This window comes from Loxodonta africana, chromosome 11 (assembly GCF_030014295.1).
Source record: "Loxodonta africana isolate mLoxAfr1 chromosome 11, mLoxAfr1.hap2, whole genome shotgun sequence".
Classification (NCBI taxonomy): Eukaryota; Metazoa; Chordata; class Mammalia; order Proboscidea; family Elephantidae; genus Loxodonta; species Loxodonta africana.
This window is the reverse complement of record NC_087352.1, coordinates 10,074,270-10,186,199: the sequence shown is the minus strand read 5'-3', so window position 1 is coordinate 10,186,199 and position 111,930 is coordinate 10,074,270. Positions and strand designations below refer to the sequence as shown.

The following is a 111,930-nucleotide window of genomic DNA, read 5'->3' as shown; positions in this document are numbered from 1 at the left end:
CTAATGGGGCATAAATAATCTCACAGGAAACCAACTTCAAAGAAAGTTTCTTTGACACCACGCTAAAGTGAGACAAAACAAGGCCATTTCATAATGTCCTTTAAGCACAAAGATAAAGTCGCTGTGCCTTCACAAGGGAGCCCTGGTGACACAGTGACACAGCGGTTAAAGTGCTCTGCTGCTAGGTCAACATTTCAAACCCACGAGCAGTTGCACAGTAGAAAGACGTGCAGTTCGCTTTCGTAAAGATTTACAGCTTTAGAAACTTACGGGCAGGACTACTCTCTCCTATAGGGTTGCTATGGGTTGGAATTGACTCAGTGGCAGTGGGTCTTTTGGTTTTTGGTGACTTCGCAAAATATCAAACACTCCCTTCTCTTGGCTAAACTAATGACTACTTTACTGGTTACTTTTTCCCAATTACTTTTGCTCTAGTCTGTCCTCCCTACAGATAACATTTATTGAAAACTCAGAATTGTTCCTGCTTCCTGACAGCATCCAATCTAGGTGGAAATCCAGCTTCTTTAGACCTTCCCGCAGATAACTGAAACAAATCACAAAAGCCCAAATTCCATAATAGTTCCAACAATGCCTGTAACCTTGTAACACCTCATGGTCCGTCATGGTGTGTGCTGCAACATGTAATGAACACAACTTTTTTGAATAGACATATTTGTGGATGAACAAAAAATACTTGGTATGCTACCTGATTAGTAGTAGGTTTGCCATTCTAAAAGAAGCTTTAACATACATTGATCTATGTTTATCCTGGAAGACACTGCAGGCTGGTCAATTTTCTCTACTGTGTTGTTGTTGTTGTTAGGTGCCGTCGAGTCGGTTCCGACTTATAGCAACCCTATGCACTACACAACGAAACACTGCCCGGTCCTGAGCCATCCTTACAATCGTTGTTATGCTTGAGCTCAATGTTGCAGCCACTGTGTCAATCCACCTTATTGAGGGTCTTCCTCTTTTCCGCTGACCCTGTACTCTGCCAAGCATGATGTCCTTCTCCAGGGACTGATCCCTCCTGACAACATGCCCAAAGTATGTAAGACGCAGTCTCGCCATCCTTGCTTCTACGGAGCATTCTGGTTGTACTTCTTCCAAGACAGATTTGTTTGTTCTTTTGGCAGTCCATGGTATATTCAATATTCTTCACCAACACCACAATTCAAAGGCGTCAACTCTTCTTCAGTCTTCCTTATTCATTTTCCAGCTTTCACATGCATATGATGCGATTGAAAATGCCATGGCTTGGGTCAGGTGCACCTTAGTCTTCAGGGTGACATCTTTGCTCTTCAACACTTTGAAGAGGTCCTTTGCAGCAGATCTGCCCAATGCAATGCGTCTTTTGACTTCTTGCCTGCTGCTTCCATGGCTGTTGATTGTGGACCCAAGTAAAATGAAGTCCTTGACAACTTGACTCTTTTTTCCATTTACCATGACGTTGCTCATTGGTCTAGTTGTGAGGATTTTTGTTTTCTTTATGCTGAGGTGTAATCCATACTGAAGGCTGTGGTCTTTGATCGTCATTAGTAAGTGCTTCAAGTCCTCTTCACTTTCAGCAAGCAAGGTTGTGTCATCTGCATAACACAGGCTGTTCATGAGTCTTCCTCCAATCCTGATGCCCCATTCTTCTTCACAGAGTCCAGCTTCTCGGATTATTTGCTCAGCATACAGATTGAATAGGTATGGTGAGAGAATACAACCCTGATGCACACCTTTCCTGACTTTAAACCAATCAGTATCCCCTTGTTCTGTCCAAACAACTGCCTTTTGATCTATGTAAAGGTTCCTCATGAGCACAATTAAGTGTTCTGGAATTCCCATTCTTCGGAGTGTTATCCATAGTTTGTTATGATCCACACAGTCAAATGCCTTTTCATAGTCAATAAAACACAGGTAAACATCCTTCTGGTATTCTCTGCTTTCAGCCAGGATCCATCTGACATCAGCCATGATATCCCTGGTTCCACGTCTTCTTCTGAAACCGGCCTGAATTTCTGGCAGTTCCCTGTCAATACACTGCTGCAGCCATTTTTGAATGATCTTCAGCAGAATTTTGCTTGCGTGTGATATTAATGATATTGTTGTATAATTTCCACATTCGGTTGGATCACTTTTCTTGGGGATAGGCATAAATATGGATCTCTTCCAATCACTTGGCCAGGAAGCTGTCTTCCATATTTCTTGGCATAGACGAGTGAGCATCTCCAGCGCTGCACCATCTCAACTGATATTCCATCAATTCCTGGAGACTTGTTTTTCGCCAATGCCTTCAGAGGAGCTTGGACTTCTTCCTTCAGTACCATTGGTTCCTGATCATATGCCACCTCTTGAAATGGTTGAATATCGACTAATTCTTTTTGGTATAATGACTCTGTGTATTCCTTCCATCTTCTTTTGAGGCTTCCTGCATCATTTAATATTTTCCCCATGGAATCCTTCACTATTGCAAGTTGGGGCTTGAATTTTTTCTTCAGTTCTTTCAGCTTGAGAAACGCTGAGTATGTTCTTCCCTTTTGGTTTTCCATCTCCAGCTCTTTGCACATGTCATTATAATACTTTATTTTGTCTTCTCGAGAGGCCCTTTGAAATCTTCTGTTCAGTTCTTTTACTTCATGAATTCTTCCTTTTGCTTTAGCTGCTCGACGCTCAAGAGGAAGTTTCAGAGTCTCCTCTGTCATCCACCTTGGTCTTTTCTTTCTTTCCTGTCTTTTCAGTGACCTCTTTCTTTCTTCATGGATGATGTCCTTGATGTCATTCCACAACTCGTTTGGTCTTCAGTCACTAGCGTTCAATGCATCAAATCTATTCTTGAGATGATCTCTAAATTCAAGTGGGATATACTCAAGGTCATATTTTGGCTCTCGTGGACTTGCTCTGATTTTCTCCAGTTTCAGTTTGAACTTGCATACGAGCACTTGATGGTCTGTTCCACAGTCGGCCCCTGGCCTTGTTCTGACTGATGATATTGAGCTTTTCCATCATCTCTTTCCACAGATGTGGTCAATTTGATTTCTGTGTGTTCCATCTGGCGAGGTCCATGTGTATAGTCGCTGTTTATGTTGGTGAAAGAAGGTATTTGCAATGAAGAAGTCGTTGGTCTTGCAAAATTCTATCATTCAATCTCCGGCATTGTTTCTATCACCAAGGCTGTATTTACCAACTACTGATTCTTCTTCTTTGTTTCCAACTTTCGCATTCCAATCGCCAGTAATTATCAATGCATCTTGATTGCATGTTGGATCAATTTCAGACCGCAGCAGCTGATAAAAGTCTTCTATTTCTTCACCTTTGGCCCTAGCGGTTGGTGCGTAAATTTGAATAATAGTCGTATTAACTGGTCTTCCTTGTAGGTGTATGGATATTATTCTATCACTGACAGCATTCTACTTCAGGATAGATCTTGAAACGTTGTTTTTGACGATGAATGTGACACCACTCCTCTTCGAGATGCCATTCCCAGCATAGTAGGCTATATGATTGTCCAATTCAAAATGGCCAATACCAGTCCATTACAGCTCAATAATGCCTAAGATATCGATGTTTATGCATTCCATTTCATTTTTGATGATTTCCAATTTCCTAGATTCATACTTCGTACATTCCAGGTTCCGATTATTAATGGATGTTTGCAGCTGTTTCTTCTCATTTTGAGTCGTGCCACATCAGCAAATGAAGGTCCCAGAAGCTTTACTCCATCCATGTCATTAGGGTCGACTCTACTTTGAGGAGGCAGCTCTTCCCTAGTCATCTTTTGAGTGCCTTCCAACCTGGGGGGCTCATCTTGCAGCACTATATCAGACAATGTTTCACTGCTATTCGTAAGGTTTTCACTGGCTAATGCTTTTCAGAAGTATACTGCCGGGTCTGTCTTCCTAGTCTTAGTCTGGAAGCTCAGCTGAAACCTGTCCTCCATGGGTGACCCTGCTGGTATCTGAATACCGGTGGCATAGCTTCCAGCATCACAGCAACACACAAGCCCCCATAGTATGACAAAATTCCTATTTTTCCCCTTTCAATGAATACCATACTTATGCAAATAACGAGCACCTTCTACATTTGTTTGCCAACCACTACCTTCCACCGTGAGGTATTTTTGTAAGCCCACTATGCCTTTTTTTTTTTTTTTTTTGTACGTGTTGCTATAAAAAAAATTGGCATAGCATGCTTAAGAAAACACCTCGCAGGGGGAGGGAACGGTTGGCAAACAAATAGAAGGTGTTCATTATTTGTGTAAAAATCATTTTGTGGAGAGATCCTTTCAGAAGAGGTTGACATTTTTCATCAAATTTTCACCTATTTGTCTTAACATTTATTAAAATTTCTAACCTAAATTAATTAATACTATTAAGTTTACAAAACTGGTGATTTTCCAACTCACTCCTCCCATGTGTATTGGTTGGCATTCTTTTGTAACAAAGGGCTTTCCACATCTCATTTCTTTGTACCAGTGTGGATTTGTGAATTCTTATTTAAAGGATTCACATGTACTACTAATATTATTTACTTAATAATCAAATTGCTTTAGATTTGGCCAGTGATGTCCTATTCAAAAGGCTCTCTGCCCTTCAGACTTGTGTTCATCATTCTTTGAGCTCTTTCAGTACTTACATTCTGATACTCTCTGTTCTAAGATTGCTGTGTACTTGCCCTGCCTCAGCCCTGAGATCTGCCATACCTTCTAGGAGCCATGGTTCCTACTAATGGAGAATGTAGTTAGCGATAAGAACAAGGTGCTAGGTGTGATCATTGCTACTGAGGTGTCTTTGATTTAGACCCTCTTAGCTATCATTTTTTTTTTTTTCTTTAGCTATCATAGGGAAACACTGGTGGCATAATGGTTTAGAGCTACAGCTGTTAACCCAAAGGTCGGCAGTTTGAATCCACCAGGTGCTCTTTGGAAACACTATGGGGCAGTTCTACTCTGTCCTATAGGGTCACTATGAGTCAGAATTGGCTCAATGGCAACGGGTTTGGTTTGGTTTTTAGCTATCATAATTACCAAATATATGCATGTGTATACATATACACATGTATATGTCTACGCACACAACCACATACACAGATACACACCCACACATACGTCTGTAGTTCTATAGCTTTCATACTGATACACCAAAATTCAAACCAGTATACTCCTTTCTATGTTTGTAATTCCATTATCCAACATATATTTATTCATTGTTAAATCATAAAATACACATAATGCAGTTTCAGAATTTCTAGCTCATACCACTGTGAAAAACTACTCAATTAACTAGAGTTCAGTGTTTTGTCTTTTTGTTTTTAGACTGAGGATATATATTCAAGATTCTGAGTAAAAGGCCCTTAAATTTGTTCTTACTTCCCCCTTAAGGATGGTTACTTTATTCATTTGAAACACATTTAGGTTAATTTGCTACCATGATTTTAACTTCATTGTTTTATCACCATTCTTCATTGTACATTTTTGAGTATGTAAATTAGTCACATTCCCAACATCAAAACTACACAAAAAGTTATACTCTAAGAAGCCCCACTCTCTCCATTCCTTCCACTCCTTTTCTCAATCATGCAGCACATCCTTCCCGTTTAACCTAACCCCTGTACACAAACAATTTCATTATCTTCTGGTTTATTATTCCCATAGTTCTTTCTACAGAAAATAAGCAATATGTGTACATTTTCTTATTTTTCCTTTTTGCTTCCCAAATCACTCCCTATTAGTACATTCTCTGTACAACTGCAAAAACTCCATTGCGTGGTTTATGTAACATTGCAGCTGTCGATGGGCATTGAAGTTGTTTCCAATATTTTCCCATTACAAATTATGCTGAAATAAATAACCTTGTCCAGCTACATTTTCTGCCTGTTGAAGATGTATCTTAAAGATAAACTCATAAAATTAGTTTTGCAGATTCAAATTTTATATATATATAAGTACTTCTGTTGCATATTTTCAAATTTCCCTCCATACTGGTTGTATCAATTTCCATTCCTGCTGGCAATGTATGAGAGTAGATTTTTGCCCAATTTTTGCAATGTAATGTGATATTAAACTTTTTAAGTTTTCCCAATATAAGAGAGAAAGTACTTCAATGCAGCTTTAATTTGCATTTCTTTTGAGTAACGTGGAACATATTTTCAAGGGTCATGTTTACATTTTGTGTGAATTTTCACTTCAAATTCTTTCTCACTTTTCTATTGGAATTTGCTTTTCCCTCCTCAATTTCTGTTATATATATGTGTGTGTGTGCATCTATGTGTGTGTATATATTTATATATATATACATATATATAACCAAAAACCAAGCCAGTTGCCCTCGAGTTAATTCTGACTTATAGTGACCCTATAGTACAGAGTAGAACTTCCCCCTACGTTTCCAAGGAGCACCTGGTGGATTCGAAATGCTGACCTTTTTTTGGTTAGCAGCTGTCGGTCTTAACCACTAAGCCACCAGGGTTTCCATATATATGTAATATTAACTCTGCCTCCTAAAAGCTAATGACAAGGGGCAAATAATTTATGCATCCTATGTCACCTCATCATTAGAATAAGGAAAAGAGCAGTACCACTTCACTCAGCTGCCATGTGGCTCAGTATGTTAATTCGTATAAATTCCTATGAAAGAGCACTCTAAAACTGAGGTACTTGACATATCTAAAGTGGTTGACACAGGTCTGAATTGGACTCCATTTTGTCCTAGGCGCCTGCTTCAGCCTTTTAGAGTACATGACCCATGACCACATTCTTGACCATATAACTTGTTCTGCAACATTCTGAGGTGGACAACCAAGAATGCTGCAGAAAACAGAAGGAACCAGCTCCAGAATGCAGGAAAATGTGGCTAATGCTGAGTACCCCAGCCAACAGAAATTTTTGAGAAATGAGTCTTTCAAGAGCATGTTGAATGTCAACCAATCAGATGTAGCCCTTATACTTTTTCGAATTCTGTGCAAAGTTGTGTGTAAAAGACATGCACTTATGCTCCCTCTTTAGAATGCCATTTTAAACTTTTATTTTGGTGCTTCCTGATTTGCAAATCTTTGAATCTTAATAAAGCTGTTATTTGACAGGAACTCTGTTTTGTTTCCAACAATTACTTGGTGTCAGAAGCGGGACCTAAACAACCAGCCTGCGGCCCCGAAATCCTTGCCTGACACAAGTGAAGGATCCCACTGATCCCTTCTGGCAGCTCTCCACTGCACAGGAGCCTTGGCAGCCATTTAGTGAGTCCTCTCGGATCTCAAGCTGCAGCTCATTATATTGCAGTTCAGCTCCATTTTATTCAGATTTTAGTTTGTGTCTGCAGATATTTGCCTCTGTCTTTTGCATGGTCATGGGTTCTGCTGAATATGAGCCGAGCAGATATCCTGCATGTTACATACCCAAGACTTACAGTCTTCAGTTATGTTTGCATTTAGAGCTATGGCATGACCAAAGACAGTTGGTCTGACCAGTGGCCACTTTTGGGTTCAAATGAATTGGCAAAATTGGTATACCTGAGATCTAAATCACAGAACTATATGAAAAAAAAAAAACCAAACCCACTGCCGTCGAGTCAATACCAACTCATAGCAACCCTATAGGGCTGAGTAGAACTGCCCGATACAGTTTCCAAGGAGCGCCTGGTGGATTTGAACTGCCAACCTCTAGGTTAGCAGCTGTAGCACTTAACCACTACACCACTAGGGTTTCCCACAGAACTCCAGACCCAAGCAAACGGCTTCAGATGCTTATTTCAATTGGAATTTAGGAGTTTCTAAAACTCTTAGTATTCAAATTGGCTTCTTTACAAGACACAATATCCAAATTTATCCAAATTAACCAAGATTAATAAGTGTCTTAAGGAGGAAACACACAAGACAATACATGAGTCCACACTTTCCGACCCCACTGCTCCTCCTTTCTCTGGACCCTACTCTCTTTCTGCACAATAAATAAGGACGTCTGAAGAAGAATTGATGCATTTGAATTATGGAATTGGCAAAGAATATTGAACAAACAATGCACGCAAGAAGAATAAACAAATCTGTCTCACAAATCTGTCTCAAAAGAAGTACAGCCAGAATGTTCTTTAGAAGGGAGGATGTCGAGACTTTATCTTCTGTACTTTGGGCATGCTATTAGGAGAGAAAAGTCTCTGGAGAAGGACTTCATGCTTGGTAAATAGAGGTTCAGCAAAAAAGAGGAAGAGCCTCAATGAGATGGATTGACACAGTGCCCACAAACATGGGCTCAAACATAGCAACAGTTGTAAATATAGCGCAGCACATGGCAGTGTTTCATTCTGTTGTACACAGGGTAGCTATGAGTTAGAACTGATACAAGAGCACCTAACAACAATACCACCTAACAACAATTCTCTGTCTCCCAGGAAGGATCCTGGTCTCTCTGAAATGCCATTTGCAGAGGTGGGGCCAAGATGGCAGAGTAGTCAGATGCTCCTGGCAGTCCCTCTTACAACAAAGACCCCCCAAAACAAGTGAATCAATTATATATATGACAAGCTAAGAGCCCTGAAGATCAAAGGCAAAGTTAAGAAATTGGACTGAGTGGCAGGGGGAGGGGGAGAGAGTTCAGAAGCAGTGAGGAGTTGCCGGACCTGACTCAGTGGGAACCAGCACCCCACAGGCCCAATCCTCTGCTGTGACCTTGGCGGGGCTACAAGTAGTGTTCAGGACACATTCTTCACAACGGAGAGAGCAATGATTTCCTACTTAGTTCCAGGAATCCCTCAGAATGAGAAGATCCTATGCATCTGCTTAATTGTTTGGCCACAAGAGGGCGGAAAGCCTCTAAAGATAAATTTCAATTTGTTAAAATCCAAGTTAAACATTTAGGGCATATTCTAACTTCACGGGAGATCCAGTTAGATCCACAAAGACTTCTAAACATCTGTAGCCATCTCTTGCCAAATACAAAAAAAAAAAAAATTAAAAAGCTTAGAGGTTTTTTTAGGCCTAGGTTCCAAACTCTATGATGAACTCCTGAGCAAACAGAATGTTTCTGTGAACTTGAGGACTCTAACCAATCCCTGGCTTTAAGACTACCTAGCTAAGACACTTTTCATTATCTATTCATGAAACGAATAGAAATGCCTTAGGAGTACTTACTCAATTACATAGACATCACCAGAGACCTATTTGCTATTATAACCTCCACTTAGATCCTATAGCAAGACTATCCACCTGGCTTGAGAGTAGTTGCACCTAGTACCAAACTGATTGAAGCCACTGCTGCTATTGTTATGGGAAATGATTTTTAATGTGCTCATCCCACATCTGATGGACTCATTTATTCATGAATAGCCATACATATATGTACCACCTACATCTTCTGTGTCTCAGGTTTATTGGTGTCATGGATTGAATTGTGTTCCCCCCAAAAGGTGTGTATCAACTTGGTTAGGCCATGATTCTCAATGTTCTGTGGTTGTCCTTCATTATGTGGTTGTAATTTTGTTAAAAGGAGTAGGGTGGGATTGTAACACTACCCTTACTCAGGTCACCTCCCTGATCCAATGTAAAGGGGGTTTCCCTGGGATGCGGCCTACACCACATTTTATCTCTCAAAAGATAAAAGGAAAAGGAAGCAAGCAGAAAGTTGGGGGCCTCATACCACACAGAAAGCAGCACCAGAAGCAGAACATATCCTTTGGACATGGGGTCCCTGCACCTGAGGAGCTCCTTGACCAGGTGAAGATTGAGGACAAGGACCTTCCTCCAGAGCTGACAAAGACAGAAAGCCATCCCCGGGAGCTGACAGCCTGCATTGGGACTTGTAACCTGCTAGACTGTGACGAGAATAAATTTTTCTTTGGCCAAAGAATTAAGCAGATACATGGAATCTTCTCATTCTGAGGGATTTCTGGAACTAAGTAAGAAATCATCAACACATTGAAAATGAGGATAGAATTATGTGGAAACACTAGGTCCTCTAAATCAGCTTTTAAGACTTCAGAGAAATAGCTGGGAGATTCAGTAAAGCCCTGAGGCATGATGGGCCAGGTGTATTAGAGTCCGTCCAAAGTGAAGGCCAATCAATATTGGCTTCCCAGTGTGGTCTGGGTTACTAAAGAAAGCACTATATAGGGACACTACAGTAAAGACCTTAGCCTCGAGGTATTTGAGACAACAAAAGACGAGGATTTGGAACTACCAGAAATTGAGGAATCACCAGATGATTGATGGCCCTAAAGAGCCATCCATTTGTGGTATTTCTGTTATAGCAGCACTAGATGACTAAGACAGTAAGTTATGTACACCTGACAGTAGGTGCTGCCAGCAGTTGGGGACCTGTATAACTGTTTGAAATGGAAGAAATGGGTGTGTGCTGCAAGTTACTGTTTCTACAGGGTATTGTATGAGGTGGTGCTGAATCAATTTTTTTTAGGTAAAATGTGGATCTTCAAAAATATTTAGTCGGAATCAACTCAACGACAGTGGGTTTGGTTTTACTCTTACCAAAAGAATTTTTTTCATCAAGATGGAGGCACATACTAAAACTAAAAATAGTTCTCAAGTGATTAAAGGAAATTCTTAGGCTGGGTTCTCTAGAGAGGCAAAACCAGGAAAGCGTATAAGTATATATATAAACCCGTTGCCCTCGAGTCGATTCCAATTCATAGTGACCCTAGAGGACAGAGTATAACTGCCACATAGGGTTTCTAAAGAGCAGCTGGTAAGTTCAAACTGCTGAACTTTATGGTTATTAAGTATAGCTCTTAACCCCTGAGCCACCAGGGCTGCAATATATATATATATATATAAAACTCCATTGTCGTTGAGTCGATTCTGACCTTATAGTGACCCTACAGGACAGAGTAGAACTGCCCCATAGAGTTTCCAAGGAGTGCCTGGTGGATTCGAACTGCCACGGTTCTTTGCCTGTTGGCGTGACCCAAATTTTCATTCCTGAAGGGTCTGGGCCATTAGTAGTCATGTCAGAATTGGGCAGCTGTATTTTTCCATTGACTTTAATAACAGGGAATGGTAGTACTAAGAGATGTCCTAAGGAATCTCCTATACTCCAGACATACTCTTCTTTACTTTCATTATGTAATATCAATTCAATTTCCTCTTGATAACCAGCCAATACAGTAACTCCCTTCTTTGCCTATTGATCCAGAGGTATGAGGAGCCCAAAGCGGTGGAGTGACATACTTAACTTCCAGTTCAATGGAATCATTGTTGTGTCTCCTGGTGGGATGATTCTTCAGTTTGGAACTAAGAATTCCAAACCCACAGAGCATAAGGTCACTGGGACTGGAAGCAAAAATTTTGCGAGTGGGTTACAAGGGGTAATAGAGAGTGGTGCCACTCGCATTTCCACCCCTCAATGCCTCAACCCATGAATCCTGGCTATGGAAGAAACAGCACCATAATTGGACCCTGTTTTAGAGCATATACAGCCTCCTGGAGAATACTGCCAAACCCTGCAAGGGATCACCACCTAGCTGGCACTGTAATTGTATCTTTAGAAGGCCATCCATCATTCTATCAAGCCAAGTGTTTCAGCATGATGGGAAACAAGGTTAAGACCAGTGAATTCCATGAGGATGGGCTCATTGCCGCACTTCATTTGTTGTGAAGTGAGTCCCTTGATCTGAGGCAATGCTGTGTGGGATACCATGACAATGGATAAGGCATTCTGTAAGTCCACAGATGGTAGTTTTGGCAGAAGTATCGTGTGCTGGGAAGACAAATGCGTATCCAGAGTAACTGTCCATTCCAATAAGAACAGTTGCCCTTTCCATGATGGAAGTAGTCCAATGTAATCTACCTGCCTCCAGGTTGCTGGCTGATCACTTTGAGAAATGATGCCATATTGGAGACTCAGTGTTGGTCTCTGCTGATGGCAGATTGGACACCCAGCAGTGGCTGTAGCCAAGGAAGCCTTGGTGAGTGAAGCCTATGCATAACCTCCATCCCTGCCACCATGGCCACTTTGTTCATGAGCCCATTGGGCAATGATGGGAGTGGCTGGGGAAAAAGCATGACTGGCTTTCACAAAACATGTCATCCTATACACTTCGTTGTTAAAATCCTCCTCTGCTGAGGTAACCCTTTAGTGAGCATGCACATGAGACACAAATATCTTCATTTCTTTGGACCATTCAGGGAGGTCTATCCACATACTTCTTCCCCATACCTTTGTCTCCAATTTTCCAATCATGTTCCTTCCAAGTCCCTGACTATCCAGGCAAACCATTGGCCACAGTCCATGAATCAGTATACAATCGCACATCTGGCCATTTCTCCTTCCTAGCAAAGTGAACAACCAGGTGCACTGCTTGAAGGTCTGCTCAGTGGGAGGATTTCCCTTCACCACTGTCCTTCAGCAAGGTCCCAGAAAGGGGCTGTAGGGCTACAGATCTCCACTTTTGAGTGGTACCTGCATATTGTTCAGAACCGTCTGTAAACCAGATACGAGTTTTCTCTTCTTTGGTCAACCGATCATAAGGAACTCCCCATGAGGCCACAGGTGCAGACTGGGAAATGGAAGATAACGTAACAGGAGTGGAGACCACGGGTATTTGGGCCACTTCCTCATGCAACTTACTTGTGCCTTCAGGTCCTGCTAGGGCCTGATCGCGTATATACCACTTCCATTTAACAATGGAGTTCTGCTGTGCACGTCCAACTTTATGACTCTTTGGGTCAGACAACACCCAGTTCATGATAGGCGTCTCAGGTTGCAAGGTGACTTGGTGGCCCATGGTTAAGCATTCAGTCTCTACTACCCTACCCAGTGCTGTCAAGTCAATTCCAACTCATAGCAGCCCTATAGAAGAGCAGAACTGTCCCACAGAGTTTCCAAGAAGTGCCTGGTGGATTCGAACTGCCGACCCTTTGGTTAGAAGCCATAGCACTTAACCCCTATGCCACCAGTGTTTCTACTGAGGCCCAGTAAAAAGCCAAAAGCTGTTTCTCGAAAGGACAGTAGTTAACTGGAAAGGATGGCAGTGCTTTGCACCAAAATCCCAGGGGTCTCCACTGTGATTCACCAATAGGGGCCTGCCAAAGACTCCAAACAGCATCTCTATCTGCCACTGACACTTCATTCACCATTGGATCAGCCAAATCATACGGCTCAAGGGGTAGATCAGCTTGTATAGCAGTCTGAACCTATTACAGAACCTTCTGTTGTTCTGGTGCCCACTCAAAACCAACAGTTTTTGAGCCAATTGATAAACAGGCCAGAGTAGCACACCCAAATGAAGACTATATTGCCTACAAAATCCAAACAGACCCTCTAAGCATTGTGTCTCCTCTAGTTGTGGGAGGAGCCAGATGCAATAACTTATCCTTCACTTTAGAAGGAATACCTCAACATACCCCACACCACCAGGCACCTAGAAATTTCACTGATGTGGAAGGCGTCTGAATTTTTGTGGAATTAATTTCCCACCCTCTAGCACTGGGTTTTTTTTTTTAGCATACAAATGTTTACCAATAAGCCCAAAGTCACTGAAAATCCTTCCTTACCAGGTCTAATCAGCATAACGTTATCAACGTAATGGACCAGTGTGATGTCTTGTGAAAGGGAAAGGCGATCAACATCCCAGTGAACTAAATTATGATATACAGCTGGAGAGTTGATGAAGCCCTGAGGTAGACATCTGAAGGTGTATTGCTGGCCTTGCCAGCTGAAGGCAAACTGCTTTTGATTGTCCTTCAAAACAGGCTTGGAGAAAAAGGCATTAGCCAGATCAGTAGCTGCATACCACATACCAGGAGACGTATTAATTTGCTCAAGCAATAAAACTACATCTGCAACAGCAGCAGCAATTTGAGTCACCACCAGGTTAAGTTTTCCATAATCCACTGTCATTCTCCAAGACCCATCTGTTTTTTGCAGAGGCCAAATAGTCGAGTTGAATGAGGACATGGTGGGAATCATCACCACTGCATCCTTCAAATCCTAGATGGTAACAGCAATCTCTGCAGTTCCTCCAGGAATGCAGTATTGTTTTTGGTTTACTATTTTCATAGGTAGGGGCAGTCCTAATGGCTTCCACTTGGCTTTTCCTACCATAATAGCCCTTACTGCAATTGTCAGGAATTTAATGTGGGCATCCTGCCAGTTGTTGAGTGTATCTATTCCAATTATGCATTCTGGAACTGGGGAAATCACACCACAGGATGGGTTCAGGGACTCACTTCACCTACTGTGAGACAGACATGAGCTAAGACTCCATTAATAACCTGACCTCCATATGCCCCCACTCTGACGGTCCACAGTGATGTTTTGGGTCTCCTGGAATTAGTTTCAGCTTAGAGCCCATATCCAGTGATCCCCGAAAAGTCTGAATGTTTACTTTTCCCCAGTGAACTTTCATAAAAGGCCATAGCTCCCTTTGGGGAAGGCTAGGAGAAAGATTAACAGTACAAATTTTTGGCAGTGTATTGGAGTCCTTTCTCAAGAAGACAAGGTCTCCCCTTCATTCAAGAGGCTGTAGATCTTTTTAAAACTCACTCAAGTCTGTCAAATGACTGAGGGGCTGTGACTCTGTTCTGGGGATCCAAGTTAGACTGCCATTCACTAGCACTAGAATTCATCCACCTGTACAGATCAAGTAAATTATTTAGTAGATTTCCTGTCTGTTTCACTTCTGAGGACACCGTGAATGGGTAGCTAACGCCCAAAGTCCATGCGAGTCAGATTATTTTGATCACTGCTTTGATTCTGCTGTCCATTACTGTAACCATGCCCACCTCGTCTTTCTGTCAATTTAGCGCTCCCACCTGGTCCCTACTACATGGGGTCCAATCAGATCCATTGTGGTTAGTGTTTTAATTCAGTTAGGGCAGTTCCCACTGTCAAATCTGGCTGACATAAAATAGCAATCACAGCAGTCTTCAAGGATGCTGGGCTCCCTTCACAAATTTGTTCTTCACCGTTGTGGTAAAAGGTGTGTCCTCTACCCATTCCATGTGTGGGTCTGTGGGTCTAACCTGATAAAACCACTTAACATGCTAATTTCCCTAAACCTTTGGATACCTTCCTCTACAGTGTACCAAGGCAGGTCTAGTATTTCAACTTGATTTAGTGTAGGCCACCGTATAATCCATGCTTCAGTGACCCAACCAAGTAAACTATTAGATCCTTTCCTAACCCTCTGAGCTGAAACATTGAATGAAGAATCTGTGCTTAGTGGCCCACATCAATAAACCCAGACTGATCCATCTTTATGTTCCTTGTACCATTATCACATATCCTTAATAACGGTTCCCACGCATATTCCCCAGGTTTTTGTTTGTACATATTAGAAGGCAGACAGTTCTTTTCGAGTGTAGCATACCTCACTTTTTGGGGCTCACTGGGACTTAATTCTAGTTATAGGTCTAGAAGCCAAAATAGATGGTGGGGATGTGTTATGAGAACATTCAGCATTATCTTATAAGGCATCTGCCTCAGTCTATGCCCAAGCAATGACACAGACAAAAGCTCTTTGGTCATAGCCAGGTTAATCTTAACAGATGGGGGTGTAAGGAATAAAAGTTTTACTGGGGAGGGTGGTTTAGCAAAGATGGAGTAATCTCTTCAGATGGGAGTGAGAAGGGTGTTTCTGTTGGCCGGGGTGATTCAATGGAACTTAGGAACTCAGTGTCCCCAGCTTCTTGATTATCTGCCTGTATGTACCCATCCCAAGTTTCAGGATCCCATTTCTTCCCAATCAATGCCCTCACTCTAACTTCAGACACCACTTGGGGTTGGGAATTCAGTTGGTGTTGTAATTCAGACATTCTTATGATAAGACACAGGTTTGGTTTTCGGCAATATCAGCTCTGTTAATACAATAAGGATTTCTTTCAATGCCCAAGTGGAAACTTCGATGTCGTTTATGTGGCACTTGTTTAACTCTGAATACCTGAGCTCTTCTTTCTTTCACCAGTTTGTCTAGCAAAAGTAGGACCAGCCAACCAGCTTCCTTACACTTCTCATAATGACAAAATTGTAGGAAGGTATCAAACATGAGATCATCCAAAGCCTCACCTTTCACCAATAACTGATCTATTGGTGGTGATATTTCACATATTTCTATTGCCACTTCACGCCATGGATTAGAAGTGTCCTCTTTACTACCAGAAGCAGAGACATCAACATCTTTAACACTAACCAGACTTTAAAACCAATTTAGAAAACTCATTCTTATCATTTTGTTTTTCTAGAACCACTCCCAGTACCAAATGTCTTAGGCTGGATTCTCTAGGGAAGCAAAACCAGTAAAGTGTATAAATATATAGAGATTTATGTTAAGGAAATGGGTCACGCAGTTGTAGAGGCTGGAACATGGGTTAGGTTGGAGGCTTCTCCTGATTCATGTAGCTGGAGGGATTGGTGAATCCAAGGTCAGCAAGTCAGACGGCAGGTCTCTGGCTCACAGGGTTCAAGCACTGATGAATCCAAAGATCAGCAGGCAAGATGGCAAGTAAGCTGTTAGACGAAACAGGAGCCAGCCGCAGAATTCAGTGAGGAAAAGCCCATGAGCCTTGCCAGAAAGTCCACTTATATCGGATGTAGGCCACACCCCCAAGGAAACTTCCTTTCAACTGATTGGCTTCCTCAAGGCATATTCCATCATAGAGTGATGACATACCATATCTCATCGTGGAGGTGATTACATCATTACATGACTGCCAAACTTTATCATAACTGCCAAACCACTAAGAATCATGGCCCAGCCAAGTTGACACACAATTTTAACAATCACAAATACCAGCATGTTTTTTCACAAGATATTGATAAGGTGGTTATAAAAGTTATGTGGAAAACAAAGAGCTAAGAGCCAGTATAATCTGAAAGAAGAATGGGAGATTTAAAGTAATAGATACATTGCAGAGTTTTCTAAAGGATAGACAAAGGAATATACATCAAAATCTCAATAAAAACAGACACTTTAACTTGATGTGTGAAAAGAAAACACTGCGGTAGAGAAGGGAAAGAGGTCTTTTCTATACTGTACCGGAACAACTGGCTATCCATAGGGGAAACAATATTAGTCATTACCTCACAGAACGCAAATATATAAAATCCAAAAGGGCTGCAGATTTAAATTTGAAAATTAGAAACAATGATACTTTTAGGAAAGAAGCATAAAGAACAGCTTTGTTGTTACCTTGGAGCAGGAAAAATTTCTTAAAAAAAAAAACCCACGAACTATGAAATAAAAAATTGAAAAATTTGACTATTTTAAAGTTACGGACCTCTGTTCATCAAAACATACCACTTGTAGAGTGAAAAGGCAAAAAGTGATTTTTAAAATATGTACCAAATATAATACTCACTTGCAGATGATACTCAAATCAGTAAGTAAAAGACAGGCAACCCAACAGAAAAATAGGCAAAATGCTTGACGAAGAGTTTAGAAGGATGTCAAAGTAGCCAATACCACAACATTCTAACTAGAAAGGCTAAACATTAAAAAGGCTGGGGAAAAAAAAAGTTCACAAATATACCAACATTCGCATACCACTGGCGTGGTCGTTGTTAGGTGCAGTTGAATCGGTTCCAACTCATATAGACTCTATATATACAACAGAACAAAACACTGTCCAGTTCTGCACCATCCTCATGACTGTTACACTTGAGCCCATTCTTGCAGCCACTGTATCAATCCATCTCATTCAGGGTCTTCATTTTTGCTGACCCTCTACTTTACCAAGCATGATGTCCTTCTCCACTGGTGGGAGAGTAAACTGGTACAAAAAAAATTTTGGAATACTATTTGCAATACCTACTAAAGTGGAACGTATTCTTACCCTATAACCCTATGGTTCCACCAACAGATAACCCATTGCTGTCGAGTCGATTCCAACTCATAGCGACCCCATAGGACGGAACAGAACTGTCCCACAGAGTTTCCAAGAAGGACCTGATGGATTTGAACTGCTGGCCTTTTGGTTAGCAGCTGTAGCTTTTAACCACTATGCCACCAGTGTTTTCACTAATAGATATGTTACCTATATAAATACATCATACATTCAGCAAATGTATGAATATTTAAAAAAATCAGAAAAGTTATCCTTAAGATCCTATTCCTCTACTTCCAGTACCAAAATTTGTATCCATTAAGTGTTCAACCAGAGACCAAAAATCAGTAGCAGATATATACTGAGAGATTTATTTCAAGTAACCGGCCTACATGATTGTGGGGTTTGCTCAAAATCCATATGGCACATGGTCAAGAAGGGCAAGTTGGAACTCTCTGGCATAAGCTGAAGCTACTGTCCAGACAGGATTTCTTCTTCAAGGAATCTTCAATATACTGAAACTATTTGTACAAATAAATTGGTTTATGCTGAATATCTTCTTTCCTTCTTTTGAGTCTGAAATTTTAATACATGTTAAACAGAGACTGCCTATGTGACGAGACCCCAATAAAAGCTTTGGGCACTATATCTGTAATGTGCTTCCCTGGTAGGTATTTTACATGTTGCCACATATGAATGATGAAAGAATTTAATGTCATCCGTGTTCCAAGCTTGGAAGTTTGTGCCTGGTTTCAACTTCACCCCAAATGCTTTTTCCCTTTACTTATTTTACTTTGTAGCCTTTCACTGCAATTAATTATAGCCATGGATATAACTATATACCGTCTCGTGAGTACTCCTAGTGAAATCTCAGATCCTGGGTGTGGTCTTAGGAACCCCTGACACATCACGCATATTGGGACAGCATTAAAAACAAACAAACAAAAAACCACCGTCATGGAGACGATTCCGACTCATGCGACCCTATAAGACAGAGTACAACTGCCCCATAGGCTTTCCTAGGCTGTAATCCTTACCAGGAGTCCTGGTGGCACAGTGGTTAAGAGCTTGGCTGGTAACCAAAAAGGTTAGCAGTTCAGATCCACCAGCTGATCCCTGGAAAACCTATGGGGCAGTCCTACTCTTCCCTAGAGGGTTGCTATGAGTCAGAATGGAACCACAGCAATAAGTTTTATTTTTTTTTACTCCTTACAGAAGCAGACTGCTATCCTTCTCCTGCAGAACCACCGGGGGTTTCAAACTGCCGACCTTTCCGTTAGCAGTCCAGCACTTTAGCCACTGTATTTATTACCAGCATAGACCTTATTAAGTACTCTGAATCCTGTGAAAGTATGATCCAGAAAATCAATTATGGAAACCTGTCTCTGTGTCAGCTTGGCTGGTCCACGATTCTCAGTGGTTGAGTAGTTACAATGTCGTTTGGCAGCCGTCATGTAACAATGTGATCACCTCCATCACGGGATGGATCTGTGACGAATATCCAGTCAGTGGAAAGGGAGTTTACTTGGGGACGGGGCCTGCATCCAATATAAGCAGACTTTCAGGCAATGCTTGCTGGCTTTTGCTCTGCTCTGGATCCTGCATTTGGCTGTCAGCATCTGTCCTCCAGTTCTGGGACTTGGGCCAACAGCTTGCTGATCTTGGATTCATTAGCCTTCACAGCTGTGAGCCAGCAGCCTGGCAGACAACCTGTAGATCCTGGGTTCTTTAGCCCCTGCAGTTACGTGAGTCAGGAGATGCCTCCTGCCTGACACTTGACACTTTGCCCATGGACTTGGGACTTCCAAGCCTCTATAACCACATGAGATCTTCTTGAGATAAATCTCCGCATATATAGACACAAATACATGCTTCACTGGTTTTGCTCCTCTAGAGAACCCTGCCTAAGACACCCTCATAGGTATACTTTGCTGAGTGTTATAGCTTCCTGTAACTGTAAACATGACTGTTAATGACGTTATACCACTGTAGGTCCTAAACCTAATCATTCTGAGTTATTAAGAGAGCAGAAGAGACAAAGAGACACATAAAGGGAGAAGATATATGCCAAAGAATTCATGGAACAATCAACAAGGACAACCCGCTAAAGCCACAACCTGAATTTGGAACTTGTGCCTCCAGAACTACGAGGAAATAAATTTCTGTTCTTTAAAAACAGCCACTTGTTTTACTTGTTACAGCAGCACTAGATACCCAAGTATAAGCCCTTTAACCAAACAGACCGAGCCTCAACATAAACATACACCCATTTTGCTATTCTCTCCAGGATTTCCCTCTCCTTATTGACCACCACAGAATTTTTGCTTTTTAAAAATTGATCTGGAGTCCTATTCACTGTGATTTTATGTCATGTGATAGAAGAGAGCAATCATATTATGAGTCTAAGGATGGACATTAGTACTTTTTCATTTTCTATGATACACCGTTTTGGGAATAATGATGTTCACAGAAAATTTAAAACATATTTTATGGAATTATAAAACGGAGAAGTTGACACAAAAACTCCTTTGCAGAGAAAATCACTAAGGGTGAGTATCCTCTTAAAAATTACCTCACAGAGGCACGTAAACACACGTACATTTATGAGTTTGTTTATACTATGGCTGCTACAATCTGATTTTCCAAAACCGATGTTATCATGCAATTATGTCCATATCATGGTTTTAATGGCTTCATGTTATTACAGAAATATGACAAAATTCAAATTCCTGGACATGAACACCTATTTTCACTTGAATAAAATTCAATGACGCCATTGATGTTACTCATTTTTTTTTTAATTATCATGATTTTCAGATCAAAGAGGAGCCCATTATACATAATGAACACATGCGATATAATTATCAAACTCTCACAAGTTTGTTTTTGGGGGAAGAACATGGGGTACGTAACTTGACAGCATTAATGTCCTTAAAATATGGCATGACCCTTACCTCAAGAGAGCTGGTTAAGAAAAATATTGGCTACAGCACTGAGAGGACAGTCATCAAATCTGGGGTGAAACTGCAGAAAATCAGGTAATAATAAAGGTCGACCAAAAAAATTGTCATTGGTAATGTGGTGTAGTGAATTACTTCATATAGCCCTCTAGCCAGGGCCTTGTAACTTCCACAAAATGATTAGGTGGGACAATGCAAATAAGGTGCTTGTAGACCACCAAGGGGAATGGGTAGCTTCGCTAATGCAAATAAGATCGAACTTTGCGTGGATGGGGGGGTGCAAATAAAGTGCATGAAACCCTCGTAGGGGATTGGTCAGTTTTGCCATTTCAACAGGCCTAAAGGGAGACAATCCTCAAAGCTGGAGAGGGGGGACATCACTACTATCCAGACGAGGACCCAAGAGTGGTGTGTGTCTTCTGCACCAGGATCCCTGCACTGAGAAACTCCTAGACCCTGGAAACAGAGAGTTGTAACATCGGAGACGACACGAGATGACAAGCAGCAGCAACAAGCATGGTAGAGTACAGTGGCAGAAAAATGGTGATGGCTAAAACTGGACACCAGCATGAGACATCCAGCTGGCTTCATGGCCCACAGAGTGAGGCTACTATAGTGGCATGCTGGCCCACAGAGCAAAAGAATTGAGCACCTTCAGAAAGAGGGCTTGATGGTAAAGTGGGTGCCTCTGGGTACCTGATGGCAGAGCTAAAGTGCTTTGTCACACTTGCCAAGCACAGTAGAGGTCAGACTGAGAGCAGGTGCCCAGCTGCAGTAGCCAAGAAGCAGCTGTACCGACTGAAAAACTGTATCCTGAGTTGTTCCTGTTACTTCCAAGTTTATCCTGACTCTGGACTGTAACCAATAATTCCCTAATAAACATCATAATCATGAATATGGCCTGTGAATTCTGTGTGGCTATTGCAACGAATTAAAGACCCCAGTTAGGCAGCAGAGTGTGCCACGCAAGGTGTCAGAATTGGTAAAAAGGCTGGTATCAGACTGGCAAAAAGGTTACAGAGTGGAGGTATGTCTGACCTCTACCTCATATGAATCATTCTTGGATTGAGGATGATGGTGATTACCTCTCCTCCTCCTCCTGAAGTTAGAGCAGTTCTGACAACACACAGTTTTTACAGGTAACTACTTCTTACACTCTCAAAGTGTTATGGGAAAGCTCTGCCTTAACACCATTGAATACCCATTCAATTGTTTAATACGGAGTGACTTCTTACAAGGTTAACAATGTTTTTATAATGTACTGCCAGAAAAACATCACAGTAGTTCAATTTATACTATATATGACTGATTGAACAGGACATAGAGGCCCAAGGAATAAGGTCCAACTTGAATACAGAGGCTATGGAGAGGACAGGAGCCAACTGCAATACGCTGTTGTTGTGCTGTCAAGACGATTCAGACTCACAACGACCCTACAGAACACAGTAGAACTGCCCCACTGGGTTCCTTAGGCTATGATTTTCATGGGCGCAGATTGCCAGGGCTTTTCTCTCATGGAGCCCCTGGTGGATTTAAACTGCCAACTTTTATTTAGCAGCAGAGCGCTTAACTATTATGCCACCAGGTCTCCTTTGGAATCTGCTGCTGCCTGATTAATATTACACATTACAGTATTGAGTGGTTTTTCACATTTAAACTAGTGTTTGTTTCCTTGAATATTCATTTTTACTGGTATGCTTTCTGGTTAAATTTTCAATTATTATACACTGTATCTTTTTGATTTATTTAAAAAATAAGCATGAACATACCTATAAAGACTAAGTAATAAAGTTCCTGCCATCAGAGAGCTCACATTCTAGTGGATATTAATTTTGGTATGTCCATCATTATACTTTTAAGACCAAATCAAACTCTTATTCTTTCCAAGGCCTATTTCTTGAGTGTTATCCCATGAATTCCAAAGTTCTGACTGAAGCCTTACTGCACCATTTATAATGTTCTGATATGTTCTTTGCTGAATGTCAGACTTTAATAAAACAAATGTTTTCTCTTCTGAGACCTGATGATTGTAAGAATTCAGGTTGCACATAAAACTCATTAAACCCACTGCCATCAAGTCAATTCCGACTCATACTGACCCCACAGGACAGGGTAGAACTGCCCCAGAGAGTTTCCAAGGCTATAAATCCTTACAGAAGCAAAATGGAGCCACTGGTGGGTTCAAACTGCCAACCTTGGGGTTAGCATTGAAGCACTTTAACCACTGCACACCAGGGCTCCTATACGTTGCACATGAGATTTTTAAAACAGTCATTTCATAAAATTGTTTCCTGTGAGAAATCTGATCGTCTTACCTGTATCATCATTTTCAGAATATTTATCAGTAGCATGAATTTTGTGATTTCTTTGATGTGATTTCAAACTGAAAATCTGACACACATCTCACACTACTACAGTTTCTCCCCAGTGTGGACTCTCTGATGAGTTTGTAGTTGTGAAGATCTACTAAAGACTTTACAACATACATCACATTTGTATTGTGTCTCTCCAGCGTGGACACGCTCATGATGTTGAAGACTTGAGGCCTGACTGAAGTACTTACCACACTTCCCACACTTATATGGTTTCTCTCCTGTGTGGACCCTCTGATGCGTGTTAAGATTTTTGCTCCACTTGAAGCCCTTGCCACACTCTTGACATTTGTATGGCTTTTCTTCATTATGGACTCTTTGATGGGCTTGAAGATGTGAATTTTGACAGAAGCTTTTCCCACACTCTTCACATTTGTAGGGTTTTTCTCCACTGTGGACCCTCTGATGAAGCAAAAGGTGTGAAGCCTGCCTGAAGCCCTTCCCACATCCCTCACATTTATAGGGTTTTTCCCCAGTGTGAACTCTCTGGTGAGTTTGTAGTTGTGAAGATCGACTAAAGACTTTATCACACACATTACATTTATACGGTTTCTCTCCAGTGTGGACACGCTCATGATGTTGAAGACTTGAGGCGTGAGTGAAGTACTTACCACACTCCTCACACTTATAAGGTTTCTCTCCTGTATGGACCCTCTGATGAGTGTTAAGATTCTCAATCCATTTGAAGCTCTTCCCACACTCTTCACATTTGAATGGTTTTTCTCCACTGTGGACTCTCTGATGGTCCTGAAGATAAGAAGCTTGCCTAAAGCCCTTCCCACACCCCTCACATTTATAAGGTTTCTCTCCTGTGTGGATTCTATGATGAGTTTGAAGATTTGATCTACTACTGAAGTACTTTCCACACTCTTCACATTTGAACGGTTTCCATCCACTGTGTACTCTCTGATGAGTCAAAAGATTTCCAGCCTGCCTGAAGCCCTTTCCGCACTCTTCACATTTGTATGGTTTCTCACCAGTATGGATCAGCTGGTGAACCTGAAGTCTTGAACTCCAATTGAAGCATTGCCCACACTCCTCACACTTATAAGGTTTCTCTACATTGTGGATCTTCTGATGGATTTTAAGATACGAACTCTGGCTGAAACCCCTCCCACACACATCACATTCGTATGGTTTCTCTCCAGTGTGGACTCCCTGATGGGAATGCAAATTTGAATTGTAAATGAAGCCTTTTCCACCCATGTTACATGTGTATGATTTCTCTCCAGTGTGAACTCTCTGATGGGCCTGAAATTGCAAAGGATGAATGAAGCTCTTACCACATGGCTCACACTTGTAACGTTTTTCTCCTGTGTGAACTTTCTGATGGATATAAAGGCATGAGTTACAAGCAAAGCTTTTCCCACACTCCTCACATTTGTAAGGTTTCTCTCCCGTAGGGACCATGCAATGAGTATTAAGTGCTGCTTTATGATGAAATTTCTTACCATGTGTATCACATTTCAATGTTTTCTCCCCAGTGTGCCTTCTCTGATGTTCCTGAAAATGCAAAAGATAAATAAAAGCCCTCCCACATTCCTCACAATTATAAGGTTTTGTTCCCGTGTGGCCTTTGCAATGAGTACTAAATGTCGTTCCATCCCTAAAGGGTTTCCCACATTCTTCACATTTGTGCCGTTTCTCTACAGAGTGCATATTCAGATGACTTTGCAGATGTGAGCTCTGACTAAATACCTCACCACATTCATCATACTGATAGTGGTTCTTTCCCATGTGAATTCTCTGATGATTACGAAGTCTTGAGATATAACGGAATCTTCTTCCACACACACTACAGGTGAGAGACTTCTCTTGTGAGTGTAATCGCTGATGACGATTGAAGCTGGAGACATCTCTAAAGGTTTTTCTACACTCGTAACACTGGAAAATGTTCTCTCCTGTATGAATAGTAGATAGTCCTCCCACAACAGGAGAGGGTGAATCACCTTGTTTGTAAAACTGAGACCTACTGATCACAGAATCTTGACACCTGGTTAAGTCATTGACAATCTGTTGCCAGATATGTGAGCTGGAAAGCTCCTCGTGTGCTCCTGCTTGTGGGACAATATCCATCTGCTTTCGGTTCTTGCCTCCTGTAAAGACAGGGAATTCAGAGATATAGACAGGCGAAAGATTTGTTGAGAGCCTTCAAGACCTCATACTTAGATAGGAGATGAGACATTTGTGAACCCAGAGACGGTTCAGTTGATCTTTTCCACTGCATATCATGTTCTCTTGTTTACATGCCATCAAAATCAAGAGTAGATGCACTGGCCTCCAAACCACCCAGCATTAGGAACACTCAGCAGACAACACCTAGCCAATTATGTGAGCAACAATTTAGCAATAAAAGCCTTAATTAAAAAAATGGTAATATACAAATTGTTCACCTGTTGCTACTTGTATTAAATTTCAATTAGTGTAAAATCTTGGATAATAAATAATGCAGATGGAAAAATCATATTGAAAATAAAAATGAATCAAGGTGTACAATTTGTTGTGTATATTTTCACTGCATTAAAAGAAAAAATATAAGAACTTTAAGGAAAAAGAACAACACAATCAAAAGCTTGCATAACTTCTGATTTTTTTTTTCAGTAAACTTCTCAATTAACAAAGGAGCCCGTGTGGTGCAGTGGTTAAGCGCTAGGCCACAACCATAAGGTCAGAGGTTCGAAATGTCAGGCACTCTTAGGGAGAAAGATGTGGCATTCTGCTTCTGTAATGATTTACAGCCCTGGAAACCCCATGGGGCAGTTCCACTCCATCACATTCTGTCGCTATGAGTAGGAATTGATTTTACGGCAGTGGGTTTTTGAAGGAAATTTTTACAGAGGAGAAAGTCACTTTCTCCCTGTAGGAATAGTCAATTAAAAGCTGCCTCATTTGTTTCAGTAGGCATTTGATCAGTTTGTGTGGAACTCTGTCTTAGGTTATTTTATTGCAAAATTACTTGAATGACTAAAGATGTGAGAGGCCTTCGAATGGCTGTAATGACTTGCAGATTTAGCAGAGAAGCACACTATCCTTTACTGACTAAAATGCTGAATAGAAGTAGAGAGTGCTCCTTTAGCTCCTGCTGATAAGATTCCTTCATGAGGATAAAGGAGGAAAAAAGTTGAAGTGATGACATACACTATTCTGAAACCAGACAGTATTTCAGACCTTCGTAATTTCCAGGAATAAATCTGAAAACAGTGCAAGCTAATCTTTGACAACAGAGACAAAGCTGCAGAGAAATAAAAGAACAGGGCACAGTGGAATTTTCTGAAAGCCAGTCTTACAGAGGGAGTTACATTTTGGCCTGGAGCTCTACCCAGATAAGATACTTCCACGGATGGTTCCTTACTTCTTTGAGGTCTCTACTCAACTGTCAGGGCATCGATGAGTTCAATGTAAAATAATAAACCCTCTCCACAGCCAATTCACCTCTGGCAATTTCCCCCTTGACTCTATTCTACACAGTACTTATTACCATATGACATTCTATCTAGGCCATTTTTGTTAATTGTATGGCTTTCTGACTACAATGCAATATCAGTAAAAACAAGCATTTATACTATTTCCTGCTTTATAACCGTGTCCAGAAGACTACCTGGCACATGGTGGGCGCTCAACAAATGCATACTAAATGAATAAATACATCCCTCTTTGATGTTTTCGTGCACATTTAAGTCAAGTATAGAAATAAAAAGGCTTTTTCAAGTAAGCTCTGTAAAAGAGGAAAGGAGCAGGTAACTGCAGTTTTGCAGGGAAACTGAAAGGTCCACCAAGAGTGATGCTGCTGAGGTGAAAATCAAAGGTAGCAAAAATCACTTCAGTGAAAAGAAACCCCTAGGGCCTAGGCACAGGTTCCTTCTGAGGCTGTGGGCTATTTGAAAACCGTACTACAAACCAATGGATATAGACAAACTGACTACTCACAACAGTTTTCAAACGGAAGACTGCAGCCCACCAGTGAGTTGTGAAATAAACGTAAAGGTATACAATAAGCATTAAAAAGAAAGAAAGAAACAGAACCATAATCACAAGCGAAAACAAAAATGTCACTATAGGAAATGCGTTCTAAAGTCACATACATGTACACAAACATGAAGTGTTTTCACTGATTTATGAGAAGACATGGTGTATGCTTGAAAACATTGGAACGGTTTTGTTTAGGAAGTTATGAAGTCCTTAGTTAAGGAAAACATTCAGATGGAACACTGAGATGATCAGAAATATAGGCAACACTGAGTTATGTGACTTGTGGTACTCTTGCCTTAAATCGGCCCCCTCTAGCACAGGGAAAGGAAAACCCAGGGGTAGTGACGTGGATATGGACTTTGGAAGAGCAAATGCACTACAACTGTCAAATCTTGAAGGGAAATTAAGCTGGCCTGGTTATTGTCTAAGACCCCAAGAAGGAGAGACTTTTTTTTTTTTTTTCCCTTGGAGGACCTGTCTCAGAAGTAGACATTAGAATCCTCATACAAAAATTGAGTATTTTGTTCCAGAAATGAATCTGCTCTCCTATGGAAGGCTCCAGGAAAGCGTATTACTCAGCACAGTCACAACCACAATGTTAAAGTGTTTTCCTAGGATGTGGTCAAGTGCATATACATACTCACCACAAGAGCACCTAAGAAACCACAAGTTGGCTAGGTGTTCATCAGAAGACACCAAATGTTCTGCAACGGCCTCATTCACTCTGGTTTGTACATAACCTATCAGCTATCTCCATGAATCAGGAAGACAGAGAGGTCCCTCTGTACATTAACTCAATTCCTTAAGTCAACAAATATGTACAGATACTTGCCATATACGAGGACAATTCTAGGCCCTGAGGAGTCAGCAATAAACAAAATAAAAATCTTTTACTCTTGGAGACAACATTTCATAGGAGTGACAGGTAATAAGTAGATAAACAAAAGATAGCTGTGAAAAATAAGACAGGGCAAGGAGAGTAAAGAGAGGGTGGTATTTTAAACAGGGTAGACAGACAAGGCCTCTCTTGTGATATTAAAAGAGAACAGTCAGAAACCTGATGAAGTAAGCAAGGTGGTGAGGAAGATTTTAGGTGAAAGAGTATTCCAGGCAGAAGGAGAGCAAGTAAATGAGGCAAAGGCATCCAGTAGGCAGAATAATGGTTCCACAAAGATTTCCACATCTGAATTCCTGAAACTGAAAATACATTCGGGTACATGGTAAAAGGAAATAAGGTGGCAGATGGAATTTAAGTTGCTCATCAGCTAACCTTAAAACAGGAAGATAATCCTACAACATCTGGTGCACTCAATATATTCAAAAGGTCCTTAAAAGTAAAGAATGAGGAAGAAGAGTGCGAAGAAAATGTGACCACAGAATGGTCAGAGTGATACAATGTTGGTGGCTTTGCAACTGAATGACTGCGGACACAATGCAAGGAATCTGGCAGCTTGTAGAAGCTGGAAAAGGCAAGGAAATGGATTTTTCCTACATCCTCAGGAAATAAGACAGCCCGGCAGACAACCTGATTTTAGCACAGTGAGACTCATGTTGGACTTCCGAACTATGGAACAGTATAATTAACTTGCGTTGTTTTAAGTCACAAGTTTTCAGTAACTATTTATAGTACCAATAAGAGAATACTACAGTATCTGTGATACATCTGAGAAACAAGGAGGGCAATGTAGCAAGCACACACTGAGCAAGAGTAAAAAGATAAAATAGTGTATTCATAGTGGCAGTAGGGCCTGAAGACCAGACCACGTAGGACTCCGTGAACCACTCAAAGAAATATAAGACCACCAAGTGTTTTGACTGTTACGTGTCTATCAGTTTCTTGCACTATTGGTGTCACATGTTGCTGTGATGCTGGGGGCTATGCCACCAATATTCAAATACCAGCAGGGTCACCTACAGTGGACAGGTTTCAGCTGATGTTCTGCACTAAGACGAACTAGGAAGAAGGACCCAGCAGTCTACTATGGAAGACAACTAGTCAGTGAAAACCTTATGAATAGCAGCAGAACACTGCCTGATATAGCACTGGAAGATGAGCCTCTCAGGTTGGAAGGCACACAAAAGATGACTGGGAAAAAGCTGCCTCCTCAAAGTAGAGTACGCCTTAATGATGTGGATGGAGTCAAGCTTTCAGGACCTTCATTTGCTGATGTGGCACGACTCCAAATGAGGAGAAACAGCTGCAAACACTCATTAATAATTGGAAAGTGGAATGTATGAAGTATGAATCTAGGGAAGTTGGAAATCATCAAAAATGAAATGGGACACACAAACATCAATGTACCAGGTATTAGTGAGCTGAAATGGACTGGTATTAGTCATTTTGAATTGGACAGTCATACAGTATACTATGCTGGGAATGACAACTTGAAAAGGAATGGTGTTGCATTCATCGTCAAAAAGAACATTTCAAGATCTATCCTGAAGTACAAGGCTGTCAGTGATAGGATAATACCTACATGCCTACATGGAAAACCAGTTAATACGACCAGTATTCAAATTTACACACCAATAACTAAGGCCAAAATGAAGAAATCGAAGGTTTTTACCAACTTTCACAGTGTGAAATTGATCGACTATGCCATCAGGGTGCATTGATAATTATTGGTGATTGGAATGGGCAAGTTGGAAACAAAAAAGAAGGACTGTAGTTGGAAAATACGGCCTTGGTGATAGAAATGATGCCAGAGATCGCATGATTGAATTTTGCAAGGCCAATGACTTCTTCATTGCAAATACCCTTTTTTCACCAACATAAATAGTGACTATATATACGGAGCTCAACAGATATATATATGGAGCTCACCAGATGGAATACACAGGAATCAAATCAACTACATCTGTGGAAAGAGATGATGGAAAAGCTCAGTATCAGTCAGAACAAGGTCAGGGGCCGATTACAGATCAATTGCTCCTATGCAAATTCAAGTTGAAACCGAAGAAAATCAGAACAAGTCCACAAGAACCAAAGTATGACCTTGAATATATCCCGCCTGAATTTAGAGATCATCTCAAGAATACATTTCACGTGTTGAATACCAGTGACTGAAGACTAGACGAGATGTGGAATGGTATGAAGGACATCATACATGAAGAAACCAAGAGGCATTAAAATGACAGGAGAGAAAGAAAAGACCTAAACGGATGTCAGAAGAGACTCTGAAACTTAAACGTCGAGTAGCTAAAATAAGATGAAGCAATGATGAAGTAAACAGCTAAACAGAAGCTTTCAAAGGGCTGCTCAAGAAAACAAAGTATTATAATGACATGTGCAAAGACCTGGAAATAAAAAACCAAAAGGGAAGAACACCCTTGGCATTTCTCAAGCTGAAAGAACTGAAGAAAAAATGCAAGCCTCGAGTTGCAATACTGAAGGACTCTATGGGGAAAATATTAAACAACACGGGAAGCATCAAAAGAAGATAGAAGGAATACGCAGTCACTATACCAATAAGAACTGGCTGATGTTCAACCATTTCAGGAGGTAGTATACGATCAGGAACCAATGGTATTGAAGGAAGAAGTTCAAGCTGCACCGAAGGCACCAATGAAAAACAAGGCTCCAGTAATTGATGGAATATCAATCGAGATGTTCCAACAAATGGATGCAGTGCTGGAAGTGCTCACTGGTGTATGCCAAGAAATTTGGAAGAGAGCTACGTGGCCAACCAACTGGAAGCTATCTATATTTATGCCTATTCTCAAGAAAGGTGATCCAACCAAATGTAGAAATTATCAAACAATATCATTAATATCACACAAAAGTTAAATCTCACTGAAGATCATTCAAAAGCAGCTGCAGCAGTATATCGACAAGAAACTGCCAGAAATTCAAGCCAGATTCAGAAGAGGATGTGGAACCAGGGATGTCATAGCTGATGTCGTATGGACCCTGGCTCAAAGCAGAGAACACCAGAAAGATGTTTACCTGTGTTTTATTGACTATGCAAAGGCATTCAACTGTGTGGATCATAACAAATAATGGGTAATAGTGCAAAGAATGCGAATTTCAAAACACTTCACTTTGCTCATGAGGAACCTGTACATAGATCAAGAGGCAGTTGTTCAAACAGAACAAGGAGATACTTCATGGTTTCAACTCAGGAAAGGTGTGTGTCAGGGTTTTCTTTCACTATACATATTCCATCTGTATGCTGAGAAAATAATCTGAGAAGATGGACTATATGAAGAAGAACACAGCATCAGGATTGGAAGAAGATTCATTAACAACCAGCATTATGCAGATGACACAACCTTGCTTGCTGAAAGTGGAGAGGACTTGAAGCACTTACTAATGAAGATCAAAGACCACAGCCTTCAAAATGGATTAAACCTCAACATAAAGAAAACAAAAATCCTCACAACTGGACTAATAAGCAATATCATGATAAATGTAGAAAAGATTGAAGTTGTGAAGGATTTCATTTTACTTGGATCCACAATCAACACCCATGGAAGCAGCAGTCAAGAAATCAAAAGATTTATTGCATTGGGCAAATTTGCTGCAAAAGACCTTGTTTAAGTGTTGAAAAGCAAAGATGTCACCTTGAAGACTAAAGTGCGCCTGACCCAAGCCATGGTGTTTTCAAGCACCTTGAATGCATATGAAAGCTGGACGATGAATAAGGAATACCGAAGATTTGACACCTTTGAACTGTGAATATTGAATATATGATGGACTGCCAAAAGAAAGAACAAATCTGTCTTGGAAGAAGTAAACCAGAATGCTCCTTGGAAGCAACAATGGTGAGACGATGTCTCACATACTTTGGACATGTTATCAGGAGTAATGAGCCAGTGGAGAAGGACATCATGTTTGGTAAAGTAGAGGATTCACAGAAAAAGAGGAAGACCCTCAATGAGATGGGCTGACACAGTGGCTCCAAGAATGGGCTCAAGCATAACAACGATTGCCAGGATGGCGCAGGACCAGGCAGTGTTTTGTTTCATTCTGTTGCACAAGGGGTAGCTATGAGTTGGAATCAACTTGACAGCACCTAACAAAAACTACAAGTGTTTTAAGTACAGGATTTACTTAACTCGACTTACATTTCACATAGATCACTTCAATGACTACATGGCAAACAGAATTTAGGTGAAAACAGGTGTAAGTGGGGCAGTGAGTACAGAGGCTGTTAAAATTATCCAGGAGAGAGGTTTGGCAATTTGGATCAGGGCAATGGCAACAGGGGAGGCAGAATGTAAAACAAATGGACAGTGATCTATAAGGATTCCCAGTGACTGGTTCTGACCTGAATTCCCATGTCTTTATGTTGTCGTCTTCATCACTGAAAGCCTTTTTCCCTCTTTCTAAGCATCATACAGAAACCCTGGTGGACCAGTCTTTAAGAAGTATGGCTGCTACCCAAAGGCTGGTAGTTCAAATCCACAGGCACTCCTTGGAAACCCTATGGGGCAGTTCTACCCTGTCCTATAGGGTAGCTAATGAGTCAGAATCGACTCGACTGCAACGGGTTTGGTTTTTTGTTAAGTGCCATATAGGAGCCCTGGCAATACAATGGTTAAGCGCTCAGCTGCTATCCCAAAGGTGGCAGTTCAAACCTACCAGCTGCTCCATCAGAGAAGGATGTGGAACTCTGCTTCCATAAAGATTACAACTTTGGAAACCCCATGGGGGCAGTTCTACTCTGTCCTACAAAGCTGCTAGGAACCGAAATCGACTTGACGACACTGGGTTTGGTTTTGGTTGGTTGGAATTACCATGCATCACGTTTAAAGGGTTGGAGGCCTGTGAACTGTAAAACAAACCTTTCTGAAGTAAACCCTGATATTTTCTACTTTGTTTTATCTCATAGAAAATTGTTGGTAGGAGAGTCAGTTACGCAAACTGACGTGACTGTTCCAAGACCATTCAAATTCTTGAAAATCTGAGGAGATAAAAACCCTCCAGAGAGAGGCTGTCCTTACCCACTGACACCAGGTTCCTGAAGTTCTCAACCATCACATCTTGGTACAGCTTCTTCTGGGCAGAGTCCAGCAGCTCAAGCTCCTCCTCAGTGAATACCACAGCCACATCCTTGAAAGTTACCGATTCCTACAACATCGAGCACAAGTACACCCAGTCTTAGAACTATTACCCACTTGAAAAGGTTGGGAGAATGGGGAAAGTTTCTCCAGATTTCCAGGAACATGAGTCAATGCATAGATTTCCCAGTCCTTTTCCTACTATCCTGCCAGTGCCATACACTGGTTTTCTTTACCTTCACCCGAAGCACCGCAGTGAATGAGATCCTTGGATTTTTAATGTAGTCCTCATAGTAAACCCCGAGAACTCTAATGTTGCATGCTGGGACACACTTGGTTTACTTTTTCATTCATATTACCAACTGCCTCAGAAAAGATGGTCCATTTATTTTCAACAGAATTAGACAGCACCCACCATCCTCCTACCACACACACTGACTCTGGGAGCACTTTTCTTTAAAGTTGCTAAACTAATAAGCTTTTGGTATGTCCGTCTTGGACAGGTACATAGTACACCCTCTCAACACTCAAGGAATACACCACATCCGTGAATTTCAACATTTTATGCACTGAGTTGTTCCTACCATGCTTGAATGCACATTACCATGATGTGTCCCTTACTAGCCATGTGACCTTGGTCACGTTCTCCGGCATTATCTTTCCTGTTTATGTAACAGTTCAATGGTTTGTGCAATACAAGTTTCTTTCAAGGACACACAAGGAAACATGTACATATATGTATACACACAGACACAAACACATATCTCTTGGAACACTTAATAAGTATTATCTATTACTATTAAATTATCGTTATCATAATTGTTACGTATTTAAACCCAGTTCATGGCTGAATAGTACTCCAGGTGAGACACAAAGAATTTGGTTGGCCTTTGTCCCTGGGAGGCAGTCTCTAAACCCTTGCAATTTCTACAGCACTGGACTATTTTTGTTATTTCTGATGGTCCCCTGGAACCACACCTGGTAGTTTAGCCTAATGTGATGACTCAGGATGGGGACTAGCCTCACCAGAAAGACCACCATGTGATCAGTGGCTTGGAGCTTTGACACATGTAATACCAGCCCAAATTCCAGGACACGAGGATGCCTTGATTCTGAGTTCAATCATGTGGCCTTGATTCAATCAATCATGTCTATGTAATGAAATTCCAATAAACATTTTGGACACCAAATACAGGTGAGCTTCCCTGGTTGACAATATTTTTCATACTGTTACACATTGATATACCAGGAGTGCAAACTCTCCGTGAGGACAAGGGAAGCTTCCAGGCTGGGACACGTCCTAACCTCGCCCTATGTCTCTCTCCCCTTGGCTAGGTTTGATTTAGAACTTTCTGCTATAATAGAACTGTTGTTATAAGTATAGTCTATCTTGAGTTCTGTGAGATATTTTACTGAATTACTGAGCCCAAGAGAGTAGTGAGAACCTCTGAATTTGTAGGTAGCTGGTCAAAAGTGAGATTGTTGTCAAGTTTTCAGTAGGTGTTGGAAGTAAGAGCAGTCTCGTGGAGTACTGTAGCCTTAACCTGTGAAGTATGGCTTAATTACAGGTAGCCAGTATCAGACATCATTTCTACCATAAGACTGGTAATCTATACTTATTTTTTCTAAAAAATACAAAATATCATTTTATGTAGATTTTACTCTCTGCGAGAAGAATGAACAAATCTTTCTTGGAAGCAGTACAGCCAGAAAGCTCCTTAGAAGCAAGGATGGCAAGAATTGATCTCATGTACTTTGGGCATGTTATCAGAAGGGACCACTGCCTGGAGAAGGACATCATGCTTGGTAAAGTAGAGGGTCAGCAAAAAAGAAGACGACCCTCAACAAGATGGGACTGACACAGTGGCTGCAACAATGAGCTCAAGCAAAGCAACAACTGAGGATGGCACAGAACCGGACAGCGTTTCCTTCTGTTGTGCATAGGGGTACTAAGAGACAGAACCGACTCGACAGTACCTAAAAACAACAACTCTCTATCTGATCATTTAAGAAATTTCGAATGAAAATTAAAATACCAAAAAATAAGCACATTTAAAATTGTTATCACATAATGGCAGATTTTCTTCGTTCTTCAGTTATCTTTCAAGAGAGTATAAGTATCCCTGACTCTACATAAGATGGAAAAGCAGGTTAAAAGTTTTTAAAATATTTTTTGTAATCTGATTTTTAAAACTCTCATTTATTCAATTATAAATGAATACCATCATCTTTTCATATATTCATTGGTCAGCTCTATTTCTCCTTTTTAACTTACCTATTCATGTTTTTTGCCTATATTCCCATTGATATTTTTATTTACACTATGACCCTGTAATAGCTGTATGATAAATTTATATCTTTTTCTGGCATACATACTGTGAATATCTCTACCCCAAGTTGCTATTGCTATTTTTTTTCTTGTAACACTGTGTAACGTTTTTTCCCCCGTGGAAGAATTTAAAAATTTTAAAGGACAGCCACACTAATTGTTGTACTTGTCTGGATGGGGCTCTGAGTGCATCAGTGCACTTGAGGAGGTGGACTTCAGAAGAGAGGAAGTGCACAGTGAGGAGCCAGGGGAGAAGCAGTGTCACCTGTGGAAATCATCACTGAGGACTCCACTCCAGGCAACCCACAGTACGGGATACAAGTCCCTATAAGGAAAGCTCTTTCTCATTCTTCTTGTCTCACTCTTTCACTGAGCAGAATGCCTAACTCCCCTGACCCGTGGTTTCCTGTGGGAATCTCAACAGGTTTCTCATATTTCACATGTTTACAAAGAAAAAGACACCAAACACCTCCTCACTGAGTTGTTCTGAGAAGTAAATGCAGTGACAGAACGCAAATGCCTGGCAAATCTTCTAGTATTATCCTGGGATGTTTTAAACTAAGTTACGCAGTACTTTGAGAAAATGAAAGAAAACATGAAGAAAAAAAAATAGATCAGTAAATAAAACACACACAAGGAATGACTCTGACATGGGAAAGCAGAACCCAAGTCTTCCTAAGTGATAACATCCAACGATATTCGTGTGAAGCAGCAGACAGGCCCTGTTGCACTGTACCATATTTGGACAGTCTATCTACCTGTAAAAATGGCACGAGGGTGGTGCCTGACCATGTCTAATTTCACAAGGAAGAAGAAGAACCGAGATCAACAGCCCAAGGCTGATTCCTATGAGTCAGGGGTCAGACATCCCTCCTCTTTCCACCATCTTTAACAATTCTGATACCAACCATCTCTCCCACAGCACTCTCTACTTCTCTGCTGGGTTCGATAATTCATTGCAATGGCCACACAGATCTTGCAAACAATACTCATGATTATGGGGTTTATTAGGGAAGTAACAATTATAATTCAGGTTCAGGAACACTCAAGATACAGCTCTTCCATCAGGGCAGCCCCTTCCCAGCCATGCTCACAGATACACCTCTCCCTGGCCCTCTGCCTCTGCCCAAAAGCACTCCATTTTCCTACTCCATGTCCCGGGAAGCCCACTGAGCAGTCTCTCCCACCTCTGCTTCTCACCGTCTTCAGAGTTACATCTCTCTCTCTCTCTCTCAGGTATCCTGGTTCCAGAAGCTTCTCAGCTCAGGGATCCCCGCGTACAAAGGACATGCTCTCTACTCCTGGCTGTTCTTTTTTGGTGGTGATGGGATCTTCTCTCTCCCACCTCTGGGGTGACTCATTTCAAATCCAGTGGGATGGCAAAACTGACCAATCTCATTGGTGGGCCACAATTACCCTATCACACAGTCCCGCCCAGTCACTTGGGTGGAAGTTACAAGACCATGGCAAGAAAGGCACACAAAGGCGATCCACTGCACTACACTATTAAACAGCCAATGTGCCATATGAAAAAGTACTTTTGACATGTGGTGCACTGGCTGAAGAAAAGGAGAATTTTTTTCAGAATTGAGGTTTAGGAAAAAATATTTTAAAGAACAATCTCATTGTAGTCTTATTTAAAACAATAAAATTCTGGCCATCAGAGGTACAACTATTGGTGTCTACTCATCCAAAGCAAACAAGAAAGAAGGAAACCAAAGACTCAAAAAAGAAACTAGTCTACAGAACTAACAGTCTACACAAACCACGGTTTCATCTACCCTGAGACCATAACTAGATGGTGACCAAATACCGCTATTGACTCTTCTGTTCAGGACCACAATAGATGAACCCTGATAAATGGGAGACAAATATAAAACACAAACTCAAATTCATTAAAAACCAACCAACAAACAAACTTACTGGACAAGCTGAGACTGGAAGACTCCCAAGACTACGGCCGTGAGATACTCTTTAAAGCTAGAAGCAAAACCAGCCTGCGGTCACTGACTGATTCACAGAATAAACAATATTACTCGTGAGTACTGTGATCCTTTAAAAAAAAAAAAAATCATCTTCATGACATTAAACTATTAACAATTACCTAAAACAATGATGAGAATGTAAGGCGGCAGAGAAACTAGATTAATGGAAACAGAACAAAAAGAACACGAACACTGAGGATGTTCACAGATGAGGAACGTAACCAATTTCACTGAAAAATCTGTATAGAAATTGGGGAATGGAGACCTAAATTGCTCTGTAAACCTTCACAGAAAACACAAAAAATATTATTAAAAAAGAAAAAACAGAATTCCTAAGTCACTTAAATGTCTAAAGTAACAAGTAGTTAAAAAGTACAAAGGTGCAGCAATTCAACTGGAAAATGATGTACCCACAAAAAATTATTGTTTCAAAATATCAAGTGAAAAATGAACAATTTAAATGTATATAATGAATACAAATAATTTATAAAACTACACATGAAAAAGGATATGAGAAAATAGAAAAGCTAATAAGTGAGTAAGGACGTAGTTAAGTGTGAGAACTAACTATTCCTATTCCTTCTTTTACTCTTATTTTTGAGAAGAAAAAAAAATAGAAAAACAAACAAAAAAGTAAAACAAAAACAAAGCAAACACCTGGAAAGCAATAGGTCCACAAATGTCTGTTGTTCTCCTTGAGTTTTTACAACAAAAAGAAAACCGAGCATCCAATCGGAATAGGGGGAAGGCGTTTTAAGAGCGAAAAGGCAAAGACCCACTCACCATGAACGTGCTCATTTTTCTTCCTACTTCTGGTGTTATTCTGAGTCCTGAGATACACAGAGTCCTGGGAACACTGAAATAGGGAAGGAGAAGGAAGACATAAAAAGGTGGCTCACCTTCATGAACGCATATTGTGAATTAACCCCTTCACCTAGGTGGCTACACTTGCACATGGCCTGATGTGCAGAGCATGATGTGGACACCAGATGTCCTTGACCCCTTTCTGTCCAGGTTCACTGAACACTCTGCACAGCTACACACAGTGGCCCCCTCACCAGTGTTGCCTTTTGACCTCCAAGGTAGCAACTGTGATTCTGGTACAATAGCATTTCAGACAATATAACATACTGAATAAGAGTCAGCTCCAGGGTCAATATATACCAAAAACCAAACCCACTGCTATCGAGTCGATTCCGACTCATAGCGACCCTCAGAACAGAGTAGAACTGCACCACAGAGTTTCCAAGGAGCGCCTGGTAGATTTGAATGCCGACCTCTTGGTTAGCAGCCATAGCACTTAGCCACTATGCTACCAGGGTTTCCGGGGTCAATATATATGTGGGTTCAAAACCTGGTATAACTTCTCACTAGCTGTGTCATCTTGAGCAAATTGATAATAACTCTTCCCATCAATTCTGTTATAAGTAACGTTCCCCACTGACGGGATTGTTGCAACGTGGAAAACTCTTAAAACTCTATTAGAGTTCTTATTTCTTTGCAGCTATAGAACAGCACATGATATTCTGTAGTAGGCATTATCCTTAAAAATTTAATTTCTACCAAAGGAACATGGTCAGATATGTGGACTTCTAGTGTGACTGCTGCCGAGTGGAGGTCCCATGTCTCCTGTGAAAATCTGTTAAATGGGCTTGACTGTGTTCCCTAATAAACTGTTGCCTTAACAATAACATTTAAATTGGCATAGACAACTATTTTCTAAAAGGTGTGAAACAAGTGAATTTTCTAACATTAAGCAAAAAAATTCCTAAAAAGGCCTTTTTATCAACACAAAAATGTGCACTACAATTGCTGGCAACTCTTACATCCCTGGATGTTTTCAACTAAAGGTATGCATTTCCTTGATAAAAGTAATTGAAATGTGGAGGAATAAAATAGATCAGCATGGTTGGAGAAAAATAAAACACATTAGCTTTTACTAAAAAACACAAGATCCTGGAAAAAAAGTTTCATGAAGCCACTTTGGAAAACAGTTTGGCAGTTTCTTAAAAAGTTAAACATGAAACTACCTCAACCTAGCAATTCCCTGTCTAGGTATCTACCTAAACCACCCAAAACACCAAACCCGTTGCTGTCAAGTCGATTCCAACTCACAGCGACCTTACAGGAGAGAGTAGAGCTGCCCCATAGGGTTCCCAAGGAGCACCAGGTGGATTCAAACTCCCGACCTTTTGGTTAGCAGCCTTAGCGCTTCCTTACTATGCCACCAGGGTTTCTGGCATCTATCTACCTAGGAGACTGAAAACACATGTCCACTTAAAGACCTGTCCGTGTAAAGACTTCCATGTGTATGCTGATAGCAGCATTAATCATAAAAGCCCAAAACTGAAAACAAGAGTGGGTTCTGAGTCCATATTGACAGAAAATTTACATGTGAATTAATAAATAGATAAGAAGTGGGTCTTTACGGAAGAATGTCCAATAATAAATGTATCTCTCCAAAATTCATTATCTAAAAAAGGTAACAATAACCTTTCAGTAGAGAATTCTGACAGAATTGAAATCACCTTAGCCAAGTGAACGAAATTGAGATCACCAATACCGGGTGAAACCCAGATCATTGGCCTCTTGGAATGTTGCACTGAAAGGACTCTTTACTACTTCTGTGGTACTGCTGCCAAAAAGGCGCCAGCAGAACCGAAACATGAAAAAAATCAGATAAACCCCAAATTAAAGCCTTCCTCTAAAATACTTGCCCATACTTTCCAAAAACAAAAAAAACTGAAGAATCATTCTAGACAAAAGGAAGAGTACAGAAACATGACAACTGGAGGTAATGCATAAATTAGACCCTGAAACTGGGAGGAAAACCTTTATGGAAAACTTATTTTGGGAAAAGGGAACAAATTTAAATAAGGACTGTGGATTAAATAACATTTCTTACATAACATTACCTAACAGATAAGAGTATTAACTACTTTTATCTAGCATAACATTTAAAACCATCTAGTATTTTATGACATGACAAATTGGTGGTTTAATGGTAGAATTCTTGCCTTCCACATTCAAGACCAGGGTTTGATTTCCAGGAAATATACCTCATGCACAGCTATTACCCTACAATACTGAACAAGTTTCAGGGACCTTCCAGGCTAACACTGAATAAATGCAAAGATCTGGTGATCTACTTTTGAAAACCTGCCAATGAAAACCCTGTGGGGATCACTACAGAACACTGTCGGATCCACAAGCAATCAAGGCAATGGCACAGGCTAGGCAGTGTTTCTTCCACTGTGCATGGGGTCACTACGAGTTGGGGCCAACTGTGAGGCAGCTAACACTATATTATGCTAAAACCCTATAACCAGCCCCTAACTTTCTCTTACAAAGCCATCCCATGATATCCTGCTGTGTGTGGGCTTCCTTGCTGCAGCAAGATAAGCAATCTGTTTTTGACCACAAGTGGCCAAGTTTCCACACCAGTAGGCCTAGAAGATGGTGCCTCTGCCCAGGGCCAAAGAATCTACACTTGTAATTCAGCAAGCAGGGCCAACAACTAGAGACGATGGCAGGGCCACTGCCCAGATGATCTGGGAAGAACAAAGGATTATTTGTGACTCTTGAGAGCTGCTGTAATTTGATCTGTTGGGTTTTAGACTTGCTTGGCTCCAATTAGCCCTTCTTTGCCTCCAGTATCTCTTATTTGTAAGCAAAAGGTCTAACTTGTACCTGTTCCACCATTGTTACTCCAGAAAAACTTGTATTCTAGATTTCACAAGTTCATGGATAAAGAGGAATTTTGATCCAGGATGGAATATGCCTGAAGTGTCACTCATATTTGATTTAGATGATTCAAAAGATGAAATTTTGGATCTACAATTGACTTAAGATTTTTGGGATAATGTGATAGGGTGACTCTGTTTCCACGTGGGAAGGACATGAATTTTGGCGGTAGTATGAATTAATAAAATCAGCTACATTTGTGGAAAGACGACATATAAAAGCTCAATATCATCAGTCAGAGCAAGGTTACAGGCTGACTGTAGAACAGGCCATCAATTGTTCATGTAAAAGTTCAAGCTGAAGATGAAGAAAACTAAAACAAGTCCACAAGAGCCAAAGTATGACCTTGATCATATCCCACCTGAATTTAAAGACCATCTGAAGAACAGATTTGACACACTAAACACTAATGACTGAAGAGGAGACGAGTGGTGGGATATCAAGAACACCATACATTAAGAAAGCAAAAGGTCATTAAAAAGACGGGAAAGAAAGAGAAGACCAAAACAGGCCTCAGAAAAAACTCTGAAACTTGCTCTTGAACAAAGAGCAGCTAAAGCAATTGGAAGAAATGATGAAGTAAAAGGGCTGAACAGAAGATTTCCAAGCGCAGCTTGAATAGACAAAGTATTATAATGAAATATGCAAAGACCTGGAGTTAGATAACCAAAAGGGAAGAACAAGCTCAGCATTTTTCAAGCTGAAAAAACTGAAGACAAAATTCAAGCCTTGAGTTGCAATTTTGAAGGATTCTATGGGGAGAATACTGAACGATGCTGAAAGCATCAAAAGAAGATGGAAGGAATATACAGAGTCATTATACACAGAAGTCCAAGCTGCACTGAAGGCACTGGTAAAAAAACAAGGCTCCGGGAACTGACAGAATACTAACTGAGATGTTTCAACAACTGGATGCGGTGCTGGAAGCACTCACTCATCTATGCCAAGAAATATGAAACAGGGCTGTCTGGCCAAACCACTGGAGGAAATCCATGTTTGCGCTCATTCCAAAGAAAAGTCAGTCAACAGAATGCAGAAATTATCAAACTGTATCATTAATATCACACGCAAGTAAAATTTTGCTAAAGATAATGCAAAAATGGTTGCAGCAGTATACTGACACGGAACTGCCAGAAAGTCAAGTAGAATCAGAAGAGGATGTGGAACAGGGGATATCTTAACTGATGTCAGATAAATCCTGGCTGAAAGTGAAAATACCAGAAAGATGTTTACCTTGTTTTACTGACTATGCAAAAGTATTCAACTGTGTGGATCATAACAAATTATGGGTAGCTTTGTGAAAAATGGGAATTCCAGAACACTTAATTGTGCTAATGAGGAAGCTGTATATAGACCAAGATGCAGTCTTTTGAACAGAACAAGAAGATACTGCATGGTTTAAAGTCCAGGAAAGGTGTGAGTCTGGGTTGTATTCTTTTACCATACCTATACAATCTGTATGCTCAGCAAATAATCTGAGAAACTGGACTATATGAAGAACTCGGCATCAGGATTGGTGGTTGTTGTTTTTGTCAGGTGCCATCGAGTCGGCTCCGACTCAGAGTGACTCTATACAGAACAGAACGAAACACTGCCCGGTCCTGCGCCATCCTTACAATCATTGTTATTTGCAGCCACTGTGTCAATCCATCTCGTTGAGGGTCTTCCTCTTTTCCGCTGACCCTCTGCTCTGCCAAGCATAATGTCCTTTTCCAGGGACTGATCCCTCCTGACAACATGTCCAAAGTATGCAAGACTCAGTCTCACCATCCTTGCTTCTAAGGAGCATTCTGGTTATACTTATTCCAAGACAGATTTATTCATTCTTCTGGCAGTCCACGGTATATTCAATATTCTTCACCAACACCACAATTCAAAGGCATCAATTTTTCTTCGGTCTTCCTTATTCATTGTCCGGCTTTCACATGCACATGATGCGATTGAAAATACCATGGGTTGGGTCAGACATACTTTAGTCTTCAAGGTGACATCTTTGCTCTTCAACACTTTGAAGAGGTCCTTTGCAGCAGATTTCCCCAATGCAATGCGTCTTTTGATATCTTGACAGCTGCTTCCATGGCTGTTGATTGCAGATTCAAGAAAAATGAAATCCTTGACAACTTCAATCTTTTCTCCGTTTATCACGATGTTGCTCATTGGTCCAGTTGTGAGGATTTTTGTTTTCTTTATGTTGAGGTGCAACCCATACCGAAGGCTGTGGTCTTTGATCTTCATTACTAAGTGTTTCAAGTCCTCTTCACTTTCAGCAAGCAAGGTTGTGTTATCTGCATAATGCAGGTTGTTAATGAGTCTTCCTCCAATCCTGATGCCCCGTTCTTCTTCATACAGTCCAGCTTCTTGGATTATTTACTCAGCATACAGATTGAATACGTATGGTGAAAGAATACAACCCTGACGCACACCTTTCCTGTCTTTAAACCAATCAGTACCCCCTTGTTCTGTCCAAACAACTGCCTTTTGATCTACGGAAAGATTCCTCATGAGCACAATTAAGTGTTCTGGAATTCCAATTCTTCCCAATGCTATCCATAATTTGTTATGATCCACACAGTCGAATGCCTTTGCATAGTCAATAAAAGATCAGGATTGGAGGAAGACTCATTAACGATCTGCAATATGCAGATGACACAACCTTGCTTGCTGAAAGTGAAGAGGACTTGAAGCACTTACTGATGAAGATCAAAGACTCCAGCCTTCAGTATGGATTACACCTCAGCATAAGGAAAACAAAAGGTCTCAGGACTGGACCAATAAGCAACATCACGACAAACTGAGAGAATACTAAAGTTGTGAAGGGTTTCATTTTACTTGGATCTACAACCAACACCCGTGGAAACGCCAGCCAGGAAATCAAACGATGTATATTGCGCTGGGCAAATATGCTGCAAAAGACCTCTTTAAAGTGTTGAAGAGCAAAGATGTTACTTTGAAGACTAAGGTGCGCCTGATCCAAGCCACGGTACTGCCAATCACTTCATATGCATGCAAAAGCTGGACAATGAATTAGGAAGACCAAAGAACTGATGCCTTTGAATTATGGTGCTGGTGAAGGACTGGGCAGTGTTTCATTCTGTTGTACACTGGGTTGCACTGAGTCAGAAATGACATGATGGCATCTAACAACGTGTTTACATTCTTGAGTTATTGGTAAATAAGAATTTTTTTCTCTGCTTATTTCTGTATTTTCTGAATTCTCCACTACCATGTTCTATAAGAATACAAAATACGTCTCCCGCTAGGCCATTCCACTTCCATTAGGGCCTTAGACACCCATGGCGCCCACCCAGAATGGCATGACCCTAAAGCACAAGTTCCAGAAGGATGGGTAGTGGCACATGGCGGCATGATTCAACCAGCCAGCATGGAAGATCTGCAGACAAGATGCCCAACATGCAAAGGCCCGCACCATCACCTCGTTCCCTGCATCCTGACCTATTCAGCCCATACTGCAGTGCCACACAGCGCAGTGTCACACCCACATCTGAGTTGCCTGGGGCTTCAGCTTGAAAGAGCTAAGGGTGGCTGCCATCCACAAGATGGTAGCCCTGACCATTGAGATCTCTGTGGATCTGCATAGGTGGAACAAGTCCATGGAGTGCCTGCAGGCCTATGTGGAGCAGCTGAAGAAATACTACTCCAAGTTCATCCTCTTCCCCCCAAAAGCTGTCCATCCCCCCAAGAAGGGAGACTGCTCTACTGAGGAACCCAAATTGCCCATCGAGCCCACGCGCCAGTGACATATGGACATATGGAATGTCTACAAGAAGGGGAAATTCCAGGTCATCACACAGGCAGATGAGGAATAATGGCACTGGCCAGCCTTGCATCATGTCAATGATCAGCTCTTTGGGATCCATGCTAAGAGGGCTATCGAGGGTGTAGAGTGGGACATGGAGAAGAAAACGTAAACCTCTGTCAGGGATCGTTAATAAGAAAGCAGTAAAGCCTCTCCAAAAAAAAAAGAAAACAAAACATTCTTTGGAATCAAATGAAATGAAAATGATTTTTAAAAGTCATAAAAATGTTCAATTCCATTAGCTTTGCTTTGAAGGTACAATCAATTTGATTCCAGCCAGTTCTCTCTGGATCATGGAGAATATTTCCCAGAGATAAAGAACTGGGCTCTGGTCTCAGACTGCTGAAGTTCCAAACCCAGCTCTGCCTCCTACTAGTTGGGTGAGTACAGGTAAATAACTCATCTTTAAAATAGGGAAAAATGCGGTACCACTTCACAGAGCCATGGAGTGGAACCATGTAGTGTTAAAAATAACCAAAACTCAAAGAAACTGAAACGTAAGGTTTACTCTGAGCAATTATTCTATATGCATATAGACAGAAAGTATGATTCCAGAAAAAGTAAATGGTTGAAACTCAGTTAGTTACAAAGGGGCTTATAAAGAGAAAAGGGGGCATCCACCCACCACTGGCCAATCTCAACATAACTGACTGAACCCTGGCCTCCCCTTTTACTGAGATCAAATGATATCGCGTGACAGGGTAGATGCAGGCCTTCCACCCACCTTCAACTAACCATGCCTTTTGAAATCCAAGCTTAGTTTAAGTCAGGCTTCTGGAAAGAAGAGATCAGCAACTCTGGGTAAAAGAAAAGCCACTGGCAGAATGAAATTTGGTTGGGGATTTCTTTATAGCCAATATTTGGTTTCATGGGTAAGAAAACCTTAAAATCAAATAAGGTGAATGTTATTGGTATTTCTCTTTGACAGTACTAATTTGCATAGAACCCTTAGAATAAAACCCTTAGAACTCAGCAACTAAATCTTAACCCATGCTATAGTGCCTGTCACATACTCTACAATACATGTGAAAATCTCTGTGGAAGAGGAATCCCAAGTTCTTATCACTTGGGGCTCTCCTACCAGTAATAGCCAAGGAATTGCTGCCTCCATCTCCCGCAGTCCTTTTGGAGAAGCAGGGCTGATGAAAGACAGGAGACTGTGAATTACAATTACTGCATTACTGTCTCCTACACACCACAGTTCGTTCTTCTCACTCTGACCAGCTGGAAGCAACCCTCTCCTTCCTAAAGAAAGAGCTCAAAGGAGATCCAGGAGGATCTCACTTCCAGCCCGACTCAAAGACAAGGGCCAGGGCCACTGCAGCTGAAACTCTGACTGCATGCCTGATTCAAAGGGTTACAAAGAAATGAAAACATACAGGATTCATTCCAGCAGTTAACCTCTATACACACAGGAAGACTCCTCTGTTTAGGAAAAACAAGGGGGCCCAATGAAGGGCAGTTACACTGACATTCTTTTTTTTTAATTGTGGTTAAAGTATATATATAAAAATATTAGAAACACATCAAACTCCACATTTACAATTCACTGTAGCTATAACTGATTACAGGTTTTGCAATCAGGTTTTTAAGAAAAAGAGGAGGAAATACAATAGAAAATATCTTTGGCTTTTATGAATCAGATTGTTTGAACAACATCCCCTTTCTGAGAAAAGCTGGCAGCAGGATACTAAGTGGGCTCTGGCCTGGCCAATCCCCCATTCATTTGTACAATTCCTCAAGTATAGACTAGAGGTTTCAAAATAACAAAGCACCTCAACTGCTCAGGAAATTTCGAAGGCCTAGAATTGTCCTTTCAGGAAACAAGGGCAAAGTCTAAATTACTTTTTGGCGAACTTAAATTCTCTGCACAAACTTTAAACAGAGTTTTGGTTAACCTATGTCTTATCACAGAGAGGTCTGTGAAGAAACACTTGATCACTGAGTCCATCTGGGCCTCAGTTTCCTAATCATTAATCAGGACACTAGAGACACGCTTCTCAGGAAATTAAATCCTAGTACTAAAAACCAGAAGGCCGCCATAAGTGGGAGTCGACTCTTCCTAAACAACGGGTTTTTTCATGGGTAACAACTAGGTGTCAACACTCATCACGTGCGAGGAATTGTTTTAAGGCTTTTATTTATGCTACCTCTTTTAATTGTCAAAACAATTCTAGTATGAAAGTACTTGTTGTTTCCCGTCCAGTCTGTTAGGACTCATAGCGGCCCTACTGGACACAGCAGACTGTCCCATTGGGTTTTCTAGGCTGTAATATTTACGGGAACAGACAGATCAATATGAGTCTTTTATCCCGAGGAGCGGCCGGTGGGTTTGAACTGCCTACCTATCGGTTAGCTGCCCAGCATTTAACATTATGCCACCAGGATCCCTTCAGGAAACTACCAATATACAAATATAAAAAATATACAAAATCGCACGGGAGACACAGAGAGAAGTAACTCGACCAATGGTGTACCGAGAGGAGCTGGCAGCGCGGGGGCAAGGTGAAGGAAAGTGGATTAGGCGCTGAGAGCGCGGGCGACCACAAATAACGCGAGGCACGACCCCCGCCCGTCCCCAACCCGGGGCCGCGCGAACTGCCCGAAATGGAAAAGTTTCCGCGAGGAGAACGCAAACTGCCACCCTCACCTTTCAAACCTCCATTTGAGCCGCGACTTCTTTCAAGCAAATCTACGTCCTAGTCATTGCAGGTCCCCAAAACTGGTACAGAAAGTTCGGAATGGTCTGGAGCCGCTGAAGAAATACCCACCACGAGGAAAAACATGGCAGGGACCTCCCACTACTGGAACGGAAGTGCCCGGTAACGACACGCAGCTTCTGGACTACATTTCCCAGAATTCCGCACACACGTGAGTCTGAGCGGAAGAGTTCAGGCATGAAGAGGCGTTCCCGTTTTAGAAGATCAGCAGATGACTGAGAGGAGGAGGGTAATGATTAGTAGAGAGCCGTGGTTACTCAGTGGTTAAGAGCTCTGGCTGCTAAGCGAAAGGTAGGCAGTTCGAATCCACCAGCCGCCATTGAAAACGCTGTGGGGTAGTTCTACTCTGTCCTATAGACTGGCTGTGAGATGGGGCTGACTTCTCTGCAATAGGTTTTAATGATTAAGGAGCCCTGTGGGAACAGTGGCTAAGCGCTCAGAGAAAGACCTGCGATTTACTCTCATAAAGATCACAATATAGGAAATCCTTTGGGGCAGTTCAGGTCTGTCACTTGGGGTCGCTAGGAGTGGAGAATCGACTGGATGACACACAACAATAATAATTGGTTAGTATTAATATAATGTAACTGAGGCTAGAGTGTAAAGAATGGTATGGGAGAGGAATTGAGGAGTAAGGAAGGTACCAACTCCCTTTGCTACGACCATTAGTTTGGCAGAAAAACAACCACTGTTTGAGAGGGCCAGAGGGGAAGCACTGACCTCACAGAAAAGCCATCTTCCTCACTTAGGAGGAGAAAACACCAAATTTCAGAGAAATTAATAAATATTCCAATGTCTTTAAACATAACTGCTGAAGATGTTGGCATTCTTGGGTCATTCTTGAGCCCAAAAGCCTATGATTTGATGTGAGAATTCTACAGGTGAGTAATAATGTTTTAGTGCTAATGTTTTTTACCTTCATTTTTTTTTTACTAAAATATCTGCACTGTATTTAGTAATTATATGTACTTACATATTTTTACATATATATACTTAGTAAATATATGTTGTTGTTGTTGTTAGGTTCCGTCGAGTCATTTCTGACTCATAGTGACCCTATGCACAACGGAACGAAACGCCCGGTCCTGAGACGTCCTCACAATTGTTATGCTTGAGCTCATTGTTGTAGCCACTGTGTAAATCCACCTCGTTGAGGGTCTTCCTCTTTTCCGCTGACCCTGTCCTCTGCCAAACATGATGCCCTTGTCCAGGGACTGATCCCTCCTGACAACATGTCCAAAGTATGTAAGACTCAGTCTCGACATCCTTGCTTCTAAGGAGCATTCTGGCCGCACTTCTTCCAAGACAGATCTGTTCATTCTTTTGGCAGTCCATGGTATATCCAATATTCTTCGCCAACACCACAATTCAAAGGCATCAATTCTTCTTCGGTCTTCCTTATTCATTGTCCAGCTTTCACATACATGTGATGCGACTGAAAATACCATGGATTGGGTCAGGTGCACCTTAGTCTTCAGGGTGATATCTTTGTTCCTCAACATTTTAAAGAGGTCCTTCGCAGCAGATTTACCCAGTGCGATGTGTCTTTTGATTTCTTGACTGCTGCTTCCATGGCTGCTGATTGTAGATCCAAGTAAAACGAAATCCTTGACAACTTCAATCTTTTCTCCATTTATCGTGATGTTGCTCATTGGTCCAGTTATGAGGATTTTTGTTTTCTTTATGTTGAGGTGCAATCCGTACTGAAGACTGTGGTTTTTGATCTTCTTTAGTAAGTGCTTCAAGTCCTATTCACTTTCAGCAAGCAAGGTTGTGTCATCTGCATAACGCAGGTTGTTAATGAGTCTTCCTCCAATCCTGATGCCCCATTCTTCATATAGTCCAGCTTCTCGGATTATTTGCTCAGCATACAGATTGAATAAAAGAAAGAATACAACCCTGACGCACACCTTTCCTGACTTTAAACCAATCAGTATCCCCTTGTTCTTTCCGAGCAACTGCCTTTTGATCTATGTAAAGGTTCCTCATGAGCACAATTAAGTGTTCTGGAATTCCCATTCTTTGCAACCTTATCCATAATTTGTTATGATCCTCACAGTCAAATGCCTTTGCATAGTCAATAAAACACAGGTAAACATCCTTCTGGTATTCTCTGCTTTCAGCCAGGATCCATCTGACATCAGCAGTGATATCCCTGGTCCCACGTCTTCTTCTGACCTGACCGGCCTGAATTTCTGGCAGTTCCCTGTCGATATACTGCTGCAGCCATTTTTGAATGATCTTCAGCAGAATTTTGCTTGCGTGTGATACTTTCCACATTCGGTTGGATCACCTTTCTCAGGAATAGGCATAAATGTGGATCTCTTCCAATCACTTGGCCAGGAAGCTGTCTTTCATATTTCTTGGCATAGATGAGTGAGCACCTCCAGCGCTGCATCTGTTTGTTGAAACATCTCAATTGATATTCCATCAATTCCTGGAGCCTTGTTTTTTGCCAGTGCCTTCAGAGCAGGTTGGACTTCTTCCTTCAGTACCCTCGGTTCCTGATCATATGATCAGGTTGAACATGGTTGAACATCGACTAATTCTTTTTGGTATAATGACTCTGTGTGTTCCTTCCATCTTCTTTTGATGCTTCCTGCAGGAAGCACCAAATATATGTACTTAAATATAAATTGAAATGAGTTGCAAATATTATAAACAAGATAAATTCCTTAATTATTACTTGATGTTGACCGGATGCTTTTTCTCTCCAAAAGGACATATCCCCATCTATATATTTCTTTTCCAAAAATGAAATCATATTAAAATCTCATGTTGTGTGTCTATTTTTCTAAACTCAATATAATCTTGTTATTTTCCAATGTCAATCAGAAATAACCTGGTTTCTCTCAATCGGTGGCTGCATAGTGGTGCATTGAACAGATTGAAAATTAAAATGATAAAGAGTAGCTTCTGATATCCAAAAGCTGGCTTGACACTCACAGCTAGATAATATTAGTATCTTATTGGACATAAATAATCTCACAGAATACCAACTTCAGACAAGCGTTCTGTGAGACCGTGCTAATGTGAGATCAAACATGTCCACTTCATAAAGTCATTGTGCCTTCACAAAATACTAAACATTCCCTTCTCCTGGCTAAAGTAATGACTGCTACTTCTTTCCCCGTTATGGCTTTGTCTTTGCTTTAGTCTGTCTTCCCTAGAGTACCACTTATTGAGATACTCAGTCTTAGAATTGCTCCTGCTTTCTGACAGCATCCAATCTAGATGGAACCCAGCTTTCTTAGACTGCCCCTGAGATCACTGAAAAAAAAAAAATTCAGAAGCCCAAATTCCATACTTCTAAAAATGTCTCAACCTTGTAACTTCTCATGGTTCCTTATGGCTTGTGTACTCCATTCTTGCAACATGTAATAAACCCACCCTTTTCAAATACACATATTTCTGGGTGAGCCAAAAAATACTTGACACGCTACCTGATAAGTAGTCAAAACCAAAACCAAACCCATTGCCATAGGTTTGTTATTTTCTTGGTTTTAGATGAAGCTGTAACAAACATCGTTCTCTGTTTATCTGGGACAGACATCACTGGCTGGTCAGCTAGCTGCCAGTCACAAAGCGCTTCTTTCTTACTTGGTTCAACTACATAAAAGAGGTAAATTGCACTTTCCTGCCTTCTTTGCAACCAGGGGTGTCCATGGATAAAACTGGCCAATTAGATATTATTACAAAAGAACATCTACTTTTTAAAGAAACCTATTTTTCTCATAAAAAAGATATTCCTAAAGAATAAAGGTGGATATTTTGTGTGATATCCCTCAGTTTAATCTGTCAGATAGTTCCTCATGATTAGATTTTCCGTTATGTTTTTGGCAGGACTTTAATGGAAATGTCATTCTCCTTGTTAAGGTATCATTATCAGAATTTACAAGATATCAGGTTTTTCTTCTATTTTTGGTGCTATTAAATTTGAGCTGTTGATTAAGCCTCCAGGATTCTTCACTGTAAAGTCCCTTTCAGTGAATTTTGTGGGGAGATACTTTCAAAGTATGTTCATATTCTATTTGTTGTAGAGTAACCATCTGTACTCTGATTATTATGAAATTGAGAGATTTATTGAAAATACAGAATCAGCTTGAGCAGGGGATAGACTGAAATCCATGTGGAGGAATCCAGTAAACCATTATGGCAACTCAGCAGTGATGTTTTATAGGAGGTAAACAAAGAATATGAAGTACATTACTTGATTGGTATTTACAAACTTAGATCATTAAAAGAGATTACCTGATTGGTAATTACAGGCTGAGATGATTGAAAAACATTACTTGATTGGTAATAGATCATTATAACGCAGGACCTCCTGTGGCAGGAACTCATAAGGCAGTACTTCCTGTGGTGGAAACTCGTAAGACAGGACTTCCTGTAATGCAAGCTCATAAGGTGATTGGCTTAAAAGGATGTATGTATCTTAGATTAGGTACAATGTAGTAATTACAAGGGTAAGTGACGGGAGGGTGGCAGTGTAGTTACATCATCATTACTGGACATTCCTCCCTTAGGGAAGTCACAGTGTAGTTACATCCTTATTACTGGACATTCCACTCTTGGAAACAGCATGGAAGATGGCTGCTGCTAGGGTGAAAATGGAACCAGAAACAAAGGAATTGCACCCAGTCCTCAAGCCAACCATTTCAGATGTTAGGTACCTCAATTAAAAAAAAAATTCCTTACACATTCCCTCCTTTTGATCAAGGATTTTGAGAGAAATTCTGTGATAGTTCACTGACCACTATTCTGAAAGGCTTTCTTTTGCATGGACTTTGAGCATATGTTTATTCTGGGTGGCAGCTTATTTAATCACTCTTTAAGACCTCAGGTGTTATGCCTGTGAAAAGGTTGTTATTACTGTTATGTGCCCTTGAGTTGGCTCTGATTCCTAGTGACTCCATGCACAACAGAATGAACCCCTGCCCAGTACTTCTTTCAAGACAGATTTGTTCATTTTTTTGGCAGTCCACATCACATTCAATATTCTTTGATAACATCCTCATACAAAAGCATCAGTTCTTCAATTTTCCTTATTCACTGTCAAACTGTCACATGTATATGAGGCAGTTGAAAATATTATAGTCTGGATCAAGAGCATCTTAGTCCTCAATGTAACAGCTTTGATTTTTAACATTTTAAAAAGGTGTTTGCATCAGATTTGTCCAAATGTAATATATCGTTCGATTTCAACTGTTTTTTCCAGGAATGTTGACTATAGATTCCAAAATAAATAACGCAAACTATGAATAGCAGCAGAACATTGTGAAAAGGTAACTGGGCACTCTTCGACATCTTCACCATGCCATTGCTTTAGCCTCTTATTTCTATGGTTTTGCTATTTGAAGGTTAGTGCAGGTAAGGCCATGTTAGGAACAACTTGGCATCTGATGGCATACTCAAGGAGTGGGCTCAAGTCCATCTGAAAAGTAAGTACTGCCAATGTACATTATTCTTCTCATAGGCATTAAATGGGTCTTTGGGGTAATGGCATCTGTTAAAACTTTCATACAGCATTTAATATTCCCTACAATTATTACAATGAGTATTATTAATCTGTTTAACAATATAGACTTAATCCATGATCCAACACCTAAGGATAGCCAGGCGAAAAATCTAGAAGATAGGAATCTGCAAGTGGAGGTATATGAAGCCAAATAGGCTTCTGGCAAATTAGTTTAATATCTTTTTCTACATTTCCTGAGGTGTTAATCTAGGTGCAGCAAGAGGTGTTAGTTATAGCACAGAACTCTGTTTGCTGGGATAACAGGAAATCTAGGACAATATGATGATCCAAAATTACTTTGATAAGTGAGTTCAGTGATTTCTCTTGGGCAGTCATAGTATTGGCAACATCATCTGCTATTCCTTCCAGGGTTCTGGAGATGTTACAGATGGTGTGTTCTGTATCTTCTACTCTGTACCAAGGGAAGAATATCCTAAAAAAAACTATAACCTAAACCAGAAAACTCCATTTAGGGGTTCCCTCCGTCTCTCCTTTATACATCTCTTGGCTGTTTTCTCCTCCTTTCTAATAGTTTCAGGTGGTCAGTCCAATGTAAACTCTCACCATAAGAAAGGATGTCTAAAGGAATTCCCATATGACCTAAGGTACAACCATCCAAACAGGATAAAGGCCAGGTATAAAATTGGCAAAGGTGAGGTATCTTGATCTTACGTATAAAAATACATAACCATATGGGACATATATTACGCCAGTCCTGGCTTATTTACCTGGGAGAGGGATGGTTGCATTCATCTGTTCAAGCCAATTCTCTGACAAGGAATTGTAACTAGATGATCATCCTTGTTGTTAGGTGCTGTTGAGTCAGTTCTGGCTCATAGCAACCCCAGGTACAACAGAACAAAACACTGCCCAGTCCTGTGCCATCCTCACTAGCATTGTTATGCTTGAGCCCCTCGTTGTAGCCACTGTGTCAGTCCATCTTGTTGAGGGTCTTCCTCTTTTTTGCTAGCCCTCTACTTTATCAAGCCAATTTCACATTTAGACAAAAAATACCTTTTTCCTTATAGACATGCTATTAAACTTCCTGAAAAAGCCACGTTCCAATAACTGGGAGGGGCATTACATGAAATTAAGGGCTCATTTTTATAATCTGAAGAGGAGATTCAGAGTATTTTGGAACACTCTTTAACTCTAATCCAAGTCAGATTGAAACATGGGACTTAGGGTTGAGTCAGTATCTCAGGAGGGTGCTACAGTTTCACATGTATGGCTTGCCAAGAGATGATGTTAAAGTTGATAGTAGAAGGGAGAACAAAGCTATAACTCAGTATGGGTGTACCTAATAGATTGGAGTTCTCATGTACAGTTTGGGTAAAGAATGACAAATCGAGCATTCAGTAAGATTTGTGGCTCATGCAACTGCCTGAGTGAGCTTAAACAAAGGCATTCTCATGCCAAGAATTAACAGGAGCTGTGATGAACAGCCATATGGAAAGTTTAAGAAGGGCTTCATAGTGGAGAAATACCGCCCAAAAGAAATAAACAATTTCTACTAGCATGCAAATGCTACCAAAAAACCTGAACCCATTGCTGTTAAGTTGATTCCAACTCATAGTAACCATGTAGGACAGAGTAGAAGTGCTGCTTAGGGTTTCCAAGGAGCAGCTAATAGATTCAAACTGCCTACCTTTTGGTTAGCAGCTGGAGCTCTTAGCCAGTGTGCCACCAGGGCTCCATACAAATAATAGTGATGATAAAGTAAGCTTCAGCAATAAAAAGTGTGAAGGAGGATAAAAAGGCTACTCAACAATAAAGGACAAAAATAATTAGAATGCTAATGATAAAATGTCGCATTAAGGACAAAGGTGCACCTGACCCAAGCCATGGTGTTTTCAATTGCATCATATGCATGCAAAAGCTGGACAATGAATAAGGAAGACCAAAGAAGAATTGATACATTTGAATTATGGTGCTAGTAAAGAATATACCATGAACTGCCAGAAGAATGAGCAAATCTATCTTGAAAGAAGTACAGCCAGAATTCTTAGAATTTGATGGTTAGACTTCGTCTCACATATTTTAGACATATTTTCAGAAGGGACCACTCCCTGGAGAAGGACGTCATACTTAGTAGAGAGTCAGCGAAAAAGAGGAAGACACAGTGAGAAGGACTGACACACTGGCTGAAACAATGGGCTCAAGCATAACAAGTATGAGGATGGTGCAGGGCCAGTCAGTGTACACAGTGTGTACACAGGGTAGCTATGAGTCAGAACTGACAGCGATGCAGATATCTCCCCACCAATGGCTTCTAAAGCCCTGATTGGTTCATCTCTCATTATTCCTATATTATCATGCCAGTGATTTTGAACCACAGAACATGTAAGCATTCTGGCAAAATGGGTTTTTTATTAGGACTGAACCACAACTAGAGGTTGGATTCTGATGACAGCCAGCCTGTTCCCATTCCCTGATTTCCTCTGTAAGGATTAATTGTGTTTAAAACTGATTCTGAAATTTCCTTTGAGTCAGATTTTGGTGGGCAACATTTTACAGGTGTCGTATTGTCAGGCATCCTAAGTGGTTAAGTGCTAAGTCTGCTAACCAAAAGGTCAGTGGTTTGAATCCCCCAGGTGCCCCTTGGAAAATCTATAGGGCAATTCTGCTGTGCTCTATGGGGTCGTTATGAGTCAGAATCAGCTCAACAGCAATGGGTTTGTTTGGTTTTGTTTAACTGTTCTGTTAGTATCTATTGTCTTCTACACACTGTGATCGCAAGTGAAATTATTGTGATCATGAATGGGGTCGGCATCTTTAAAGGGTGACTGGAAAGGGACTTTTTTGGCTGCTCTCACAGCTAAGTTATTTCCTTTAATTTCCTGTTTGTGGAGCTCCTTTGGATTGGGGGGCAGAATTTTAATTATGACAGTCTCAGAGGGAAGCAAAAGGGCTTCTAAGAGGTCTGCTACTAAGGGCCCATTTTTAATTTGGGACCCAGAGGAAGTTGGGGACCCCCGTTGTTTCAGTGTAGTGGTTAAGAGCTACGGCTGCTAACCAAAAGGTCAGCAGTTCGAATCCAACAGGCGCTCCTTGGAAACACTATGGGTCAGTTCTACTCTGTCCTATAGCGTTCTATGAGACAGAACTGACTCAATGGTAATGGGTTTGGTTTTTGTTTTGGTTTGTTTCCATAACATGCCAAAGCATGAGAAACTCCAAAGTATACCTGGAGTCCTTAAAAATATTTATTGCCCTCCAGAGGCTTGTTTGCAAGCTTTCATGAGTGAAATTAGTTCAGCTTGTTGAGCTGACGTGACTTCAAGAAGGGGGCCACTTTCAAGGACTTCAGTTGAAGTAGTCACAGCATATCCTCCCTGGTAATAAGAAATGGTAGCTCCAGGCTTTAAATATGACTAATCAACAAATAGAATTAAATCAGGATTTGATAATGGGGCTTCTTGTATATCTGGTCTAAGAGACAAGAACTGTTTGGTAAGATTTAAGCAATCATGGGGTGAATGGCTATTGTTATTAGGTAAAGGCAACAATGCAGCTGGATTCAGAGACATTACAATATATAACTGAATATTAAAAAAAAATTTTTTTTTTTTTTTTTTACAAGTGGCCAAAAGGAGAACTTCATAAGAAGTCAGGCTGCTGGCCAACTGATGTTGAGTATGGGTTGAATTTAAAATGGCCGACACTGCATGAGGGACACAAACATCACAAAAATTTCGTAAAACAGTATATGCTGTGGCCTTGACTATGCAAGAGGTTGAGGGCTGACTGGATGCTATATTAACCAATGGGTCTCTGTTTTCAATATTTTTTTTCTTAATTTATTTTGTACTGCCTTACCCTTCACCAAAGTTACCACTTACCTATTATCTAGTTAGTGATTTTCGCTGCTCACTCCCCACCTCCCTCATAACCATCGAAGATTGTTTCTTTGTGGAAGCATTTTCATGTACTTTGTAATAGCGATTTCATACAGTATTTGTCCTTTTGTGATTGACTTATTTCACTTGGCATAATGTCCTCCAGATTCATCCATGTTGTGAGATGTTTCACAGGTTCATCATTATTCTTTATCATTGGGTAGTATTCTATTGTATGTATGTATGTATGATAGTTTGTTTCTCCAGTCATCTGTTGATGGGCACTTAGGTTGTTTCCATCTTTTTGCTGTTGTGAATATGCTGCAATGAACATGGATGTGCGTATTTCTATTCCTGTGATGGCTGTTTTATCTCTAGGATACATTCCTAGGAGTGGAATTGCTGGATAGTATGGTATTTCTAATTCTAGCCTTTTAAGGAATCACCATATAGTCTTCCAAAATAGCTGTACCATTTTGAATTTCTACCAGCAATGCATAAGAGTTCCAACCTTCCTACAGCCTCTCCAACATTTGATATTTTCTGTTTTGTGTGTGTGTGGGATGTGTGTGTGTGTCTGCCAGTAATGTCAGTATGAGATGGTATCTCATTGTAGTTTTGAATTGCATTTCTCTAATGGCTAGAGATCACGAGCATTTCCTCATGTGTGTTAGCCACCCGCATGTATTCTCTCGTGAAGTGTCTGATCACATCCTTTGTGCATCTTTTAATTGGATTATTTATCCTTTTATTGTAGAGGATTTTCCCATAGATCTTAGAGGTTAGCCCTTTGTCAGATATTTCATAGCAAAAAATTTTTCCCAATCTGTGGGTTCTCTTTCCAATCTTTTGGTTAAGTCTATTGTCTTCCAGCACCACATTTCTGTCACTTTATTGTGCTGTCGTGGCTTCTGTGTTGCTGTGATACTGGGAGCTTTGACATTTCACTATAATGAAATGTGCAAAGACCTGGAAGTAGAAAACCAAAAGGGAAGAACATGCTTGGCATTTCTCAAGCTGAAAGAACTGAAGAAAAAATTCAAGCCTCAAGTTGCAATTGTGAGGGATTCTATGGGCAAAATGCTGAACAATGCAGGAAGCATCAAAAGAAGATGGACTGTACCAAAAAGAACTGACTGACGTTCAACCATTTCAAGAGGTAGCATATGATCAAGAACTGATCGTACTGACGGAAGAGGTCTAAGCTGTACTGAAGGCACCAACAAAAACCAAGGCTTCAAGAATTGACCGAATACCAATTGAGATGTTTCAACAGAGGCAGCGCTGAAAATGCTCACTCATCTATGCTAAGAAATTTGGAAGGCACTTTCCTGGCCAACCAAATAGAACAGATCAAAATTTGTGCCCATTCCAAATAAAGGTGATCCAACAGAATGTGGAAATTTTTGAACAATATCATTAATATCACACACAAGTAAAATTTTGCTTAAGATCATTCAAAAGTGGTAGTAGCAGTACCTCAGCAGGGAACGGCCAGAAATTCCAGGCAGATTCAGAAGAGAACATGGAACGAGGAATATCATTGCTGATGTTAGATGGATCTTAGCTGAAAGCAGAGAATACCAGAAAGATGTTTACCTGTGTTTTATTGTCTATACAAAGGCATTCAACTGTGTGGATCGTAACAAATTATGGATAACACAGCAAAGCATGGGAATTCCAGAACACTTAATTGTTCTCATGAGGAACCTGTACATGGATCAAGAGACAGTTGTTCAAACAGAACAAAGGGATACTGGATGGTTTAAAGTCAGGAAAGGTGCACGTCAGGGTTGTATCCTTGCACCATACCTATTCAATCTGTATGGTGAGTGAATTATCTGAGAAGCTGGACTGTATGGAGAAGAACATGGCATCAGGATTGGAGGAAGACTTATTAACAACCTGCAATATGCAGATGACACAGCGTTGTTTGCTGAAACTGAAGAGGACATCAAGCACTTACTGATGAAGATCAAAGACTACAGCTTTCAGTTATGGATTACACCTAACATAAAACAGAAATCCTCGCAACTGGACCAATAAGCAACATCATGATGAATGGAAAAAATATTGAAGTTGTCAAGGATTTCATTTTACTTGGACCCACAGTCAACGCCCATGGACGCAGGAGTCAAGAAATCAAACACATTGCATTGGGCAAATCTGCAAAAGACCAGAAGGACCCTGGATGTCATGGTCCCTGGATGTTCTGCTAGCCCCAAACCGGAACCATTCCCAAAGCCAACTCCTCAGAGAGGTATTGGTCTGGACTACAAGACAGAAAATGATGCTGGCAAGGAGTGAGCTTCTTGGCTGAAGTAGACACATGAGACTATGTGAGCAGCTCCTGTCTGGAGGTGAGTTGAGAAGTCAGAGGGGGACAGGAGCTGGCTGAATGAACTCGGGGAATACCGGGTAGAGAGGAGGAGTGTGCTGTCTCATTAGGGGGAGAGCAACTAGGAGTACATAGTAAGGTGTATATAAATTTTTGTATGAGAGACTGACTTGATTTGTAAACTTTCACTTAAAGCACACACACACACAAAATCTCCTGCAAAAGACCTCTTTAAAGTGTTAAAATGCAAAGATGTCACTTTAAGGATTAAGGTTTGCCTGATCCAAGTCGTGGTGTTTTCAATTACCTCATATGCATGTGAAAGCTGGACAATAAGTAAGGAAGATCAAAGAATTGATGCCTTTGAATTATGGTGTTGGCAAAGAATACTGACCATACCACTGACTGCCAGAAGAGCGAACAAATCTGTTGTGTAAGAAGTGGAGCCAGAATGCTTACTAGAAGAAGGATGGTGAGACTTCATCTCCATACTTTGGATATGTTATGAGAAAGGGCTAATCCCTGGAGAAAGACATCATGTTTGGTAGAGGGTCAGAGAAAAAGAGGAAGACCCTCAGTGAGATGGATTGACAAGGTGGCTGCAACAATGGGCTCAAGCACAGCAATTATTTCAAAGATGGCGCAGGACAGGACAGTGTTTCATTCTCTTGTACATAGGGTCACTATGAATCACAACTGACTTGATGGCACCTAACCACAACATTGTCTTCTATATTCTTGAGGACTCCTAGAGCATTCCCAGAAATACTTGTAGATAAAAAGTGACAAGTCTAAATTATAACTAGGAAACCCTAGAGCAGGAGTGTTAATTAATGCTTCTTTTTTTTAGTTGAGTGATGTTATTTTGGCCATCCTTGCAGATCTGGAAGGGGTTAGGCAATGAACTCTTTAGGTAATGGTAAAAAGGAAAATTATGTATCCAAATTCTGCAATAACTGCAGATTCCTTGAGATCCTCTTAACTGTTTCTTGGTATTAGGGACAGGATATACTAAGATGGTCTCTTTTGGGGTCTATAGTGACCCCTTTTGCTGAAATAATATGTCCCAAGTACTTCACAAAAGGCTGGGATAACTATAATTTTTCTCTGGAGGCATTGTGACCTACTCTGGCCAAGTTTAACAACAGGATTCTATCGGTTAAGACATGCCTGTTGAGAGAACACACCAGTAAATCATCCACATGTTGTAATAATGTAAGCCCCTGAGTGAAATGTAAAGTCTGTAAACACCATGTAAAAGCTGAGAAAAATGGGTGGGGGACCTGGTAAACCCTTTTGGGCATGGTAATGCATGTAAATTTTTGGGCCCCCCAAGTGAAGGCAAATATCAACTATCCAGATGGACTGGAATGCAGAAAAAAAGTACTGCAAAGATCAAATACTGTAAAGTGAGTTGCTTCAGGAAGGGCATTAGAGAGGAGCAGGTGATGGTTCGATACTAAGGGGAATCTTAGAATTGCTATGCAATTAATAACACATGAGTCTTATATAAATCTCCAGACCTGATTACTGGGTTTCTTAACAGGGAGAACTGGAGGGTTGCAAGGACTGGTCCAAGCGATTATTAAGCCTTTAGCCAAAACTTCCTGAATTATAGGAACATAACTTCATGAATAGCATGACTTTGGAATGCTATAGAAGCAGCAAGGATTTTTTATTTTTATTAACTTTTATTGAGCTTCAAGTGAACGTTTATAAATCAAGTCAGACTGTCACATATAAGTTTATATACACCTTACTCCGTACTCCCACTTGCGCTCCCCCTAATGAGTCAGCCCTTCCAGTCTCTCCTTTCGTGACCATTTTGCCAGCTTCCAACTCTCTCTATCCTCCCATCCCCCCTCCAGACAGGAGATGCCAACACAGTCTCAAGTGACCACTTGATATAATTAGCTCACTCTTCATCAGCATCTCTCACCTACCCACTGTCCAGTCCCTTTCATGTCTGATGAGTTGTCTTCGGGGATGGTTCCTGTCCTGTGCCAACAGAAGGTTTGGGGACCATGACTGCCGGGATTCCTCTACTCTCAGTCAGACCATTAAGTATGGTCTTTTTATGAGAATTTGGGGTCTGCATCCCACTGATCTCCTGCTCCCTCAGGGGTTCTCTGTTGCGCTCCCTGTCAGGGCAGTCATCGATTGTGGCCGGGCACCAACTAGTTCTTCTGGTTTCAGGATGATGTAGGTCTCTGGTTCATGTGGCCCTTTCTGTCTCTTGGGCTCTTAGTTGTCATGTGACCTTGGTGTTCTTCATTCTCCTTTGCTCCAGGTGGGTTGAGGCCAATTGATGCATCTTAGATGGCCGCTTGTTAGCATTTAAGACCCCAGACGCCACATTTCAATGTGGGATGCAGAATGTTTTCATAATAGAATTATTTTGCCAATTGACTTAGAAGTCCCCTTAAACCATGGTCCCCAAACCCCCGCCCTTGCTCCGTTGACCTTTGAAGCATTCATTTTATCCTGGAAACTTCTTTGCTTTTGGTCCAGTCCAGTTGAGCTGACCTTCCATGTATTGAGTATTGTCCTTCCCTTCACCTAAAGCAGTTCTTATCTACTAATTAATCAGTAAAAAACCCTCTCCCACCCTCCCTCCCTCCCCACCTCGTAACCACAAAAGTATGTGTTCTTCTCAGTTTATACTATTTCTCAAGATCTTATAATAGTGGTCTTATACAATATTTGTCCTTTTGCCTCTGACTAATTTCGCTCAGCATAATGCCTTCCAGGTTCCTCCATGTTATGAAATGTTTCATAGATTCGTCACTGTTCTTTATCGATGCGTAGTATTCCATTGTGCGAATATACCACAATTTATTTAACCATTCATCCGTTGATGGACACCTTGGTTGCTTCCAGCTTTTTGCTGTTGTAAACAGAGCTGCAATAAACATGGGTGTGCATATATCTGTTTGTGTGAAGGCTCTTATTTCCCTAGGGTATATTCCGAGGAGTGGGATTTCTGGGTTGTATGGTAGTTCTATTTGTAACTGTTTAAGATAACGCCAGATAGATTTCCAAAGTGGTTGTACCATTTTACATTCCCACCAGCAGTGTATAAGAGTTCCAATCTCTCCGCAGCCTCTCCAACATTTATTATTTTGTTTTTTGGATTAATGCCAGCCTTGTTGGAGTGAGATGGAATCTCATCGTAGTTTTAATTTGCATTTCTCTAAAAAAAATTTTTTTTTTAATGGCTAATGATCGAGACCATTTTCTCATGTATCTGTTAGCTGCCTGAATGTCTTCTTTAGTGAAGTGTGTGTTCATATCCTTTGCCCACTTCTTGATTGGGTTGTTTGTCTTTTTGAGGTTGAGTTTTGACAGAATCATATAGATTTTAGAGGTCAGGCACTGGTTGGAAATGTCATAGCTGAAAATTCTTTCCCAGTCTGTAGGTGGTCTTTTTACTCTTTTGGTGAAGTCTTTAGATGAGCATAGGTGTTTGATTTTTAGCAGCTCCCAGTTATCTGGTTTCTCTTTGTCATTTTTGGTAATGTTTTGTATTCTGTTTATGCCTTGTATTAGGGCTTCTAAGGTTGTCCCTATTTTTTCTTCCATGATCTTTATCGTTTTAGTCTTTATGTTTAGGTCTTTGATCCACTTGGAGTTAGTTTTTATGCTTGGTGTGAGGTATGGGTCCTGTTTCATTTTTTTGCAAATGGATATCCAGTTATGCCAGCACCATTTGTTAAAAAGACTATCTTTTCCCCAATTAACTGACACTGGGCCTTTGTCAAATATCAGCTGCTCATATGTGGATGGATTTATATCTGGGTTCTCAATCCTGTTCCATTGGTCTATGTGCTTGTTGTTGTACCAGTTCCAGGCTGTTTTGACTACTGTGGCTGTATAATAGGTTCTGAAATCAGGTAGAGTGAGGCCTCCCACTTTCTTCTTCTTTTTCAGTAATGCTTTGCTTATCCAAGGCTTCTTTCCCTTCCATTATGAAGTTGGTGATTTGTTTGTCTATCACCTTAAAAAATGACATTGGAATTTGGATCGGAAGTGCATTGTATGTATAGATGGCTTTTGGTAGAATAGACATTTTTACTATGTTAAGTCTTCCTATCCATGAGCAAGGTATGTTTTTCCACTTAAGTATATCCTTTTGAATTTCTTGTAGTAGAGCTTTGTAGTTTTCTTTGTATAGGTCTTTTACATCCTTGGTAAGATTTATTCCTAAGTATTTTATCTTCTTGGGGGCTGCTGTGAATGGTATGGATTTGGTTATTTCCTCTTCGATGTTCTTTTTGTTGATGTAGAGGAATCCAAGTGATTTTTGTATGTTTATCTTATAAGCTGAGACTCTGCCAAACTCTTCTATTAGTTTCAGTAGTTTTCTGGAGGATTCCTGAGGGTTTTCTGTGTATAAGATCATGTCATCTGCAAATAGAGATAATTTTACTTCCTCCTTGGCAATCCAGATGCCCTTTATTTCTTTGTCTAGCCTAATTGCTCTGGCTAGGACTTCTAGCACAATGTTGAATAAGAGTGGTGATAAAGGGCATCCTTGTCTGGTTCCCGTTCTCAAGGGAAATGCTTTCAGGTTCTCTCCATTTAGAGTGATGTTGGCTGTTGGCTTTGCATAGATGCCCTTTATTATGTTGAGGAATTTTCCTTCAATTCCTATTTTGGTGAGAGTTTTTATCATAAATGGGTGTTGGACTTTGTCAAATGCCTTTTCTGCATCAATTGATAAGATCATGTGGTTTTTGTCTTTTGTTTTATTTATGTGGTGGATTACATTAATGGTTTTTCTAATATTAAACCAGCCTTGCATACCTGGTATAAATCCCACTTGGTCGTGAATTATTTTTTTGATATGTTGTTGAATTCTATTGGCTAGGATTTTGTTGAGGATTTTTGCATCTATGTTCATGAGGGATATAGGTCTGTAATTTTCTTTTTTTGTGATGTCTTTACCTGGTTTTGGTATCAGGGAGATGGTGGCTTCATAGAATGAGTTGGGTAGTATTCCGTCATTTTCTATGCTTTGAAATACCTTTAGTAGTAGGGGTGTTAACTCTTCTCTGAAAGTTTGGTAGAACTCTGCAGTGAAGCCATCCGGGCCAGGGCTTTTTTTCGTTGGGAGTTTTTTGATTACCGTTTCAATCTCTTTTTATGTTATGGGTCTATTTAGTTGTTCTACTTCTGATTGTGTTAGTTTAGGTAGGTAGTGTTTTTCCAGGAATTCATTCATTTCTTCTAGGTTTGCAAATTTGTTAGACTACAATTTTTCATAATAATCTGATATGATTCTTTTAATTTCAGTTGGGTCTCTTGTGATGTGGCCCTTCTCGTTTCTTATTCGGGTTTCCTTATTTGTTTCCTTTCCTGTATTTCTTTAGTCAGTCTAGCCAATGGTTTATCAATTTTGTTAATTTTTTCAAAGAACCAGCTTTTGGCTTTGTTAATTCTTTCAATTGTTTTTCTGTTCTCTAATTCATTTAGTTCAGCTCTAATTTTTATTATTTGTTTTCTTCTGGTGCCTGATGGATTCTTTTGTTGCTCACTTTCTATTTGTTCAAGTTGTAGGGACAGTTCTCTGATTTTGGCTCTTTCTTCTTTTTGTATGTGTGCATTTATCGATATAAATTGGCCTCTGAGCACTGCTTTTGCTGTGTCCCAGAGGTTTTGATAGGAAGTATTTTCATTCTCGTTGCATTCTATGAATTTCCTTATTCCCTCCTTAATGTCTTCTATAACCCAGTCTTTTTTCAGGAGGGTATTGTTCAGTTTCCAAGTATTTGATTTCTTTTCCCTAATTTTTCCGTTATTGATTTCCACTTTTATGGCCTTGTGGTCTGAGAAGATGCTTTGTAACATTTCGATGTTTTGGATTCTGCAAAGGTTTGTTTTATGACCTAATATGTGGTCTATTCTAGAGAATGTTCCATGTGCGCTAGAAAAAAAGTATATTTTGCAGCAGTTGGGTGGAGAGTTCTGTATAAGTCAATGAGGTCAAGTTGGTTGATTGTTGTAATTAGATCTTCCGTGTCTCTGTTGAGCTTCTTACTGGATGTCCTGTCCTTCACCGAAAGTGGTGTGTCGAAGTCTCCTACTATAATTGTGGAGGTATCTATCTCGCTTTTCAATTCTGTTAAAATTTATGTATCTTGCAGCCCTGTCATTGGGTGCATAAATATTTAATATGGTTATATCTTCCTGGTCAATTGTCCCTTTTATCATTATGTAGTGTCCTTCTTTATCCTTTGTGGTGGATTTAACTTTAAAGTCTATTTTGTCAGAAATTAATATTGCTACTCCTCTTCTTTTTTGCTTATTGTTTGCTTATTTTTTTCCATCCTTTGAGTTTTAGTTTGTGTCTCTAAGTCTAAGGTGTGTCTCTTGTAGGCAGCATATAGACTGATCGTGTTTCTTTATGCAGTCTGAGACTCTCTGTCTCTTTATTGGTGCATTTAGTCCATTTACATTCAGCGTAATTATAGATAAGTGTTTAGTGTTGTCATTTTGATGCCTTTTTATATGTGTTGTTGACAATTTCATTTTTCCACTTTTTTGTGCTGAGATGTTTTTCTTTGTAAATTGTGAGATCCTCATTTTCATAGTATTTGACTTTGTTTGCTGAGTCGTTACGTTTTTCTTGGTTTTTATTTTGAGTTATGGAGTTGTTATACATCTTTGTGGTTACCTTAATATTTACCCGTATTTTTCTAAGTAAAATCCTAACTTGTATTGTCCTATATCACCTTGTATCCCTCTCCATATGGCAGTTCTGTGCCACCTGTATTTAGTCCCTCTTTTTGATTATTGTGATCTTTTACATATTGACTTCAATGATTCCCTGTTTTGAGCATTTTTTTTAATTAATAATTTGTTTTTGTGATTTCCCTATTTGATATCAGGATGTTCTGTTCTGTAACCTTGTGTTGTGCTGGTATCTGATATTATTGGTTTTCTGACCACTTTCCTTTAGTATTTCTTGTAGCTTTGGTTTGGTTTTTGCAAATTCTCTAAGCTTGTGTTTATCTGTAAATATCTTAATTTCGCCTTCATATTTCAGAGAGAGTTTTGCTGGATATATGATCCTTGGCTGGCAGTTTTTCTCCTTCAGTGCTCTGTATATGTCATCCCATTGCCTTCTTGCCTGCATGGTTTCTGCTGAGTAGTCTGAACTCATTCTTATTGATTCTCCCTTGAAGGAGACCTTTCTTTTATCCCTGGCTGCTTTTAAAATTTTCTCTTTATCTTTGGTTTTGGCAAGTTTGATGAGCATCTTGGGATAGATATCCTTTCATCTTTCATTGTCAGGGAAGTTTTCTGTCAGCAGATCTTCAACTATTCTGTGTTTTCTGTCCTCTCTCCCAGTTCTGGGACTCCAATCACATGCAAGTTATCCTTCTTGATAGAGTCCCACATGCTTCTTAGGGTTTCTTCATTTTTTTTCTTTTATCTGATTTTTTTTTCAGCTATGTTGGTGTTAATTCCCTGGTCCTCCAGATTTCCCACTCTGCATTCTAACTGCTTGAGTCTGCTCCTCTGACTTCCTATTGTGTTCTCTAATTCTGTAATTTTATTGTTAATCTTTTGGATTTCTGCATGCTCTCTATGGATTCTTGCAACTTATTAATTTTTCCACTATGTTCTTGAATAATCTTTTTGAGTTCTTCAACTGTTTTATCAGTGTTTTCCTTGGCTTTTTCTGCAGTTTGTGGGTTTGGTTTTTTTAAGGGATTATTATTAGTACTTTTTCAAATTCTACTGTACGTGGTTTACTGTTTTGGGAATATTGATGTTCACTGAAAAACTGAAACATTTTATGGAATTAAAAAACAGAAAAATCACCAAAAAAGCTCCATCCTAGAGAAAATCACTAAGGATGAGTACCCCCTTAAAAATTACCTTATGCGTGCACACGCTTACCCAAAGATTTGATTATACGGTGAATGATGGAATCTGTGATTTTAAAGAACCAATGTTCTTTATCTGTAATTATGTCTTTGCCATCATTTAAATGGCTTCATGTTATTACAAAAACATAACAAAACCCAAATTCCTGTAGATGAATGCTCATTTTCACTTGAAGAAAATTCAGTGACATGATTTCCACATCAAAGAGAAGCCCATTATACACCTTCATATATACTCCTTTTGAAAAAACTGTGCATTACTGCGAAAGCATGACACTCATGTCCAGATAATGAACACGTTTGATAAAATTATCAAACTCTCACCAGGTTTTTTTTTTTTTGGTACTTATTTCATGGTATGAAGAAACAACATGGGGTATAAAATATGACAGTATTACACGTCCTTAATGTATGGCATAGTCTCTGCCTCAGAAGTTTTAGGTAAAAAAAAAAAAAAAGGCTGATCAATTGATCAGTTGGAAGAAAACATTATCAGACCCGGATGAAAATGCAAATAGTCAGGTATCAATGACCAATTAAACACTGACTAAAAAAAACTGTCATTGGTAATGCATGAAGTGAATTACTTTATATGCCCTTCTAGCCATGGTCTTGTAACTTCCACAAAACGATTGTGTGGGACTGTACAAATAAGAGGAGGCCTTGTGGCACAGTGGTTAAAACAGTCTACTGCTAGCCAAAAGGTGTTTTGAGTCCACCAGCCACTCCTCAGGAGAAAGATGTGTCAGTCTGTTTCTGTGAAGATTACAGCCTTGGAAACCCTACATGGTCACTATGGTCAGAATCAACTCGACGGCAGTGGGTTTCGTGGCTTGGTGCAAATAAGGTGCTTGTGGCATACCAAGGGGATTGGACAGTTTTGTTAATGCAAATCAGGTGCATGGAACCCTTGCAAAGCGGTGAGACCATGCAAATAAAGTGCATGACACACTTGTGGGGGTGGAACCATGCAGATAAGTTGCATGACACCCTTATAGGGGATTGGCCAGCCTTGCCAAATCTCACACTAACCAAGGTTTCTCCCCAGTGTGAACTCTTCTGGTGAGACTGTAGTTGTGAAGATCGACTAAAGACTTTACCACACACGTCACACGTGTATGGTTTCTCTCCAGTGTGGATGCGCTCATGATGTTGAAGACTTGAAGCCTGACTGAAGTACTTACCACATTTCCCACACTTATATGGTTTCTGTCCTGTGTGGACCCTCTTACGTATGTTAAGATTCTCGCTCCACTTGAAGCCCTTCCCACACTCTTCACATTTGTATGGCTCTTCTTCATTATGGACCCGTTGATGGGCTTGAAGGTGTGAATTCTGACAAAAGGTCTTCCCACACTGTTCACATCTGAATGGTTTTTCTCCACTGTGGACTCTTTGATGGGTCAAAAGATGTGCAGCCTGCCTGAAGCCTTTCCCACACTCCTCAGAATTATAAGATTTCTCTCCTGTGTGGATTCTATCATGAGTTTGAAGATACGATCTACTAATAAAATACTTCCCATATGCTTCACATTTGAATGGTTTTTATCTGCTGTGGACTCTGTGATGGGTCAGAAGTTGTAAAGCAACCCTGAAGCCCTTCCCACACTCTTCACAATTGTAGAATTTCTCTCCTGTGTGGATTCTATGATGAGTTTGAAGATTTGATCTACTACTGAAAGACTTCTCACACTCTTCATATTTGAATGGTTTTTCCCCACTGTGGACTCTCTGATGGGTCAAGAGATGTGCAGCCTGCCTGAAACCCTTCCCACATTCCTCACAATTATAGGGTTTCTCTCCTGTGTGGATTCTATAATGAATTCGAAGGTCTGCTCTAGTACTGAAGCCCTTCCCACACTCTTGACATTTAAATGGCTTTTCTCCACTGTGGACCCTCTGATGGGTCAAAAGATGTGCAGCCTGCCTGAATCCCTTCCCACACTCATTACAATTACAGGATTTCTCTCCTGTGTGGATTCTATGATCAGTCGGAAGGTTTGATCTATTCCTGAAGTACTTCCCACACTCTTCACATTTGAATGGTTTCTCACCAGTATGAATCACCTGGTGAACTTGAAGTCTTGAACTCCAATTGAAGTCTTGCCCACACTCCTCACAATTATAAGGTTTCTCTACATTGTAGATCTTCTGATGGATTTAAGACATAAACTCTGACTGAAACCCTTCTCACAGGCATCACATTTGTAGGACTTTTCTCCAGTGTGGACTGCCTGATGGGAATGCAAATTTGAACTGTAAATGAAGCATTTTCCACATGCGTCATATAGGTATGGTTTCTCTCCAGTGTGAACTCTCTGATGGGCCTGAAATCACAAAGGATAAATGAAGCTCTTACTACATTCCTCAAACTTACAAGGTTTTTCTCCTGTGGGAACCTTCTGATGGATATAAAGATATGAGTTACAAATAAAGTCTGTCCCATATTCCTCATATTTATAGGGTTTCTCACCCTTATGGATGATCCAATGAGTATTAAGTACTGCTTTATGAGGAAAGTACTTACCACATGTATCACATTTGAATGTTTTCTCCCTAGTGTGGATTCGCTGATGTTCCTGAAAACGCAAAAGATAAATAAAACCCCTCCCCCACATTCCTCACAATTATATGGTTTTGCTCCAGTGTGGCCTCTGCAATGAACATTAACTGTTGCTCTATGCCTGAAGCGTTTCCCACATTCTTCGTATTTCTGCAGTTTCTCCACAGTATGGATATTCAGATGACTTTGCAGATGTGAGTTCTGACTAAATTCCTTACCACACTCATCACACTTATAGCAGTTCTTTCCTATATGAACTCTCGGATGATTACTAAGGCCTGAGACATAATGGAAGCTTTTTCCACACTTGCTACATGCGAGAGACTTCTCTTGTGAGTGTAATCGCTGTTGAAGATCAAAGCTGGGGATGTCACTGGAGGTTTCTGTACATTCATTACACTGGTGAGGTGTCTCTCCTCTGTGTGTTATTAGATGGTCCTCCTGCAACAAGAAAGGGTGAATCACCTTGTTTGTAGAACTGGGGCTTATTTATCATGGAATCTTGACACCCAGTTAAGTCACTTGCAATTTGTTGCCAGATACACAAGCTGGAAAGCTCCCTGTGTGCTTCTGCTTGTGGAACAGTCTCCACCTGCCTTGGCTTCTTGCCTCCTATAAGGAGAGAGAATTCAGAGAGACAGTTGCCATAAAGATTGGTTAAGAGTTTTCAAGAGTTCACACTTAGATAGGGGATGAGACATTACTGAGCCCCCAAGGTCAGCTGATCTTTTATACTGCATATCATGTTTTCCAGTTTACATACCATCAAAGTCAAGAGTAAAAGCCCTGGGCTCCAACTCACTAAGTATTAATAAGACCCATTAACCAAAAAAACCAAACCCAGTGCTGTCGCATCGATTCTGACTCATAACGACCCTACAGGACAGAGTAGAACTGCCCCATAGAGTTTCCAAGGAGCGCCTGGCAGATTCGAACTGCTGACCCTTTGGTTAGCAGCCGTAGCACTTAACTACTACGCCATCAGGGTTTCCACAAGACCCATTAGACAACACCAAATCAACTACAATGTAGAAATCAAAGCCTTAATTTAAAAAAATTGGTAACATTACACAAATTGTTAACCTGTTGCAATTTCTATTAAATTTCAGTTAGTGTAGAATCTTGGATAGTAAATTATGTAGTTAGAAAAAGCATGCTGAAAATAATAATGAATCAACAAGATGTATGTGTTGTGTATATTTTCACTACATTAAAATTTTAAAAATGAATATATAAGAACATGAAAGAAAAGGAATAACACAATCAAAAGTATGCATACTTTCAGATTATTTTTCAGTAATCTTCTCAATTAACAGACAACTTTGGTGGCTCGGTGGTTAAGCGCTTGGCTGCTAACAGAAAGGTGAGAGCTGCTCTGCAAAAGAAAGATGTGAAAATTTGCTCCTGTAAAGATTTAGAGCCCTGGAAAACCTATGAAGCAGTTCTGCTCTTTTATATTGGATCACTATGATTCAGAATTAGTTCAACGGCAATGGGTTTTTGAAGGAAATTTTTACAGAGGAGAATGTCACTTTTCTGCCTATAGGAACAGTCAATAAAAAGCTGCCTAGGAGGGGACAGGAAAGGTAGTAATAGAGAACCCAAGGTCAAGAAGGGAGAGAGCTGACGTGTCATGCGGTTGATAATCAATGTCATAACACAATATGTGTACTAATTGTTTAATGAGAAGCTAGACTGTTCTGTAAACCTTCATCTGAAGTACAATAAAAAAAAGAAGCTGCCTAGTTTGTTCTAGCACACATTTAATCAGATTGTGTAAACTGTATCTTGGGTTATTTTCTTAGTTACCTAGTGCTACTATAACAGAAATATAAGTGGATGGCTTTAACAAAAAAATACTAGTCTTTGAGAGTCTAGGAGGCCAGAAGTTTGAATTCAGGGCACCAGCTCTAGGGGAAGCCTTTCTCTCTCTATTGATTCTGGCAGGAGGTCCTTGTAATAAATCTTCCCCTGGTCTAAGAGATTCTCAGTGCAGGGATCCCGGGTCCAAAGGATACACTCCACTCCTGGTGCTTCTTTCTTGGTGGCATACAGTCCCTCTTTGCTCTATTCTCTCATTTGTATTTCAAAGGAGATTGACTCAAGATACAACCTAATCCTGTAGACTGAGTCCTGCCCTGTTACATAACTGCCTCTAATCTTGCCTCATTAACATTATAGAGGTTAGGGTTTACAACATGTAAGAAAATCACATTAGATCACAAAATGGTAGACAGCCACACAATACTGGGAATCATGGCCTACTTACGTGGATGGTTCCTTACTTCTCTGAGGTCTCTGCTCAAATGTCCGTCTTATCAATGAGTTCAAGGTAAAATAATAAATCTTGTCCACAGCCAGTTCACCTCTGGCAATTTCCATCCCCCTTGACTCTGTATCCTACACAGTACTTATTATACTTATTATTATATGACATACTCTCTAGATCATTTTTGTTAATTGTATGTCTTTCTGACTATGATGCAATATCAATAAGGACAAGCATTTACACTATTTCCTGCTTTATAACCGTGTCCAGAAGACTGCAAGGCACATGGTAGGAGCTCAACAAGTGCATGTTGAATGAATAGGTAAATCCCTGTTTGACATTTCTGTGAACATTTCAGTCAAGTCACAGAAACAAAAAAAGCTTTCCAAGTAAACTGTGTAAAGAGGAAAGGAACAGGAAGCTGCAGTTTTGCTTGGAAACTGAAGGCTGTTCCAGAGACAGGGTCCACCAAGAGTGATACTGCTGAGGTGCAAATCAAAGGTAGCAAAACTCACTTCAGTGAAGAGAAACTGTGAGCCTATGTACAGGCTCCTTCTGAGACTCTTGGGCTGTCCCTTTGAAAACAGAGTTTTGAAAATCTGTGGATGTAATCAATATGACCATTCACAATAGGTTTTCAAATTGAAGACTACAGCCCATTTATGAGCTGTGAAATAATTTAAAAGCTTGTAATGAGCATTGGGGGAAAAAAGAAAAACAGAACAGAAAACATCAGAGCATAATCTGCAGCAAAAAAAAAAAAAAAAAGTCATTCCAAGAAATGCTTTATGAAGTCTTATATAAATCTACACAAACATGGAACGTTTCCACCGGTTATATAATAAAAGATGCCTTTCTGACTATAGCTTAATCCTCAAAAATGTGGAATAGTTTGGTTCAGGAAGTTATTAAGTCCTTAATTAAGCAAAATATTGAAATGGATTTTGGGACGGTCAGAAATATAGGCATCACTCAGCTGTGTGACTCATGTTACTCTCATCCAAAAACAGCTCCCTCTAGTACAAGGAAGGGGAAGTCCAGGCGGAGTGATGAGGATGCAGACTTTGGAAAAGCGAATGGGCAGCAGCTGTGAAATCTTTCAAGAAAAATTAAGCTGGCCTGGTTATTGTCTAAGACCTCAGGAAAGAGATTTTTTTTTTCTTCTTGGAGGGCCTGTCTCAGAAGTAGACATCAGAATCCTCATATAAAAATCCAGTATGTCGTTCTAGAAATGAATATGCTCCCCTGTGGAAGGCTCCAGGAAAGCCATAGGGAAAGCGTATTACTCAGCACATTCACAACCACAACGCTTAAGTGTTTTCCTAGGATGTGAGTCGAGTGTGCGCACACGCGCGCACACACACACACTCACCACAAGGGTACCTAAGAAAGCAGAACATGGCTAGGTGTTCATCAGAAGGCACCAAATGTTCTGCAGCAGCCTCACTCACTCTGGTTTGTGCGTCACCGATCAGCTATCTCCATGAATCAGGAAGACAGGTCCCTCTGCACGTTAGCTCAATTTATCAAGTCAACAAATATATACAGATACCTGCCATATATGAGGACAATTCTAGGCCCTGAAGGAACAGCAATAAACAAAACAGACAAAAATCTTTCACTCTTGAAGATGACATTCTAGCTGGAGTGACAGGTGATAAGCAGATAAACGAAAGACAGCTGTGAAAAATAAGGGCAAGAAGAGTAAACAGAGGGTGGTATTTTAAACAGGGCGGACAGACAAGCCTTCTTTTATACTAAAACAGAGCAGAGACCTGAATGACATAAGCAAGGAGTTCAGGAAGCTTTCAGGTGAAGAAATATTCCAGGCAGAGAGAGAGAAAGTAAAGGAGGCTGAGGCAGAGGTGTCCAGTAGGCAGAATAATGGCACCGCAGAGATTTCCAAATCCTAACTTCTAAAACTGAGAGTATGTTAGGATGCAGAGCAAAGGGAAGTTAAGGTAGCACAGGGAATTTAAGTTGCTCATCAGCTAACCTTAAAGTAGGAAGACCATTAGACAATATCTGGTGCCCTCAATGTATTCAAATGGGTCCTTAAAAGTGGAGGAGTTAGGACAAGCTTCTGGCCTAAGCAATTGAGTAGAGCATGCTGACATTCACTGAGATAGGTGATACAGGAGTGGCAGCAGGTTTTTGGGGGGGAGATGAGTCCTGTATTCAACTTGTTTGATTTGAGGCCCTGGCAGAAAATCTAAGTGTCTGTTACATATTTGGGCATGTAGGTCTGAAGTTGGAGGACTGATCTGGTCTAAAGATATAAAAGCCATCTTTACCATGTGCCCTTGTTACTGCATCAAACTGGGACCCTCTTCCTTATACTGTAGGGAATGTTCAGTGTTAGTGTTTTAGTTTTAGTATTTTGGGTAGAAGAGATACGAAAGCTTGCTGCATCAGGAGTAGTTTACCAGTCAAGGCTAGTGGCGCTCCTGTGGAGAATGATTCCCGCTATAATCACAGGACAGCCCCCACAACAAAGAATTATCCAGCCCAAACTGTCAACAGTGCCAAGGTTGAGAAACACTGATTTAAACTGAAAACAAAGTTATCATTAAACGTGTTATTAAACGTTGGAAAAAAAAAGTGGAAGAGTTAGGCAGGAGAGTTAGAGGAAAACATGATCACAGAAGGATGGTCAGAGTGACGCAATGTTGCTGGCTTTGCAATTAGAGGATGGAAGACACAAGCCAAGGAAAAGACAAGAAAATGGATTTTCCCTACATCCTCAGAAAAGAAAGCAGCCCAACTGACATCTTGATTTTACCACAGTTTAAGATCCATGTTGGACTTCTAACCTACAGGACTGTAAGATACACCCACTCCTCACTTGCAGACATGGTTAAGTTCGAAAGAGATGGTCGTCATGCAAAATCGATGTTATGCAAAAATGGAGGATGACCCCATCAAATTACAAAATGGAGGATGAGTACATCATTACATAACTGCCAAATTATATCATTACGTACCGCCTAATTACATCATTATGTAAGTACTGGAATCATAGCCAAACTACTGGAAATCATAGCCCATCCAAGTTGACACATAACCTTAACCATCACAGCCAGTGCTACTCTTACCTCACACCTCAGTGTTCGTTACTGCAGGATGTATATCATTAATGTGCAGAACAGTCGGATAGTACATTTTTTATTATTGTCGTAAATGCAAAAGGTCATACTCCATGAACCTCTGTAAGAAATATAAGAAACCACCAAGTGTTTTAAGTAGAGCAAAGACTTACTTTGACTTACATTCCCCATAGATCACTTAGGTGGCTATGTGGCAAACAGAATTTAGAAGGGAAAGGGTGCAAGTAGGGCAATCAGTACATAGGAAGTTGTGATAATCCAGCAGAGAGGTTTGGCCATTTGGATCAGGGTAATGGCAACAAGTGAGGCAGAAAATAAAACAAATGGATAAACATCAGCAAGGATTCCCAGTGGCTGGTTCTGATCTAAATTCCCTTCTCTTTGGGTTGCTGTCTTCATCAGTGAAAGCCTTCTTCCTTCTTTCTAAGTGCCATATAGGAGCCCTGGTGGTGCAGTGTTTAAATACTGAGTTGCTATCCCAAAGGTTGGTGGTTTGAACCCACTAGCTGCTTTGAACCCACTAGCTGCTTCGTGGAAGAAAGATGTGGCAGTCTGCTTCCATAAAGATTACATCCTTGGAAAGCCTATGGGGCACTTCTACTCTGTCGTATAGGATTGCTAGGAATCGAAATTGACTCGATGGGAACAGGTGTGGTTTTGGTTGGTAGTGCCATATATCACGTCTAAAGGTTTGGAGGCATGGGAACATTAAAAGTCACCTTATGAAATGAACACCCTACTGGTACAATTTACTGGAAATTTGCATTCTGATTGCAAGCTCATAAAGTAAACAGAAGCAATGTTTTTCCAACATTTCTGTAAGATGACACGCCTGAAGAAATGACATTTATTTCAATACCCAGGTACACATGCATAAACATGTATTAGTAATACATAGGTTGACCTACCCCTAAACCAAAGTCTACTTTCATTAAACCTTCTACTGGCTCCATAATCAATACCCATGGAAGCAGTGGTCAAGAAATCAAAAGACACCTCGTATTAGGCAAATCTGCTGCAAACGACCTCTTTAAATGTTGAAAAGCAAAGATGTCACCTTGAAGACTAAGGTGCGCCTGACCCAAGCCATGGTATTTTCAAATGCATCATATGCACGTGAAAGCTAGACAATTAATAATGAAGACTGAATAAGAACTGACACCTTTGAATTGTGGTGTTAGCGAAGAATATTGAATATACCGTGGACTGCCAAAAGAACAAACAAATCTGTCTTGGAAGAAGTACAACCAGAATGCTCCTTAGAAGCAAGGATGGCAAGACTACATCTTACATATTTTGGACATGTTGTCAGGAGGGATCAGTCCCCGGAGAAGGACCTCATGCTTGGTAAAGTACAGGGTCAGCAGGAAAGAGGAAGAGCCTCAACAAGGTGGACACAGTGGCTTCAACAATGGGTTCAAGCATAACAACAATTGTAAGGATGGCACAGGACCAGGCAGTGTTTCATTCTGTGGTACACAGGGTCGCTATGAGTTAGAACCGACTTCATGGCACCTAACAACTGGCTCTCACACCACACATACAATCAGCCAGAGTTTGTGCTGCAATGTGCTCCTTTCTTCCTAATGAACCCTGATATTATGATATATTTTATAAAAAATTGTTGGTAGGAGAGTCAGTTCCCAAAGGTCAGGTGACCATTCCAAGACCATTCAAAACCTTGAAAATCTGAGGAGAAAAAGACCCTCCAGAGAAAGGCTGTCCTTACCCACTGACACCAGGTTCCTAAAGTTCTCAACCATCACATCTTGGTACAGCTTCTTCTGGGCAGGGTCCAGCAGCTCAAGCTCCTCTTCAGGGAAGACAACAGCCACATCCTTGAATGTCATCGATTCCTACAACATCAAGCACAAGCATACCCAATCTCAGAACTCACATGCACTTGAAAAGGTTGGGAGGATAGAGGAAGTTGTTCCAGATTTTGGGGAACATGAGTAAATGTGCAGATTTCCCAGGCTTTCTCCTTCTACCTGACAGTGCCATGCATGAGTTTTCCTTAGCTTCAAGGACAGTGAGGCAATGAATGAGAGCCCTTATACTTTTACGTGGTGTTCTCAGAGAGTAACCTCTGGAACTCAAAATGTTACATGCTGGGTCACCCACAGATTACTTTTTGATTCATACTGCCAACTGCCTCAGAAAAGATGCTCCATTTATTTTCAACAGAATCTGATAGCACCCACTGTCCTCCAACCAAACACACTGACTCTAGTAGCACTTTTCATGAGTATCTAGCAAACTAATGAGCTTTTGGTATCCTATCTTAGACAGTATGTTCTATGTCCTCTCAACTCTCAAGGCACACACCACATCCATGAATTCCAACATTCAATGTACTGAGTTGTAGTTACCATTCCTATTCCCATGATCTGCCCCTTACTAGCCAGGTGAACTTGGACAAGTTTTCCTATAGCATTCCCTCAACTCTGACATCATCTACTCCTCCTACCCTCACTGCTTTCTCTCCTGTCTTTGGGTTCCCTAGTTTACTGCAGTGTTTAACAGAACTCATGAACTGTATCCAGGAAATGTCTCACTGCTGTAGAGGATGCCAAGTGCAAAATCGATAGGTCAGGCGTAGGCTTCTGTCGACCCATGTGGCTGCAGGGGATGAAAAACCCAAACCGTCACCTCAGGCCACAAGCCGCTGGCTCACAAGGCTGTTCGAGCTGACAAATGAGCTCAGACAATAGGCTGCCAGCCCACGGAGCTGCAGAAGCCGGCAAATCCCAGAATCAGCAGGTTATACAAAGTTTCCTCTTTGTATAATGGTTCAATGGTTTGTGCAACACAAGCCTCTTTCAAGGATAAACAAGGAAACACACACATATATATGTACACGCACAGACACACACACATCACTAACAGTGTGTAGCCCAGAATAAGTGCTTAATAAATGATAGCTATTACCATTATTATTATCGTAACTGTTACCTATTTCAAGCCATTTCATGGCTGCATAGTATTCCAAGTATGAAATCCAGGTGTGAAACAAATAGTTTGGTTGGCATTTGTCCCTGGTTCCGGGGAGGTAGCCTATAAACCCTTGGAATTTCCTTAGTTTCTGGAGCATCTTTGTTATTCCTGATGGTCCCCTGGGACCACACGTGGTAGCTTATGCTAACAAGGTGACTCAGGACTTGGGCTGACCACACCAGAAAGACTACCATGTGATCAGAGGTTTAGAGTTTTGACTCACATGATACCAGCCACACTTCCAGGTTGGGGAGGTGGCTTGATTTTGAGTTTCATCCTGTGGCCTTGATTTAATCTAGCCATGCTTTTTTTGTGACTCACACACAATGACTGAGTGAAAATATGGAACCAGTGATGGTTGTGGTTATATGGCAAGTCAGCTGGGCCATGCTTCCCAGTATTCTATGGTCTTTCTCTGTTTTATACGTTATAAATCCTAACCTCTACATGTTAATGAGGAGGATTTCTGTAGGGTATATCTTGAGTCATAGCCTTGCGAGAGGGAGTGACTCAAGTCCTACCTTTACTCAAGTTACGCCCTTCCTTGGGGTGTGGCTTGAATCAAAGGTATACATGTGGGTGCCCTACTGGGACTTTCTCTCCATCTGGATCCTGTGCCTGGTTTGTTACTATTCTTGGGACTTGAGCCATAGGCCTACTGTCTGACCTGCTGATTCTGGGGTTTGCCGGCTTCTGCAGCTCCGTGGGCTGGCAGCCTATTGTCTGAGCTCATTTGTCAGCTCGAACAGCCTTGTGAGCCAGCGGCTTGTGACCTGAGGTGACGGTTTGGGTTTTTCATCCCCTGCAGCCACATGGGTTGACAGAAGCCTACGCCTGACCTATCGATTCTGCACTTGGCATCCTCTACAGCAGTGAGACATTTCCTGGATACAGTTCATGAGTTCTGTGGAACACTGCAGTAAACTAGGGAACCCAAAGACAGGAGGGAAAGCACTGAGGGTAGGAGGGGTAGATGATGTCAGAGTTGATGGAAGCTATAGAAATTTGGAAAAGTTGGACATTAGGGATATCTTTAACCTCTGCCTCATAGGAATCAGCTTTGTGCTAATCCTTACAAAACTAGTCTATAGAACAAATGGTCCTCAAAAATTACTGCCTCAATAAACAAACTATGGCACATATGCACAATGGAATACTACGCAATGATAAAGAACAATGATGAATCTGTGAAGCATCTCACGACATCGATGAATCTGGAGGGCATTTTGCTGAGTGAAATAAGTCAATCACAAAGGGACAAATATTATACGAGGTCACTACTATAAAAACTCAGGAAAAGGTTTACAAACAAAAAGAAACAACCTTTGATGGTTACGAGGGAGAGGACAGTGAGGAGGGAAAAACACTAAATAGATGATAGATTAGTGTAACTTTGGTGAAGGGTAACACAATACACAATACTGGGGAAGCCAGCACAACTTGTATAAGACAAGGTCGCTGAAGCTGCACAGACACATCCAAGCTCCCTGAGGGACTGAATTACTTGGTTGAGGGCTGTGGGGACCATGGTCTTAGGGAACATCTACCTCAATTGGCATAACATAGTTTATAAAGAAAATGTTCTACATTCTTTGGTGAGTAGTGCCTGGGGTCTTAAAAGCTTGTGAGCGGTCATCTAAGATGACTCCACTGGTCTCATTCCATCTGGAGCAAGGGAAAATGAAGAAAACCAAAGACACAAGGGAAAGATTAGTCCAAGGGACTAATGGACCACAACTACCACAGCCTCCACCAGACTGAGTCTAGCACAACTAGATGGTGCCCAGCTACCACCACCAACTGCTCTGACAGGGATCACAATAGAGGGTCCTGGAAAGAGCTGGAGAAAAATATAAAACAAAAGTCTAACTCTCAAAAAAAAAAAAAAAAAGACCAGACTTACTGGGCTGACAGAGACTGGAGAAATCCTGAGAGTATGATCTCCAGACACCATTTTAGCTCAATACTGAAGTCACTCTTGAGGTTCACCCTTCAGCCAAAGATTAGGTAGGCCAATAAAACAAAACAACACTAAATGGGCACACCAGCCCAGGGGCAAGGACAAGAAGGCAGGAAGGGACAGGAAAGCTGGTAAAGGGGAACCCAAGGTCTAGAAGTGGAGAGAGTTGAAATGTAGTGGAGTTCCAACCAATGTAACAAAACAATATGTGTATTGTTTAATGAGAAACTAGTTCTGTAAACCTTCATCTAAAGTACAGTTAAAAAAAAAAAAAGAACCACAGCCTCAGCTACCCTGAGACTAGAAGAACTAGATGGTGCTGGCTACTATTACTAACCCTTCTGTTCTGGGCCACAATAGATGGACCCTGATAGAATGGGAGAAAAATGTGGAACACAACCTCAAATTCCTTAAAAAAAAGAAAAAACAGACCTAATGGACAGGTTGAGACTGGAGGACTCCCTGAGACTACTGCCCTGATATATTCTTTGAACCTTGAGCAGAAACTAGCACCTGAGGTCACCTTTTAGCTAAGTAACAGATTTGCTCACAAAATAAACAATATTATTCGTGAGTACTGTGCCCCTTTAAAAAAAAAATCATGTATATGAGACCAAACGATCAATAACTACTTTAAAACAAAGGTGAGAATGTGAAGGGGTAGGGAAACTAGATTAATAGGAACAGAATAACAACAACAGAAATAATGAGATGTTCACTCACGGTGAAGAATGTAACCCATTTCACAGGACAATTCAATTGGAAAATGATGGAATAATTAAAAAAACGAACGTTTCACAATGGTAAATGAACAACTGAAAACTTCAAATTATGTGTATACAATGGATACAGTAAGTTATACAAGTATATGTAGAAAGGAACATGAGGAAATACAAACAGCTAATTAGTAACAGAGTAGTAAAGTGTGAGAACTGTTCATGCCTATTCCTTCTTTTATACTTATGTTTGAGAAGAAGAAAAAAAAGATAATAGAAAAACTAAAAAATTCAAAGTCAGTCAAAAACAGACAAACCAAGCACCTAGCAAAAAAAAACAGGTCTGCAAATGTCTGTTGTTTTCTTTGAGGTTCTGAAAAAAAGGGAAAACCAAACATCCAATCTGCTTAGTGAGAAGGAATTTTAAGAGTGAAAAGGTAAGCCTCGCTCACCATGAAAATGCTCATTTTTCTTCCTACTTCTGATGTTGTTCACAGTCCTGAGATACAGAGTCCTGGGAACGCTGAAATAGGGAAGGGGAAAGAAGACATAAAAAGGTGGCTCACCTTCACGAACACCCAGACCCAGTGCCACCTTCATGAATGCATATTGTAAATTAACCCCTTCACCTGAGTGGCTGCAGCTGCATGTGGCCTGATGTGCAGAGCATGATGTGGACACCAGATGTCCCTGACCCCTTTCAGTCCCGGTTCTGTGAACACTCTGCACAGCTACACACGATGGCCCCCTCACCAGTGTTGCCTTTTGGCCCCCAAGATAGCAACTGTGATTCTGGTACAATAGTATCTCAAACAATATAACATACTGACTAAGAGTCAGCTCTGGGGTCGATATATATGTGGGTTCAAATCCTGGTACAGCTTCTTACTAGCTGTATCATCTTGGACAAATTAATCAGAATTCTTTGATCAATTCTGTCACCTGAAAAACAGGAAGTAAAAGAGTCCCCACTAACGAGACTGTGGCAAGGTGGAAAACTCTTAGAACTTTATCAGGGTTCTTATTTCTTTGTAGCTATAGAAACAAAAAAAAAAAAACCAAACCCAGTGCCGTCAATTCCGACTCATAGCGACCCTACAGGACAGAGTAGAGCTGCCCCGTAGTTTCCAAGGAGCGCCTGGTGGATTCGAACTGCCGACCTTTTGGTTACCAGCCGTAGCACTTAACCACTGTGCCACCAGGGTTTCCCAGCTATAGAAAAGCACAAGCTACTCTGCAGCAGGCAGTTATCCTCAGAGATTTCGTTTCCACCGAAGTAACATGGTCAGAAACATGGACTTCTAACGTGGCTGCTGCCTAGTGAAGGTCCCCAGTGTCCTCTGAAAACTCTGTCAAACGGCTTGTCTGTGTTCCCTAATGCTGTTGCCTTAACAATAATATTTAAATTGGCATAGATAATCATTTTCTGAAAGATGTGAAAACAATTGAGTTTCTGTCATTAAGCAGAAAGGTCCTAAAGAAGCCTATTTATCACCATAAAAAGGTGCAGCACAAATGCCGGCAAATCTTATAGCATCCCTGAATGTTTTCAACTAAGGTTACGCATTTCTTTAATGGAATTAATTGAAACATGGAAAAATAAAACAGATCAACCTGCTTGGAGGAAAAAAAAAAAATTAACTTTTTGTTTTTATTAAATACAAGATTCTGGGAAAAAAAAAAAAAAGTTTGATGAAGCCGCTTTAGAAAATAGTTTGTCAGTTTCTCAAAAAGTTAAACATGAAATTACCGTACAACCTTGCGATTTCCTGCGTAGGTATCTACCCGGGAGAATGAAACACACGTCTACTTGAAGACTTATCCATATGAAGCCTTGCATGTGTACGCACCCCGTAGGGTTTCTGAGGCTGTAAATCTCTGTGGAAGCTGACCGCCACATTCTTCTCCCATGGAGCCACTGGTGGTCTTGAACTGCTGACCTTTCAGTTAGCAGTCAATTGCTTTAACCACTGTGCCACCAGGGCTCCTTAACTGTATTTTCATAACAGCTTTAATCATAAAAGCGCAAAGCTGAAAACCAGAGTGGGTTCTGAGTCCACAATGATATAAGATTTAAACTTGAAAGAATAAATAAATAGGGGAAAAGAAGTTGGTCTTTACAGTAGAATGCCCAATAATTAACATATCTTCCCCAAAGTTATTACCTACAAAAAGTATTACAGTACCTTTTCAGTAGAGAATTTTGACAGGCATGTGAACAAATTGAGATCAGCAATACTGGGAGAAACCCACATCACTGGCCTCTTGACATGTTGCGCTGGAAGGACTCCTCACCGCTTCTGTGGTATCGCTGCCAATACGCGTCATCTGAACTGAAACACGAAAAATACCAGATAAACCCCAAATGAAGGCCTTTCCTTAAATCGCTCGCCTGTACTTTTCAAAAACAACAAGAACAAAAAAAAAAAAAAACAACAAAGAAAGACTGAAGAATTATTCTAGGTGAAAGGAGAGTACAGAAACATGAGAACTAAAGGTAATGTATACATCAGACCCTGAACTAAGAGGAAAACCTTTATGGAAGACTTATTTTGGGACAAAAGAACAAATTTAAATATGAACTGTGCATTAGGTAACAGTATGTTATCTGTTACTTATTATTATCTAAGAGATAACAGTATTAACTGCTTTTATCTAATATATGTATTTAAATAAAAATAATATTTTTTATTTATATTTATGTATTTAAAAGCATCCAGTATATTATGCGATCACATACTGGTGGTTTAACAGTAGAATTCTTGCCTTCCACGCAAAAGACCTGGGTTTGACTTCCAGGAAATGCACCTCATGCAAAGATGCCACTCTATGACGCTGAACAGGGATCAGCAGACCTTCCAGACCTTCCAGACTAAGACTGACTAAAAAGAAAGGTCTGGCAATTTGCTTCTGAAAATCAGCCAATGAAAACCCTGTGGATCACTATGGAATACTCTCAGATCCACAACCGATCCACAGCGCGGCACAGGACCAGGCAGCGTTTCATTCTGCTGAGCAGGGGTCAACATGAGCCTGGCCCAACTCTAAGGCAGCTAACAACATACTGTGCTAAAACCCTAAACTAGCCCCTCTTACCTTTTACAGAGCCACCCCATGATATCCTCTGTTGTCTGCAGGCTTTCGTGCTGCAGCAAGCTAAGTAATCTGTCCTTGGTTACAGGTGGTGAGGTTTCCATACCAGGAGGCCTGGAAGGTAGAGCCTCTGCCCAGGCTAGAGAAGCCTACACCCAGAATCCAGACAGCACGGGCAACACCCAGTCTGAGGGGGGCGCCATCACCCAGATGGTCTGGGAGCAAGACAGGATTGTTTTCAAGCTTTGACAGCTACTGTAATTTCTTCTGCTGGGTTTCGGACTTACTTGGTTCCTGTTATTCCTTCTTTAACCAATTACTACCATCTATAATTGAAATGTCTGCCTTGTTCCTGTTCCATCATTGTACTCTAGAATAACTTACATTCCAGATTTCAGAGGTAGAAGAATTTTGCCCCAGGATGGACTATGCCTAAAGTCTCACCTCGACTTTATTCAGACGATTCAAAAGATAACATTTTAGACTTAGAGTTGATTTAAGACTTTTGCGATAATGTGATGAAGTAAAGGTTGTTTTGCATGTGGGAAGGACATGAATTTTGGGGTAGAATGTTATGGATGGGACTGTATCCCCCCAAAATATGTGCTGTAAATCCTAACCACTATCAAAAAAAAAAAAAAAACCCGTCGCCATTGAGTCAATTCTGATTCATACATGTGGTTATAATTCCATTTGGGAATAAGTTTTCTTTGTTTTATTAATGAGACAGTATTAGTGCATGGTAGGGTGTATCTTAAGCCAAACACTATATACTATGCTAAATCCCTACAACCAGCCCTTCTTAAGTGTCTCTTACAAAGGTATCCCATCATTCCCCACTATGTGGGTTTCCCCACTGCAGAAAGCTAAAAAGACCTTTTTTTTTTTTTTAATAATTTTTACTGTGCTTTAAGTGAAAGTTTACAAATCAAGTCAGTCTCTCACATAAAAACCCATATATACCTTGCTACACACTCCCAGTTACTCTCCCCCTAATGAGACAGCCTGCTCTCTCCCTCCACTCTCTCTTTTCGTGTCCTTTTCGCGAGCTTCTAACCCCCTCCACCCTCTCATCTCCCCTCCAGGCAGGAGATGCCAACATAGAAAAAGACCTGTCTTTGATTATAGGTATATTCCTGATGGTACTTGGCCGACGGTCATCAACAAAACAAAGAACCAAAATGTTAACAACTGGTGAATCTGGGTATAGGGTATATGAAAGTTCCTGATGCTCTTTTTGCAACTTTTCCAAAGCTTTGAAATAATATAAAACATTAAGAAAAATCAGAAAGTAGTCTTACTGATTACAACAGTAATGAAAATAATAGTGAGGATGATGATGATAATATATAGCAGTCCCTTTGTGTATTCTTTCTTGGAGGTGTTTGGACACTTCTATAGTTAAAAAAGATGAGGGGAAAAACATTATGGGAAGTTTAACTTTTGTTTACCGTTTATATATAAATGAATATACAAATATCCACAAACAACCACTGTACAGAAATACATCTCAAACTTTACAGTTGCTATCTTTATATTCTCTGCTTATTTCTGTATTTTCTAAATTGTCCACTATCACATGGTTATATAAGAATACAGGACAGCTTTTCCACTAGGCCGTCCCGCTCCAGTGAGGGCCTTACACAGCCACGGCGCAGCAGGAATGGGATGGTCCTGAAGCACCACTTCCAGAAGGACAGGCAGCAGCATATGGCTACACGGTTCAATCGGCCAGTGCGGAAGAGCAGCAGACAAAGCCCAACAAGCAAAAGCCCCCAGCACCACCCCATTCCCTGCATCCTGACCTATCCACCCACAGTGTGGTGCCACACAGTGCGGTGTCACACCAAAGGCTGAGCTGCCTGGGGCTTCAGCCTGGATGAGCTGAAGGTGGCCGGCATCCACAACAAGATGGACCATCGGGATCTCTGTGGATCCGTGAGGTGGAACAAGTCCACGGAGTCCCTGCAGGCCAACGAACAGCGGCGGAAGAAGTACCGCTCCAAGCTCACCCTCTCTCCCTGGAAGCCATCCTTACCCCGAAGAAGCGAGACTGCTCTACTGAGGAACTCAAATCGGGCACTCAGCTGATGTCTACAAGAAGGAGAAATTCCAGGTCACCATGCAGGAAGGTGAAGACTTCATGGCATTTACCAGTCTCCGCATGGCCTGCACCATGATTGGCCTTTGGGATCCACACAAAGAGGGCCAAGGAGGATACAGAAGGGGACACAGAGAAGAAAAAGTAAAGCCCTATCAGGGACCTTTAATAAAAGAGCAGTGAAGCTGCCTCAGGAAAAAAAAAAAATCTTTGGAATCAAATGAAATATTTGAGAATGGTATTTAAAAGCTCATGAAAAAGCTCTAGCCAGCTTGGCCCTGCTTTGAAGATAAAATCACTTGATTGCAGCCAGTTCTCTGTGGCTCATGGAGAATATATCTGAGACATAATGAGCTCGGACTCAGGTCTCAGATTGCTGAGGTTCCAACAGCAGCTCCACCTCCTACTAGTTGAGTGACTATGGGTAAATCATCTTTAAAATAAAGAAAAAAAGCAGAAGCACTTCACAGAGCCACGACATGGAATCATGTAGTGTTAAAAATAACCAAAACTCAAAGAAATTGAAACATAAGGTTTGTTCTGAGCAGTTAGTTATTGTGTAAGCATATAAAGAGAACACTTTGATTCCAGAAAAAGTAAATGGCTTGAAGTCAGTCAGTTACAGAAGAGGAGAGAGAAGAGTAAAACATTGACCACTGGCCAATCTCAACATCTGACTCAACTCTGGCCTCCTCTTTTACTGAGATCAAATGATATCAGATCACAAAAGTGGTCTCAGGCCTTCCACTCACCTTTAGCCATGCCTTTTGAAATTCACACTTAGTAAGCCTGGCTTAGGAAAATGAAAGAAAAGATCAGCAACCCTGGGTAAAAGAAAAGACACTGGCAGAATGAAATTTGGTTGGGGATTTCTTTACAGTGAATATTTGGTTTCAGGGGTAAGAAAACCTTAAAATCAAAGTGAGACGTCTGTTATTAATTTTTCTGTTTGACAATACTAATTTGTATAAAACTCTTAGAATGGAACTTAGCAATTAAATCTTAACCCATGCGAGTGCATGTCACACACTGTACAATACACGTGAGAATCTTTACGGACAAAGAACCGCACATTCTCATCACATGGGGCTCTCCATCCAAGGGGCTCTCCATCCAGTTGCCAAGGAGTTGCTACCTCCACCGCCCTGCAGTCTTTTTGGAAAACTAGGGGCTGGTGAAAGAAAGGAGGCTGTGAATTACAATGATTGCTCACTGTCCCCTACCCACCACAGTTCATTCTTCTCACGCTGACCAGCTGGAAGCAACCCCCTCCTTCCTAAAAGAGATCAGAGGGGATCCAGGAAGATCCCACTTCCTGCAGGACTCAGGAGATAAGGGCCAGGACCACTGCAGTTGGAGCTCTGACTGTATCCCTGATTCAAAGTGTTAGAACAATAAATAACAAAGAAATGAAAACATACAGGGTTCATTCCAGCAGTTTATCTCTTTCACACAGAAGACCCCTCTGTTTATACAACAGGAGAGTCTAATGTGGGGCAGTTACGCTGAGGAACTTCTAAAAAAATTCTGGTTAAAATATACACATAAAAACATTTGACAATACACCAACCACCACATTTACAATTCACTGTCATTGATCAGGTCTTATAACGAAGTTTTTAAGGAGAAAAGGAGGAAATAAAATAGAAAAAATTCATCTGGCTAATCTTGCCTGATTGTTCAAACCATGCCCCCTTTCTGAGATCACCTGGCAGCCGGATACTAAGTTGTCTCTGGCCTGGCCAACCCCCCAGTCATTTGCACAATTCCTCAGGTATACTCTGGAGATTTTAAAACAATAAAGCACCTCAATTGCTCAGGAAACTCCAAAGGGCTAACTTGTCCTTTTCGGTGTACTTAAAATTCTTTGTACAAACATTAAAGGAGGTTTTGGTTAACTTACGTTTTATCACAAAGGGGTTTACGAAGGAACACTGTGTCCATCTGGGCCTCAGTTTCCTAATTATTAACAGGGACCCTAGAATAGCGCTTCCCAGGAAATGAAATACCAGTAGTAACAACCAGAAGGTCGCCAAGAGTCGGTAATCAATTCGTTGTCTGCAATGTGTTTTTATGGGTAACGAGCTATGACCATTCATCACCTGCCAGGAATGTTTTTAAGGCTTTTATTTATACTACGTCTTTTAATTCCCAAAAATAATTCTATTATGAAATTACTTGTTGTTTGCGGATGAGTCGAATTCGACTCTTAGCGACACTACAGGACAGAGTAGAGCTGCCCCATAGGGTTTCCTAGGCTGTAATCTTTACGGGAACAGAAAAATCACCGGGTCTTTTCTCCCGAGAAGCGGCTGGTGGGTTTGGACTTCCTACCTTTCCGTCTGGGACCTTTCCGTTAGCAGCCAAGCGTTTAACAATGCGCCACCAAGGCCCCTTCAGGAAAATACTAACATTCCCCTTATACAGAAGCGCAGTGGAGACAGAGAGATGAAGTAACTCGCCCAGTGCTGTACCAAGAGGAATCGGCAGCGTACGAGCAAGGTGCAGGAAAGCGGATGGGGAGCCGAGAGCCCTGGAGACGCTCAAATAAAGCCCGACCCGAGCCCGTCCCCCGCGCGAATCGCCTCCAAATGGGAAAGTCTCCGCAAAAGGAATGCAAACCGCCACCCTCGCCTTTCAAACCTCCGATTACGCCGCGGCTTCTTTCCACTATATCGATGTTCTGGTTGTTGGAAGTACCAAAAGCAGGTCCTGAAAGTGTGGAAGGGTCTCGGGACGGAAAAGCAATAACTACCATGAGAAAAAATACGGAAACTTCTGGAGCGACGCGTCTGGACCACATTTCCCAGAATTCCACACACCTGCCTGCCTGCCCGAGCGGAAGTGCCCGGGAATACAGGTGAATGCCGGTTGCAGAGAGGATCAGGAGCTGACTGAAAGGAGGAGGGCAATGGTTAGTATAAGAAGCCGTGGGAGTGCAGCGGTTAAACGCGTAATTGCTAATCCAAAGATTAGAGGCTCAAACCCATCCAGCCACTCCATTCTGCGGAGAAAGTCCTGCGATCTGCTCTCATAAAGGTCACAGCCTATGGGGCAGTTCTACTGTCACATGGGGTCGGCCCCTAAGAGTGGAAAATCGACTGGACCGCACAAAACAATGCTTAGTATAATCTGACAGTATGAGGCTAGAATTTACAGAATGGATGAGGTTGCATGGTTTGGGAGGGGCACTGAGGAACAAGGAAGCTACCAACTCCGTTTGTTACCAGTAGTCTGGCATGAACAACCACCAGTACTTGAGAGGGCCGAAGAGCCTCATAGAAAACCCATCTTCCCAACTTTGGAGGAGAAAACACCAAATTTCAGAGAAATTAATATATTATCCAACATCTCTAAGCAAGTATAACTACTGAAGACCTTTGGATTAAGATCATTCTTGAACCCAAAACCTATGATTTAATGTGAGAACACTCAAGAGAATTCTACAGGTGAGGGATGATATTTTAGTGGTAACATTTCCTTACCTTCATATTTTTGGGTTAAAATATTTGCATTGTATTTAATAATAATAATACTGGTGTATAAGTTGAAACGAATTAAAAACACTATAAAGCAAAATAAGAAAAATCTCACCTTAAATACTTCTTGAAGATAACCAGATACTTTTTCTCTACAAAAATACACATCTTCCATCTACCTATTTCTCCTTCAAAAATGAAATAATATAAAAATGTTATGTTGTGTCTCTTTTTCTAAACTCAATATCATCTAGATTTTTTTAATATCAGTTACTAAAAACCTAATTTCTCCCAAGTGGTGGCTGCATAGTGCCGTATTAAACAGATTGAGACAGAATTAAAAAAAAAAAAAGAGTAGCCTCTGACATCTAAAAGCTGGCTTGGCACTTACAGTTAGGTCATATTATTATCGGACATAAATAACCTCACAGAATACCAACTTCAGATGAGGTTTCTGTGAGACAAAACAAGGCCACTTCATAATACCGCTTAACACAGACTAAAATAAGGTCACTGTGCCTTCACAGGAGCCCTGGTGACGTACTGGTAAAAAGATCGGCTGCAAACCAAAAGGGCAGCCGTTTCAATCCACCAGGCCCTCCTTGGAAATTCTATGAGGCAGTTCTACTCTGTCCTATAGGGTTGCCATGAGTTAGAATCGACTCAACGGCAACAGGTTTGGTTTTTTTTGTTGGGTACCTTCCCAAGATTCCAAACATTCCCTTCTCTTGGCTAAATGAATGACTGCCAGTTCTTCACCAATAACAGCTTTATCTTTGCTGTAGTCTGTCCTTTGTATATTAACCTTTACTGAGGTACTCGTTTTTAGAATTGCTCCTGCTTTCTGTAAAAATGACACGGCGGCAGCATCTGATCTCCTCTAATTTCATGAGGGGGAAGGAGAATCAAGATCAACGGTGCAAGGTAACTATGAGGCAGAGGTCAGACTTGTTTCCACCTCCCATGTTTTGTTTTGTTTTGTTTTGTTTTGTTTACCAATTCTGACACCAACCGTCCCTCCTACAGCACTCTCCTTTTATCTGCTGGGCTTGATAATTTGTTACAAAGGCCACACAGAACTGACAAACCTTACTCACAGTTATGCGATTTTTTAGGGAAGTAACAGGTTACAATTCAGGTTCAGGAACGATCAGGGTACAGTTCTTCAATCATGATAGTCTCTTCTCAGCCGTGTCCCCAGGGAGGTCTTTCTCTGTTCCCATGACCCCACAGTCTTGCCTCTGCCCTTTTCTAGCAAGTGTTACAAAGTTTTTTTTAGCTCTGATAAGTGCCCAGAGGCACCCCACTCCACCAGTAAGCCTGGGACTGAAGGTGCTCACCTCTAGCTTTGTGGGTTGGCAAACCGAGCTCCACTAAGTGCTCTGAGTTACCCTACTCTGCCTGTAAGCCTCCTGTCTGAAGGCACTCAGGTTTCTTGCTCCATGGGCCAGGAAACCTACCATGCTATCTCCTGGTTCTGTAGCTGCCATTTCTCTGGCACTACTTCTCCCTGTCTTGGGTGTTACAGCTCCTCTCTCTGAATCCTGGATCTAGGAGGTACTGAGCGCAGGGATCCTGGGTCCAAAGGACACACTTCACTACTTGCTCTTCTTTCCTGTAGGTGTTGAGATCCTCTGTAACCACCTCTGGGATGACTCATTTTAAGCCTATTGGATGGCAAATGATCAATCCCCTTGTTAGGGTTCCATACACCTTATTTGAATAGTACTACCTCCACAAATTATCTACATTATTAGCAAGCTATCCAATTCCTTTGGAGAGACACAAGCACCTCATTTGCATAGCCCCACCTACTCAGTGAGAGTTACAAAGACTATGGTTAGAAGGCCCATATTAAATAATTCATTGCACCGCATTTCTAACTGCATCCAGTCTAAAGAGAAACCCAGCTTCCTTAGACCTTCCCCCAAATCACTGGGAAAAAAATCTTAAAAGCCCAAATTCCATAATAGTTCTAAAAATGTATTAACCTTGGAACTGCTGGTGTTCCCTGTGGTGTGTGTGTATTCCCTTGCTGCAACATGTAATAAATTCAACTTTTTCAAATAAACTTGTTCCTGAGTGAACCAAAAAATACTTGGCATGCTACCAGCTGAGTAGTAGGTTTGCTATTCTAAATGAACCTGTAACAAACATCATTCTGTTTATCTGGGATAGACACTGTAGGCGGGTCAACCAATTGCCAGTCACAAAGCCCTTCTTTCTTACTTGCCTCCGGTATATATAAGAGCTAAATTGCACTTTCCAACCTTCCTGTAGCCAGGCGTATCCATGGAGAGAAGTGGACAATTAGATATTATTACGAAATAACATCTACTTTTAAAAAATTTTTTATTTTCCTTATTAAAAAAAAGATATTCCTGAATAATAAAGCTGGATATTTTCTGTGGTATCCCTCAGTTTGTCAGACATTTCCTCATGATTAGATTTTACATTATGTATTTTGCCATGTATTTAATGAGAATGGTATTGTCTTTCTTAAGGCATCATTAAGGGTGTGCTAGGCATCAGTTATTTCCATTATTGCTGGTGTTAAATTTAAAGTTGATGAAGCCTCCAGGACTCTCTGCTGTTAAATTCCCTTTCAATGAGTTTTTTTGGGAGATACTTTCGGAGTATGTTAATATTCTATTCTTCATCAAATTTTCACCTATTTATCTTAAAATTTATTAATATTTCTGGCCTAAATCATTTATTGCTATTTTGGATATAAAACTGGTGTTTTTCCACTTATTCCGTGTGTGCTACTTGGCATTCTATTATAACAAAGGGTTTTCCACACCTCTTGATTATGCTAGGTGAGGTAGGTTTTTTGTTTATGCCAGAATGGATTTTCGAATTCCTGCTTAAGAGATTCATATGTACGACTAACAGTCAAATTGCTTTAGATCTAGCTAGTGAAATCCTGTTAAGTAATCTCCATCATTCTGACTTGTGTTCATCATGTTTGAACTCTTTAAATACTTACTCTCTAATGTTATATGGTCCAGGCTCATTGTGTACACCTAGGAGTTTAATCACTAGATCATATGGTAATCCTATGTTTAACTTTTGGAGGAACTGTCATGCTTTGAATTGTGTCCCCAAAATACGTGTTGAAATCCTGACCCCTGTTCCTGTAGATGTAATGGCCTTTCATAATGCCATCTAATCAATCAGTTGAGGTCAGACCACTTGTAGGGTGGATCCTAAACCTAACCGCTTCTCAGTTATATAAGAGGAGCATGTTGTTGTTAGGTGCCGTCGAGTCGGTTCCAACTCATAGCGACCCTAGGCACAACAGAATGAAACACTGCTCGGTCCTGAGCCATCCTTACAATCGTTATGCTTGAGCTCATTGTTGCAGCCACTGTGTCAATCCACCTCGTTAAGGGTCTTACTCTTTTCCACTGACCCTGTACTCTGCCAAGCATGATGTCCTTCTCCAGGGACTGATCCCCCCTGACAACATGTCCAAAGTATGTAAGACGCAGTCTCGCCATCCTTGCCTCTAAGGAGCATTTTGGCTGTACTTCTTCTAAGACAGATTTGTTCGTTCTTTTGGCAGTCCATGGAGCATATACATGGACATAACCAGACACAGGGAAAGATAGGAACTATCTGACGAAGATGGAGGTAAGTGGATTTACAAGACCGAGAACTCTTAAGGATTTTCTGCTACCAGAAGCTGAAATAAACAAAAGAATGACCTCCCTCTATTGCCACACTCTGAATTCAAACTTCTAGCCTCCCAAGCTGTGAGAAAATACATTTCTGTTCTTCAAAGCCACCATGTGGTATTTGTGTTACAGCAGCAAAAGGAAATTAAGACAAGAACTGACGAATTATTTTCCACAACAGCTGCGCCATTTTACATTCCCACCTACAATGAATGAAGGTTCCCATTTTTCCACATCCTTGCTAATCCTTATTGTCTTCCATTACGATTTCTATATACCACCCTAAACCAAAAAAAAAAACAAAAAACAAACCCATTGCCATCAAATCAATTCCGACTCATACAGACACTATAGGACAGAGCAGAACTGCCTCATAGGGTTTCCAAAGAGTAACTCGTGGATTCATACTGCCGAACTCTTGGTTAGCAGGCGATCTTTTAACCACTGAGCTACCAGGGCTTCTAGTGGGTGTAAAGTGATTTCTCAATGTGGTTTTGATTTGTATTTCCCTAACGACCAATAAGGAAACCCTGGTTGGCAGTTCAAATCCACCATGTGCTCTTTGAAAACTCTGTGGTGCAGTTCTACTCTGTCCTATAGGGTCGCTATGAGTTGGAATCGACTCGATGGCAACAGGTTTTTTTGTTTTTTTGGTTCAATGACCAATAATGTTGAGTTTCTATTCAACTGCTTGTCATTTGTAAAATCTTCTTTGCAGAAATATGTTTTACTCTTTAGCCCACTTTTGTCATTTTTGGTTTTGAGTTGTACGAGTTCTTTATATATTCTGAATACTAGGGTATTAACAGGTATGATTCATGAATATTTCCTCCCAGTCTATGGGTTGTCTTTATTACATAATTTTCTCTATCTTGAACACAGAATTTTAATTTTTATGATGTTCAAATTATCTATTTTTTCTTTTGTTGCTTATAGTTTTGGTATCATATGTAAGAATCCATTGCCACATCCAAAGTCATGAAGATTTACTGGTATAATTTCTTCTAACGGTTCTATTGTTTTAGCTCTTATATTGAAGCTTTTGATCCATTTGGAGTTAATTTTTCTTTATATGGGGTGAGGTAAGGGCCCAATTAACCCTTTTGAATCTTGATATCCAGTTGTCCTGCCACCATTTGTTGAAGAACTACTAATCCCACACTGAGTTATGTTATGACTTGATTGTGTCCTCCAAAGAGATATATTGAAGTCCTACCTCCCAGTACCTGTAAAAGTAATCCCCATCAAAATTCCAACAGGCTCTCTACAAAAATAGAAAATACAATCCTCAGATTTTTATAGCACTACAAGGGGCCCTAATAGCCAAAACAAACTCTAAAAAGAACAACAAAGTAGGGCTCACACGTCTAGATTTTAAAACATCCTATATAACCCTGGTGGCATAGTGGTTAAGTGCTACGGCTCCTAACCATAGGGTTGGCAGTTCGAATCTGCCAGGTGCTCCTTGGAAACTCTATGGGGAAGTTCTATTCTGTCCTATAGGGTCGCTATGAGTCGGAATCGACTCGACAGCACTGGGTTTGGTCACTGGGTTTTATAAACCTATAGGAATCAAAACTTCTGGCACTGGCATAATGACAGCCATGTATATCAATGGAATAGAATCGAGAGTCCAGAAATAAAATCATACATCTATGGTCAACTGATTTTCAACAAGGGTGTTAGGTCTATTTAATGGGGGGACAATATAGTCTCTTTAATGAATGGTGCAGACACAAATAAGGGGATTTCCATGAGCAAAATAATAAAGCTGGATCTGTACCTCACAACACACATGAAAATTAACTCAAAATACATAAGCGAGCTAAATGTAAAAACTAAAACCACTAAGTTCTTACAACAAAACTTACGGTAATGCTTTACAATCTGGTTTTTGCAATGGATTCTTAGATATGACACTAAAAAACATGAGAAACAAACGATAAAATAGATAAATTGCACTAGGCTGTGACGCCAATAATAAGAGGCCTTGAGAACAGACACTAGGAGGAAGACAGCCACCAATTAATATCAAAATAATACTGTGGATTTCAATACTAAATAGTTTTCTGCATTTCACCTAGTGATTGTTTCACAGGTTTTGTTTTTTTTTTTTTTTAGTTTCTTATTCTGAAAAGAATTTTTGAATGTAGTACATTTTTTTCTTTTCATTAACAAGTACTGAGCACACCTAAGAACTGGTAATCACGTTATGGTTGCATAGATTTCATCAGCAAAGTCCCAGCCTTCATGGAGCCTATCCAAACCAAAACCCACTGCCGTCTAGTCAACTCCCACTCATAGCAATTCTACAGGACATAGTAGAACTGCCCATAGGGTTTCCAAGAAGCGGCTTGGTAGATTCAAACTGCCAACCTTTTGGTTGGCAGCCAACTCCTTAACCACTGCACAACCAGGGCACCATGGAGCCTACGTTCTAATGAATATTGCTTTTGATGTGTCCATCATTATACTTTTGTAAAGACATGATCAAATTCTTATTCTAAGGCCTATCTCCTGAGTGATATTTGCTAACTGTCAAGGTTCTGACTGAAGCCCTTATTGCACTACTTACAAGGGGGCACTCTCCTATGAAACCTGATAATCACAAAATTCTGGTTACAAATGAGTTTTTGAAAAAGATCATCTTATAAAAATCCTTTACTCTGAGGATTCTGTACATCCTTGATTCTCATCACTTTTATAGAACTCACCCCCACCACAGATTCTTTGATGTCTTGTATGACCTTAACTGGAAGTGTTTACAACATGTCTCATGTTTGTAACACTTTTCCCCTCTATGAATTCTACACTGATAGTGAAGTTCTGAAGTTCAACAAATGACTTTATCACATATATCATATTTGTATGGCTTCTCTCCACTGTGGATACTGATTAAGACTTTAGATATGGCTTATTACCCTACTACCCACTTATTTGCTTTCTCTCCTGTGTGGACCCTCTAATGATTATCTAGACTATAGCTCCACTTGAATCTCCTCCCACACTCCTCACATCTGTATGGCTTTTCTCTAGAGTGAACTCTCTGGTGACACTGAAGTTGTGATTTCTGACAAAATATCTTCCCACACACTTCACATTTGAATGGCTTCTCTCCACTGTGGATTCTCTGGTGGATGTGAAGACTTGAGAGCTGAATGAAGCATTTCCCACACTCTGCACAATTATATGGTTTCTCTCCTGTGTGGACCCTCTTATGTATATTAAGAATTGAAGGAAACTGAAAGCTCTTCCCACAATTCTCACATTTGTATGGTTGTTCTCTCATGTGGGTTTTGCAATAATTACCTAAACTGGAAGTTCTTACCACATATATCACATCTGAATGGTTTCTCCCCAGTGTGGATTCTCTGATGTTCCTGAAAATGTGAAGGATTAATGAAGCATTTGCCACATTCCTCACAATTATAAGGCTTCTCTCCCACGTGCATTTTGCAATGAATTTGCAGATATCTTCTACTACTGAAGTATTTCCCACACTCTTCACATTTGAACTTTTTTTTCCACTGTGGATTCTGTGATGGGTCAGAAGTTGTGAAGCGACTCCGAAGCCCTTCTCACACTCCTCACAATTATAGGGTTTCTCTCCTATGTGGATTCTGTGATGAATATGAAGATTTGTTCTACAACTGAAGTACTTTCCACACTCTTCACACTTGAATGGTTTTTGTCCACTGTGGACTCCCAGATGGGTCATAAGTTGTGAAGCATCCCTGAAGGCCTTTCCACACTTTTCACAATTACAGGGTTTCTCTTCTGTGTGGATTCTACAATTAATTTGAAGATTTGCTCTATGGCTGAAGCCTTTCCCACACTCTTCACATTTGTATGATTTCTCGCCAGTATGGATCAGCTGGTGCACTTTAAGTTTTGAACTGTTATTGAAGCCTTGCCCACACTCTTCACATTTATGAGGTTTCTCTATATTGTGGCTCTTCTGATGGATTTTAATATATGAACTCTGACAAAAATCCTTCCCACACACATCACATTTATAGGGTTTTTCTCGTGTGTAGACTACCAGATGAACCTGTTAACTTCATCCTGAAACTCTTCCTACACTCCTCACATTTGTATGGTTTCTCTCCAGTGTGGATTTTCTGATGGGCCTGAAATTGGGAAGGATACATAAAAGTCCTGCCACATTCCTCACAAGTATAAGGCTTCTCTCCTGTGTGGCCTTTCCAATGCACATTAAGTGTGGCTCTATTACTGAACAATTTCCCACATTCTCCACATTTGTAGGGATTGTCTATAATGTGGACTTTTTGATGATTTTGCGGACGTGAGCTCTGACTAAATTCCTTACCACACTCATCAAACTTACAGCAGTTCTCACCTAGGTGAAATCTGTGATAATTACAAAGAGCTGAGCCAAAACAGAAGCCTTTTCCACACTCACTAGATGTATCAGACTTATCTCCTGAGTGTGAACACTGATGAAGACCAAAGCTAGACATATCGCTGAATGTTTTGGTACACATATTACACTGATAAGTCTTCTCTCCTGTATGAATACATAGTCATTCCCCAACCTGGCAGGGTGAATCATCTTGTTTATAGAACTTTGTACTGTTTTTCATGGAGTCTTGACACCTGGCTAAGTCACTTGTAATTTGTTGCCAAGCAGGAAAGCTCCATGTGTGGCTCTTCATCATACTTGGGACCTTGTCTCCTGTAAGGCAAGGGAATTCATAAATATAGAGAGGTAAAATATTTGTTGAGTTTTTAAGATTTCACACTTAGAACAGGGAATGAGATGTTAGTGAATCCAGGGAACTTCCAGTTTGTCTTTTGCACTGCATATCATGACCTCTGCTTTACATGCTATGAAAAACCAACAAGAGGTCCACTGGCTTGCAACTCATTAAGCATTAATAAGACCCATTAGACCTCACCAAATCAACTATGGGAAGTACAACTTAGAAATCAAAGACTCAATTTTAAAAATTGATAATATACTACAAACTTTTAACCCGTTGCTATTTCTATTCAATTTCAATTAGTGTAGAATTATAAAGAAAAGAAATAATACAATCAAATGTTTGCTTACTTTCTGGTTTTTTTTTTTTTTTTTTGAAGTAGCAATCTTAGTTATCTAGTGCTGGTGTAACAGAAATACAAGTGGGTGACTTTAACAGAAGTTTATCTTCTCACAGTTTAGGAGGCTAGGAGTTTGAATTCAGGGTGCCGGCTCTACAGGAAGGTCTGTCAGCTCTGGAGGAAATTTGTTGTTTTTCCTGAGCTTCTGTTCCTGGGCAATCTTCAGATGGCTTGGTATCTCTCTTCCCCCATCTCTGCTTCTGTCACTTGTTTAACCTCCTTTATACCTCAAAAGACAATAACCCAAGAAATGCCCTATACTAATTCCGCCTCATTAATGTTAACAAAGACAAACAATTTCCAGATGGGATTATAACCACAGGTATTAAAAAAAAAAATTAAGAAAAACAACTGTTGCCACTGAGTCAAATCCCACTTACAACAATGCTATGGGACAGAGTAGAACTGCCCCATAGGGGTGACAAGGCCATAATGTTTACAGAAGTAGACTGCTACATGGCGTGGCTGCTGGGTTCGAACCACTGACCTTTGAGTTAAAAATGAAACACTTAACCATTGTGCCAACAGGGCTCCAAAACCAAAGGTGTACAGGTTAGACTTTACAGCTCATATTTTGGGGGGCCACAATTTAATCCATAACAGTAATCTTCTGAATTAACTGCAAAAAAGTACCTTTAAGGAAATTTTACAGAGGAAGATGTCACTTTTCTCCCTGTAGGGATAGTCAATTAAAAGCAGCCTCTTTGGGTTAGCAAACATTTAACTAGTCTGTGTACAATGTTATCTTGGGTTAATTGTTGTTGTCAGGTGCTGTTGAGTCCATTACAACTCACAGCGACCCTGTGTACCACAGAATGAAACACTGCCTGGTCCTGCGCCATCCTTACAGTCGTTGTTATGCTTGAACCCATTGTTGCAGCCACTGTGTCAATCCATCTCGTGGAGGGTCTTCCTCTTCTCCACTGACCCTGTACTTTACCAAGCATGATGTCCTTCTCCAGGGACTGATCCCTCCTGACAACATGTCCAAAGTATGTAAAATGCAGTCTTGCCATCCTTGCTTCTAAGGAGCATTCTGGTAGTACTTCTTCCAAGACAGATTTGTTCATTCTTTTGGCAGTCCATGGTATATTCAATATTCTTCGCCAACACCATAATTAAAAGGTGTCAATTCTTCTTCGGTCTTCCTTATTCATTGTCCAGCTTTCACATGCACATGATACAACTGAAAATACCATGGCTTGGGTCAGACATACCTTAGTCTTCAAGGTGACATCTTTGCTTCTCAGCACTTTTTCAGCAGATTTGCCCAGTGCAGTGAACCTTTTGATTTCTTGACTGCTACTTCCATGGGTGTTGATTGTGGATCCAAGTAAAATGAAATCCTTGACAACTTCAATCTTTTCTCCATTTACCATGATGTTGCTTATTGGTCCAGCTGTGAGGAATGTAATCCATACTGAAGGCTGTGGTCTTTGGTCTTCATCAGTAAGTGTTTTAAGTCTTCTTCATTTTCAGCAAGCAAGGTTGTGTCATCTGCATAACGTTAATAAGTCTTCCTCGAATCCTGATGCCCCATTCTTCTTCATATAGTCCAGCTTCTTGGATTATTTGCTCAGCATACAAACTGAATAGGTATCATAAAAGGATATAACTCTGATGCACATGTTATATTAGAAAATTATACCAATGCATAAGGAACCGAGGGGCCCTGGAATGGCGGCAATAACTTGCAGGTTTGAGAGAAATATGCATTATCCCTTACTGAAAAAAATGTAGCATAAAATCAGAGTGGTCCTTTAGCACCTGCTAAGAAGGTTCCTCCAAGAGCAAGAAGATGAAAGAAAGTTTAAGTGATGACATACAGTATTCTGAAAACTGACAGTAATGCAGACCTTCATGATCTCCACAGAAAAAAATCAACCTCTGCAAGCTAATCTTTCACAACAGAGACAGAAAAGAATAGAACACAACTGTGGTGTGATGAATTATTTAGTACGGCCTTTTTTCTCATCACGGTCTTGTAACTCCCACCCAGGTGACTGGGCAGGGCTGTGCAAATAAGATAATTGTAGCTCAGCAAGGGGACTGGCCAGTTTGCCTTAGAGAGCCAATTCCAAAGCAGAGAGAATTGCTCACCACCACCAAAGAAGGAGAAACCAGCAGGAGAGACAGGCAGGAGATAATGAGTTTCCAGGCCACGGAACAAGAAAATTGAGTGTCTTTGGACAAAGAATGAGGGCCAAGGAGAAGGCTCCACCTCACCCACGAATTTATACAGTTCTTGAGTTCTACGAGAGGTTGCAGCAAATTAGGAAACCTAAAAACAGGAGGGACAGTGCTGAAGGGAGAGGGAATAGTTGATGATAGACATGATGGAGTGGTACAGAGGCTTGGAAAAGTTGGACATTTGGGACATCTTTAACCTCTGCCTCATAAGGACAAGCTTTGTGTTGATCTTTATAAAATAAATTATTCGGTTAACAGTGCAATTTACTGAAAGCCAATCCCACAGAGGGAGTTATATTATGCCTGGTACTCTGCGCAGAAAAGATACTTCCATGGATGGTTCCTTACTTATCGGAGGCCTCTCTCAGCTGTGAGTCCACCAATGAATTCAATGTAAAATAATAAACCCTGTTTGCAGCCAATTCACCTTTCGCAATTTCCATCCCCTTTGAATCTGTGTATGTTTTAGAGAGGACTTATGACAATCTGACATGCTATCTAGGTCCTTTTTGTTTATTGTATGTCTTTCTGTCTACAAAGCAATATCAATGAGGACAAGCGTTTATACTGTTGCATACTTTATAACCACTGTCGAGAATGGTACGTGCCATGCGTGAAGGTTCAATGAGTAAATAGATCCCTGTTTGACTCTTTTGTGAGCGTTTAAGCCAAGTCAAAGGAACAGAAAACTTTTCCAAGTAAGTTATCTAAAATAGGAAAGGGGCAGGAAACCACTTTTGCTGGGAACTGAAATGCTGTACTAGACACAGTGATAACACCATCAGTGATGCTGCTGATGAGAGAATCTCAAGGTGGCAAGAATCCCATCAGTAAAGGAAAGCATGAGAGCCTATATACCGGTTCCTTCTGAGGCTTTCGAACTGTATCTTTTTAAAGTAGATAAATTGACTGGTCACAACAGTTTTTCAAATTGGGGACTGCAGACCATTAGGGTGCTGTAAAATAAATTTAAGGTTTTTAATTAGCATTTAAAAAGAAAAAAACAGGACAGGAAATATCAGAGCACAATCACAAACAAAAAGGTATCACTTAGTGTCATGGATTGAATTATGTCCCCCAAATATATGTATCAATTTGGCTAGGCCATGATTTCCAGTATTGTGCAGTTGTCCTCCATTCTGTGATCTAATGTAATTTTCCCTCATAATGTAATTCCTAACCTCTATGATGTTAATGAAGCTGGATTAGAGGCACTTATGTTCATGAGGCAGGACACAATCTATAGGATTAGGCTATATCTTGAGTCAATCTCTTTCGAGATATAAAAGACAGAAGGGAGTAGAGAAGGGAGGAAACTCCTACTCCCAAGAAAGAAGAGCCAGGAGCAGAACACATCCTTTGGACCTGGGTTCCTTCACTGAGAAGCTCCTAAACCACAGGAAGAACTGATGACAAGGACATTCCCCCAGAGCCAACAAGAAGAAAAAGCATTCCTTTGGAGGTGACACCCTGAATTCAGACCTCTACACTCCTTAACTGTGAGAGGGTAAACTTATGTTTGTTAAAGCCATCCACTTGTGGTATTTCTGTTATAGCGGCACTAGATAACTAAGATACGTAGTAAATGATTTCTCAGCTCATACACAAATCTACATACACACGAAATGTTTCCACTGCTTAAAGTGAAAGGCAGTTTCTGACTATGGCTCATGCTCAAAAATTTTACAACAGTTTGGTTGAAATACTTGTCAAGTTCTTAAATAATCAAATGATTAAAATTGAACACTGAAATGATTAGAAGTACAGGCAACACTAAACTGTGTGACTCGTGTTACCCTCATCCTAAAGTGGCCTCCTTTAGCACAGGTAATGGAGACCCAGGGTGGAGATGAGGACGTGGCCTTTTTTTTCTTTTTAATAATTTTTATTGTGCTTTAAGTCAAAGTTAACAAATCAAGTCAGTCTCTCACACAAAAAACCATACACACCTTGCTGCACACTCCCAATTACTCTCCCCCTAATGAGACAGTCTGCTCTCTCCCTTTCATCTCTCTTTTCGTATCCATTTCACCAGCTTCTAACCCCCTCCACCCTCTCATCTCCCCTCCAGGCAGGAGATACCAACATAGTCTCAAGTGTCCACCTGGTCCAAGAAGCTCACTCCTCACCAGCATCCATCTCCAACCCATTGTCCAGTCCAATTCATGTCTGTAGAGTTGGCTCCGGGAATGGTTCCTGTCCTGGGCCAACAGAAGGTCTGGGGGCCATGACCACCGGGGTCCTTCCAGTCTCAGTCAGACCATTAAGTCTGGTCTTATGAGAATTTGGGGTCTGCATCCCACTGCTCTCCTGCTCCCTCAGGGGTTCTCTGTTGTGTTCCCTGTCAGGACAGTCATCGGTTGTAGCCAGGCACCATCTAGTTCTTCTGGTCTCAGGATGATGTAGTCTCTGGTTCATGTGGCACTTTCTGTCTCTTGGGCTCATAATCACCTTGTGTCCTTGGTGTTCTTCATGCTCCTTTGATCCAGGTGGGTTGAGGCCAATTGATGCATCTCAGATGGCTGCTTGCTAGCGTTTAAGACCTCAGATGCCACCCTTCAAAGTGGGATGCAGAATGTTTTCTTAATAGATTTTATTATGCCAACTGACTTAGATGTCCCCTGAAACCATGGTCCCCAGGCCCCTGCCCTTGCTACACTGGCTTTCGAAGCATTCAGTTTATTCAGGAAACTTCTTTGCTTTTGGTTTAGTCCAATTGTGCTGACCTCCCCTGTATTGTGTGCTGTCTTTCCCTTCACCTAAAGTAGTTCTTATCTACTACCTAATTAGTGAATGCTCCTCTCCTACCCTCCCTGCCTCCCCGCTCTCGTAACCACAAAAGAATGTTTTCTTCTCAGTTTAAACTATTTCTCAAGTTCTTATAATAGTGGTCTTACACAATATTTGTCCTTTTGCAACTGACTAATTTCACTTAGCATATTGCCTTCCAGGTTCCTCCATGTTATGAAATGTTTCACAGATTCCTCACTGTTTCTTATCGATGCGTAGTATTCCATTGTATGAACATACCATAATTTATTTATCCATTCAGAGGATGTGGACTTTGAAGAAGCAAATAGGCATCAGCTGTCGAATCTTTCAAGGTAAATTACACTTGCTTGGTTATTGTCTGAGACCTCTGGAAAGAGAGATTTTTTTTTTTTATTAACTTTTATTGAGCTTCAAGTGAACGTTTACAAATCAAGTCAGACTGTCACATATAAGTTTATATACACCTTACTCCATACTCCCACTTGCTCTCCCCCTAATGAGTCAGCCCTTCCAGTCTCTCCTTTTGTGACATTTTTGCCAGCTTCCAACTCTCTCTATCCTCCCATCCCCCCTCCAGACAGGAGATGCCAACACAGTCTCAAGTGTCCACCTGATATAAATAGCTCACTCTTCATCAGCATCTCTCTCCTACCCACTGTCCAGTCCCTTTCATGTCTGATGAGTTGCCTTCGGGAATGGTTCCTGTCCTGGGCCAAGAGAAGGTTTGGGGACCATGACCACAGGGATTCCTCTAGTCTCAGTCAGACCATTAAGTATGGTCTTTTTGTGAGAATTTGGGGTCTGCATCCTACCGATCTCCTGCTCCCTCAGGGGTTCTCTGTTGTGCTCCCTGGCAGGGCAGTCACTGGTTGTGGTCGGGCACCAACTAGTTCTTCTGGTCTCAGGATGATGTAGGTCTCTGGTTCATGTGGCCCTTTCTGTCTCTTGGGCTCTTAGTTATCGTGTGACCTCGGTGTTCTTCATTATCCTTTGATCCAGGTGCATTGAGACCAATTGATGCATCTTAGATGACCGCTTGTTAGCATTTAAGACCCCAGATGCCACATTTCAATGTGGGATGCAGAATGTTTTCATAATAGAATTATTTTGCCAATTGACTTAGAAGTCCCCTTAAACCATGGTTCCCAAACCCCCACCCTTGCTCCGCTGACCTTTGAAGCATTCATTTTATCCCGGAAACTTCTTTGCTTTTGGTCCAGTCCAGTTGAGCTGACCTTCCAGGTACTGAGTATTGTCCTTCCCTTCACCTAAAGCAGTTCTTATCTACTAATTAATCAGTAAACAACCCTCTCCCACCCTCCCTCCCTCCCCTCCTCGTAACCACAAAAGTATGTGTTCTTCTCAGTTTATACTATTTCTCAAGATGGAAAGAGAGATTTTTAACGCCTCTGTGGAGGAACTGTTTCAGAACACACATCAAGATCTTCAAATAAAAAAGTATTGATTTTTAGAAATGTGTATGAGCCCCCTAAAATAATACGAGAAGCTGGACTAAATGAAGAACGGGGCATCGGGATTGGAGGAAGACTCATTAACAACCTGCGTTATGCAGATGACACAACCTTGCTTGCTGAAAGTGAAGAGGACTTGAAGCACTTACTAATGAAGATCAAAGACCAGAGCCTTCAGTATGGGCTGCAACTCAACATAAAGAAAACAAAAATCCTCACAACTGGACCAATGAGCAACATCATGATAAACGGAGAAAAGATTGAAGTTGTCAAGGATTTCATTTTACTTGGACGCACAATCAACAGCCATAGAAACAGCAGTCAAGAAATCAAAAGACACATTGCATTGGGTAAATCTGCTGCAAAGGACCTCTTCAAAGTGTTGAAGAGCAAAGATGCCACCTTGAAGACTAAGGTGCGCCTGACCCAACCCATGGTATTTTCAATCACATCATATGCATGTGAAAGCTGGACAATGAATAAGGAAGACCAAAGAAGAGTTGACGCCCTTGAGTTGTGGTGTTGGTGAAGAATACTGAATATACCACGGACTGCCAAAAGAACAAACAAATCTGTCTTGGAAGAAGTATGGCCAGAATGCTCCTTAGAGGCAAGGATGGCGAGACTGCATCTTACATACTTTGGACATGTTGTCAGGAGGGATCAGTCCACGGAGAAGGACATCATGCTTGGCAGAGTACATGGTCAGCGGAAAAGAGGAAGACCCTCAACAAGGTGGATTGACACAGTGGCTCAACAATGAGCTCAAGCATAACAACGATTGTAAGGATGGCGCAGGACCGGGCAGTGTTTTGTTCTGTTGTGCATAGCGTCGCTATGAGTCGGAACCAACTCGACGGCACCTAACAACAACAATATGCTCCCCTATGGAAGGCTCCAAAAAAGCCACAGGGAAAGTATGATACTCAGCATGGTCACATCACAATGTTTAAATGTTTCCCTAGGATGTGGGTCAAGGGCATACACACAAACATGCACTCACCAAAAGTGCACTTAAAAAGGTAGAATTTGGCTAAGCGTTCATCAGAAGATACAAAATGTTTTATAACAGCCTCATTCACTCTGGTTTATGAATCACCTGTTAGCTATGGAAACCCTGGTGGCACAGTGGTTAAAAGCTAAGGCTGCTAACCAAATGATTGGCAGTTCAAATCCATCGGTGCTCCTTGGAATCCCTATGGGGCAGTTCTACTGTGTCCTATAGGGTCACTATGAGTTGGAATCCCCTCGACAGCAACGGGTTTTGGTGTTAGCTGTAGCCATGACAGAAGGAGACAGTGAGGTCTCCCTGCATATTAACTCATCCCTTACTTAAGTAAAAAAATATGTACAGATACCTGCCATGTACAAGGACAATTACAGGCACTGAGAGGAGAGTAATAAACAAATCAGACAAAAGTCTTTAACTCCTGGAGATAACATTTCAGTGGGAGAGATAGGTGATAAGCAAATAAACAAAAAACATGTATGACAAAATAAGACAGGGCAAGGAGAGTAAAAAGGGTATGGTATTTTAAATACAATAAATAGAGAATGCTTCTCTCAAGATATTAAAACTGAGTAAAGACTTGAATGAAGTAAGGAAGGGGGCCAGGAATATTTTAGGTGAACGAGTATTCCAGGCAGAGAGAGAGCATAAAGGGAGTGTGAAGCAGAAACAGTAGGCAAAATAATGGTCCCACAAAGATTTTCATATCCTAATTCCAAACGTTGAGATTATGTTAGGTTCCACAGTCTAAGATGGCCATAGTGGTAATAATGGCATCAGAACCTATCTAACTGCTGGGGGGATAATTACCAGGATCCACCCAAAGATCATCCCTATGAGGTGGAGGTCAAACATATCTCCACTCACCAAACTTTTTACCAATTCTGACACCAACTGTCCCTCCCATAGTATTTTCTACCTCTCTTTAAGGTTTGATAATCCATTGCAATGGCCCTAAAAATTCACAGACCATACTTAAAATTAAATGGTTTATTAAAAAGAAGTGTGATGGTTAAGATTGTGTGTCACCAATGAACTAAACCAAAAGCTATGAAGTTTCCTGAACACAATCAAACACTTTAAAGGACAATGTAGCAGGGGAAGAGGTCTGGGGACCATGGTTTTGGGGGACACCTAGGTCAACTGGCATAACGGAGTTTATTAAGAAAGTGTTCTACATCTCACGTTGGTAAGTGGTGTCTGACATCTTAAAAGCTAGTGAATGGCCATCTGGGATGCACCACTTGGTTCCAACCCACCTGGAGCAAGGAAGAATGAACAACACCAAAGACACAAGGAAAATATTAGCCCAAGAGACAAAAGGGGCCACATAAACCAGAGACTCTATCAGCCTGAGACCAGAGGAACTAGTTGGTCCCTGGCTACCAACTACCATGACAGGGAACATAACAGAGAGTCCCTCACAGTGCAGGAGAGAAGTGGGGTGCACAACTCAAATTCTAGTTAAAAAAAAAAACCAGACTTGATGGTCTGACTGAGACTGGAGAAACCCTAGAAGACAGGGCCCCTGGACTTTGTTAGCCCAGAGCTGAAACCATTCACGAAGCCAACTCTCCAGAGAAAGAACAGACTGGACTATGGGACATAAAATGATACTAGACAGCTCCTGTCTGGAGGCAAGATGAGAGGGCAGAAAGGGACAAGAGTTGGTTGAATGGACACGGGAAATCTCGGGTAGAAAGGAGAAATATACAGTCAGATTATGCGGACGGCAACTAGGGTCACGTAACATTGTGTGTATAAATTTTTGTATGAGAAACTAACTTCAGCTGTAAACATTCACCTAAAGCACAATTAAAAAAAAAAAAATACTGTGTCAACTTGGCTGGGCCATGATTCTCAGTGTTTATATGTGATTACCCCATGATGGGATCTCCTGTGAGCGGCCAGTCAGTTGAAGGAGTTTCCTTTGGTGTGTGGCCTGCATCTGAATATAAGTGGACATTCTGGCTTTTGCCTATTTTGGATCCTGCCGCTGCCTCCTATTCTTCTGACCTCTGGCTCTTGGGACTTGAGCTATCAGCTTATCTGCCGATCTTGGAATGTGTTGATCTTCTCAGCCTGTGAGCAGGAGCCCTGCTAGGCAATCTGTCGATCTTGGGTTTGCCAGCCCCTGCAGCTACTTGAATCAGAAGAAGCCTTGCGGTCTTGCCTGCCGACCTTGGAATTCGTTGATCTTCACAGCCTGTGAGCAAGAGCCCTGCTCTCCGATGTGCCCATCGTGGGTTCACCAGCCCCTGTGCTACATGAATCGAGAGAAGCCTCTATCCTGATCCACAGACTTGGGACCTTTCAGCCTCTACAATCATGTGAGCTGTTTCCTTGATATAAATTTTTCTATATGTATATTTATACACTTTACTGGTTTTGGTTGTCTAGAGAACCCAGCCTAAGACTACAGGGAACAACTCGGGATCAGAATTAACAGGCTGTAACTCAGGAACTAGGATCAGGAAGCATGCAGGCAAAGTCTCACTTCTTTAGTGTAGGACAGTTCTCCCATCTCCTCTGGGTCGTGTAGGCCTCCTCTAAGCCCTGAAGACAGGCCTTGGTCTCATCTCAGCCTCCTGAGGACAGAGTCATCTTGGAGCTCCGAGGACAATCTCTTCTCAACCCCTGAGGACATTCTCCTCTCGTCCCCTTAGAACAGAGTCCTCTTGATCCTGCCATCTGTTACCACCAGTTCTGCCAATGGACTCTTTTCAGGCCTGTTGCCACTGGCTCTGTCCCTGGTCCCCTTCTGGGCCTCTTGCTGTTTTCAGTGTTAAAGCCCTTGACAAGTGTTAATAGCTCTTTTAGGAATTTCCTTGCCTCCACTCTCTCTCCTCCTTTCTGCTTTCCTCCTTCTGCTTCTCTTCTTGCTTCTTTCTGTCTCTAAATCTCTGTGGGTCTGGCTGCTTATATACACAACTCCTTGTCAGTTTCCAGGTATGGTGCTCCCATCAAGGCCACGAACTGACCAATCCTCTCATTCCTCTTGGAAGGCCACAGACACAACAGGGCTATAACACATCTCATTTCTATAGTCGATTGAGTAATCCCAGCAAGGTACATACCAATTACAGGGCAGGTTGCAGCCCAGGGCCAGGCAGAGTGTATCAACCCAAGTTGTTTACAACTTACCCAGGAAATGTCAATCAACCTGAACAAAAGTAACAAACCCTCAAGGGGCAGAAAACTAGGGTAAAGTTAACTCCTCAGGGCTTAGGGGAAAAATCTTATTAGCTGTTTTCCCATAGAACCAAAGCAAAAGGCCACATATACAAACTTATTTCACCACACATGGCAAAGAGAAATTAAAGTTGCTAATCAGCAAACCTTAAAACAGGAAGATTGCCCTACAATATCTGGTGGGCTCAATGTACTGAAAAGAGCCCATAAAAGTGGAAGAGTGAGGTAGGAGAATGAGAGGGAAATTTGAGTACAGAAGAATGGACAAAGTGATGAATGTTGCTCAGTTTGCAAATGGAGGATGGCGACCAGAAGCCAGGGAATTTGGCAGCTTCTAGAAGCTTAAAAAGGCAAGGAAATGGATTTTCCCCTACATCCTCCAGAAAAAAAAGCAGACCAACTGACATCTTGATTTTAGCACAGTGAAACCCAAGTTGGATATCAGACCTACAGAACTGTAAGATAATCAGTTTGCATTGTTTTAAGCCACTGGATTATAGAAATTTTTTATAGCAGCAATAGGAGACTAATACATATTTGGAACATCTGACAAACAAGGACAATGTGGCAAGTACACACTGAGAAAGAGGTAGGAAGATTGATAATGTATTCAGAGAGAAAGTAGGGCCTGAAGACCATACAATGTAGGACTCTATGAACCACTTTACAAGGCTGTAACTCTAAGGAACAAAAGAAGCCATCAAGCATTTAGAGTAATGACTTAATTCAACATATATTTCTCATGGGTCACACTGGCCTCTAAATGACAAAACAATTCAGGAGGGTAAGGTTACAAGTGGAGCAATCAGTATACCGGCACTTGTAGTCATCGAGGAGAAAGGTTTGCAGTTTCGATTAGGGCAAAGGCAACAGACAAGGTAGAAGGTAAAACAGATGGACAATGATCTGCAAGGATTCCAAGTGGCTGATTCTGATCTGAATTCCCTTCTCTTTGGGTTGCTGTCTTTCATCATTGTCTTAGCCTGGGTCCTCTAGAAAAGGAAAATCAGTAAAGCGTGTAAATATATTTAGAGATTTACATCAAGGAAATGGCTTATATGGTTGTACAGACTGGAACATCCCAAATCCGTGAGTCAGGCTGGAAGCTTCTCCTGATTGACATAGCTGCAGGGACTGGTGAACCCAAGATCGGCAGGTCAGAGAGCAGGGCTATTGCTCGCAGGCTGTGAAGATCAATGAATCCCAAGATCGTCAGGCAAGAGAGCAGGTAAGCTGCTAGCTCAAGTCCCAAGAACCAGAGGTCAGACAAACAGGAGCCTGATGTAGGATTCAAAGTGAGCAAAAGCCCAAGAGCCTTGCCAAAATGTCCACGTAGATTTGATGCAGGCCACATGCTCAAGGAAACTCCCTTTCAACTGACTGGCTACTCATAGCAGATCCCATCATGGGGGTGATCGTATTATGCCAAATCTCAACATGGAAGTAATCACAACATCATATGAATTGCAAACCAGCCAAGTTGACTCAGAATCTTAACCATCACAATCATCAAAAGCCTTTTTTTCCCCATGTTTAAAGGCTTAGAGGCCTGTGAACATCAAAACTACCTGTCTAAAATGGATACACTACAGGTACAATTTACTGGAATTTTCTATTCCTACTGCATACTCATCAAGTAAGCACAAGCAGTATTTCATAAACGTTTTTTTAAGACGACACAGTTGAAGAAATGCCATTTACTTCAAGATCTAGACAAATATGCATAAATACGTATTATGTATAGGTTGACCTACCTCAAAGTCAATGTCTACTTTCTCACATTGGCTCTCACACTACTTATGTTTGTGCTGCAATGTGTTTCTTCCTTCTATTTTATTTCATGAATACTTGTTGGTAGGAGAGCCAGTTTCCCAAACTCAGGTGACCACTCCATGACCATTCAAAGCCTTGAAAATCTGAGCATTTTAGAGACACTCCTGAGAGTTGCTGTTCTTACCTACAGAGACCCGGTTCCTGAAGTTCTCAACCATCATATCTTGGTACAGCTTCCTCCGGGCAGACTCCAGCAGCCCCAGCGCTTCCTCAGTGAAGACCACAGCCACGTCCTTGAATGTTACTGCTTCCTACAACATCAAGCACAAGTATACCCTGTCTTAGAACTATCACCAACTTGAAAAAGCTGGGAGGATGGTGGGAAATTGTTACAGATTTAGGGGAATGTGAGTCAATGTGTAGATCTCCCAGACTTTCTCCTTCTATCCTGCTAATCACATACATGGATTTTCCCTAGTTTCACCCAGAGAGTGACAATGAATGAAAGCCCTTGTATTTTTACTTGGTGCCCTCAAACCCCTAGAACTCTAAATGTTGCATGCTGGGACATACATGGTTTACTTTTTGATTCATATTGCCAACTGCCTCAGAAAAGCTTAGCAATTTAATTCCAACAGTATTTGATAGCACTTACCACCCTCCTATCACACACACACTTTGGTAAAATTTTCTTTTATGTCTGCCAGACTAGTAAGCTTCTGGTAACCTGTCTTGGACAGGTATGTACTGCCTCCCCTGAACTCTGAAGGTACAACCCACATCCATAAATTCCAACATTCAATGCACTAGTTATAGCTACCATGCCTGAGGCCATATTCCAGTGATTTGTCCGTTGCTTGTCAGGTGACCTTCAACTAGTTCTCCACATACCTTAGTTTCAAATTTGTATACAGCTTTGTGCATTAGAAGATTCTTTCAAAGATAAACAAAGAAATATACACATAAAAAAACATATAAATGTATATACATCACTTGTAACAGTTTGTGGTACAGAATAAGTACGCAATACATGACAGCTATTACTATTTGAATTATTATCATAAGTGTTACCTATTTTAACCCATTTCATGGCTGCATAATATTCCAGGTATGAAACCCAAGAGGGAAACCGTGAATTTGGTCAGCATATGTCCCCGGCTCCTGGCAGGTAGATACTAAGCCCTTGGAATTTCCAC

The 111,930-nt window shown here is 40.9% G+C and overlaps 1 protein-coding gene and 3 pseudogenes across 1 annotated transcript; 1 reads left to right on the top strand and 3 right to left on the bottom strand.

Annotated features, from left to right (window-relative positions):
• Positions 1-20,528: 20,528 nt before the first annotated feature.
• Positions 20,529-47,758, bottom strand: LOC111747575 (zinc finger protein 234-like). The gene is made up of 4 exons (XM_023543128.2): positions 47,578-47,758; positions 38,150-38,222; positions 32,996-33,122; positions 20,529-25,176 (listed from the first exon to the last, which is right to left on the bottom strand). Exons 2-4 carry the CDS (start codon positions 38,162-38,164, stop codon positions 23,120-23,122), a joined length of 2,199 nt encoding a protein of 732 aa, XP_023398896.1. The 5' UTR covers positions 38,165-38,222; positions 47,578-47,758; the 3' UTR covers positions 20,529-23,119.
• Positions 47,759-65,509: 17,751 nt separating this feature from the next.
• Positions 65,510-77,026, bottom strand: LOC100659976 (zinc finger protein 234-like; annotated as a pseudogene).
• Positions 77,027-85,108: 8,082 nt separating this feature from the next.
• LOC111749535 (large ribosomal subunit protein eL13-like) lies at positions 85,109-86,652 on the top strand (annotated as a pseudogene).
• Positions 86,653-96,861: 10,209 nt separating this feature from the next.
• LOC135232775 (zinc finger protein 221-like) lies at positions 96,862-98,245 on the bottom strand (annotated as a pseudogene).
• Positions 98,246-111,930: the final 13,685 nt, after the last annotated feature.

What these genes read in the sequence shown, in the direction of transcription:
- LOC111747575 (XM_023543128.2), bottom strand. An exon ending in CAGGAACCTGGTGTCAGTGG is followed by an intron (nt 25,177 to 32,995) that starts GTAAGGACAGCC and finishes CTGTCTTTACAG; the next exon opens with GAGGCAAGAACCGAAAGCAG.